General features: G+C 43.2%; 3 protein-coding genes and 2 non-coding genes across 8 annotated transcripts; 1 reads left to right on the top strand and 4 right to left on the bottom strand.

Moving 5' to 3' along the window:
• Positions 1–3,853: 3,853 nt before the first annotated feature.
• On the bottom strand, positions 3,854–5,645 carry LOC119654483 (retinol dehydrogenase 13-like). Its single transcript, XM_038059907.1, has 7 exons — positions 5,343–5,645; positions 5,119–5,284; positions 4,839–4,936; positions 4,625–4,781; positions 4,402–4,570; positions 4,227–4,317; positions 3,854–4,166 (listed from the first exon to the last, which is right to left on the bottom strand). The coding sequence occupies exons 1-7, from the start codon at positions 5,429–5,431 to the stop codon at positions 3,950–3,952; spliced, it is 987 nt and encodes a 328-aa protein (XP_037915835.1). The 5' UTR covers positions 5,432–5,645; the 3' UTR covers positions 3,854–3,949.
• An 11,129-nt stretch (positions 5,646–16,774) lies between these two features.
• LOC119647346 lies at positions 16,775–16,894 on the bottom strand. The gene has a single exon (XR_005248861.1). It is a non-coding gene; the product is annotated as a U5 spliceosomal RNA (small nuclear RNA).
• Positions 16,895–23,212: 6,318 nt separating this feature from the next.
• On the bottom strand, positions 23,213–23,332 carry LOC119647345. The gene has a single exon (XR_005248860.1). It is a non-coding gene; the product is annotated as a U5 spliceosomal RNA (small nuclear RNA).
• A 24,760-nt stretch (positions 23,333–48,092) lies between these two features.
• Positions 48,093–108,028, top strand: LOC119646681 (nose resistant to fluoxetine protein 6-like). 4 transcript variants are annotated; one of them, XM_038047234.1, is made up of 10 exons: positions 48,093–48,219; positions 48,291–48,416; positions 48,510–48,636; positions 90,473–91,023; positions 99,447–99,685; positions 99,739–100,382; positions 100,449–100,568; positions 106,630–106,875; positions 106,950–107,493; positions 107,557–108,028. In XM_038047234.1, the coding sequence occupies exons 4-10, from the start codon at positions 90,555–90,557 to the stop codon at positions 107,680–107,682; spliced, it is 2,388 nt and encodes a 795-aa protein (XP_037903162.1). In that variant the 5' UTR covers positions 48,093–48,219; positions 48,291–48,416; positions 48,510–48,636; positions 90,473–90,554; the 3' UTR covers positions 107,683–108,028. The 4 variants fall into 4 exon arrangements, with proteins under 4 accessions (XP_037903162.1, XP_037903165.1, XP_037903161.1 ...); XM_038047237.1 differs by having other exon boundaries at positions 48,098–48,416; positions 48,510–48,515; positions 48,571–48,636; XM_038047233.1 differs by having other exon boundaries at positions 48,098–48,416.
• Positions 63,830–64,705, bottom strand: LOC119646682. Its single transcript, XM_038047238.1, has 3 exons — positions 64,455–64,705; positions 64,242–64,400; positions 63,830–64,160 (listed from the first exon to the last, which is right to left on the bottom strand). Exons 1-3 carry the CDS (start codon positions 64,524–64,526, stop codon positions 63,912–63,914), a joined length of 480 nt encoding a protein of 159 aa, XP_037903166.1. The 5' UTR covers positions 64,527–64,705; the 3' UTR covers positions 63,830–63,911.
• Positions 108,029–109,197: the final 1,169 nt, after the last annotated feature.

Raw genomic sequence — 109,197 nt, 5'->3', positions numbered from 1 at the left:
TGTGGTAAATACATTGTGTGTATGGTCAAAGGGTGGTATAGGTCCAAGGGCGAAACGTGGATTGGTACCCACAATGGAGCATAAAACCTGGGAAATGCCTGGTCAACCAACACCAACAGCTCTACTACAAAAGGCGAGCCTCCCGCGCCTAAAAACGGGACAAAATATATCAATCGGTCCTCCAGGTTGGGAGTTGTATAGGGCTGATAATCCTACACGGAAAACCGATGTTACGAAGCCATGAAAGGAGCCTCGGACAGGATGGATTTTACAACGACGAACCCGGCAACGACAACGGATTAACAATTTGCGCATTTTCTCATGGAACGTGCGTTCTCTATACCGATCAAATGCTACTGAGCATCTAGCCATCCAGTAAACCATGTGCTCGGAGTAGATTTCTTAGTCAGTCAAAAAATGAAACCTGCTGTTATCGCTTTGAAAATATAAGCGAAAGGCTTTGCACTCTGCGTTTGTGAGGCAAGTTTAGAAATATAAGCCTCATAAACGTTCACGCCCCTACGGAGGAGACTGCAGAGTTGGAGGAGGATACCTTCTACGAGGCAGTTGAGCGGACCCTCGAAGCCTGTCCCAAGTATGATATCAAAATCATACTTGGAGATTTCAACAGTAAAGTAGAGACGGAGCTCGTATTCAGGCGATATGTCGGCTCCCATAGCTTACAAAGGGATACCAATGATAACGGACTGCGGTTTATTCAGTTAGCAGTATCCCACGAAATGGTTGTTGGAAGTACCTGGTTTGCGCGGAAAGCGGTTCACAAACATACGTGGGCCTCTCCAGACAGGACCACTTTCAACCAAATTGACCACGTGCTGATTGAACGCCGCCATCTTCCAGCCTTGATGAATGTCAGAACATATAGTGGGGCCAATATAGACCTGGATCACTATCTCGTTGGCATGGTGCTTCGAGCTCGAATAACAACACCACCCAGAATCCCCTCTGATAATCCGGTGAGAGTTAACACTGAAGCCATCCACAACACAACCCTCCGCAACACCTATAAGAGGGAAATGGATGCTGCAATAACCGCAGTCAACAGAGGACCTGCAGATGAAGCATCAACAAATGATCTTCACAACCACCTGAAGAACGTTATCATTGATACGGCCACAAACATACTTGGCCCTAACCGCAAAAGGAGTCGGCTGGTTTGATGATGAATGTAAGCTAGCAACGGAACGGAAGAATGCCGCATAGCGAGTAATGTTGCATTCTCAAAGAACGCGGGCACGCGCAGAGACTTATCACGAACTCCGTCGAGGGGAGAAGCGACTTCGCAGACGGAAAAAGGAAGCCCGGGAGAACCAATAAGTCTCGAAAAGTACAGTACAGGGAGCAACCGCACCAGGCGCCCAAGTTTTACCAACAAGTCAACAGGATGAAGCCTTATAAACCTCGATGTTCATCCTGCCGAGACAAAGAGGGAAATCTGATTTCCGATAAAATAGGCATATTGAAGGGATGGGTTGAGTACATTGATGAACTATTGAACAACCAGAACATCGGCGAGTTGAAGGTCCCGCCAACTAAATATGGAGGGGACCAGTTATACCAAGTGGTTCATCAACTTGTGCTCAAGGTATGGGACAGCGAATCAATGCCTGACGACTGGCAACGAGGCATTATCTGTCTCATACATAAAAAGGGAGATATCACACAGTGCAACAATTATAGAGGTATCACGTTGCTGAGTACCATCTATAAGATATCCTCCGCTATTATCCTAGGCGGAGTAGCCACATACGTCTAGAACCATTGGCCCATACCAAAGAGGCTTCACTCCAGGCAAATCAGCACCAGATCAGATTTTCTCTCTCTGGCAAGCGATGGAAAAACTGTTGGAATATGGGCATCAGTTGCACCACCTCTTCATCATCTATGATAGCATAGCCAGGGTAAAACTTTACACGGCCATAGGGGAATTCGGTATCCCGACGAAATTGATAAGACTGACTGAGCTGGCCCTGACCAATGTGCGAGGTCAGATAAAACCAGCAGAATCACTCTTAAGACCATTCGACATCAACAACGGTTTACGACAAGAGGATATCCTACCATGCGTTCTCTTTAACCTAGCCCTGGAGAAAGTGATCCGTGATGCTGAAGTAAATGCGAGGGATAAGATCCTCTTTAAGTCCACCCAACTACTGGCCTATGCTGACGATATCGACATCATGGGAAGAACGACCCGAGACGTACAAACTGCCTTCATCCAGATCGAGTAGGCGGCAATTAGCGCGAGATCTTGGGCTGCACATCAATGAAGGCAAGACAAAGTATATGGTGGCAATGTCAGCACCGAAAACCAACCAACCAACAACTTCAAATCGCAATGGTCAAATGGGAGGAATAAAGATAGAAGACTATAACTTTGAGACCGTTGATAATTTCTCCTATCTACAGTCGTAAATCACATCCGATAACAGCTACGATGATGAAATTCGCGCACGGTTGTTGTCAGCCAACAGAGCCTATTTCAGTTTACAAAGACTGTTCCGCTCGAAACGTCTCACCATAGGGTCAAAGTTCTTACCGTACAACACAATGATCTTGCCAGTCCTCATGTATTCCTCGGAGACTTGGTTTCTTAGCAAGAAAAATTGCGAACTCTTGGCCGCGTTCGAGAGAAAAATCCTCCAAAGAATTTTTGGGCCCCTAGATGAGGATGGACGATTCCGTAGCCTACATAACGACGAAATCTATGAGCGATACCACGACCGTCAGGTTGTGGATAAAATCCGGGTCAATAGGTTACGGTGGGCGGGTCACTTAATCCGTATGGATGAAGAAGAGCCTGGAAACTGCATAAGGGCAATATCTATGGTAGAAAAAGGAGGAGACAGATCCTGCCTGAGATGGAGCGATGGCGTAGGTCGGGACGCCAGACAGCTTTTAGGGATATCGAATTGGTGGACTTCGGCGCAAAACCGGGATGTCTGGAGTTCCTTATTAAGGCAGGCCTAGACCGGATACCGGTTGTTGCGCCGTTGATGATGATGATGTTGTTACCGCTGCAAAACCATCTGATCCGAATCCTGGTTTACTATTTATAGGGGCTGCTGCTGGATGATTTGTTGTTGTAGTTGCAATTATTCGATTCTTTGCTCTAGGTTTTGATGTTGCTGTGTCAAGTTCTGTTGTTGCTATTAAATGACGTTGAATATGCTCCTGCTATGGGGTCAGAGGGTTGCTGATTCGCCCGCTCTTAATTCTGCACGGCTGTCGTTACTGGTAGTTGATTCTATGTTGGCACAACTTTGGGTTTGTTGCGGACCTTTGCGTAGTTCCAGTGTGCTTCCAGGCGGATGCGTAATCAAAGACGGGTTGCGAGACGGGCACTGCACTTGTTCCATGCTCTCTGGCTGCCGACACACTTGTTAATGTTAGCGGCAGCGGCTCTGGTCTGATTTGCGGTGCGTATCAAAGTAAGCGGTGTCGCAAACACACCCCGGATTTTGTTATGTTCTCGTAAGAGCCTGAAAGGTAAACTGCACATATCCCTTTTAATGGAGTCGCAGATAATTTCACTAAAAATGTGGAGAACTCGCGGTCGCCTAGAATCAATAATGCATTCCACTCTTGTGGGGCGTCGGGGTCACTACTGAAGAAATCACAAACTTTCTTCTTCTACAATCTGTCAATTGGTGACTTACTTCTAATAAAACCAATAATTAAATTTCCTTTTTGGAAACTTTTCTTTAGTTTAAGTTTTCATGATCCTACATCTGGCCCTTGATGACTTCATCACTTCTAACTTATAAAAACTTCGGACTAAGCATGATTCAGTGGTTAAAAGTCGGCGTCATTTTTAACTTAAACAAATGGATCACATAACAAAACTATATTTTCCGTTTCGAAAATAAGTCAGCTTAACAAACTACGATAATGTACAACAATTAACCTTTTCCCTAAATAAAGTCTTCTATGTCGATGCCTTCGTCCACTTCTCGCTTACAGCCCAAAGCCACTTGGCCATGTCATCATTTTTGCCGGCATCCGCCACTTCCTTCGGCTCGCAATCGCTAAAATATTGGCCGGAAACTTTGTCCAGTTCAGGATCTAATGCTGCATAAAGTGTTGTTTGTGCCCCTGACTTGGCGTCCTTGAGGAATGGCCAAATGAGCGGCCGAACAATAATCCTAGAAGCATAAAGAATGGGATCAATCGGAGTCAAATAGATTTAGGGGAAAGTAACGAACTTTGAGAAGAAATTGTTGAATATTCCCATATGACGCATGATTTCCGTGTCGACAACGCCAGGATGAAGAGCGTTCACTGTTACTCCTGTGCCTACAAGTGGAAAAGGGGTTTTTTTACTTTCATTCAAGGCTATGGGTCACATAATTTGAATGCGAGATTCATCCGAAAATATACCTTCAAGTCTCTTGGCAAGCTCCCGAGTAAACAAAACGTTCGCCAATTTACTTTGATTATATGCCTTGCCTTCGTCGTAGGATTTTTCGCTATTTAGGTCGGTGACGTTGATTTCTCCGCGGGTATGAGCCAAACTGGACACTACCACAATTCGGCTTGGGGCGGATTTCTGAAATGAAACTCTTTTGCTTAAAATTATTCATCAATTGCCTTCCAGAATTACCTTAAGCAAATCAAGCAGTAAATTCGTCAGCAAAAAGTGTCCCATGTGATTGACGCCTAATTGCATTTCAATTCCCTCCTTAGTGACTGCTCGAGGGCACCTCATAACGCCCGCGTTGTTAATGAGGATGTCCAGCCGTTTCTCCTCTTTCTTGAACCTAACGAAATGTTTTTAGTTGCGGAAGTTGGAGAGGAACCATTTGTATTCAACTTACTCGTCAACAAATTTTCTGATCGATTCAAACGAGGATAAATCACATTCACGGCAGTAAATGTGTCCGTTCTTGGTTTCCACCACGATCTCCTCCCTTGCCTAAGTGTAAATATGGAAATGACCACATTATTTACTGTAAAGGAAGTGCTACGAATTCGAATTTTTGGGAGCAAATTAGCAACTCCGCCTTTCACTTTTTCATAATGAATTGACATTGAAAAAATCGAAACAAATTTCCCTTAAAGTCCTTAATTAAAGCGTGTATTTTCCTTAATTTTTACCTCTTCGCATTTAGACAAATTCCGGCAAGCCATATAAACGTGCGCTCCCCGCTTAGCCAATTCCCGAACCGTCTCCTTCCCAATTCCCGTATTCGAACCGGTAACTATGACAACTTTGCCATTGGCGCTGACTGCCTTGCGGAACTGGCCGCCCTGCATGTTGTCCCTGGAGAATTTGAAATCCTTTTATTACAACCGAACGATCACTCAACATGTCTACTCACTTTAAAAGTGTTCCTATGCTCAGAGCCACGCCAACTGAGCTCATAAAAATGATGGGCTTACTCTTTAGAAATGCAAATGTGCCGGACATGGTGGCAGGTTAGGACTTCGTTGACTTGTTCACTTTGAAGTTTAAGAATTATGGAAATTCCCTAATTTGGTTCGAATTCACGAGTTGAGCAAAAACTTCTTACATTACCAGAACTTGGCAATACTTTATTTCCTGACGAAATTCAGAAAATAGGCGAAAAGCTTATCAGCCACGCACGGCAATCAGCTGAAAATGACGTTCCGCACTTTGTTTTGGTATCATCTTCTTGATTTTGAACTGTTTTTAACTCTGCTGAAAATATTTCAATTAGAAAATTGTTTCCAAACACTCCCGCAAACAAAAGGGGAAATACCTAAAATCGAACTTTCACGATTTTAGGGTTCGACAAAACGACAGCATATGCGGGAGATCAAACCTACCAATGATGATTTTATCCTCACAAAATTGATTACACTTGGGTAATAGATTAATAACCTTTACTTTATTTCACACGTAGTTAGTTTAGTTTACTGGGGGGAGCCGCAGCTCCGAGCACTCAGGCCTTTGTTAGGCCCGTTGTACTATCCCCGTAAATCGCCTATTCAATGGCCTACATCGTTTGTAGGCTTTAGCGAATCTGAGAACATTCTCCAGAGGCAGAAAGTGTGCAGATTCTTCATTGAAGAAAACCTTGCCAAGGTGTCTGAGATTTGAGGATGCCGGGCAGCTGCATAAAAAGTGCAGGGCCGTCTCCTCCTCCTCCTCACATTCGCTGCACATAGTCGAAACCACTGTAGCGCGGCAGGATTCCCGGCATGACGCCACCGGCGGTTTCCACACATTTTTAGAACTCGCCACAGGAGTGGAGAGCAGGCGATGGAAGAGTGCCATGAGTTGGCGGCAGAATGACAGGTAAAAAAATAATTGCTGATCTTCTGCCTGGAGGAACCGCGAAAAGGGCGATCGGGTAGCAGGTCGTCAGGACAGCCTACGGACCGAGTATCATCGCAGATTCGGCCAGAAAGCCACTAAATGTACGATCTCGTGTAAATTCATGCCTGCCGCAAAAAACTAGGTCCGCGGGGAGTCCTGGCGACGGCCACCCAGAACGCAGCGCCACGTCGCCTAACAATTTACGACCCCCTCAGCAGGCGCAACTACCTCATGGATACTGGTGCGGAAGTTTCGGTTCTTCCCGTACCACAACCACTGAAACTGGCAGCAGCAAATTCCTCCCGTATCAACATATAGGCAAGTGGACGTGAGTCTTGGCTTGCGTAGGACATTTTTGTGGCGTTTCATCCTGGCGGATGTCAGCTTCCCCGTACTAGGCGCAGACTTTTTGTGTCACTATGGGTTGCTGGTGGACTTGCAAAACAAGTCTCTTATTCCACGATCAACCTTAGTTCGTCGGGCCAAATGGCATCTCACCCAGGCAATAATCTTTTCGTTCTTTTAGAAGACATTACCGACTCTTGTGTTCGGGCACTTCTCTAAAAGTTCAGCCAGATTACTACCGAGCGTAGCCTATCCAAACCAGTGAAGCACAATGTGCAGCACCACATTAACACTACTGGTTCCCCGATCTTCTCGCAAGTGCGTCCTCTACCACCCCAGAAACTGGTTATTGGACGGAAAGAGTTTGAACAACTTATGCAATAGGGTATCTGCAGACCTTCGAACAGCTGTTGGTCTTCCCCACTGCATATGGTCTCTAAGCCGAACGGCGAATGTCGCCCATATGGGGATTACAAAAGGCTAAATGCACAGACTGTTCCTGACCGACATCCAATTCCACTCATCCACGACATTGCGCATCACCTCGCGAATTGCCGCATCTTTTCGACCTTGGACTTAATCAAGGGTTACCATCAAATCCCTGTAGCTCCAGGAGACATACCAAAGACGGCAATATACACACCCTTTGGACTCTTCGAGTTCACCCGGATGACTTTCGGATTGTGCAATGCGGCGCAAACCTTTCAAAGGTTCATTCACTCAGTCCTGCGAAACCTCGATTTCTGTTTCGTATGCTTGGATGATGTTTTGGTCGCTTCTTCCACTGAGTCTGTGCACTTAGCCCATCTCGAGTGCATTTTTCAACGTCTCCTTGAGGCCGGGTTAGTCATAAACGTTGAGAAATGAGAGATTCCTCGGCCACTCCATTTCCCCTGAAGGAATACAACCCGACTCAGACAAGGTGCAAGTGATTACAAGTTTCCCAAGTCCGAAGACAGTAAGGGAGTTGAGGAGGTTCTTGGGCATGCTAAACTCCTATCGTCGTTTCCTGCCCAAGGCCGCCCAACACCAGTCCGTTTTGAACGCGTACTTATCTGGCCCGAAAACAAAGGACACACGAGAGATCGTGTGGTCTGAAGAGGCCGTCCGCGCGTTTGACAAATCCCGTGAACAACTGGCTGACGCTACACTATTGGCATTTCCTCTGCAAGATGCACCCCTACCCGTTGTTGTTGATGCTGCTCTTCACCAAAAGGTGAATCGGGTTTGGCAGCCGTTGAGCTTCTTCTCTAAGCAGTTGAACCCCGCTCAACGGAACTACAGTACCTACGATCGCGAACTGCTCGCGCGTACTTGAGCATCAAATACTTCCACTTCTCCCTAGAAGGCAGGCCGTTCACAGTGTTCACGGACCATAAGCCTCTCACGTATGCTTTAAAACAAAAGCCCGACAAAGTGTCCCCTCATCAGCTAAGACACCTGAGCCTTACAAGCCAGTTTACGCCAGACATTCAGCATGTGTCCAGCAAGGACAACATAGTTGCCGACGCTTTGCCTCGTGTCTCCGAGGTTAACATCCCCGCCTCACTCGACTTCTCAGCTATTGCCAAGGCGCAGGAGGATGACGCAGCACTTCAGAGCCTCAAATCCAATCCCAAATACAAATTTCGAGAGTTGCCCATCTTCGGCTCGAACCTCTCTCTCTGCTGCGAAGACTCGGAAAAGGGGCTTCGGCCATACATTCCGGCCACCTTTCTCAAGGAAGTGTTCCACGCGGTCCACGACTTAGCGCTTAGTACTTCGATAGTATTTCGATAAGTACTAAACTAAACCACCACCCCAATCTCTTCCATTTGGTAGTTTAAGGAGCAGTGTCCCGTTAGGCCCTACTAGGGTTTTCATGTCCCACTTCTTAAGGGACAACAAAAATGCCGCTCTAGTGACCCCAGGCTCGTTTACAAGGATTTTCGCCTGCCGGCAAAAGTTAAAATTTCTCCACTTGGCTGCGTGAATCCTTGCAATTTTATCTTTCAGAGTAGACTTGACAATGGATGACCGGATTCCAAAAGTTGGTTCTGGCCCCACCATTGTAGATCCAGACCCTCGGCGAGCCAGTCTGTTAGCTTCCTCATTACCAGCGATGTTAGAGTGCCCCGTTTCGTTCAGTCGGCCAAGTTTCAGCAGCACCTGAGAAGTTGTCATCAGGTGCTGCTAACTGGCTTGATTTGTCGTTGCTATTGAGTGCCGATAATGCTGCCCGACTGTCGGAACAGATTCAAATGGTGCGACCCTACATTTTTGTTGCAGATATTCTTCTGCTGCCTATGAAATGGCATATATCTCCGCCTGGAATATGGTCGTCATTTTTCCGAGGGAGTGAGCCAGTTCCATAATCGGATTCCCCGAGAACACCCCTGCGTCCGATCCGCCCTCCATGACTGACTCGCCGGTGTAGATTATTAAGTCTGTAATCTGAAAAGACTCATGGCCATTTGTCGACTGTTCCTCTCTTCCGGTGGTTACGACAGTGTATGTCTTTTCAAAGACCAATCTGGAAACCATATGGTCGGTCGGCATCAGAATTACCGGATGTTTGTCAAGGAATTTCCAGATAGACGCATGGCCGTGTGATTGGCTGCCTTTCCACGCTCTAATGGTATCGAGTCTATATGCGTCATTGCCTGCTTTCCATTTTACCTCCAAGTGAATGGGGGGTAAATTTAGGATAGCTTCAAGTGGCGCAGTCGGCGTAGTACTCATTGCTCCAGTAATACTTAGGCAACCAAGCCTCTGAATCTGCGTTAGCAGCTTCGTGCTGTTAGCAAAGTTTAGTCTCGCCACCAGACAATGCATACATACATCGAAATGGGGTTTATTATGGATGTATACATCCAGTGTATCCGTTTTGGTGAAAGTCTCCAGGACTTACCTATTGCATTTCTACAGCACCAGAGCAATCGGCAGGATTTCTGATGTTGTTCCTGGATATGGTGCTTCTACCTTAACTTGGATTCGAAATGTTCGCCTTTTCAATTTTTGCTGTTCATGGAGGGCTGTCTCCGTGGATTTGCCTTTCTGGTAGGCGTGTTGTCTATGGTGAAGTGGCCACTTATATGCAATATATGCATCCCTTATGAACCGATCTACTAGTCTTTTTAGTCCTTTTAGTAGAAAAGATGTTAGACTGATCGGTCAGAAGCTTTTTGCGTTTGTATAGGTGGATCTACCTGCTTTGAGCATAAATAACGAGGCTTTTGAATCCCCATCCAGCGTGTCAAGCCACCGTTATTTCGGCCTGCCTTCTGGTCGTTTACCATCGACCATCGACGACCGTGTTGCATGAGGGGATCATTCCATTTTTGATCAAGTTGCTCGAGATCATTTTTGCTATCAGATGCTAGGAAAACATCATCTGCATAAAGCAGTGTATAGGGTGCTGGATGTTGGATATCCCGTGTGACAGTCTCCATAACAAGAACAATTAGGAGTGGTGAGAGGGCGCTTCCTTGATGAACACCAACAGAGACACGAGGCGGTTTCGATACACCCGCCATACTTCGAACTTTACTTTTCGGATCGTGGTAGAGCAATTGAACCCATCGCACGAGTTCTTCTGGCACTAAGCGTTGTCGTAAAGCATACCAGATGAGTTCGTGTGGCACACGGTCAAACGCTTTCTCTAGATCCAGAAATGCAATGTAAAGAGGGCTGCTCACGGTATTTCTCCATGAGTAACCGCGCAGCGTGTATTATGTCAGTAGTTCCGCAGTTTTTGACAAATCCGGCTTGATTCACGGTTATTTCAACGATTTCGCGAATACAGTTGTGAAGAATGCGTTCAAAAATGTTTATGGTATGGGAAAGTAACCGGTGGTAGTATAGGTCCCGGGGCGAAACGTGGATTGGTACCCACGATGGAGCATAAAACCTGGGAAATGCCTGCTGTACCAACACCAACAGCTCTACTACCAAACCCTATCTCCACCTCCACGTGGTGACCGCTGGGAGCTCTTTCTTGACGAAAAGCTGCAGACGGAGAAGGATGAAGGCGAGTCTCCCGCGCCTAAAAACGGGACAAATTGTACCAACTGGTCCTCCAGGTTGGGGTTGGGTAGGGCTGAGAACCCTACACGGAAAACAACATGTTACGAAGCCACAACAGGAGCCTCGGATAGGACGGATTTTAAAACGACGGACCCGGCAACGACGAAGGAACAACGATTTGCGCATTTTCTCATGGAACGTGCGTTCCCTGTACAGAGATGAAGCTGATAAGCAGCTAGCCGATACCCTGTCCCAATATAGGGCTGATGTAACAGCGTTGCAAGAGATGCGATGGACAGGGACCGGTTTCCTGGAGAAGAGCCACTACACCATATATTATAGCGGTCATCCAGTAAACCATGTGCTCGGAGTAGGTTTCTTAGTCAGCCAAAAAATGAAACCTGCTGTTATCGGCTTTGAAAGCATAAGCGAACGGCTATGCACTCTGCGCTTGCGAGGCAAGTTTAGAAATGTAAGCCTCATAAACGTTCACGCCCCTACAGAGGAGACTGCAGAGTCGGAGAAGGATACCTTCTACGAGGCAGTAGAAAGAACCCTCGAAGCCTGTCCCAGATATGATATCAAAATCATACTTGGGGATTTTAACAGCCAAGTAGGGAAGGAGCCCGTATTCAGGCGATACGTTGGCTCCCATAGCTTACACGATAAAACAAATGATAACGGACTGCGGACTATTCAATTAGCAGGGTCACACGAAATGGTTGTTGGAAGTACCTAGTTTGCGTGGAAAGCGGTCCACAAACATACGTGGGCCTCTCCAGACGGGACCACTTTCAACCAAATTGACCACGTGTTGATCGAACGCCGCCACCTCTCAGCCTTGATGAATGTTAGAACATATAGGGGGGCCAATATAGACTCGGATCACTATCTCGTTGGCATGGTGCTCCGAGCTCGAATAACAATACCACCTAGAATCCCCTCTGACAATCAGGTGAGAGTGAACACTGAAGCCATCCACAACACCACCCTCCGCGACACCCATAAGAGGGAAATGGATGCCGCAATAACCGCAGTCAACAGAGGACCTGGAGATGAAGCATCAACAAATGATCTTCACAATCACCTGAAGAACGTTATCATGGATACGGCCACAAACATACTTGGCCCCAGCCGCAAAAGGAGTCGGAACGGCTGGTTTGACGATGAATGTAAGCTAGCAACGGAACGGAAGAATGCCGCATACCGAGTAATGTTGCATTCTCAAAGAACGCGGGCACGCGCAGAGACTTATCACGAACTCCGTCGAGCGGAGAAGCGACTTCACAGACGGAAAAAGGAAGCCTGGGAGAACCAACAAGTCTGTGAACTAGAAAAGTACAGGGAGCAACCGCACCAGGCGCGGAAGTTTTACCAACAAGTCAGCAGGATGAAGCCTTATACACCTCGATGCTCATCCTGCCGAGACAAAGAGGGAAATCTGATTTCCGACAGAATGGGCATATTAGAGCGATGGGTTGAGTACTTTGATGAGCTACTGAACAACCAGAACATCGGCGAGTTGGAGGTCCCGCCAACTGAAGACGACGGACAAATACTGCCACCACCAAGTTTAGGAGAAACAGTCCGTGCAATTCATCAGCTAAAAAATCATAAGTCGCCAGGAGCCGATGGAATTACAGCCGAATTGGTTAAATATGGAGGCGACCAGTTACACCAAGTGGTTCATCAACTTGTGCTCAAGGTATGGGACAGCGAATCAATGCCTGACGATTGGCAACGAGGCATAATCTGTCTCATACATAAAAAGGGAGATATCACACAGTGCAGCAATTATAGAGGTATCACGTTGCTGAGTACCATCTGTAAGATATTCTCCACTATCTTCCTAGGCCGGATAGCCCCATACGCCCCGAACATCATTGGCCCATACCAAAGAGGCTTCACTCCAGGCAAATCAGCAACAGATCAGATTTTCTCTCTGCGGCAGGCGATGGAAAAACTGTTGGAATATGGACAACAGTTGCACCACCTGTTCATCGACTTTAAAGCCGCCTATGATAGCATAACCAGGGTAAAACTGTACACGGCCATGAGAGAATTCGGTATCCCGACGAAATTAATAAGACTGACTAGGCTGACCCTGACCAATGTGCGAGGCCAGATAAAAGCAGCAGGATCACTCTCAAGACCATTCGACATCAACAACGGTCTACGACAAGGGGATGCGCTATCATGCGTCCTCTTTAACCTGGCCCTCGAGAAAGTGATCCGTGATGCTGAGGTGAATGCAAGAGGTACGATCCTCTTCAAGTCCACCCAACTACTGGCCTATGCTGACGATATCGACATCATGGGAAGAACCACCCGAGACGTACAAACTGCCTTCATCCAGATCGAGCAAGCGGCGCGAGATCTTGGGCTGCACATCAATGAAGGCAAGACAAAATATATGGTGGCAACGTCAGCACCGAAGACGAATCAACCAACAACATCAAACCGCACTGGTCAAACACAAACACGAACAAGAATAAGGATAGGAAAATACAACTTTGAGACCGTTGACAATTTCTCCTATCTAGGGTCGAGAGTCACAACCGATAACAACTACGATGATGAAATCCGCGCACGGTTGTTGTCAGCCAACAGAGCCTATTTCAGCTTACAAAGACTGTTCCGCTGCAAACGTCTCACCATAGGGTCAAAGCTCTTACTGTACAAGACTATGATCTTGCCAGTCCTCATGTATTCCTCGGAAACTTGGGTTCTTAGCAAGAAAAATTGCGAGCTCTTGGCCGCGTTCGAGAGAAGAATCCTCCAAAGAATTTTTGGCCCCCTACATGAGGATGGACGATTCCGTAGCCTACACAATGACGAAATCTATGAGCGATACCATGACCGTCCGGTTGTGGATAAAATCCGGCTCAATAGGTTACGGTGGGCGGGTCACTTAATCCGTATGGATGAAGATGATCCCACCCGGAAAGTCTATAAGGGCAATATCTATGGTAGGAAAAGAAGACGAGGCAGACCCTGCCTAAGATGGAGCGATGGCGTGGGCCAGGACGCCAGACAGCTTCTAGGGATATCGAATTGGTGGACCTCGGCGCAAAACCGGGATGTCTGGAGTTCCTTATTAATGCAGGCCTAGACCGGATACCGGTTGTTGCGCCGTTGATGATGATGATGAAAGTAACCGGATCGGATGGTAATTTGATCATTCTGCTGAACTTCCTTTCTTTTTCCATAGTGGAACAGTGGTACTTTCTTGTAAGTCAGATGGTGTTCTACCTTCCTGAATAACCCGATTAAAGAATTGACTGAGCCACAGTGTTGCGTCCCAGCTCTTCGCTTTCCAGAGCTCAGATGCGATGTCGTCATGTCCTATGGCTTTCCCCGATTTTATTCGTTTTATTGCCTCCTCGATTTCAGTTGCGCTGACAGTTACGTCACCGTGTTTTACATGGGTACCTATCTCGTGGACTTAATCCCACGGTCTTCTTAAGACACGGATTGATTTTGTGACTACAATGAGAGTCCCGCCGCAGCAAGCTATGACGGTACCAGTCATATTGGTGGATGTAAGACCTACCTAAATCTCTACCGAAGTAAGGAGTACGGTACTCGTGTTGAAACGCAATACCACGCTGAGACCCGAAGGTCTCGCTTGAACGCAACCACAACCCCCATGAAGCTCCTACTAGGGAGCCAACCGCAAACAATCTAGCTGAACGCACATACAACAGGAGTTTACCTGAAGTATGTGAATTCAGAGGCTATCCCGGTTCCCATGGTACCAGTATACCCCTGGTAAGGTTTCGTGACTATTTCCACTTCAGACGAGTCCCCTTGCAAACTCGGGTCGTTTAGAGCATTCGCCGACTGCATCACGCCCGGCAAGCCAATGCGGTACAGCGTCTTCTAGTGCCACCACTATGGAGGTTCTCCTCGGGCACTTGGTTTCGGTTCAGCCGACAGGGTTGCCGCCCCGTCTTTCACCCCGCCACCTCTGAGCATCAGTTGCGCTGACAGGTAGAACTGCTCCAAATGTCAGCAATGATTGTGGAAGTGGAGGATGAGGATAAAGTACTCTCGCTCACTCCGGCTCGATGGTAGGTAAGCAAAGTACTGTTCTTGTCAGAAGTGATTGATATCCCGTGTGCGTTCGCTGCAGCTTTTGGCAAGTCGATACAGATCTTTCTCGCCATCCCGAGTGTCCAGTTTATCGTAATGATTTTTGTAATAGTCCGCTCGGTGGACAGCGACTGCTTTCTTTGTTTCCCGGTTAGCATCCTTATAATTTTGCCAATTGGCCGGTGTTTTATCGTCGAGAAATTTGAGGTAGAGGCGTTTCTTTTCACGGGCCGTCATGTCAACATCGTCATTCCATAGCAAAGTATCCCGGTTGATGTATCGCTTACCCGGCTTGGTGACCCCGGGGGTTGCAGAGACCGCTTTGTGGATCGTGTCTTTCATTTGGTTTCACGATTCTTCCACATTCGTCATGGTTGTTAATCGCATAAATGAGATCGTTTCTTTTTGCTTCCCATCAAATCGCCACCACTTAATGCGCCGCGGGCCAGTGCGTTCCTTACACTGTTTTGTCGGTGGCTTAATTCGCAGGACGGCAATCAACGGCCGATGTTTAGGTGCGATGGTCTCATAGGGAACGGTTTTGCAATCAGTGACATTGGTAAAATGTCGTCGTCTTATGAGAATATAGTCGATTTGCGTTTTACTGTTTCAACTATAAAATGTAGGAAGATGAGACAATCGTTTGATGAACCATGTATTCATAAATACAAGATTATGGGTGTCTGCGAAATCGATTATACGCTCGCCACCCTCATTGCGCGCTCCGAACCCCTTTCCCTCATGGCACCTATTACCGTCTGCCTTTTCACCCACATGACCATTAAGGTCGCCGGCAATGATGATATAGTCGTCAGCAGGCACGTGACAAGTCTTTTCATCGAGAAGTTGCCAGAAGGCATCTTTCTCGGTGTCAGGCCGATCTGTCTGTGGTGCGTACGAAGAAGAAGTGAATAGTGCAATCAGCTGATATAATGGTGAGCTTTATCAGCCGATCATAAAATCGTTCGACTCCTTTAATGGTATCACGGAAACCCCCTGAGATGGCAGTGTCAACACCGTATTGAGTGTGTGGGCTACCAAAATAGAAAAGTTTATAGCCATTTTTACCGCGTTCGCGTTCAATGTCGCAGCTTTTGGCACTAGACCATCGGGATTCCTGCAGACCGCAGATATCAATGCGCCTTTTCCGAAGGGCTCTAGCGAGTTCCTCGGTCTTTCCAGTTAGGGTGTCAACATTTAGCATGTTTTGCTCGGACTAACTTTCTTACTTCCTGACAGGATCGGAGCCCGTCCTGCATGGGACTAGCATACAATGTTAATAGTATGGCGGAATTATATAAGTCGAGGTACACCTGCATCTAATAAGTAGTACCCACACTGATTGGGTTGGGCCTTACTGGATGTAGTGAACAAGCTTATCCGTACAGATGCTAGATGTTGAGGGCTTATGATGTATACGGATAAGCTTCCCCAATCCATTCGCATGTCCGATCCGTTGAGTGTGGGTACTGCCTATAAGATATACTGTGCTGTAGGAGGCAATGTCGTCAGCATTGCCCTCGCCCGAGATTAATACCTTGACTTGACTCAGGTACTCACCCACAGCTGAGTCAGCTGGTGTCCAAAATCCATTAGTATACACATAACAATCATAAAATACAGGCAACCGTTGCAAAACTCTTATCTTTTTCTAGTAAAGTGAAAAAGTTTTGTGTTTGTTGTCACCATGAATACAGACTAACCCTGCATTTCAGCAGAACTGCTGTTACTATGCTAGCCAATTCGGGAAGATGGTTGAGGTTTTCAGCACTTATTCTCCTTTCCCTCAATTTAATTGTTGTCTGCGATTTGCTCCTTGACAAGAGCCCACATATAAAGAAGGAGAAAAAATTGCTTAATCGAGCACGCCGAGCTAATCTACTTCCAATCCTGGATGCACTCTTGTCGCCGACGAAACGAGACGTCGTCTTAGCCCATCTACCCTGAAGTATCTCAAAACTTGCATCCTCCAGTGGATTTACATTTGTGACACCCATTTCAGGACTCAATATTTAGAATATTTATGACCCAGCTTTCGCCGGGTACAGTCAAAAATTAGTTTAGACTCATTAGAGTGCTCCTCTCCACGGAAATCTTTAGTAAAAGGCGAAAGATTTATTCGACATTGAAGAGAAGCCAGAGTGTTGTCCTTATGGCCCTCCCGACTACCTTATATGCAGCCTATAACACGCCATGACTACGAATTACAACCAAGTAAAATTTTTCGTAGGAAAATGGGTGAGTAGAGCAGGTAAAAAGGAAATTTGCGGTACATTTTTGTTAGGGAGAGACTTTGTAACATTAATAGAGTCACTCGTTTAAGGATTGTGTGCGCGCCCTTAGTGCAAATACAGAATTACGAGAATCAGGTATTTCCTTTTCCAGTGCGTCTACTTTTGAAATTCCAAATTGTCGGTATAGAAAAATGAGGAGAAATGATGTGGTGATCGACATTATGTTAAGATATTTATTGTCAAATAATAATAAAATAAAAATAATGTTTAGATAATATAGCACTGGGTTTTGCGTTATGACGGTTGCTCTAGTATTTGAATCGAAATTGCTCTCAGCATTCTCTTGGTATATGAGGTTTGATACCTGCCTTGCTTCAAAAGGTTACATCCAACACAAATAAAGTCAACTGTCTCGATAATTGCCTACTTTTGTTATGAAATGCTGCCATACTCAGGGATGATAGTATTCTCGCTGCCTAAATAATGAAGATTTGGCCGAAACATTTGGTCGAAGCGGGTTCTTCGAAATCGTCTTAGTTTCACCCGACCCCTGAGTGATTTCACTGAGTAATTTTATCCTCAGGGTCGTCTGGGACGGTAGGTCTGGAAGATAGACAGGTTTTGATGTTCATGGCAATAAAAAGGTTCCGCGAAGAGAGTAGGGGAACGCAGTGGGCACCGAATCTAAAAATAACCAAATGAACAATAGGATTTGCGACGGTCTAAAGGGATAAACCAGAACACGAGCTAAACCTGGAAAACAAAAGAAAACGGCTAATCCGCACGGGTGGAGCCGTGAGTCTCCGCATAATCGAAGGGGAAACTCTACGATGGATCACAGCCACAATCATTGTTTCCTCTACCTCAGATCTTCAATGAGGCGCGGCCCCTGACACATCCTCTGGCCGCTATTTTGGAGGATGTCCCTAGACGTTACCAGTTTGCGGGGTCAAGGAGAAGGAGAAAAGAATGAAGCCTGAAATTAATGCATGTGTTCAAGCGCCAATTAAAAAAAAAATGAATTTAAATAATAAACTTAAAAAGATGAGTTAAAAATTTAAGAATGATAACTTAAAAGGGAATAATAAATAAGAAAATTGAAAGGATAAATGAATTAAAATAAGAAAATAAAAAATGAAAATTATAGATATAAATAATAAACAACAAAATTAAAAAGAAAAACTTGTGATTCCACCCTGAGCTCTACATGTTGAAATGCATGTTTATTCATCATCATCAACGGCGCAACAACCGGTATCCGGTTAAGGTCTGCCTTAATAAGGAACTCCAGACATCCCGGTTTTGCGCCGAGGTCCACCAATTCGATATCCCTAAAAGCTGTCTGGCGTCCTGACCTACGCCATCACTCCATCTTAGGCAGGGTCTGCCTCGTCTTCTTTTTCTACCATAGATATTGCCCTTATATACTTTCCGGGTGGGATCATCCTCATCCATACGGATTAAGTGACCCGCCCACCGTAACTTATTGAGCCGGATTTTATCCACAACCGGACGGTCATGGTATCCCTCATAGATTTCGTCATTGTGTAGGCTACGGAATCGTCCATCCTCATGTAGGGGGGCCAAAAATTCTTCGGAGGATTCTTCTCTCGAACGCGGCCAAGAGTTCGCAATTTTTCTTGCTAAGAACCCAAGTTTCCGAGGAATACATGAGGACTGGCAAGATCATTGTCTTGTACAGTAAGAGCTCTGACCCTATGGTGAGACGTTTCGAGCGGAACAGTCTTTGTAAGCTGAAATAGGCTCTGTTGGTGGCCAACAATCGTGCGCGGATTTCATCGTCGTAGCTGTTATCGGTTGTGATTTTCGACCCTAGATAGGAGAAATTGTCAACGGTCTCAAAGTTGTATTCTCCTATCTTTATTCTTCTTCGTGTTTGACTAGTGCGATTTGATGTTGTTGGTTGATTCGTCTTCGGTGTTGACGTTGCCACCATATATTTTGTCTTGCCTTCATTGATGTGCAGCCCAAGATCTCGCTCCCAATCGCCGCCTGCTCGATCTGGATGAAGGCAGTTTGTACGTCTCTGGTCGTTCTTCCCATGATGTCGATATCGTCAGCATAGGCCAGTAGTTGGGTGGACTTGAAGAGGATCGTACCTTTTGCATTTATCTCAGCATCACGGATCACTTTCTCGAGGGCCAGGTTAAAGAGGACGCATGGTAGGGCATCCCCTTGTCGTAGACCGTTGTTGATGTCGAATGGTCTTGAGAGTGATCCTGCTGCTTTTATCTGGCCTCGCACATTGGTCAGGGTCAGCCTAGTCAGTCTTATTAATTTCCTCGGAATACCGAATTCTCTCATGGCCGTGTACAGTTTTACCCTGCCTATACTATCATAGGCGGCTTTAAAGTCGATGAACAGATGGTGCAACTGATGTCCATATTCCAACAGTTTTTCCATCGCTTGCCGCAGAGAGAAAATCTGGTGCCAGGGCGAAACGTGGATTGGTACCCATGATGGAGCATAAAATCTGGGAAACGCCTGCTGAACCAACACCAACAGCTCTATTACAAATCCCTATCTCCACCTCCACGTGGTGATCGCTGGGAGCTCTTTCTTTATGAAAAACTGCAGACGGAAAAGGATGAAGCGCCTAAAAACGGGACAAAATGTACCAATTGATCCTCCAGGTTGGGAGTTGGATATGACTGACAACCCTACACGGGAAACCAATGTTACGAAGCCACGAAAGGAGCCTTGGACAGGATGGATCTTACAATGACGAACCCGGCAACGACAACGGATTAACGATTTGCACATTTTCTCATGGAACGTGTGCTCCCTGTACAGACCGAATGCTGCTGAGTAGCTAGCCGATATCCTGTCCCAATATAAGGCTGATGTAACAGCGTTGTAAGAGATGCGATAGACAGGGACCGGTTTCCTCGAGAAGAGCTGCTACACCATATATTATAGCGGCCATCCAGTAAACCATGTGCTCGGAGTAGGTTTCTTAGTCAGTCAAAAAGGGAAACTTGCTCTTATCGGCTTTGAAAATATAAACGAAAGGCCATGCACTCTGCGTTTGCGAGGCAAGTTTAGAAATATAAGCCTCATAAACGTTCACGCCCCTACAGAGGAGACTGCAGAGTCGGAGGAGGATACTTTCTATGAGCCAGTTGAGCGGACCCTCGAAGCCTGTCCCAAGTATGATATCAAAATCATACTTGAAGATTTCAACGGCCAAGTAGGGACGGAGCCCGTATTCAGGCAATGATAACGGACTGCCCATTATCCAGTTAGCAGTATCGCACGAAATGGTTGTTGGAAGTACCTGGTTTGCGCGGAAAGCGGTTCACAAACATACGTGGGCCTCTCCAGACGGGACCACTTTCAACCAAATTGACCACGTGTTGATCGAACGCCGCCATCACTCAGCCTTGATGAATGTCAGACCATATAGGGGAATGGATGCTGCAATAACCGCAGTCAACAGAGATCCTAGAGATGAAGCATCAAGAAATGATCTTCACAACCATCTGAAAAACGTTATTATTGATACGGCCACAAAGATACTTGGCCCCAGCCGCAAAAAGAGTCGAAACGGCTGGTTTGATGATGAATGTAAGCTAGCTACGGAATGGAAGAATGTCGTATACCTAGTAATGTTGCATTCTCAAAGGACGCCGGTACGCGTAGAGACTTATCACGAACTCCACCGAGCGGAGAAGCGACTTCACAGACGAAAAAAGCAAGCCTGGGAGAACCAACAAGTCTGTGAATTAGATAAGTATAGGAAGCAACCGCACCAGGCGCGGAAGTTTTATCAACAAGTCAGCAGGATGAAGCCTTATACACCTCGATGCTCATTCTGCCGAGACAAAGAGGGAAATCTGATTTCCGACAGAATGGGGATATTGGAGCGATGGGTTGAGTACTTTAATGAACTACTGAACAACCAGAACATCGGCGAGTTGGAGGTCCCGCCAACTAAAGACGACGGACAAATACTGCCATCACCAAGTATAGGAGAAACGGTCCTTCCAATTCATCGGCTTATAAATCGTAAGTCGCCATGGAATTACAGTCGAATTAGTTAAATATTGAAGCGACCAGTTACACCAAGTGGTTCGTCAACTTGTGTTCAAGGTATGGGACAGCGAATCAATGTCTGACCGTTGGTAATGAGGCATTATCTGTCTCATACATAAAAAGGGAGATATCACACAGTGCAGCAATTATAGAGGTATCACGTTGCTGAGTACCATCTATAAGAAATTCTCCGCTATCTAGCTAGGCCGGATAGCCCCATACGCCCAGAAGATCATTGGTCCATACCAAAGAGGCTTCACTCCAGACAAATCAGCAACAGATCAGACTTTCTCTGCACGGCAGGCGATGGAAAAACTGTTGGAATATGGACATCAGTTGCACCATCTGTTCATCGACTTTAAAGTCGCCTATGATAGCATAGCCAGGGTAAAACTGTACACGGCCATGAGAGAATTCGGTATTCCGACGCAATTGATAAGATTGACTAGACTGGCCCTGAGTAATGTTCGAGGCCAGATAAAAGCAGCAGGATCATTCTCAAGACCATTCAACATCAACAACGAGCTACGACAAGGGGATGCCCTATCATGCGTCCTCTTTAACCTGGCCCTGAAGAAAGTGATCGGTGATGCTGAGGTGAATGTATGGGCTACGATTCTCTTTAAGCCCACCGAACTACTGGCCTATGCTGACGATATTGACATCATGGGAAGAACGACTCGAGGCGTACAAACTGCCTTCATCCAGATCAAGCAGGAGACGCGAGATCTTGGGCTACCCATCAATGAAACCAAGACGGTGGCAACGTCAGAACCGAAAATCAACCGACCAACAACATCAAACCGCACTGGTCAAACGGAAAGAATAAAGATAGGAAACTACAACTTTGAGACCGTTGATAATTTCTCCTATCTAGGGTCGAAAATCACAACCGATAACAGCTACGACGATGAAATCTGCACACGGTTGTTGGCAGCAAACAGATCCTATTTGAGCTTACAAAAATGTTCCGCTCGAAACGTCTCCGCATAGGGTCAGAGCTCTTATTGTACAAGACAAAGATCTTGTCAGTAATCATGTATTCCTCGGAGACTAAGCAAGAAGAATTGCGAACTTTCGGTGCGATGGATGATTCCGTAGCCTACATAACGACGAAATTTATAAGCGATACCATGACCGCCAGGTTGTGGATAAAATCCGGCTGCATAGGTTACGGTGGGCGGGTCAATTAATCCGTGTGGATGAGGATGATGCAGCCAGAAAGTCTATAAGGGCAACATCTATGGTAGAAGAAGAAGACGAGGCATACCCTGCCTGAGATGGAGCGATGGCGTAGGTCAGGACGCCAGACAGCTTTTAGGGAAATCGAATTGGTGACGCAAAACCGGGATGTCTGGAGTTCTTTATTAAGGCAGGCCTAGACCGGATACCGGTTGTTGCGCAGTTGATGATGATGAAGAAGGAACCAAAACTAAAATGACTATATATAAGATAGAAGAGATATAAGATAGAAGGGCATATTAGCCCCAACGTGGATCACATGCTTGTCGGAAGCCGGAACGTTGGATATTAAGGCACTGCCCTGGACTCTTACAATTGACTAAAAAGTGCGGACGGAACGCTGAAGTATATCGGCGAGCAAATGCCAGACCATTTAGAGAATTTGTTCTCAATCTCATGGAAAGTTTTTTCGAAAGAACGGAAAACCATCTAAATCCTAACATTAGAGAATGCATCAGCAGGGTAAAATAACCCCATTGGCCAGATTTCTTCGGCCCTGCCAAAATAGTGAGTTCCACCCTCAAATCCTCCTCTTTGACACTCCTTGCACAGGAAATGTATTGTTCTAATTGTAGAAAATAGTTTTCAAGTAATCATTTGGGTTAGTTAGCGTAAAAGTAAGTAGTTTTAAATCTTCTTGCGCCTTTAGTGCGGGCACAGTTTTTTCTAAGTAAATACGTTTCTTTAAAAAAATGTTAAGATCGATGTTAATAAACACAAGAAGTATAAAGTAAATTACAGAGAGGTCGGGTTGACCAAACGAATGTAATAGCCACCCATTTGGAACAAGTTAAGATAATTTCTTAGTTAATTAGAAATTTAAGATAAATTATGTCCAGATGTAAGTCACTATGAGAAAGTGAAAACCTAAAAGGATAACCCTTTAGTGAATTTCTTCGAGACTTCGAGATTCAATGTTCAGAATATTTACGACCCAGCTTTCGCCGGGTACAGTCAAAAATTGGTTTAGACTCATTAGAGTGCTCCTCTCCACGGAAATCTTTAGTAAAAGGCGAAAGATTTATTCGACACTGAAGAGAAGCCAGAGTGTTGTCCTTATGATCCTCCCTTATATCTTATATGCAGTCCATAACATGTCATGACTACGAATTACAACCAAGTAAAATTTTCCGTAGGAAATGGGTGAGTAGAGAAGGTAAAAAGGAAATTTCCCGTACATTTTTGTTAGGGAGAGACTTTGTAATGTCAATAGAGTCACTCATTTAAGGATTGTGCGTGCACCCTAAGCCAGTATTACAATAATGTAAATTACTCGAACCAGATGTTTCGTTTTTCAGTGAGTTTTTTCTGAAATGCAAGATTTCTGGTATCGGAAGATGAGGCGAAATAATGTGTTGATCGATATTATGTTAAGATAATTATTGTTAAATAATAATAAATTAAAAAGTCGGGAAATTGGACGCTTCAGGTATGAAAGGTTTTGTGAATTTCTTATATAAAAATATTTGAGTCGACATTGGTCCGATTAGAACCTAGCACGTAATATATGCATATATTATATAAGAATACTCACTTTTGCGTGATACTGACATTCAAAGTCTTGGATTTGCACAGAAGTGACAAATTTGACTTATAGCGTACATTTCTGCTGGGGATTATGGAATGAACTTAAGGGGGGTTTTGTAGCCAATTACTAAAAATAATATTATACTATTATTAACTTTATTTGAACAGGTATGAGGGGTATTTCGGAGCCTAGGCACCGTATAATGGCATCCTGATTTTTTTTCAAATTTTTTGGTTGATTGGTTTCTAAGAGTGGTGGAATGATCACTTTCGACCCGCACACTCCCCACTTTTCCAACAGATGCCAAAGCTAAGACCGGCATCGGAAAGTACTAACCAAGACTTTTCATATGATACCCCACATGACTATATTTGGTGAAAAAAAATGTACACCCCCCTTTTGCATATATGGGGACCCCTCCTTAAGTTTTACCTAGAATGATGTAATTCACTGTATGCGTGAGCGCTCACAGTTCCCACCCTTCCACCAAATTATGTGTCAATCGCTATAATCGTTTCCGAGAAAAATGCGTGTGAAGGACAGACAGATAGACAGGCAGATCTCCCATCAGGTCCCATCAGTCGACCCCAGCTGGTGGATTGGGACATATCTATTGATGTGTAAATATGTGTTCATGAACTTTTCTTTTCTGACTGTGCAACGGCTAGTGTTTGCTCATCTCTGGTGCGCGGACCAAAATGGCTATGGGAAGGATACCCAGAACATAAAACCACTATGGAAGACGTGAGAAGGAGGAAACTTACGGTGCAAGGGCTTGGAACCCCAGTACCGGCGGCTTTTGCGGGTGAGCAAGCGGGCTCCTAGTCGTCCATATCCATCGACCGCAGTGCCTCGGTGGTGGACAACTTGGCCACCGTGGCATCTAATGCTACAAGTGTTTTAGATTTGGAAAAGTTCAAACAAAGTACTACTCTATCAAGGACACCAGTAACCAAATCGAATAACGATGAATTGAAAGCAGATCACTGGACGACAAAAAAAAGCAACACCACCGACCGCACATATTCAAGAGGAGTAGCAGCAGGAGGTACTCTAGGACCAGGACTTTTCTTGCTTTCAATTTAACAGGGCCTTTGACCCATTCAGAAGAAGTTCGTCAACTTTAGGATCTTCGTCAATTCCAAACATCAAAAAAGTTAAAACAGAGGAAGGACTATTTAAAGCTAGTAATCTGGTTAGAACTCATGGAGAGCAGAGCCCTGTAGCAGAGGAATTACCCTTCACACAGTTTGATGCAAAAATAGTAGAGCTGTCTGAGTTCATTAACACAAACACAATGTGCACCAAGCCATAAAAAATATGATGAGAGCTATTAGAGGGCTCTACAACAAAGTGCAGCAGGAGGAATGAAACTCCAAGGTCAAGTCGAAATCTGTTACTCCAACGGTGTTACAGGCGACCCAAGTGACAGCTAATCGTATAGGAAACAACCTGTCACCAAACAAGAGAGTGCGGGAAAAAGATGTGAATCCTTTGGCAAATCAGCAGGCGCCTAAGAGGAAAAAGGTCATGCAAATGGTTCCGAAAAACGGAACTAAAAGCACCGAAGAGAGAAGTCCCCCAAGTACGAGCTCCGGCAATCGAATCGGTAAAATCCAAGGGGAATGAACACGGTGGATGGATCAAGGTTGTTAAAAAAAGGCGAAGAAAAAGGCAAAAGTGCGAATTTGTCCAGAAGCAATTGTGATCTTCAGCAATGGAAGTTTATCCTACGCGGAGATACTGAAAAAGGTCAAAGCTGACCCCGACCTAAAAGATCTAGGCGAAAATGTCAGCAAGATTCGAAGGACTCAGAAGGGTGACATCATGTTTGGGCTAAAAAAAACCAGCTTGGAAAAAACTGATGGCTTCCGAACTCAGGTTAAAAACTCACTTGTGAGAATGTCACAGTACTGACCTAAAAATATGAGGTCTATATACAGTGCACGGATCTCGATGAATTGACATCCAAAGGAGAAATTTGCACTGCCTTGAAGGAACAGTTTAAATTGTAGGAACTTGCCGAGGAATCCATTGTGAGTTTCCGGAAAGCCTATGCCAATAAGCAAACGCCCACATTACCAATAAACGCAGCGCAGAAGTGTTTTTGGCGGCCGGGAAGGTTCGAATCGGATGGGTTGTTTGCCGTCTGAGAGAGTAGATTTCTCTAAAGAGATGTTTCAAGTGTTTCGCGTTTGGTCATTTCGCAATACCATGCACCAGCGACATTGATCGGTCCGATCGATGCAGAAGGTGTGGGTAGAAAGGCCATGTTGCCAAAGCGTACAATAGGGACCCCAAATGCTTATTGTTCGAAGGAACTGAGGGACGGGAAGACGTAAATGCCCGGAATTTAGGAAGGCGCTGACTTCAATGAAAAGATGAGGTTTATTCAAATAAACCTCAATCATTGCAGGGTCGCTCAAGATTTACTCGAGCAGACCACCTACGAATCCGAGGTGGTAATTGCCATGATTAGCGAAGCCTATAGAAACCATCACGATGGCGTATGGGATACGAATTCGAACGGTGGAGCGGCGATATGGGCATGTGGTCGACCAGCCATACAATATACTGGGAGTCAGACATACAGCAGCTTTGTGTAGCCGAAAATAAACGGGGTATATATGTATAGCTTTTACGCTCCACCAAGTCTGACACTGTCCGAATGCGAAGAAATGCCTGACAGTCTTGTTCTCGACCAAGGGGTCGTAGTCCAAGGGTGATTGCTGGTGACTCCAACGCTTGGGCCCGTGAGTGGGTTAATAGAGAGACAAATGCAGGGGGCCGCAGTCTATTAGACGCATTTGCACAGCTAGATATCATTTTGGCCAACGAAGGTTATGTAAACACCTTTCAGAAAGGCGGTCTGCCTCAATCGTAGACCTAACTTTTTTTCAGCCCTGCACTGGGGCGTGGTATGTCCTGGTGCGTCAGCAAAGACTATACCCACAGCGATCACCCGGTAATCTTCCCTGGGCTATAGGTGGAGTCAACGGGCAGAAGAACATCATGCCCGAAACCGAGAAAGATGTCAGGCTGGTCTGCTAAAGCTCTGGATGAGCAGACCTTCATAGAGGTGTGGTTAGACCAACCTAACAAAGCAGGCGCCTCTGCAGAAAGAGCAGTCCATGTGGCCCACTGCATCGCCAAAGCGTGTGACGCGTACATGCCTAGGAGGTGCTCATTCCCCAGTAGAAGACCAAACTACTGGTGGAATAGGTTAGATATTGTCTTCTATTTGTAGTTAAGTCTAAAATTGATAGACCAGTAGCTTACTCCAAACTATAATACAATTTTATTTTATTATGTATATACACTCGCTAGAAAAAATGTGCGTACACTAAGCAGTTCCTGGTTATTCGTTAGTAAAACACACGAATAAATTAGTTTTTTAAAAACATTTTATTGTTTGCATATTGCTTGTGGTCTTGCTGCTTTGATAAGGCCACTTTTACGAAATTAGAATTCAAGGAAACTGAAATAAAAAAAGGGAAATAAGAAAAGTCACAAATGTTCAGTAGAAAAAGTCTGCGTACAGCCACATAATTAGGTGATTCCATGAAATACTATAAATCCTTGCCATTTGGAGTAAATTGATTGTGAGTTATTGGTTTATGGCTGTGTTTGAAGTGTGAAAAATAAGGACGTTTTTTCGTTATTTTGTGTGTATAATTGTTATTATGGAATTGAAGCGAAAAGAGATTTGTGTAAGTGAAAGAAAAGTTATAATTAAATTATGGGAAGAAGGAAAAAGTTTCCGCGAAATAGCCAGGATAGTAGGAAGGCGACATTCATCTGTTCAAAGGGTAGTTAACAACTTTAAATCGACGGGAATAATAACATCGAAGCCACGATCTGGTCGCCCATCGAAGTTGTCGATTAGGGAAAGGCGAAGTATTATAGGTTCGGTGAAAAAGAATCCACGAATAACTGCACCACAAATCGCGAAAGATATTGAACTTAAGTTCAACAAAAAAATTTGTGCTGATACTGTACGGAAAATACTCAAGAGAGCTGGTTACCATGGGCGAGTTGCACGTAAGAAACCATTTATTTCATTAACTAATAGGCGAAAACGAATAAAATTTGCGAATAAGTACGTAAACCAATCAAATGAATTCTGGGAAAATGTGCTTTTCTCAGATGAAAGTAAATACTGCATTTTTGGAATAAAAGGAAGAAAAATAGTATGGAGAAAAGCATGTACAGCATTGAATAAAGAAAATTTGATGCCAACGGTAAAGCATGGTGGTGGCGGAATAATGATTTGGGGGTGTATGGCAAGTGGTGGCGTAGGAAATCTGCAATTTATAGAGTCTACCATGGACAAATATGACTACCTAAATATTTTAAAACGTAATTTAAAACAAAGTGCTGAAAATTTACGCCTGGGTGACGAATTTTATTTTATGCATGACAACGACCCTAAGCATACGGCTGAGGTTAATAAGCTGTGGCTATTATATAATGTTCCCAAACAGTTACACACACCCCCACAATAGCCAGATTTAAATCCCATAGAACATCTGTGGGATTTATTAGAACGCAGAATTCGCCAATACGATATAACTTCAAAGGATATGCTGAAAAATGTATTACAAGAAGAATTGAATAAAATAAGTGTTGAAGAAACATCTAAACTTGTATCTTCTATGCCGAAAAGATTAAAAGAGGTCATAAAAAGAAAGCTACTGATTTGCTTTTCATATTTACTCAAATATAATTTTTTTTAAATATTTGTTTACTGTACGCAGACTTTTTCTACTGAATTATTGCGATTCTTTTAATTTTTGGCTTTATAACCTGGTTTTTGTAAGACTTATAACTTAGTGAATTAAATACACTAAAACTACGGAACTATTTGTAATGTTTGGATAATAAATTCGCCACAAAAATTAGCTTAATTTTTTTGTTTTGCTAAGGAAAAGTATCATACTACTGAGTGTACGCACACTTTTTCTGCCTAGTGTATATATTTCGGGAGCAATTTACTCCCTTCATCAGTGCAAAGCTACCGAAATATATATATACATAATAAAATAAAATTGTAGTTTGCAGTAAGCTACTGGTGGAATACTGAACTGGCCAGTCTTCGATCAGTCTGTCATCGAGCCGGAAGAGCGGCTCAGAGGGCGGTAGGCAAAATCGACTAAGCGCAAAAAGAGCGCGCTTATAAACAAGCCCGCAAAACCCTTAAGCTCTCCATGCAACGGAGCAACAGGGAAAGCTTTAAGGGAGCTCTGTTCGGAAGCGGACGTAAGACCGTGGGGGGGGGGGGGAGGGGGGGCTATAGAATCATGATGAGGCGATTCTAAGACCGATCATTTCTCAAACGGTCGATGTAGAACTTGGGGGGTCCCAGCTCCCAAATGTTGAAGGAAGTGGCGGCCGTAATACGCAAGCGAACGTAAGCGACCATCTATTTCTATGTCGCTCTTAGTGGCTCTCTTGTTACGTACATGCCGGAAATGACTCCTAAATCTACAGCTGATTGAAAAGCGGTCGATCTGTTTGGTCGTACGGTATCGGGTAGTTGAAGTTTTTCCCCATCACATATCCAAGTAAGGTGTTGCCAGATCTCACCTTGGCATTCAGATCACTTATTAACATCACAATGTCACCTTTAGGAAGCTCATGCTACCACTTGGGTTTCCAGAGTACAAAAGCACTTTGCCATAAGAGGGAGAGTACCCTCCAAAGTCCCACCATCTTACTTCGCTTAGGCATATAATCCCCCGCTTATATCGCTGGAATTCCCGCTCAAATTGGAGAAAGCGACCATTTGGAGAACCCAGTCATAATCCGTTTTCGATAGTCAAAGGTCTTCGGCGTAAGTTCATCCGTGGCGTTGTTGATATTTTGGTAGCAATAAAGTTTAAAAATTTGCAGGTTCCTAGCCCACAAATTTCTATTCCCTTTGGTCGCCTCTTATGACAAACAGGGAAGACTTTGAGACTATTCTTAAGCCCCAACTTATAGGGCGCTGCTATGTGGAAGTGGAACATCGAGAGTAGTCACCACTGTCACTCAAAAGCTTCAAGGCTTTATTAATTCATGTCTGCTTCATGTCAGCGGGGTATCCCGGCCTAAGACAATAACTAATGAAGAACTTGGGCATAGGGGCCAGATACCGGTGGACGTGTTGATGAGAAGGCGAAAGTGGAAAGGAAGAAGTTTTAGGATAGCTTTGTACTTGTATTTGACCACAGTGAACTTGATTGATCGTTAATAATCTATCTGCAGTTTCTGGTAATGTGTTTTAGCTCTACCCTGTAGAAGCGTACATTCTTCCTATATAGCAAATCCCAAATATTATTATTGTTTAATATTATGTTTAATATATGTTAGCTTGCAATGTTTCAATACTAAAATTATGATATTTACAAATGCGAGTTACTCGCTTAAGTCTTTCGTTTTTCCAACGCTAAATTTATCATATTGAAAGACAAAAACTAAGAATGAATTGTAAATAATTTTACAAGCATGATGCGAAAAGCAAACAAGTGGTAGTCATAAAAATATTAATAATTTAGATATAAATTTGAACCCAGAATCTTTACGCGAAAATAATTCTAGGCATCAGAAAATCTTTTCTTTATTTGTCGATTCTGTTTACTTTTTCACTCAGCACAATTTCTTGCCCTTGTTAATGTTCAACACAAAAAATTATGTGGAATTTCATGAAAACATTATTTTGCACTGGTTGGGGTATTCTGTTTGCTCTTCTGCGAATTTTGACACGAATTCTGCTAATTTTGGATTATTTTTTTTTATGGAATATCATCTCTAATCGCTCAGTAAATATCACGGGCAGAAGAAACATTAAACTGACTGATGGGCAAATTATGTTTGGTTAAAGCACTAAAATCTTGTCTTGAAGGTTTTTCTTTCATTAAATTCAGTTAAACACCAAAATTCATATTTGCCGTGTATTTGCTCAATTACTCTAACTGTTTGTAGATGTTGTTTTGAGTACGAGATGCGAATGAGTTAATTTACGAAAGTATGGTCTTAGGTATAAACGTAAATGGTTTATAAATGGAAAAGAGCTTGATTAAGAGGCTGGGAATCTTAGCACAATCTGTTTCAATTTCAGCCGCCTACAATCTAAAGGTTTTCTGTGGGATGCAGATTTTGTTGGATATGATTAAAGGTCCGCGCTATTGACAGTTTTTATTAGAGATTTAAAAGGCGATAGTTTTTGGAATTATAGTTAGCTAGATATGTTTTCATTACGTAATGAATTTTATATGGAAAAATGTTGTAATGGTGCCAATCTTTCATTATGGATTACGGCTTGATTAGCAATAATAAAATTTATAATGATCACATGATTTGAATATCACTGAAAGTTCAAGAGCAGTTGTTGACAAAACATAAATAAGAAGTAGAAATGAAAAAAAAGTACTCAAGAGTCACTTGAAAAATTAATGAAATGGTAAATATAGAAAATAAGATAAGTTAAAAATAATGAGCATGAACAGGGTTTGATGTGCCAAAAGAAAGCAGATATATAGTAGTAGTAGTAGTTGTTGAAAAGTATGTAGTTGTTGAAAAGTCCTAGTTGGCATGGCATCACCGTTTCATGCTATCTATCTCAATTGTTTCGATAACTTTCAAATAGATTTGTGCTAATATGGAACGGTTGTATAATGCCGAACCATTTGCTTGTTTCATCATTGCTCCACTATAAAGATGGGAAAAGTTACGAAGTTTTGACAAAAAATACTAGCAACCAGGTTGCTCGGTTCCAGTCTAGTCCAGTCTTTGCATGGAACTCAATACATCCTAGTTTTATATCAAAATCCATCCCGGCGTCCCGGGCTAAGTCACCGCTCCATCTGAAGCAGGGTCAGTCAGCTCATCCTTTTCTGCTATATACTTTCCGGGCCTGATCATCTTCATGCAAATGGAATTGTATTTACACGATTTCTTCCACCACATTACATGAAACTAGCCAACGGTGTATACTAATGTTAAAATATAGAATACCCTGGGCGGAAAAAAATTAAGATTTCTCCAAGAAGCTCTTCTAATATCAAAAGCACAGAAAAATTGTTCTTATCTATCGGTTCTTATCTACACAGAAAAATATTCCGTGGATCTAGGTGCTATCAGTATTTTTAACTCTCTTACATCATCAAGACCTCAACTGTGTAAAAGGATGATACTTTCTGCGTACTACAAGCTTACTTCCAACAGGTCAATAATTTGTTTTACAATTGGTGGGTCTCATCTCCTAGGCTAATAATCCTCCACATCAAAGGGAGCGTGTTCGAGAAACGCTTCAAAAATAATGTCTGAAAAACGCGTTCTTAGAAAATATTGGGACCGGACTTCTTTCGATATTCAACCAAATTCACGGTTGGGTGAGAACGACTTGATATAAAAAAAACACAAAGATTAATTTTGATTAGTTTTATTGCCCGCACAAAGCAGGATGAGAAGAAAGAAAACGAAAACGAGAAAACAGTAAACAGTGAATTGCGCATGAAAGTGATATGATAAAACGTCAAGCGGAGATGTAGAAAGAGAACCGCTGTAAATTTACACACACAGTCAGCGCTAACGCAGAGATAAGATGAGATGAGAAGCGGCAGATTTGAACAGAGCGATTGGGCTAAAAAAAGGCTAATCTCTCATGTTTAGGGTTGCAGTGTGTCGGCTTTCTCAGATGGGCTTTGCATCGCTTCTAACCGGTAATAATCCAGTTTGGATCTAGGCTTTGAACCGTGTTAGAGCACTTCATTTCAAGATCGTAACGGTATACTAGGAGGAAATATAGTCAGCATTGCGTTCATTGCGTCTTCTATCCTCTTTCCTCTGTGCTCTATGCGCTGTCCAATGTTCTCCTTTGTCCTATGTTCTATGTACCCTGTCCTCTGTTCTCTATCCTCTGTCTTCTCCCCTGTCACTTCTGGACTCTGTCCTCAGTCCGCTGTCCCATCCTTTGTCCTCTGTCTTCCGTCCCGTTTCTCTGTCTTTTGTGTTCAGTGTTCTGTGCTCCATGCTCTGTTCTCTTCTCTGTCTCCTCCGTGCTCTGATTTGTGCTTTGTCCTCTATCGTCTGTGAGCGTCCTCTGCTATCTATCCTCTGCTCTTTGCCCTCCATTCTTTACCCTCTGTTCTCTGTTCTTTGTCTTCAGCCCTCTGTCCTCTATGCTCTATACCCTGTCCTTTGTTTTTCGTTCTCTACCCTCTGTTCGCCGTCTTCCGTCATGAGTCTTCCGTGGTCTGAGCCTAGGCCTCAGTTCTCTATGCTCTGTCCTATGTTCTAGCGCCATGGATTGTTCCAAGCCCGGTACAGAGAAAGGAGGAGGAGGAAGAGTTACGACAGCCTAACTGGCCGCGTAGGCGAGGAGTAGGTGGGGTCAACCTCATCTGGACTAATTGTATTTACAATTCCGTCAAGGTAGTGATTCCATCAGGGGAGGGGAGCGTGGAACTACTAGTTGTCAATAAAGTTGGTAAAACCCAATACAGTTACAATCGCTTTCGAGATCCGGTTGTCGTTCGATAGTGGGAAAACTACTTTTGATAGTATATCTCGAATAGTTTACCGGGGAATATTAATAAGCACTGGACCTTAATCAAAAGTGCTCTTTTCTCGGATGCAAGTGAAGTCGTTGGGCACGTCCCGAAGGGTTCCCATAAGGTCTAGGTGATTGCTGGGATTTCGCGGATTGAGGAGCATAGGCTTGCGCTTCAAGGAAAGTGCAACGTAGCTCCCAGATGGCAGCGTTACCTGACATGTATGGGTGCCATGAAGTTTGGTACTTGTTTCGGAACTGTTCACTGGTGAGCACTAGATCAACTTTGATCATCGCAGTGAACTGCGGTAGCAACTCGCGAGGGGTTGCACTCCGGTGCATATTTATTTTTTAGGATGCTGATCATGTTAACCGCGTTCTAGCCCTTTCCAGTTCTGTTATGAAGATTGGACACCGCCCTGAGCCGGCAGTGTGCGCAACGTTTTCTTCTGATGTAACTCTTCTTTTATGCAGGTATTCGCTTTATGGCCAACCTGGTCACATCTGTGACATGTTGACCTCCTGTAAGGTTCCCGTGCGCCCATTATTTAAACATTTGTAATCTTTGGTTGGGGCAACCCGGACTTGTATCCTACATAATATTCAATCAATTCTGATTTTCCCACTATTAAGAAGCTTCCTCGCGTGTTTCTCGGTAACTTCCACTACAACGAGTTTTTGGTCTCGGCAGTTTGCAAAGATGATACCAATCCGGACTTAGGTTACCTCCGGACATTCGCGATTGATTGCCTCTTCTACATCGTTCTTTTCTGTGAGGCAATCAAGGTTTCGGATTTCCAGAGAGCATGTGGGTTCTAGGCTAGAAACCGAAGCTTTCCCTCCCAGCGGTGGTTGTGAAATACACCGAGGACGTGAAACTTTAACCAAGTAAAACTATTGATGCCATCAAATCATGTTTACGAATAGTTAAACTGGCCCTGGAGGACAAAAATACCGAAACGGTCCAATTATTACCAATCGCGGGATAAACAATACTGCACTGGATCGGTAATCACGAGGGTCTTTTCAAAATCGATTACTAGATATCTGGGGACAGTGGAGTTTTAAGGGCCACCAGAACTACGCACGGGTGAAGGTAGCAAAGTCTAGTCCATCTCTAGCAAGGATTACCTAATAATGGGGGTCAAACTATAAGGGCGTTTGACACCACTGTGAATTGGGAGATGGCGCTAGGAAAGAGCTGAACAGGAGATTGCAGCCACGGCGGGGAAATTCTGAAAAAGGCCGATGAACCCAGACACTGATTCCGGGATTGAGAAATGGGTCGAACGAAAGCACGATGGATTAAATTATCACCTGACACAATTTCTAACAGATAGGGTGGATAAAGCAAGTACACCTCGCTTTGGATTGGATGAGCTTCCCGACTGTCCTGAATTTGCTGCGAAGATCCGGAGCATGTTATGTTTCGGTGTCCCAGATTCGCGGATGTAAGAAGCTAACCAAGTTTACAGAGGCTGATCGACCGCCCCAGCGGGGCCCATGATCGCGAGCAGATGCTGAGGTCGGAAGAAAATTGGAGTGCAACAAACGCAAGTTTAGCTGCGATATAAAACGGCGTGTGACTTGACCGTGTCGCTGTAGATCAGATCCCTCCCTGCAGAGTAATATTTCACGGTGGTCCTGTAAGGATATCGGCAGAGAAGTGGGATGGTTTTAGTTGGGGTTAATCCCACACACTGTTGCAATCACTCTGTCGCTCGTTTTCCTAATTAAATTAGTCATCACGAAATTTGCTCTTTTTTCCCAGATCGTTCAAAGGAAAGGAGATATTGGGTGATAATGGATATATCGGATATTAAAGTTTTTAAAATATTTTTCAATTTTTCGCCAGTTTGATAACTTTTTCATCTTTATGTATTAACGCTCATTACTGGCGGGAAGGCTGCGAAGCACCTGAAGACGAAAAAGGTGTCAGATCAGGACACAATCTGTTCTACACGTGCAGTTGAGCCGCTTATTTCTTTTCCCTTTGTCTACGCTGTAGCTATCTGACCGTGTTTATATTTAGATTATGGCGCCTATCCAGATTGAGGATCTACATGCTTTAGGATTAACATTAGCAACATGAGCGGTATTTTATCTGCTTCTTTCCAAGGTCAATCTGACAAGAGAAAGCGTTCAATAATATGAAATATTCCCTTTTTTGGTTTCTTTGTCCTATCATAACACTCCTTAACTTTCCCAACTACCCCTCTTAATTTCATAATTGCCATCCAGTCCTTCATCGACATACAACAACATCATTTTCGAATAATAAATTTTACTATTTTTTTAAAAACAACCTAACAATTGGTCGCTTTCCCCTAAATTCAGGAACTCAATTACATGTGAATAATTCCAAATTTTATTTTTTGATAATGTTCAAATGGTGCAACCGAAAATTGACCGGGCTAATTGTTGACCCTCATAAACTTACCCATATTGAGTATTATCGGAAGCAGGCAAGCGATTGATCGTTGTTGGGAGAATTGGTATGCCACATAATGCAACGCTAAAGGGTTCAGTTGTTGCTGTCATTGAGCTTGCTTGGAGTTTTCAGTTTAAGGCCGTGTTCACTGGAATCAGGATGATTGGACGGACAGCTGATGGACTGGACATAAGGAGATCATTTTGGTTCTTCAAGTCGTGAAGATGTTGTTCCAGTTCTAGTTCATGAAATCATGAAGCTGGCTCTAGGCGGTGTCTAGGTTCCAAAATACACTCCATATCGATATCTGCTTAAAAATATATATATATAATTATAAAAATTTGTAGTAATATAGATTATAGTATAATACTATGATGATGCTAACAAAGTTACAGTAGCTCTAAGTTGACTTTACCGTGTAAATTTACTGTAACTCAATATCACACTAAAGTGTCTGACATGCTAAATGCTTATACATAACGGGCTACGTACAAATAGGATAGTTCTGCGCTCAAATATATACAGAGAAGAAACAAACAAAACCTTTCATACCTAAAAAAACAAGGACTAACGGTGTTGTCCAGGGCAGAGGTAACCCATCAGATGTTGTCTCACCTCTGCCCTGGGAGCAGCGTGACCGAAAGTGGCAACAGGTGAAAAACGCTCCTTTATATAATCGCAAAAACACGATAAGGGCGCGGATTATACCCTGTAAACCGCTAGATTATTGTTTGGGATATGGGGGACCAAAAACCTAGATGGAGATATGGACTTAGGATCCTCCATATTTCAAACAACGTTTCGGTTTCCCAATTTATTTATCCTTTTATTACTTGATAATTTTTTTTTGTGATTCTTCTAAAATTTTGGACTTTCTGCATGCATTTAGATAACAAAAAATATAATGAATGTTAACTAAATATTTCCGATATCAGAACTTCCTTTTCCCCTATTTCTATCTAGCCCCGTAAAACTTTCATTTCAGTAAAGGGCATCCTCCAATAGAATTGCAAAGGAACTAGAGGAGGCTGTCCTGTCCATGAAGAATAAAAAAGCATCAGGACCGAATTGGGTGTGAAGTGTTGAAACTCGTATATATATAAAAATAATGCCGAACTTGCTACTCAGCTCGTATCTAAATACAAGCCCAATTTGCTACTCAGCGCATTCAATGCATGTTTGACATGTTTTTCCCTCGCGCTGGAAGGTTGCGAGGCTTGTGCTGATAAGTAGGAGTGCCGTCAGTGTACGTCCGCTCAGTATGTTGGATACAGCGGGGAAGCTGCTTGAGAAGCTCATCAAGCCACGACTGCCTGATGCAATACGTGCTGCGAGAGACCACCACCAACACAATATTTGCTTTAGAGTCTGGGCGATCTACAATTACCGCTATTTAAGAGGTAATCCAAGTGGTAAAACTGGCTGAGGCACATGGGCGCCACCGTTGGAGCGCGTTGGAGCTCATCGCACACCAGGAATGCGGATGTAGCGAGTAAGCTGATGGATGACTGAATAGGGATTATTCCTAGCTCTGAAGAAAACCGAGGTCATTGTGCTGACCAAGAATAAGAGGGCTCCCAAAGTCCTCCCTGTTCAGGTTGGTGAAACCATGGTCTTGTCGAAGCTGGCGATGAATTACCTCGACACGAAAATCAGTTTTTTCGAGCAGATTCGTATTGCGGCTGCAATGTTTCCGATTTGCCGACTAATGTCCAATGTCGGAGAAACCTTACAGTCCATCCACCTTTACGGTTCCGAGGTACAGGTTGACTCCCTCAGTAGGGAAATATACCGCAAGCGCTTAGCGCAAGTATGAAGTTGAGAGCTTGAGGTTAACTATTATTTAACCTAGTTGGTCAGCTTACCTGCACATAATCGGGAAATCACAATTGCCCGGCTGCATTTATTGCAAGGATGTGATGAATGATGCACAGCCACAGCTTTTTCTTCTGTAGATGGTGGGAGCACCATTGCCATCTTCTTTCAAGGAATGAGTGCTTTGCGTAACTGGACACCATAATTGAGTCCATGCTGCAGAGTGATGGCACGTGGAGCCGAGTGGCATGTTACACTCAAGGCATTCTTAAGGCGAAAAAGAAGGAAATGGAGAGGAGAAATGCCAGGGTAGCTGAGGCTCTCTGCATGCACTGGGTTTTGGTCGTGTACTGAATAGGCCTGACCTGACGTAATGTGTCAAACAATTCCGGGCCAGAGTCCAAGACGCTCCAGAGGGTGTTTTAGCCGGTAGTAGTCCGATACTTTATGCGTAAATGTATTTCATCTCCCTTCCTCAAGCTGTTTTCTTCTTAAAGGGCTGACCTCTTCTTTTGAATCAAAAGCACAACCTAAACAAACGTGTTCCTTATCTCTACGTGTTAGAGCGCTGAGCTGTCGTAGTGGAAGATTGCGGTTTAAATCTCACTGGTGGCAGAGGGATTGGTCGACCCAGTTGTAAATGAGTTCCTAAGTCAAATCAGGGTAGTAATCTCGGGCAAGCGCAATGTTGACTACATTGTCTCCTACTGTAGTTTACCGTCAACGTCTTGAATGAAGTACTCTAACACATTTCAAGGCCCTGATCCAATATTGATTGTTGCGCCAACGATTATTGTTATTACTTCCACGTAAGTTCCGAATCGACAGTTGTGTCAACTAATGGGCTCCTTGGTTTACTTGGAAATATACACAGCTATAGTTATCCGTATTCTCGTGGCACTATAAAATGGCAATCACTCAATTTTCATTGCAAAGGTCAACATTTAATGTCTACAGTGCCCAAGTCTTTATTACTTAAACACATCATTGCCGCAGATGCAATGAACTGCATCAAGTTCACGTGTCTCAAAAGATGGAAAGTAAAAAGTGGTTCAATTTAAAATTGTCTTCTCCTTACGTCCAGTTTTTGGATCCCTGAACTAAAACTTTCTGTTATTCTGGAAAATTATTCAGTTTCCAAGGCTTCCTTCCAGGTAGCGTGCGTATGCATAATTTGTGCGTAAGAAGTTTCTCGATCCCCGCGTGAACTTGAAAGAAACTTGTCCAACCTACTAAGACTGGTGGGATCAGATTCATCGTGGATCCGTACTGAATCACCTTCACAGATCAAAATGCTTTCAAATGAAATGTTTACTTTCCTACTGAGAGCTTTCCTCGTTTGAGAAAGACGACTCACAGTGTCGCAGTAATTATCTAAATATAAAGTCAATTATCTAAAGTGTTTGGGTTTGCGCACTTCACAATTACAATAAACATAAACGGACATGGGTACTAATTTCATTATCTGTAATGAATTTCCACTCAGACTCCGAATCTGCGTACGTGGACCTGAATAAATGGAAGAGAATGACACTATCTGGGAACATAACTGTGTGTATGGATGTGGGTTCACTTGTGTTGTAATTAGCAAGTGTGCTGTAATAACCGCACAATGGAGACGAAAAACGTGGGCCCATTGTATGCACATCGAACGCAACTGAAAAGTGAATTTGAGAGAAGACGATCAGGTGCAGGTAGCTCCAGCATCATCAATCACTGATTGCGGCTAACAAAAAATCCTAACAAAAGTTATGTCGTTTCTTTGACAAAAGCCAACAATACCACAATAACCTCTTTGCCTAGTCATGCCACGTATATTTGGCTGTTCGGTTGACGTTTGGGACACTCTTCCTAACTAAATTTTTTTATAATCGAGTTATCGGAATTCCAACTGATGCCGGATGTTTCTTATTAGGAGCACTAAATGCTATGTAACTGGGATTGGATAATCCTACCTTCAACGCAAACGACTTTGGTGCTGCAGCCGGTGGTGGCTCAACAGGAAGCAGGACATGGGTTGATGAATGTATCTGTTGATGATTCCTTACACACTAAACCAGAGGGGAATCTATCGACTGAACATGACTCTGGGCGAACATTATTTATTGGCAGTTTAAGCTGAGGCCATCAATGCACTCAAAAGGAGTAAAGTCACTGGGTTTGACGGCCTCCCAGCAGAGTTATTCATCGCAGCATATGCAATTACTGCAAACCTTATTTGGAGAGTGGAAGAAGGGGATGATTGTTAAGATTCCAAAGAAGGGTACCCGTTTTGAATGTGACAATTGGAGAGGTAATTGCGTGCTTGCTGCCGTCGCAAAGATAATAGTTAAAATAATCCTGGAACACATCAAAACACATCTTGGAAGCTTGATTGACAGAGAACAGGCTGGTTTTCGTTCAAGCTCCTTTTGCATTGACCACATAAACACCATATGGATCATTCTGGAACAGTGCGCGGAGTTTAGATTTCCATTTTGCCTGCGTGAACAGGCAGCGTATCTGGCGTGTTCTATGTAAGAAGGGCTGTCCGAAGGAACTCATAACTACTATCAGAGTGGTATATTCTATCGGCGAGGTTCTTCATGCTGCCTAGTCCGGAGGACGTGGATGAGTTCAATGGACTATGATATCTTTCCTCAAACACTTCGATTGCGTTGATGAGATCTGTTTACACTCTCGCCGGTTCATTTTGGCCCTAGATTTGGAAAGTAGAGTTGGACCGGAGATAAACCTCAACAAAATCAAGGTTCTTAGTTTGACGGGTCTTCGCATCCTTCCTATCTATATTAATAGGCAGAGCATCGCAAGCGTTAATTAATTTATATAGATAACAAGTTTGGTATCTGTCGGCGTTGGCACTGAAATGGATGTCACCCGATGTATTAACAGCGCTAGATCCGCTTTCGCTGTCTTATATAAAATCTGAAAAGGCATCTCGACATCAAGATTGAGTTGAGACCATTTTGAACTAGTAGTCTTTTTGTGTTGCTTGTACTGAAGTAGCACATGTCAAGTAACCACGAATAACTCGATATTTGTCTGAGAGAGATGTATCATCAGAATACACTGGCCTAATAGTACCCGTACTAATGTTACTACGCTATATTAATGGAAGGTGGGAGTGACAGTGACCAGGTCACATATTAAAAAGGGGCCACAATTACATTGCTGGCTACGCCATGCAGTGGACCCCACAGTCACAGGATGACCGACGGGTGGGTGACCCCAGGAGCATTTGGCGATCAGCAGTAGAGCAGCATCACGAAAAGTGAATGATTGGGTGTAGGTGTGGTTGATGCGGGTAATTGGTTACCATATAAATATGTACAGTACCGGAATCAATCACGGAAAAATCCGCGGAAGACATGCTTTTCGCTTAAATGGCATTTTTCCATTTAGTGCCTACGACGCAACCAGTCAGAAAGGAAAGTACTGCAATTCTCACTTTTAGGGAAACTGGAAATATGACTATGGCCACCCGTTCGCGGTACTGCTGAATAAATTGATCAGTTAGCGGAAGAGGAAGGCTTGGCAGAAAGAACTTCAGCCACTAGGGAGGGGATACAGGCCTTTCCTTTCCAGGAAAAAGAAACTGGTAATAGAGGTTACATGCCTAACAGCGGTATGTCAAAATGAAGTCTTGCGGACCGGGCGCTAGAAACCTGCGAGGGCTCCCATGCGACGGCAGAGGAAGGCACTTTCAAACTCCTTGGGACTGAAGACGGGACATGGCTGCACTACCAGGTGTGGTAATATGCAGAGAAGTCGAACGGATCATCATCAACAGCGCAAAAGCAGGTGTCCGGTCTAGGCAAACTGTCTCGCGTCTTGACCTACACCATCGCTCCATCTCAGGTATGGTCTGGCTCGTCTTCTTTTTCTACCATAAATATTCCCCTTATAGACTTTCCGGGCTGGATCATCCTCATCCATACGGATTAGGTGATCCGCCCCCGTAACCTATTGAGCCGGATTTTATCCACAACCAGACGGTCGTGGTATCGCTCATAGATTTTGTCGTTATGTAGGCTACGGAATCGTCCATCCTCATATGAAGGCCAAAAATTCTCCAGAGGATTCTTCTCTCCAACGCGGCCAAGAATTCGCATTTTTTTTGCTAAGAACCCAGGTCTCCGGGGAATACATAAGGACTGACAAGATCATAGTCTTGTACAGTAAGAGTCTTGACCCTATGAGAGACGTTTCAATAATAATAATAATAACGACGTTTCAAGCGAAACAGTTTTTGTAAGCTGAAATAAGCTCCGTTGGCTGCCAACAACTGCGCGCGGATTTCATCGTCGTAGCTGTTATCGGTTGTGATTTTCGACCCTAAATAGGAGAAACTTTCAACTGTCTCAAAGTTGTAGTCTCCTATCTTTGTAGTTTACGTTTGACAAGTGTTATTCGATGTTGTTTGTTCTTTGGTTTTTGGCGCTGACGTTGCTATCATGTACTTCGTCTTGCCTTCATTAATGTGCAGCTCAAGATCAGGATGAAGATAGACTGTACATCTCGGGTTGTTGTTCCAATAATGTCAATATCGTCAGCGTAGGCCAGTAGTTTGGTGGACTTGAAGAGGATGGTGCCTCTTGCTTTCACATCTGCATCGCGAATTACTTTCTTCAGGACCAGGTTCAAGAGGATGCATGATAGGGCATCCCTTGTCGTAGACTGCTGTTGATATTCAATGGTCTCGACAGTGATCCTGCTGCTTTTATCAGGTCTCACACATTGGTCAGAGTCAGCCTAGTCAGTCTTATCAATTTTGTCAGGATATCGCATTCTTTCATGGCCGTGTACAGTTTTACCCTGGCTATGCTACCTTAGGCGACCCATCGCTTCGCGAAAATTGTAGGGAGAAAACCTGATCTGCTGCTGATTTGCCTGGAGTGAAGTCTCTTTGGTATGGGCCAATCATGTTTTAGGCGGACTAACTAACTAACTACAAAGTATTTGGAGACCATCAAGTAGCAACTGGTCTTCTTACACATCTCACTGCACATAGTCCCAAAGCCCAACGGCAAATGGAGACCATGTGGCGATTACAGACGTCTGAATGCTCAGACCATTCCAGACAACTATCGCATACCACTCATCCTCGACTTTGCGCACAACCTCGCTAACTGCCGCGTTTTCACGACCTTGGACTTAACAAAGGCGTACCATCAAATCCCTGCAGCTTCAGAGGATAAACGGCAATACGCACACCCTTCGGACTCTTCGAGTTCATACGGATGCCTTTTGGTCTGCGTAGTGCGGTGCAAACTTTTCAGAGGTTCATCCACTCTGTCCTGCGAAACCTTCACTTTTGTGTCGTGCATTTAAATGATGCGTCGATCGATTCTCTTTCAGAGTCTGAGCATTTGGAACATCTCGAATGCATTTTTCAACGTCTCCTTGGTCTTCTTAACGTTAAAAAATGCGAATTTCAACCGGATCCAGACAAGGTTCAGGCCATCATAGACTTTCCACAACCTGGAACGGTCAAGGATCTGTGAACCTTTTTGAGTATGTTAAACTTCTATCGTCATTTCTTGCCCAAAGGCGCCCAACATCAAGCGATCCTCAATGCCTACTTGTTTGGACCCAAGATCAAAGAGTCACGCGTGGATTGCACGGTTTGCAGAGGCCGTCCAGGCATTTCAGCTAGCCAAAGGACAGCTGACGGACAGTTCACTCCTGGCATTCCCTCAATCAGATGCACTCCTAGCCGTTTTCGTCGATGTCTCAGATATCGCGGTAGTTGCTGCCCATCACCAAAAGGTGAACCAAATCTGGTAAGAGATTTAATACAGCTCAACAGAACTACTGCACCTATGATCGTGAGCTATTAGCCGCATACATGGCAATAAAAAACTTTTGATACTCCCTAGAAGGCAGGCCTCTTACTTTTGATTTTAAGCATAAGCCCGACAAGCATCCCCTCGCCAACTCTGGCATCTCAACTTCATAGGCTAGTTTACTTCAGATACGTGTCCTGCAAAAATGATGTCACAAGCAAATATTTCTGGCCCTCAATGAATAAAGATGTTAACTCCTGGGCCAGACAGTGCATCGCGTGCCAGAAGTGTAAAGTCACTAAGCACGTACAGAAAGAAGTAGGCTTATTCCCTTGATCTACAAAGCGTTTTACACGATCTACGTTGACATTATTGGCCCGTTGCGGAATTCGTATGGCTTCAAGTATTACTTCACAATCATCGATGGGTTCACGCGATGACCTGAAGCAATACCTCGGATTGAAATTTTCCCACAATCGTGGCTGAGGCTCTTTGTCGGGAATGGATCCCACTCTTTTGAGTTTCAGCCGGAGTCATTACTGACCAGGGAACGCAGTTCGAGTCTACCCTGTTCTCGGAGTTAGGCCAACTCCTAGGCTCCAAAGCCTATCAGATGACTGCGTTTCACCCTCAATCCAATGGGATGCTGGAACGCTCACGTAGGACTTTGGACGCCGCTATAATGGTATACGATGAATCTTAGTGGTCGTCCTAGAACTGTCGCTTAAGCTAGAGACAGCGAGCATCATAGGGGTTCTCTATACCGTTGTTGAGGAGTGTACTGACGTTCTGAAAACCGATAGCCGAGGGTCGTAATCGGTAAGTCTGTCCTTAATCGAGGCGTGGAAAATATTTCCCAGGAAGTGGAGGTAGGCCCAGTAGCACATTGTTGATGTAATTTACAGGAGGGATTTCACAAAATTGGTGTCCACCGTACTCTAGTCAACAACTTCGCTTCGAGATCCTTACTATTATTTGACTGCTATAGCACGTATCTATGTAAATGTAAAATATTGAAAATTTTAACTTAGAAGTTTTGACCTCATTTACGACAAGCAAGTGAGTGCATTCTTAATTTTCAACCCACAGGATAGATCCTACCTCAATGAGAGATCAAATGCATTGATTTACTAGTAGGTGTCTGTGTGTGTGTTGGGGGAGAAGCTACAGCTTCTGAGCACTCAGGCCGTGTTGGCCCATTGTGCTCACCACCCCCGTCTAATGGAATATTTCAGATTCGTTAACATATCGCAGAATTTCCGTTAGTGGATGTGATGCTACGCGTTGCAATTGGAGAACATCGGCACCAAAGATCTGATGCCTGATGTGTCCATAGGCGGGGCATCCTCATAGAAAATGCTCCCTAGATTCCGCTTCCTCATTACAAGAGGGACACGTATCATCTTGAGTAATTCCTATTCTGAACATATGCCCAGCTTATGAATTATGGTCTGTTAAAATGCCCACAATACACCTGTAAGTCCTCCTGCTTTTCGACAGGATAAACTTTGCGGTACGTATGTTTGGTTCTGGCAGGAAAAGTTTGGTGTGTCGAGCAGCATTTAGGCTCTGCCACCTGTCATTGTGGGAAGCTTGTTCCCAGTTTTTGAAAACAGATTTAGTCATTGCTACTGGTACTCCAATTTCTGGTTCCGGTCCCGGGATAGGGGAGATTGACCCCTCTTTCGCTAAAACATCCGAGACTTCATTTCCCTCTCCGCCACAGTGAGCAGGTACCCAGAGTAGTTCCACCGTATTGAATCTAGAGATAGAGTTCACACGGTTTCTGTATTCCTGAACCATTTTCGAGGTGATCAAAGGACTATTCAACGCCCTCAATGCAGGTTGGCTATCACTGTAGATTGCGATGCGCCTGCCCTTCAACCGCTCGTCAATCATCTAGTTTGCCGCCCTTAGAATCACATAAACTTCGGCTTGAAAAACCGATGCATATGGTCCTAAAGGAAAAGCCCCTTTCTCATTTTTATTCGAGAGGTAGACTCCGGCTCCAGAACCTTCTTCTGTTTTTGAGCCATCGGTGTAAAAGAGTTCCATATATCCCACCACGCATTCCTTTTGGACTTCCCAGTTCTCTCTACGCTTCAGGGAACTTCATATCTTCCACCAAACAGATGTATGGGGAATCGGAGGGCATTGTAAGAACTGGATTCAGCCCTCCCCTCCCCTTCCAATGCTCTGTGCCCCCACATCCGTTGTTTCCCCATAGAACTAATCATAGTACCCCTTATCCCTCATCTCAGAGAAGCAAAATCCATCCAGTTTTCTCCTTTTTCTTTATTTATTTTTTTATTTAATTAACGGACAATAAACAGAGAAAATTCCAATTAATTATTGTCCTCAGGAGGAGGAGATAGCAAAAAACTTATCTTACGTTTAAAACTACTTAAGTTGGGAAGTTAAAAGGACCAAGTTGTTTTGCATTATAATTTCGGCAAAGCCTGGGAATCGGGGAATGAAAATAGACTTCGAGCTCTGCGAAGGGCACGTTGAAAATGTCTGCGCTACGTGTGATATAAGTCGCAGGACGGCAGGTGATCTCGTCAGCGGCGGAGCAGTCCATCAGACCCGAGGAAAGTTTAAAGAATCTATGATCAAGATCTACGCTGTTGTAGGAAGGGAAGGTTCAGAAAGCGGAGGCGGGAGGGGTAATCCACACGAGGGAAGCTTTTCTTAAAGAAGAGGGAACGGGTGAATTTACGTTGGACATTTTCAAGGGCAAGATAATCACCGTTGCGGGAGGGTGACCAGATCACGGAGTAATACCCGAGGGAATTGAAGAGAGCTAAGGAGGGTTGGATGAAGTTAAAATCAGAGGAGAAGCGAAGAATAAAGCCTGACAATTTTGCTGCTCGATTGATGACATCGAGGCAATGGGTGTCAAAGCGGAGGTTATTATCGAAAGTGACTTCGAGGTCTTGAGTGGAATTTAAGCAGGATAAGGAATGTCCGTTAAGCGAGTAGGAGAAAGAAGTGGGTGAGGATTTTAGGGAGTAGCACATAGGGTGACACTTTCTGACGTTTAGCTCTAAACCATTAGTCGAGCACCAACGAACCAGAGTGTCTAGGTTAGACTGAAGGGAAACACAGTCCCTAGGCGACGATATAGCGGAAAACAGCTTAAGGTCGTCTGCATAGAGCAAACAGGAACAAGTAAGGAGGGGAGGAAGGTCGTTAATAAAAAATAAAAATAGCAAAGAACCTAGAATAGACCCCTGTGGGACGCCAGAAGAGGGGGAGAAGGAGCGGGAAGTACAGCCGTCAAAAGAGACACGGCAAGCCATAAAACAAGTGGTATGTGACCGTTTAGGGACGAGAGTTTGGATAGAAGTATCTTGTGATTTACAGTGTCGAAGGCTTTCAGTGTAAATGGTACGCACTTCTTGCCGTGAATTTAGACATTTGGCGACAAAGTTGGTAAAGTCAAGCAGGTTGGAGGCAGTGGACCTACGTTTAACGAAGCCGTGCTGCTCTTTCACTATGTGTTGGCCAAAGTGGCGGACAACCAGTCGCTGACATATCTTTCCAGGATTTTGGAACAGGAGGGGAGAAGGGAAATGGGACGGTAATTATCGGCAAGCGTACGATCGCCACTTTTGTGTATGGGGATGATGAGAGCCTCTTTCCACAAGCCGGGAAAATGATTCTCTTCAAGAATTTTGTTGAAAATAAGAGATAGGGGAAGGGAGATGGACTTACCAGTTTTGAGCAAAAAGAGGTTTGGAAGACCATCGTAGCCAGGCCCGACGTTGGCATCAAGTTTGCCAATAAGGTACTCGACAAGGAGGGGTAGGAAGGGGAATGGTAGCCGATGCGGGGCAGGCGACACCCACTATCGGGAGGGATTCGGAGGAAGCAGGGGGAACATAGACTGACGCAAAGTAGCGGCAAAGTAAATCACAAGATAGTTGGGGGGAGCTAGCTGAGAAGCCAGAGAATTTAATGGACGGAGGGGATAACTGGGCAGGGCAGCGGGAGTTGCGAATGTGGGACCAGAAAGGTTTGAGGTTTCCGCGCTTTAGTAAGTCTTCCACGCTGGACAAATATTCGTTTCTGGACTTACGTATTAAGAATTTGACAGAGGAACGAAGGGATTTGAAAAAACTATGTCAGCAACGTTTCTAAAAGACAGGAACTTCTTTCTCGCAGTCTGTTTTTGACGTAGTTTTTTGTGAATTTCAGTGGTGAACCAGACGGGGTAAGAGCGTAAGCACTTAGGAGAGGACGGAGTGTAACAAGGAAGAAGATCAGATACTATTAAAAGTGCATGAAATCACCCCATATACTCCCTGTGGCGCCTTGTTGTTCCTCCACAGACAAACAGACCGTCTTTTACGGAGTTAATTTGTGAATATATGATACATAAATTCCGCAGAAAGTAGCTAACATCTTTTCATTATATCACGCCTGGTTAAAACTTAATTATGTAATTCCACTCAACTGAAAAATCATGTGTTCCAGAAGATCTGCAACGTGTGTTTGCCAACGAGTATCTCCGGTGGCACACTGCCCTATTGTGCTAGGAGAACTGATGCTCAGCGACATAATAAAAGTGTTTGCCTATCGCTGGCTCCATGCATGCAAACCATCATTCATAACAGAGTTAACTCTTAGTAGTAATACTCCAAAACGCCAGGTTACCCGCCAAACCTGAGGTTCATCTCAAAGATACTTCGTCGACAGAGTTTATAAAAGTTTTTAACGATCGACGGATCAAGTTCACTAGCAGATCACTCGTAGATGTGGAATCACCATCCGCGCGGACGTGTCCATTTATTTTCATTTTTCGGGAGTTACTTCTGATTGTTGTCTTTATGTAACACGAAACGTAAGTTGGAGTATCTTAAAAGTTTTCAACTTTTAGTACATGTTTCACTATCGACGTCGGTGATCTTCCAGTGGAAAGTGTGCAAGTGACCCTTACTCGTAGGTTACCGTGCTAGAATCTAATCGGAGGTGTGAAAATTAGCGTGATTTAAGTCGCATCTGTTAGTTCTAATTATTTACCGCCAACGGTTTCGCATTGTAAGTGCAATTCGTCTCTAAGTTAATCAAATGTATCTTGAAAACTAGAAATTGATTCGTTCAATAATTTTGGCTCTTTGGCTCGATAACCAGATACAAGTGAGTTACTGGATTATGCAATTTTAAACTTTACAAGAAGAAAGATCGACCGCAGGCAAAAACCGATCGTACCACTTCAGCAACAACAAGCGCGCCTCAAGTGATTAAAGAGTTTTCGGAGGTGAGTATGTAATTTGAATTTTTTGACTATGTGGTTAAGTAATTTGGCCATTTCGTATCTTTTTCCTGCATACGCAGCCAAGAAGAAAAACTAAGTCCCAAGTGAAGAAAAAGAAAAATGTTGTCTTTCGAAAGTGTCTTATGCAGCGAATATCTCAAATTTGGTGGATTTAATTGACTTTCCGATTGTTTTTATGGCGGTCAGATTGTCGAACTCAGCGGTTAATGCACTGAATTTATATAAATTGTGATATAAAACAATTTGTTAGTGGTATTTTGGTTTGTGCCCAATTTCCCAAAACACGTTTTTCCTGTGGATCGTATGATGGATGGTCATATAACCGACGAATCATTTAAAATTCAAATGATTGCTTACACGTCTGGAGCTTCTTTCGATATGGTAAATGCACTTTCTTCTGGTTCTTGATGTCTCACTAACTTAACAGTAACAGTGAAAAATTCAGTCAATTCGGTTGCTTCCAGCGGAATGCACGTTTAAGACCTACAAATCCATAAATTCCAGCCGATTGCATCCGTCCCGCAAAGTTAAAATAATTCATTGATGGCTGCGATTGTGTTCGGTGAAAGTGATGCTGCAGCGGCTTTGAAAACGAAATTGTGTACATTGAAAGATAGAAAGACCAACGAGACGACGAAACCCAAGCAAAGTGCAAATATCTTGAAGAAACCTTTGATTGACTTATTAGTGCGGGGTAGGCGGGAGGTATGGGCACATTCGGAAAATTGCAAATAATTGCACAACATTTCAATTAATTTTTCGGCGCCTTCGCGAACAAATGGCTCGTGTTCATGCTCATAAGTACGGACCCATATTACGATAATATTGCACATTGGGCTCCTTACAAGATTACATCATCTGCAGGTTTTTTGTTAATTACGCAAAATGATTTTTTTTTTGATTGCATATTTCTTTAAACACGATAAATATTGGCAATAGATGATTTGAAATTTAAATTTTGGGCTACATTTATACATTTTTTTTGAGTAGTTGCAGCGCAGGTCATTCCACTTTTTGATTTTGAACTTAGGTTGAAGGCGATGGATTAACTCTTAGATTTCGAAAATACCTGGATTTTTTTCGAAATTTATTTGAAGAATTCTTACAATTATAATATTTCAGTTGTGGGAATTTTGTTGCATATTTAGGGTTTAAAAAAAAATTAAAAAACCAAAAGTGATATCAACATGTTTGCTGGGAAAATCGTGTATAATACCGTAAAAGATTTTGAGTGATTGTCTGCAATAGCAGTGAAAGATGCTGAGATCCATTAAAAACATTGAAGAACGAACGAAGATCAATTTGCCTTTATATAGTTAGGAACCATGCAAACCCCTTGCCGAAAAGGACATTTTCGCGATATATTTATGCTAAGTTTGAGAAAGCCATATTGGCACATGCTTTTTTAGCTCGCTTAGGATCTTGTGTTTAATTTTGTTGATCTTGTCCAATGTAAATCAGTACATCAGCATCATAAACGGTGCAACAATCGGTATCCGTTCTACGTCTGCCTTAATAAGGAACTCCAGACATCCCGGTTTTGCGCCGAGGTCCACCAATTCGATATCCCTAAAAGCTGTATGGCGTCCTAACCTACGCCATGGCTCCATCTCAGGCAGGGTCTGCCTCGTCTTCTTTTTCTATCATAGATATTGCCCTTATAAACTGGATTATCCTCATCTATACGGATTAAGTGACCTGCCCACCGCAACCTATTGCCCCGGATTTTATTCACAACCTGACGGTCGTGGTATCGTTCATCGACGACGAACGTCGTTATGTAGGCTACGGAATCGTCCATCCTCATGTAGGGGACCAAAAATTCTTCGAAAGGTTCTTATCTTGAACGCAACCAAGAGTTCGTAATTTGTCTAGCTATGAACCCAAGTATTCGAGGAATACATGAGGACTGGCAAGAGCATTGTCTTGTACAGTAAGAGCTTTGACCCTATGGTGAGACGTTTCGAGCGGAACAGTTTTTGTAAGCTGAAATAGCCTCTGTTGGCTGCTAACAACCGTGCGCGGATTTCATCATCGTAGCTGTTATCGGTTGTGATTTTCGACCCTAGATAGGAGAAATTGTCAACGGTTTCAAACTTATAGGCTGCTATCTTTATTCTTCCCGTTTAACCAGTGCGGTTTGATGTTGTTGGTTGGTTGGTTTTTGGTGCTGACGTTACCACCATATACTTTGTCTTGTCTCCATTGATGTGCAGCCCAAGATCTCGCGCCAATCGCCGCCTACTTGATCTGGATGAAGGCAGTTTGTACGTCTCGGGTCGTTCTTCCCACGATGTCCATATCGTCAGCATAGGTCCGTAGTTAGGTGGACTTAAAGAGGATCGTACATTTTGCATTTACCTCAGCATCACAGATCACTTTCTCGAGGGCCAGGTTAAAGAGGACGCATGATAGGGAATTCGCTTTTTGTAGACCGTTGTTGATGTCGAATGGTCATGAGGGTGATCCTGCTGCTTTTATCTGGCCTCGCACATTGGTCAAGGATTGCCTAGTCAGTCTTATCAATTTCGTCGGGATACCGAATTCTCTCATGGCCGTGTACAGTTTTACCCTGGCTATGCTATCATAGGCGGCTTTAAAGTTTTTTAATAGTTTTTCCATCGCTTGCCGCACAGAGAAAATCTGATCTGTTGCTGATTTGTATAGAGTGAAGCTTCTTTGGTATGAGCCAATGATGTTCTGGGCGTATGGGGCTATCCGGCCTAGCAAGATAGCGGAGAATATCTTAAAGATGGTACTCAGCAACATGATACCTCTATAATTGCTGCACTGTGTGATATCTCCTTTTTTATGTATGAGACGTTGCCAATCGTCAGGCATTGATTCGCTGCCCCATACCTTGAGCACAAGTTGATGAACCACTTGTTGTAACCGGTCGCCTCCATATTTAACCAATTCGGTTGTAATTCCATCGGCTCCTGGCGACTTATGATTTTTTAGCCGATGAATTGCACGGACTGTTTCTCCTAAACTTGGTGGTGGCAGTATTTGTCCGTCGTCTTCAGTTAGCGGGACCTCCAACTCGCCGATGTTCTGGTTGTTAAGTAGCTCATCAAAGTAGAGATTTCCATCTTTGTCTCGGCAGGATGAGCATCGTGGTGTATAAGGCTTCATTCTGCTGACTTGTTGGTTAAACTTCCGCGCCTGGTGCGGTTTCTCCCTGTACTTTTCGAGTTCGCAGACTTGTTGGTTCTCCCAGGCTTCCTTTTTCCATCTGTGAAGTCGCTTCTCCGCTCGACGGAGTTCGTGATAAGTCTCCGCGCGTGCCCGCGTCCTTTAAGAATGCAATATTGCTCGGTATGCAGCATTCTTTCGTTCCGTACCTAGCTTACATTCATCGTCAAACCAACCGATCCGACTCTTTTTGCGGCTGGGGCCAAGTATGTTTGTGCCCGTATTTATGATAACGTTCTTCAGGTGATTGTGAAGATCATTTGTTGATGCTTCATCTCCAGGATCTCCGTTGACTGCAGTTATTGCGCAGAGTGCACAGTCGTTCGCTGTATTCAAAGCCGATAACAGCAGGTTTCATTTTTTGGCTGACTAAGAAACCTACTCCGAGGACGTGGTTTACTGGATAGCCGCTACAATATATGGTGTAGCGACTCTTCTCCAGGAAACCAGTCTCTGTCTAACGCATCTCCTGTAACGCTGTTACATCAGCCCTATAACACAACAGGATATCGGCTAGCTGCTTTGTAGCTTCATCTGTGTACAGGAAGCGCACGTTCCATGAGAAAATGTGCAGCCGTACTCAACCCCCAACCTGGAGGACCAGTTGGTATGATTTGTCCCGTTTTTAGGCGTCGGAGACTCGCCTTCATCCTTCTCTGTCTGCAGTTTTTCGTTAAGAAAGAGCTCTCAGTGGTCACCACGTGGAGGTGGAGATAGGGTTTAGTAGTAGAGCTGTTAGTGTTGGTTCAGCAGCCATTTCTCAGCTTTTATGCTCCATTGTTGGTACCAATCCACGTTTCGCCCTGGGACCTATACTACCCTTTAACTACCATTAATGCACTCAAATGGAGCAAAACCGCTTGCCATCGCGGCCTGTTTGAGGAACTGTCCTTTATTGCTACTGCATTGTTTGCAAAGTGCAAATAATCCACTTAATTGTAAATACTGGGACATCGTTTTTAGTGAGATGAAGAAGGGGGTGGTCGACTGAATTTCTTTAACATGGACGTGTTGCATGCTTTCGTAGTGCGTTGTGTTACATAGAGTGCTCTCGCTATATAGGTGCTTGCCTTATTAGCCTAGTGTATCCATATTCCCAGGAATATTTGCCACTTTGATTTTGAACACGAATTTCAAGGCTCGTGCACTATTAAGTCTATTTTTAGTACAAAATGTAATAAAAACTCGTTGTTGGAAATTAATTTCCCCAATTCCATTTGGAAATTGACAACACTGACCCAGGTAGACTTCACTTTCAAAATTATTGAATTATGCCTTTTCCAATATTTAGTCAATTTTTTAAATTTATACACTGCTTTGCGAAAAGTCTAAGAACCCGGCTCCGAGATGAGGTTTCTAGGCTTTTTTTCAGTTTAACTTTTCTACCTTTGTTTCTTTGTAATATCCGTTTCGTTTCGCGTTTTTTCTGCAACAGACGAGAAGATCCATTTGTTGCATGCAGCATTTTTCCTTCCCTCTATCTAGCATCGTTTAGCACTTTATCCTTATCTTATATTTTTAAATCTCATTAAATCACACATACTTTAATCTTAATTTATAAATGATCATATTAATACCCTCTTGAAATTTTAATCACAAAACCTGCTCAACTTTAAACGAAATTACCTAACTTATTTAAACATTATTCAAATTAAATATTATACGTAAATTCGTAAATATCAAAAATGATCACCAACTCTTCTTGTTGTTGTTCCCGCTATAAATTCCCTGGCCCGGTCATATGCATGCCCATTCTATGTGCCAGCAAATGCATTTTGTATAGACGTACGTCTCGGGAATGCGAAACAATTGCTGTGAAGCAGTTGATCAGATATTAGATTAAGGCGATTAAGGCGATGCCCTAGTGGTCGTTTCCCGTATTCCCTTCATATCTTCTATTCTATTTAGTTATACTTGGCGACGTTATAAAGTTGGAGCCTTGGTAGAAATTACACTAAGGAAAATATAAAGAATTTTCGGTGTCTTGAAATGTTCGCCAGCAGAATTCATGACATCATTTAAACCTCTGGGGAAAGGATGGTTGGACTATTGAAGTAATTGAACTTCCTTATTATATTTTATCGGTTTGATTCTTATTTTATTATTACTATCTTTAATCATTTAATTTCAATTTGCTTTGTCTTTTAAAGATTTCTCTCTCCTTTTTTTGCTTCCTAACTACCGTAGAATTCAAAATCAAAGAGCGTCGACAAATTTAATGGCCTGAGGATGCCCAGGATGCGGGGGACCTCAAATGCTGCGCGCCCTAGACATCTGAGGCAGGAAACACATCTATTGTTTTTTACACCTTGTATATTGTAGGAATGGAAAATCACACTAGATTCAAGCAGATTGGCCAGCAAAAAAAATCCAGTGAGAAAAATGTCGTTCCGGAGCCTCTTGTGGGTCCAAAAGGTTTTCTTCTTCTTGAAAGTCTATTTTCTTTACTACCATATCAATTTTTCTCACGCCTACATAGTTGTGGAGCTATCAGTATTGAACACGAAGAAAAGTTCCATATTTCGACGTTCGCTGGAATGAAGAATACTCACGAATTACTGTTGGCTTGTTTGTAGGGGTACTCCAGAAGTCACCTATAAGAGAAAAGCCAAACCACAGCTACTTAATGAAGCCAACAATTGATTCTCTGTAGATTCCTAACAGCAAATAAGATGAATGGTACCTAAGCAATGGTTAACAACGAGTTAATTTATTAATGCATTCAAAGAAGTGACAGTGACCAAAAAATTCCTGACTTTGGGGTTATTTCGATGATATATTTTAACATCTTTGCTATTTCGATCGGCATTTTACGTTATTTGAGTGATTTATTCGGCATAGAAAACTTACTTTGTTCCGATATGTCTATGAATGGAGTACAATATTTTCTTATTTTCAAAGTTCTGAACTCTAAGATTTAGATGTGTATGTTCTCGTTATTTTTAGGTTTGCTACCCTTCCGCGGTTTTTCCTTCAAGATATTTAGTTGTTAATGAAAAGTGAATAAATAGATCATTAACGCCTCTATGAACCAAAACCCCCTGCATGGTCATAAGATAATATTGTTGATTGCCTAACAGTGAGGCACTGTTAAGGATGTTGAATTTACAAATTCACATCTATGCATCTTTGTATGACCAACAATTTTGCACTTGCCTCACTATCCCATAATACTTGATGAGCAATGAGGTGAAGTACACAAAGGCAGATTACGTGAATTCCAAATTTCTTCGTAAGGTTTCTCGCTTCAATACTAACGTTGTCTTTTTTGCTTTGTTAGCCACAAATTCAATAGGAACTATAGATAAAATGTCAATAAATAACAATTCGTCTGGAGTATACCCAGATTAGGTGGTTCCGAATGCAACACCTGGGTGCAAATTAAAATTGGCTCCATTGTCAAAGTAAAAAAAAATTGAGAGAAATAACAAAAAATTTGGTGAGTCAGTTTTCAACTGAAGTCTCAGCACCATACAATATTTGTGTACATTTTTATGGTTATTTACTTTTTTGTCAATAAATAGAAAAAAATGCACTTCTTGGAAAAGTTGAAAAGAAAGTTCGAGTGAACGCAGATTGATATACATAAGTGTTCTTGGTAACAACGATGAAAACTTGTGCTGGTTTGCATTCCTTGATAATGTTTGGCATCTAAAAAAGTGTGATTTTCTGATATTATCATGGGAAAGTGTTAATTGTTAACGCTATTCCAGGCGAACGCAAGGGTTGAAAAACTTTCCAGCTTCACACCCAGAGGCGTCTCCATGTACCTAAGGTGGGTGGTTAGACCCAAGTCCGCAATGGGACTCATCTGAAGTGGTCCTGCCACAAAGCCTCATCGGAGATTGTCTGGTACCATGGGAATATTAATGTTCTCTCGACCAGGTTATTTGCAGTTGGCCCCGTGCGGGTGTTCACGGTGCTTGTGGTTAAGTCCATATGGCGGCCAGAGCTCCTTGTGAGCCCAAACGGCAGAAATGTTAGATAGGCCTCGCAATCACTGGTATGAATGCTGAGCCTGCACTGAATATAAACCATAATGATATTAATTTCTCTCTGCGGCAAGCGATGGGAAAACTGTTGGAATATGGACAACAGTTGCACCATCTGTTCATCGACTTTAAAGCCGCCTATGATAGCATAACCAGGGTAAAACTGTACACGGCCATGAGAGAATTCGGTATCCCGGCGAAATTAATAAGACTGACTAGGCTTACCCTGACCAATGTGCGAGGCCAGATAAAAGCAGCAGGATCACTCTCAAGACCATTCGCCATCAACAACGGTCTACGACAAGGGGATACCCTATCATGCGTCCTCTTTAACCTGGCCCTCGAGCAAGTGATCCGTGATGCTGAGGTAAACGCAAGAGGTACGATCCTCTTCAAGTCCACCCAATTACTGGCCTATGCTGATGATATCGACATCATGGGAAGAACCACCCGAGACGTACAAACTGCCTTCATCCAGATCGAGGAGGCGGCAATTGGTGCGAGATCTTGGGCTGCACATCAATGAAGGCAAGACAAAATATATGGTGGCAACGTCAGCACCGAAGACGAATCAACCAACAATATGAAACCGTACTGGTCAAACACGAAGAAGAATAAGGATAGGAGAATACAACTTTGAGACCGTTGACAATTTCTCCTATCTAGGGTCGAAAACCACAACCGATAACAACTACGATGATGAAATCCGCGCAAGGTTGTTGTCAGGCGACAGAGCCTATTTCAGCTTACAAAGACTGTTCCGCTCGAAACGTCTCACCATAGGGTCAAACTTCTTACTGTACAAGACTATGATCTTGCCAGTCCTCATGTATTCCTCGGAAACTTGGGTTCTTAGCAAGAAAAATTGCGAACTCTTGTCCGCGTTCGAGAGAAGAATCCTCCGAAGAATTTTTGGCCCCCTACATGGGGATGGACGATTCCGTAGCCTACACAATGACGAAATCTATAAGCGATACCATAGGTTACGGTGGGCGGGTCATTTAATCCGTATGGACGAGGATGATCTCACCCGGAAAATCTATAAGGGCAATATCTATTCAATTCAAGCACTGCAGGTTGATTTGTATTATCCTCAGCATTATTTATCTACGTAGTCGCGGTCATCTCCGTTCAACTCTTTCAACATCTCGCTGTTGGTGTCAACTGGGTCGTCCTCAGATTCAATACAAAATGGCGCCACTTTTCACCAGATTTCGTGACAATTGGTTCAGCTGTTTCCGAGGAAATTAGGTGTAGTAGACACACACACACACGGACAGACCTTTGAGGAGTTGCTAGATCTTCCATCAGGTGCGACCCCGGTTGGCGGATTGGAGCATAGCTATTGATGTGTAAATATGTGTTCATGTACTTTTCTTTTCTGACTGTGCATGACCATCTTTGGTACATGGGCCAAAATGGCTATGGGAAGGATACCTAGAAAATAAAGCCAACATGGGAGAAGAGGGAATGAGGCAACTTACGGCGCAGGAGTTCGGAAACCCAGTACGGCGGCTTTTGGGGTGAGCAACTGAGCTCCCGGTCGTCGGTATCTCTCGGCTGCAGTGCCTTGGTGGTGGACAACTTGGCCACCGTGGCATCTAAGCCTATTAGTGATTTCGAGATGAAGAAAGGGGTGTTCAAGCGAAGCAAGACCTTGCCAAGGACACCAATGACGAAGGTAAAAAATTATTGGTTGAAAGGAAATCGCTACGCGACTATAGGGGTCTCGATGACCACCGCATTTGTCTAAGAGCGAACCACAGGAGGTACTCCTAGACCAAAAAATTGACCCATTCAGCAGAAGCTCCTCAATTCTTCGATCTCCACCAATGCTAAAGTGGATAATCCGGCCAAGACTCATACAGAACAGAGTTCTGACTCCGAGTAGCTTGGAGCAAAAATAATTGAGCTGTCCGAGGTCATCAAGGACAAATGCACAGTGCACCAAGCTATTAAAAATATGGCGAAATCCATTAGGGTCTTCTATAGTAGGTCGCAGGAGGAGGAAAGTGGTCCCAAGGAAAAGCCGAAACCCACCCACAAGCGATCCAAGTGACACTAAACTGTAGTGTTATCGACCTGCCAGCAAAGAAAAGAGTCGAGGAAAACGACGGTGACCTTTTAGGGAATTAGCAGGCGCCTAAAAGGAAAAAAGTGCACAAGCAGTTCCGAAGAACGGAACACAGAAAGTGAAAAATCTGTGCCCCAAGTACGAACGCCTGCAATCGAAGGGAAGCCTAAGGGCATCGAAAATGGTGGTTGGACTAAAGTCGCTAACAAAAAGACGAAGAAGAAAGCAAAAGGGCGAATTCGCTCAGAGGCAATTGTTATCTCTAGTAAGGGCGTCTTATGCGGAGATTCTAAAAAAGGTAAAATCTGATCCCTACCTAAAAAATCTGGTGTCAGCAAAATCCGAAGGATCCAGAAAGGCGATCTCATGTTTGAGCTGAAATAATCCAGCTTGGGCAAAATCGAAGACTTTCGCACCCAAGTAAAGAACTCGCAGAAATTATTGTCGGCCGGAAAGGTTCAAATTGGATGGGTTGTTTGCCGGCGAGAGGTTTCATTAAAGAGATGCTTTAAGTACCTCATGTTTGGACACTTCGTGAAGACATGCACCAGCATGGATCCGGTCGATGCAGAAGGTGTGGGGGAAAAGGACACATTGCCAAGAAGTGTAATAGGGACCGCGAATGCCTATTGTGCGAAGGAAAGGAAGGAAGGGATAACCGGCATATTGCCGCAAGTGGCAAATACCCGGAATTCAGAAAGGCGATAACTACAATGAAAAAAATGAGGTTTTTTCAAATAAACCTTAATCATTGCAGGGTCGCTCAGGACTTGCTTGAGCAGAACACTTAAGAATCTCTGATGGAAATTGCCATCATAAGTGAGAACCCTACAGAAGCCGTGGCGGTACTGTATTTGTCACAGACTCACCTGCTGGAGCAACGTGCGATCGCTGAGCTATACAATGCTCCATGAGTCAGTCGATCAGTGCTTTTATGGGGGTGAAAATAAGCGGTATGAACTACACCAACACCGGTCACCAGGCAATCATCTTTGATTGGGACAAAAGGGTATATATGCTCCGGGAAAACCTTTAGCTTGTTATTCAGTGGAGCAGGAGGGAATGCTTTAAAGAGCTTTGCTCGGAAGCGGAGGTAAGGGCGAGCTATTGGAAATCTGCAGCGGAATAGGTGAAACAAAGCATCGGGCCTGGATAGCAGCGAATAGAACCCTTAAACTCGCTCTAAAATCCAGACCGGACATATTCGCAGAATTGTTCTAAGCGTGCATGTCCGAGGGGATAAGGCTGATAAAGCCCCAGTGAACTACCCTCACATATATCCATATGGCTTCGAGATACTATGGGGAAAATGTTGGAGCGGGTAATTTACAACATATTACTCGTGATGGTCGAGAGCTAAATAGGCCTTTCAGATGGGCAGTGTGGGTTTTGTAAAGCAAGACCAATCATTAACGCAATCAAAATGGTTATTGGCTTGGTTGAGAATGCAATTCGCGGAAGGGGCTGTACTAGCAAATGTTGTGTGGTGGTGACCCTTGACGTGAAGAATGCATTTGATTCGGCGAATTGGAACCTTATACGAAAGTGCCTGTCCACGATTGGTGTTCCTACCTGCGAGAACGGTCGCTTTGGTATGATATCGATGATGGAGCGAAAGAGTACGTTGTCTCAGCGGATGCCCTACAAGGGTCCATACTTGGCTCACTGCTGTGGAACAATATGTACAATGATATACTTAACTTTTGGGGTCCGGAGGAGTCCCCGGTGGTGGGTTCTACCGATGATATAGCATTAGTTGTATTCGCAAAGCATCGAAAGGGCGCTGAGTTATACTCTTGTGAAGCAATCAGTGATATTAAGGCTTGGTGGAACTGTGGAACTTGGGGAAAAAAAAGGAATCGGTTCTCATTACAAAGAGCCGGAAGCGAAATTACGTCTGAATTAGAATCGGCAATCACATCACCACTTCCAAGCCGACCGTCAAATACTAGGGAGTGATGATAGATACGGAGTTACGGTTTAAACAACACGCGCAATATGCTTGTGACTAGAGATCCACGGCGGGTATGGCCCTGGCAAGAATAATGCCATGAATTATAATGAAGACAAAATCGCCTTGTAGATGAACTACTTCTGTTATTTGGCCTTTTTCGGTCTTCTTTCAATGGAATATTTCGAATTTCGGAAATTTTTCAAGGTTTTGTTGAAAACGAAATCCTATTAAAATCGGTTCCATCTTCTGTTTTGTTTTTCCAGGGACATGTTCCAACGTGGGGGATTTTTAGCTCCTAAAACCACCCCATAACTTCTGTCCACTCTTCCGCGGAACTATGGCAAAGTACTACTTCGCGGGATGAACACGGCTTTATCCTCTCCCTTCGCTCATTAATTATATTCGCAAATGCCTCTTTCTCATCTCCTCTGCCTCTCTCAACCTGCACTGAGTCCGCCCCACCATGTGGTTAACATCATTCCACTTTTCCTGGCACGCAATTGTTTTTTCAATTAAGATGACCTGCTCCATCGTCTCAGCTGGAACAGTTAGATGAGCTTGTCCCGTGAGAAACTGCATCAGTTCGTAGTTTATCTTACTATGGGTTCTCTGTGCCCACACCTTGATTCTGGGAATCAATCTGTGAGTTCATCGACCCTTTTCTGTCTGTTCCCAATGATGTTGCCACCTGTTTAACGATTTCTCCTTTGTGGCGTCTTTCATGTGCCGATCAGAGGAATAGGCCTGACGAGAGGGGGGGGGGGGCGGGGGTGGAAAAGAGGAGGTTCCCCCGGGCCCGGAATAGAAATTTCAATAAAAAAGGGATAATGGGCGGACCCGCATAATTCTTCCTTCCAGATTTTCATAATTTTCAATCTCGCGCTCTATTTTCCGCACAATTTTCACCCTTATTATTTTGGATCGCGGACCCTCAATATTCGGCATTATCTTTGCCAGGGCCATGAAAACATTGGACGCCTTAGTGCAAATATGTTGTAAATTGAAATTCAAACTCGCATTGCCGATTTTAAAGTGGTGATATGCTGTATCGCATTTTCAGCTTAACCAGTGACCAGTTTGATCGCATCGATGGTATATCTGGTCATACGGAACCCGAATTATCGGTGTGATAAGCCTTCCAGACCCTCTACAGCAGGAAGCAGTCGGTTATAGATTATTTGCTTCAGCATTTTCCCCGTAGTTCCAGTAGTCTAATAGATAATTCACCAGGAAGCTTAGCAGGTTTAGATAACAACACTAGCTTTTGTGGTTTCCATGTTGCAGGACAGATCCCATTCACCAAGCATGTTTCAAACAACTCTAAAAATATGTCTGGTCTGGACAAAACAGCCAACTTAAGAACTTTGTTTGTTATACCTTCGAGGTTCGCTGTTTTGCTGTCTCCTGCAAATCTTCAGTATTTTTTCGTCGTTACTGATGGTATTACAGCCACATCTAAAGGTATCTGGAGACTGCAACCGCTCGTGCTCTCTTGAGGAAACAAACCCCATTGAATTTGCAGTAGGAGATTGGGACATGTAACTTGTGGATCTGCCTGATCTTTGAATCTCCCCATTGCAACCCTGTAGGCGCTGCTGCCCATGGGTACATATCCATCTCTTCGCAGAGTTTTTTGAAAAACCCTCTGTTGCTCCGCTGTATAGCTAGCTTGAGATTTCTTCGAGCGCCTTGTTAACACTCTGCTTCACCTCCTGGTTAATTCTTCCGTGGATCCAAGCCGATCGAAGATCAGACAGATCACTATTTAACCAGCAGTTAATATGAAAGGCTCTCTACGATGGTATGCCCGGGATGATGTCCAGTGGCCCATGTATTGAAGTCATCGACAATGACTTTTAGTCTCTGTTCTTTTACCTCCAGGACCAATCTGTCCAAGATATCCTCGAATTCAGGTAACGCCAGGCTTGGAGAAGCATAAGAACGATAGACGTATATGCGTTTGAATGCGTTGATGGTCGAGTTCATTTCACATCTGCTTCAAGCGGCAGTCCATAACCGTATGTTGCGGGGACAATGGTGGATGATGATTTGAAAGCATGGCGACTCCGGGCTAAATGACGAAATCCATCAAGACAAGCCGACCCTGCTTCTGAATGGGACAAAAACTGAAGAAGAAGAGTGCCACAACACATGTCCAGAATGAGGTTTGCTTCGATTGAAAGTTCCAAATACTGCGTTCTGGCCCTAATGTCGTCTATGTACTTCGTTATTCCCAGCAATTTCTCCATCCTGGCGTTGGCCATGGTTCCACCGAAGAAAAAAACATACTCGTCTCTTCCCACAATTATAACCTTACAATCCTTTTCACTGTCTGATTTACTCATGACTGAAAGGTCACAATATTATTCGATATTCATGTTGCTTCTCTCATGAGGATTAGCAAGGTGCATTGCCACCTTATTACGAGGGAAAGCTTCTTGTACGGTATATTCGTTCCTGAGACTCATCACAATAGGCTAACAACTGGGTGTACTTAATGAGGATAGTTTCACCTATGCTGACTCCTGAGTCTCGTATTACTTTTCCGATTGCTAACTAAAAACCTTAACCGAGCTTGTGGCGTTTTGGATGGCAATCTAGGTAGGTTCTTTACAGTGTACTCAATTAAATTATTTTTTAGTTATTTAATCAGACTGGGTTTTACAAATAGAGCTGATGACCACAAATCAACCATACTCTTGGTTTTGACCACACCAAACACTAGCTTTCGGCCTTCCAACTAAGCTGTCTGCCTGTATTGTTCAAGTGCCATGACGAGGAAGTGTTGAGCCACTATTTCAAGTTAATCTGAGGAGAAGGAGGAGTCGGCCTTGTTCCTCCAATCTAGCTGTCTCGCTTCTTTAGACTTAAGATGGAGATGCCCCAGAAGAGTGCATATTCTTCTGAGAAAAACTGCTCTCTCCTACCCTACCATTCCTCCCTATCAGAAATGTTCCTTTTTCCTGGGCGCTTCTTGGATCGTGGACCACGTCCCGAAGGGGCGTCATAACATCTTGCTTATTGCGGAATTGTCGAAGCGGATTGATGAATGGAGCGGGTTGAAGGCTCTATTGACCGTTTCAAGTAGTGGCGGACGTAACTTGTTCGAACTCCGATACCGAGCGAAATCCCGAGAAGTTCATCGTAGTTTCACCGTGGCTAGCGGGAATTTGCAATTGCGATGGTCGGACAAACGGAAGATGCTCAAGATCGTACTGATTTCACAAGTGTATACTACATCACGAAAAAGGTTGTATGTGGTTGCAAATCTTTCAATGGTCCTGTAAAGGATGCTAATGATGGAGCTGTCATCAACCATGACGAGCAACTGAAGAAGTGAAAATAACACTTAACCATGGTTCTTAATCGTTTTACATCCGGTGAAGTTCTTTTTCTTGTGGATGTGACCGTGTCACCGTTACATGCGGATATGGACGATTGCTCCTAGCAGAAGAGAAATTATTCCGGCCATCAATGCACTAAAACGCAGTACCTGCACTTGAATTTACTGTAGATATGCTACTTCCACTCGTAGGAAATCTTGAGAATCCAAGACTTTTCCCAAAGAGTGGAAGAATCAGATGATTTTTAAGATTTGAACGACGGTGGGGTATTTGCGTACTACCTGCCTTCACAAAGATAATAAAATAACCTTGAAACATATGAAAGAATATCTCGAAAGCTTGATGACAATTGCATTGCTGACTACACCATTCCCCCCAGATGGGCGACGCGTTTGGTCCCCCAAAGATCGCTTAGCGCAGAGCAGTAGAGAAGGAGTGCAGGCATTTCGTGAAATTCCCGGGGATGTTGAAGCGCATGTCGGGTAACTGCGTGTCATTGTCAAGCTACTAAGAAAGGGTCACTGCTATGCACATGTTATTATCTGAAAAACTGTAAGATCGACTAGTGAGATTTTATTTTAATCACTTTTCTTCAGAATAAATAGCACTTTCAACATAATTTTGGAAACATTTAATTCACTTTATGTTATTAATGCAACTACTTGGAAACATTTATTTTTAATAACTTTTGGAGCACGTTATCCGTTCGATTGTAAGACCTCGGTCAAAGTACTATAGGCAAATTGGTGCAATTGTAAATAGTAGCAATGAATAACATCACAATTGAGCAAATAAAAGCAAGCAGCTAAGATGATGGCCACGAGATATTGGGTACCTATTTGCTGCCAAATTTCCTGGATATAAACAACTAGCACACATGCTAGTAGAGCAAAGACCCAGGAAATGATACACAAAATCAACCAAACTCGAACGTATTGATGGGATTTCTGGAAACAGTAAAAAAATTAAATTATTTTAATTACATCCGCAAATGGGATATGAAAATGTATAATAAGATATTTATTCACCTTAACACATCCAACAATCAAAAATATATTAGCAAAGATCTGAAGAAAAGATGAAACTGTCATGAACATGCAATGAAGATTGAAAACGTCCTTGTTTTTGGAGACATTTGTAAAGTTTGAAGCAATTAAATATAACATGAACACCATCAACGAAAATATCTGCGATTCGAATTATATCTTATTTATTTCATTTTGAAACCATAAAAGATTTACCAAAGAGACAATTCCTGCGGCAAAGGAGCAGTTCCTCAAACATTTTAAACTGGAGGATTTGAAAACTGCCATCTTGTTACGGAACACACGTCACTAAGGGTCTGCAAATGCAACTGAAAGTTGGACTTAAACTATTTCGTACTTGGGCTATCTTCACATTCGCTGGATAATCTTAATCTGGACCAGCATTGGGAATAATCGGAGTCGAATTTGTTGTCACATATCAGATACAGTGGTGGCCAGATAAATGTCATAGTGGAGCCTTGTAGCAAACTATAATAGATTAGAAATTTTTTTAAGCTTGTTGTGTTTAGAAGTCTGGTTGAACAAAACTTGAAAGAAAATGCGCGTGAAGTATTTTTTAGCAGTGACTAAAGTGTTAAATAGTGAAAAAACGGAGGTTTGGTTAGATTAGTTTAGTATTCTTTAGCGAATATGAGAACATTTTCCAGAGGCAGAGAATGTGTAGATTCTTCATTAAAGAAAACCTTACCAAGGTCACCTTGAAGAGATCTGAGAAGGCCGGGCAGCTCCATGTGAAGTGTAAGGCTTTCTTTTCCTCCTCCTCAGATTGGTTTCAAATAGCCGAAATCACCACCCAATCTTTCCCATATGGTAGATTAAGGAGCAGTGTCCCGTTAAAAGCCCTACTAGGGTTTTCCTGGCCCACTTCTTGAGGGACAACAAAAATGCCCCTCTAGGTTCTTTCACAAGTATTTCGCCGCAATTTCACCCTTCAGAATAGACTCGACAATGGATAGCCGGATGCCGAAAATTGGTCCCACCATTATGGATACGGACCCTTGGCGGGCCAGTCTGTCAGCCTCTTCATTACCAGCGATGTTTGAGTGCCCTAGCACCCACACCGGAATGTTTCGTTCAGTCGGCCAAGTTTCAGCAGCACCTGATGACGACTCCACACGATATGTCGTTGCTGCTTAGTGCTGATAATGCTACCCGACTGTCGGAGCAGATCCGAATGGTGCGACCCCTCCATTTTGTCGCTGACATCCTTCTGCTGCCAATGTAATGGCATGCATCTTCTCCTGGAATATAATCGTCATTTTTCGAGGGGTCGGAGCAGTTCCATAATTGGATTACCCAAAAACACTTACTTAACAGCTTATAGCTACCCCACTCAACGTTCCTAGTGTACAGAACTAATCCTGTCTTCCTGGCGTTCACCGTGAGTCCATTGTAGAGGCATCAACTGCGGATTTCATGCAAAGTTGCATTCAAGCGGGCAAATAGTGTGTCCCTGAAAATTTGCCGGTAATTATTACGGCTTGATTGTCCGCAAATGGTTGTGCGAAGACTTTTTCGTCCTCTAGAAGCCATAATAGTGGAGAGGGTACCCTTCCTTGTGGGTAGTCACAAGGACATCCTTCCTCAATAGACTACTGGCCGACAAATATATGGATTTTTCTCCACTCTAGCATGAGAAGGATCCAACTGATTAACAGCGGATCGATTCTATCCTGTCTTGCCGCATCACAAATTGCCGCGAATGAGGCATAATTGAAGGCACTTTCGATGTCCATGAACGCGCTTAAGGCGTATTCTTTTTCGGACATCGCCTTTTCAATATTTGCCGTGAGGTCATGGAGTGCTGTCTCCGTGGATTTGCCCTTCGGATAGGCTTGTTGCCTATGGTGAAGTGGTCATTTAGGAAGGTATGTATCCATTATGAACCGATCTACTAGTCTTTCTAGTCCTTTTAGCAGAAAGGAAGAAGATTGATCGGTTGGAAACCTTTTGCGTATATGTAGGTAGGTTTCTCTGTTTTGGGAGTAAATATCCAGTTAATTGGAATATAAGCGTATGCTTAGCGAGTACGGTGTATATCACGAATAGATAGACCCAGGGGACCCAGACTAGCACAGGAATGATGCTATCCGGTCTTGCAGACTTGCATCTTTGGAACTAGTTAAACACTCATTTTACTCGCTTCAATGATACTACTTTACATGCCACATTCCAGTCTCTCGGTTGAGGGCCCTATACACTTATCAGCCCCGAGATAAGATTTTGGATGCAGCCTGGGAAGAGTACTTCAAGCAAATGGTTTTCCGTTTCTTCATCACTTTCTGCGTACCTCCCGCTCAGTAAACGTAAATAATCCTGCTTCTGGCTACGTTCATTGACAAGGATCCGCTTCAGCTTTGAGATTGCCTCAAGAGAGTTAGTCACTTCGCAAAAGCGTCTCCATGATGATAGTTTAGCCTTATGCTTTTTCTCTGCCTCTTCATTCCGATTTCAGCCAGTTGCTGAATCAGACTTCGCAGCATGATTGTGGAACAAATCCAAACCATAGTTCCGCCATGGGGTTTTACCCTTCTTTGGCGTCCTTAATGGACAACTTTCTTCGAAAGATCATGCTAGTTGTGATCATATGAGCTGTCTTCTCAATTCCAGCAATGGATGTGTCTCCCAGGGATCGTAATTTGGGCATTTAGTTTTATTTTGTACGTCACCCAATCTGCCTTCCGGGGATTCTGAAACGGAGTGGCTGCAGGTGGGTCCATTACGAAATCAATGCACCTGTTGTCAGGGAATAACATGGGATGTCGACATCCTCTCGCCTGACCACGCTGAAGAAAGTGGGTTCATTACCCAATTTCAGGATTTGCAGATCGGTTCCTACTAGATACTCTAATAGTGTCAATCCCATATGTGGTAGCATTTGTGGTGCCTTGACATCACATCCTGCTATTACACCCAAGCCTTTATTTTGCCATATTGGATAGCTCTGATGAATGTTTCAGTGAAAATATGCGGAGCACCATAGAATCTCTTTATCTCCCTGTTGACCTTCCATGGTTAGTTTGACTGTTTTTATGTTGCCTCACATAATTATTAGGCTGGAAGACTTCTGAGACCACCATGCAGGAGCGGAGTCGATCATTTCCATTGACATACAACAGGTCAGCATGCTGGAAATTGAGGCAGAGGAAGCACTCAGAGACCCTTTTGAGGGTAAGTCACGCAACTTTCCACACATCGTTCAGAGCATTCCTGCCTGTGCCACTCCTTCGTGTTTTCGTCGGCAAAGTTTAGATGTAACATTTTACGGTATAATGCCTTGTGAGGATGCAGTCACTACAGCTAGGGGGAGTTTCCTCTTAAGCTTTTCGCACTGCTGCTCAGTATCGTAACCGGATGGATTAGTGTTGTCATACAAGACCCTAGCTTTGGCCGCGAATTTAGGATTAGCCTTTGTCAGCCAAGCTTTCTTTGTTGCCTTTTGTGCCGAAGAGTTGGCATCGTTCGAGGACCGCTTTGATTTTGCCTTCATTCGGGTTTTGGTAAGGAGAATCACCTTCCGTCCCTCCCAAACTCTTCTCGGTCCACCGGACGCCCGATAGAAAATCCGGTATCCATATGATCATCTGTGTCCTTCGCAGCACCATACGAAACGGCTTATTATCGAAACCTCGCGTCCATCTGGCAATGCGTTTCACCATCTCCAATCCTGACTGCCTCGATTTTCTCAGGAAATCCCGGGAATTTCTTTAGATGTTTAGGGCAATGGTCAACATCTTGACATCCAGTAATTAACGCTAGAATTATCCTCCCAGTTTGCAGACCAGAATTTGAGTTATTCCTGGGCGAACTTAAACCCAATATAATTCTCCTTTTTCTCCCCCAAACTTCGGTGGCATGGCTAGGAAATTCCTGCCCTCATAACCCCCACTTCCTGACACTTTCTTTCCTATTCTAACGAAATCATCCTCAAATCACCCTTTTCAAACCCCGTGTTCCACGATGTAGCATTCGTACTGCCCTCATCAGTCCCCAACAGCGACCTGTAAAAAATTCAAACCTTCTGTGCGTCCCAACCCTGCATACTCAGCAAGCTAACACGCCTTCACTGATTCGTTTCCAGATCATACCCCCGACATTAACCTGTCCCGCTTCAGCTTAGCCCTTCTTAACTTCAACAAACGGGTTGCCTACTTCTACCTTGACAATTTTCTAATCAGCATTAATATTACTGCAATCCCGAACCTCAACAATTTTTCTTTCCTTGAAACCGGTTCAGGCATCACTGACCATGCTGCCAGAATCCTAGGCATCCAACTCCCCAACAGATTCGGATAATTTCAGCCTTTAAATCCAAATTTAAACCTCTCTTTTCACCTTCCAACATCGAAGTCGGACGATACTATTGGCCTGGCAGTGCGTCAATACACTGAATCAATTCAACAGGTATCAGACGAAATGATTCGGATCGGTTTTCTAAAGTCGTGACAGATAATTAATCCTTGCAAGGTTCTTTTTGTAAAAGAGGGTCCGGGTGAATTTGCGTTGTACAACTTCAAGAGCGCGACAGTCCCGAATACGGAAGGGGTACCAGACTACACAGCAATATTCAAGGATGTTTCTGACAAGGGAATAGAAGAGTGTTAAGGAGGGCTGGATTGAGGTAAAGTCGGAGGAGGAACGTAGGATAAAACTAGACATTTTAGAAGCTCTATTGATGATGTCAACGAAGTGGGAATTGAAATAAAGTTTGTCGTCGAACATTACACCCAGGTCTTTGAAGGAGGTCAACAGTGAAAGGGGTTGTCCACTGAGAGAATAGGAAAAGGATGTTGGGGAGGGTTTAAGCGAATAGCAAATCCAGTGGCATTTGTTGACTTTCAGTGTCAGCTTGTTGACCGAACACTAACGGACTAAATGATCAAGGTAGGACTGTAAGAGAGCACAGTCCAGCTCTTCCAGGAGGAAGCGATTAGGAAGCGCATCGAGTTCAGGTCCGACATTGGGGTCAAGATTACCAATGAGGAACTCAACCAAGGAAGGCGTAAGGAGAGGAATGGTCAGAGATTCGGAGCAGTCTGCAGTTATGAGAGGTGTAAAGGGTGGAGGGCTCGAGGGAGGAAACACTGAAGAGAAGTAGTTGCAGAGTAGGTCGCATGATTGTTGTGGGGAGTTGGCAGTGGAGTAAGCAAAACTGATACAAGAAGGGAGAGATTGAGTGGGATTACGAGAATTGCGAGCGTGAGACCAAAAGGGTTTTAGGTTACCGCAGACAAGGGCGGCTTTGATACTCAATAAGTACCTTTTACGCGCTTTTCTGGCCATTGACTTCACAGTAGAGCGTATAGTCTTAAAGTGAGCAAGGTCGGCTTCATTATTACAAGCCCAAAACTTCTTCCGCAGTGTATGTTTCAAGCGAATGTTAATAAGAATTTGCGTTGTGAACCAAGTTGGGTACGAACGTAGGCAGGGAGGGGAAGAGAGAGAGAGGAGATCGGGCAGGATATTGTAAAAGGTGTCTAGACTTTGATCACATAATGAGTTGCTTAATATATGTACCCAGTTGAAAGACGCTAAAGCTGAGTTCAGACCGTCAAAATTGACTTTGCGGAAATTAAACTTAGTGGATTGACGCTTGGTTTTGGGTTTTGAACGAGGGAGCTCCGCTTCAAATTCAAGCGCGGGGTGGTAAACGTCAGTTTTGACATACGGGGATATGCAAGGAAATAAAGAGAGGTGGCGCTCGGGGAGGTTGGAAAGGAATAGATCGAAAGTGCGGCCCAAGGAGTTTTTGGTGGTATTGAAATTCAGGGCAGAGTAAGTGTTTATAAAGGAAGAAAGTGGAAGGGAAGAATGGGAGAGGTTGTTGGAAGGAATTGGAAGGCTAGAATGATTAGGCCAGTGGAGCATGGGTAGGGTAAAATCTCCGCAAAGGAAGAAAGGGAGGGAAGGGAATCTGACAGTAAGGAGTTCAGACAAACTATCAAATAATTCTTCATACAGATGAGAAGGGCAAGCACAGAGGCTATATACACAAGATACAATGACCGGGAGGAAGTTGGGCGGGGAGACACAAAGAGCGACACAATCAAAAGGATTGGATCCCCAAGGATATCATATATACGGGGTCCCTTCAGTAAAGGTTATTTCGAAGCAGATATTCTTTGAAATCCTCCCTTCGCCTAGAATGAAATCCGGTCCGTAAACAGGTCAATCCGCGCGAGGACTCTAGCCCGAAAGGCGAACACTCTAGCAAACTAGGATACGATGGTCGGTGGAAATATATCTCTAACCAGATCCAGTACCACTCCTGTCAAATTCCCCGTATAGACGTCGTCCAAGCTCGTCTTGCCCTCAACTTCCTCACAAGGTCCAATGACATCCCAACCCACTCATTACCAAATGTTTGGAAAAAAATATAACGCTGGTAGAAATGGCAGATCATTCCGCCCATAAGAATCAATAGAATTCACTAATTTCAGAAATTCAAGAAATTCCGAGTCTTCTGAAAGTGGTTGCCCATGATATTCTCAGATATATAATCCGGAAGGTTGCTTCGAGATCTACTTGATTTCCCGGGATTTCCGCACAATTTTTCTTTACAAAATGTTGACGTGACAGAACGATATTTCGAAACATTAGACGCGGTCACTAAGTAGAAAACCACTGTGTTTTAAGAGAGCCTGAAGCCACTTGAAAATTATATTCGAAATCTATGTCATCTTATGTACAACAATGTTGCATATCTTAAATATGCACCGATAAATATTTGTAAACTTCGTAGCTGAATTATGCTGAGTGTTCTGGATACACAAGAAATAATTCTGAGTACGCTATTATTCTGTAAACAATCAACTATGTTGTTTCTGATGAATGAATGAGATAATAGTGGATGTGGTAAGTTGGCATAGATGAATAAATTTAGATATTTGGAACTGAACACCACAAGAAGTAACATGCAGTTGACAAACTAGCTAAAAACCGAACTATTGGGGCTCATATTTCTTTTTAAAACTACTGATTGCCATGATTCCATGATTTCCATTTTATTCTGCGAGTATCCATCAACTAAAAGGAGTTCGATTAACATAATGAGTATCTGTATCTTCACTTTGAGTGATTTCCCTATCAAACATTTTCGCGACAGCGAAAGTAAGAACTCATTTATATGTTCACATCTTGGTTGAGGTAACGGCTGTGCCCATATATATCTGCAGGAACTATTTAAAGCCAATGAATCTCAGCAGTTGTTTTATCTGAATATTGTACATCTGAAAGATAATGAAAGATAATAGAATGTAGATATAGAGAAAACTAGGAGTTTCTGTACGTTATTAGTGTATAGGAAAGAATTTTTCTGAAAACTTTATCCAATGGCGAAAAAGAAAAACTAAAGAAAGAGGTAACCTCTTGCGAAGTTTGGTAAAACTCCGCTAGATAGACAATAAGCTTCAGATACCAACCAAAACTCACACTTATTCACTACAATCGACGGAACTTCGGTTCTGCCGAGAAATGTGTGTTCATATGGGGAGTACTTTCTGGATGCATACCGGAAATAAACTGGATAGTGTAAATGCTTTTGGTGTCTACTGTGAAATACAGAGTTGTGCATTATTTATAACAAAAAACAAACAAAAGCAAAAGCTTTTCGGGCTAAATCATCCGCATCCATACGGACTAAGTGATCCACCCACCGTAACCTATTGAGCCGGCTTTTATCCACAATTAGACGGTCATGGTATCGCTCATAGATTTCGTCATTATGTAGGCTACGGAAGATGATTGATGGTCAATCTTTAAGTGGATAAAAAATGCTCTTGCTCATGCTCCAGGAACAGCACGAAAGAGTTATACCGTGTCTTGTACAGATTTTCGGAGCGGTATTCCGTGCTAATATGGAAGGCGGCCAGGCGCAGCCATAAGTCTGCAAAGTACTTTCGGCCGCACAATTTTGCCTCTTTTATTCAACACGAAGGGAACGTAGAGAGGTCGTTCCCTCTCTGAATTTTAGCGCGCGTGCAAAAAGCAAATTAAGAGAGACTACACTTCACGAGGTAATCAGCACGATTGCTACAATGCGAGCAATACACCTGACTGTCACAATATACCCTAGCTGCCTAGTGAAGAAGCATTCAATAATGTAAGTACCAAAAAGGTTCCAACCAGAATATGTTTGGAGGGGTGCATGCTAAGAACCAGATAATCAAATCTGATTTGGAATGTAGTCGCTTGATCAGAGTTATCATTAGAAGGATAGCCCAGTATGCCGTCATTTCTCCGATGCTCAAGTGGACAGTGATACATTAAATTCTATGAATACTGGGCAGAAGCAGGAGAGTTTTAATCGGTTATAAGTGACATTATAGAGCGCAACTTGGAAAGGTATGCTTGTGGGTGGGATTCGGAATCGCATAAATCTAGCCAAACCGGAGTTGACACTGTTTACCACCAAGACAAGGAGACCCGAATTCCACAGACCCGACCACCGACTCAATGGCTTAGATTGACACTTGCCAGTAAAGTACCTATATGTCAACCCAAATCCTAAGTTAAATTGCAGACTAAGCATAGAACTTGCGTTTCAGAAGGCCTGTATTGTTTTCTATGCGTGCAATAAGACATTGAAAAAAGGCTATTCCGGCCGGGAGTGGTTCTTTAAATGAACAGGGACAATGTTTATCCCAACCTAACGTACGGTTCTATTATATGGTAGCTAATGCTAAGCAAGAAATATAATAGGACCAAACCTAATAGGATCTGAAGAACCGCATGTGTTGGTACTACCGGAGGTGTGACCAGTATGGTTTTACTCCCTTGTTATTTCCATAGCTGCCGCGGTCTTTGTAATGTGGCATTAAAACGGGCCATAGCTGCGTTATTTGGGTTCCTTGTAGCGGCCACTCATTACTGCCTAACTACCTCTTTTTTTCTGATCAGGGGCATTTACACTGTGGTTTTTTCATGGTTTGAAAGTTTAAAGCCAAGTGAGATTCTTACTGATTTAAACCACCTCCTTCTCCTCCCATTCTCCCCATGGAACTATATAAAGTATTGCGTCGCGGGGCTGGACGTCGCCGTTACATTCTCGGCCGAGTTACCACATCTTGGACAACATGATGACTTGTCGTGACCAAATCAATGTAGGTAAACAAGATTACCTCCATGTCCACTTAAAAACTGTGTTAACTCGTAGTTTAATTCCTTGTGCCTTAGTTCAATATATTTTCGAATGTGCAGAATGATGCGGTATTTCCAACGACTAGTTTGTAACTCATCCCATTCCTTTTGCCCTTGAAATAAGAACTTTATCTTGGTCTAGCAATATTCGGTAGTATTCTGGAGATTGTTACAGCGATAGAAGACGCTTTAGTTGCAGAACACTCAATATGTTTTTTTGAAGTCAAGCCTGAAATGTGGGCGTTGTCGCTATTTTTCGCGTCCACACAGAACACGTATTTGGGCTTTCCGTTGGAGTGCTTTACAACTTTGGCTCCACGGATTGGGTCTGTCTTGCGAGCTAATGCAAGCTTTCGCTATGTGGCAAAATGACCATCACCTAAAGCATTTATGCCCTGAACTCAGTTCACGTATCGGGCAGACCATCTATCCAATACGTATTTTGGTTGATGCGACAGCCTTTTTGCTTGCTTCCATATGGCGCCCTGTCGATACTATCTGTCTGCTATGGTACGTCTTCTTAAGTCGCAACGCATTAGCCTTACTCCCTGCTTGTAGCCTTAATTGAGGGTGGAAGGTTTCACAGATCCCGGACTCTGTGTCTGACTTCATCCAAGCTTTGCAGTCGCTTTCCACCGAATCCAAACTCATTACGCCGCAGCGTAACCTAGGGCCACTTCGATTTTCTTCAGTAGGTCTTTACTTTCATCTTCACCCGCTTTAAGCGCTAATAATAGACCGCTGGGATCTTGGGTAAACCATAATTATTCACTGAAAAGCGGATGTGACTATCCACAATTTAGGCTCAATGAAGAAGCGATTTCGTCAATGGGGTCCGATGGTCCTTCAGAAGCTCACTAACTGGAATAAGGTTTGTGCTGGGGTGAAATTTGGAGAACTAATTTTGTACCATATACTATTCTTCAGACAGACTTTCGTGCTAATCCTGCAGATGGTTTAAGGAGTAAGATTCATGCCTGAATTAGCCACCTAGCGGGGTTCAATTCTCTGGTAGTCTTATTCCTTCATTCGTCAAAAACGTTACAATGAACCACTGCACAACAGAACTAGCTGAGGATAAAGTTGGCAGGGGAGCATGGTAGTACACTAAGGAGACCTAAATAAACTTCGATGAGCGGCAGAGCCCTTGGATCCGGAAGTCGAAAAAATATAATTAATTTTAATTATTAATTTTTCACAATATCTGTAGTAACTGGGGAAGAACTTCTGCAGGAGAACTAAAAATAAAAAGTTCCGGTTTTAATTCTCACCTATAAGGCTCTTAACCCCACTATTAAGGCCAACCCAGAATAGTTGATTAACTTTTTGAAGTGTGCATTTTGGATGATGTGATAAAGAGATGTCTGTGGAAGCGATACTTTGGATTTCGTCAAGTTCATTATACAGTTGATGCCAATAAGCAGATAATAATTTTAGCATGAAAGTCGATGACCTCCAACAAATATTGTTCCGTGATGATGTCGAATAGTATTCAATACGGTCAACTGTGAGTAGATTAACACCGATAGAGATTGGTTTGCCTGACAATGAGTGTTTTGCTAAGTTAACGGAGAGTTACCTCTTAAAAAGGACATAGTCGTATGATACGGATACGGGATCTACATAAACAGGGCACCATTGTAGTAGGAGTATCACAAAACTTGGTAAAAGGTCCTCTCCACCAAAACGCAATTTTCACGGCCTCGTGCAACAAGCCATGGTGGTTTTCAACTCTTAGATCATTATGCCCAAATACGGTACCCCAATCGATCTTTCGGGTAGCTTTATCGAGACATTGAGATATATGTCATTAAGACGCAATTGATTGACGCTCTGACCCACTTTTTATCTAATATAAAATAATCTGGCTAAACCATATTTTTAATAGAGGACAGAATGTGAACCCCCAGCACCCCACATAGGACCGAACAGTGAGCGAAAACGACGTGTGTATACCAGAAACCTAATTCCATCAACCCAGCAACTTTCACTATCTTTTGTGTTTTCGTCCGGCACAACTAGCCCCTCAGTCAACACTCGTACATAATAACCATGTGCAAGCCGGTCAGATTATAAAAGCGTTACGAGTTTGGTTACCCATTCATTATGGATAAATGTCTGATCGGCGGTTACTCGGACTTGGTTAATCCAACCAAACACCGTAAAAAGTCACACTTATCTGGGCAAATATGCTGTACAACGTAATCGAAGCACATATGTCCATTTGTATGTAAACATGAGGATGGGTCCGGTTACTGTATCAAATATATTATAAAAGTGGGAATTCCTGGACTCAACAGTAACGCTCCGCAGATATAGACATGCTTATCGTGCAGACGCAGACGCCTTGAAACTGATCTTGCGAGTTGATAGCCTTGCGAGGTCGCCGTCTCTTCGGACCATGGTGCAGCATGGGTGGCAAGAAATTATGTAAGGTTACTATGGACAATGTGTAGATAGTGGAAGTTTGGTTGCAAAGAACAGGTTATCGTAGGTAAGGTACGATTAATCTATGAAGTGCTGCAGTAAAGTTTCAAGTTTGAAATGCAGAATGGCGCTAACATTCCGGAGCTATCCATCAGGTATGCTTTTTACATTCAATGGCAGCCTACGGAGATTATTACTAAGAAAGAGAGAAGAAATTTAGGTTAAAAGGGAAATTTGTTTGGCTGCTATTTATAACTGATATTGCTAACAAACGTATGTCTATATTTTTAAAATACTAATGTACTCTTTTTCCTGAAACCGGTGGAACCCTAATAAAAAGGGATTCTATGTATAATTCATATGATCACAACAATGTTACGTCTCTGGAATTTTCATATTCTACTCGTATTGTATAGTATAAGTGCTACAAAATAAGGTCAGGAAAACATTCGAGGCTATAAGCAAAATAAAATTAGGCCAACCTTAAGTTTGCCAGGAACACAAAACCCTTCAAAATTAAGCCCATCGATCGGGCCTTATTACACTAAAAACATCTATCACTGCTCATTCACTTTTTCAATTTAGGGGCTGCTGAAACTGGTGGAAGTTCAATTCTTCTACTATTCCGCACTGGTTTGCAGGACAGAGTTCAGACCTGCTTAAAAAACATCCTCCCTCTGCTTTGTATTAGCTCAACTCGTTGTAATTATAGCAATATAGTTTCAACAAAACCTATGAATATAACGCGTTAATGAAAGCTATCTGCAACATTGGTGATCCCCCCGTAAATCCTTTACCTCTGCCCGTAGCTTGGAGAAAGGATGTGAGCATTTATGGGCCTTTTTATAGTACTGGGACCTCACATTTTCGACATGAAAAAGGCGATCACAAAATCCACCTGCGAAACTCAACCGAAACAACCGCAAACAACCGAGCTGTTCACCCGAAGTATGAGAGTCCAGGGGCTATCCCGGTTCCGATGGTACCAGTATACCCCTGGTAAGGTCTCGTGACCAAATTGCCACTTCAGATGAGTCCCCGTGCAGACTCGGGTCTGATCGCCCTGATTAGGCTTTTGGAGCATTCGCCTACTGCATCACGGCCGGCAAGCCAAAGTGAGTACAGCGTCTCTCGGTGGTACCACTATGGAGGTTCTCCTCGGCCACTTGGTTTTGGTTCAGCTGACAGGGTTGCCGCCCCGTCTTCCTCACCGCCACTTCTGAGCACCGCATTTCGGATGTGATCAAAACATGTCACACCACTAGTCCAATGCAGACACCATTCATTGTCTTTTATAGTCGGCCAACACTCAGAACAAAGAACACCAGTTGTGGAATGCCACTTCATCCTGGCTGCGTTAATCTGTGAAGCAATTTCATTACACAGATCTCCATTGGCTGAAAGCATTGACCCGGGATATGTCAATCGCTCAATTCTGGGCAGGTTACTGTCATTGACAGAACTGAGCTATTTAAATACCTCGAGTTAATGCTATGAGCCAATGGCGAACTGCGTTATGCTCCTCACATAGAAAAACACAAAAGGTATAAAAGATACCTGAAGCGTCAAACTTCCGGTTTCTCGACTTGTTTTCTTCTATATTCGGCATTCGTAAACGCGTTTTCCTAGCCTCCTCGACTGTACAAAGTTTACACTGGATGGATCATGGAGTTGATCACATCCCAACCTTTTTGTGATACCAGCATTCTCTCTACCACATTTTCCGGTATCAACTCTTCACCTAGAGTTTCCTCTAGATTTAATTGCTCTTTAATGAATTTCGGACAATGGAAAAAATACGTGTTCTGGATCCTCTGGGACTCCGTTACAGTTTAGTCAATCGACAGAATTTTCCAATTTAAACGTATAGAGGTTTAGTATTGGTGATATCCTCCAAGATCCGGGATAAACTGAGATTATAATTAACTTCTCCATGGTGTCCCTCCAACCACTCCTTGATACTAACTTATATATCTACCGTAATCACGGGGCAAGCGCATCGATTACTCTGACCGTTTCGCTGAAAGAAGTGCTTTAATACACCTCAAGATCCAGATGCAGTTGAATTTTCGCGTCAACTATAAATATATACTTATATAGCACGTTAATTCCAAGCCCAGAAAAGGAGGGCGGTTTGAGGTAACATAGTTTATACCATCCTCAGTAAAATAAAAATAAAGTGCTGAGTTCAGGGAGAAAGATAAATAAATAAAGTTTCTTGGAGTTACTCCATTATGCTAAATCTTACTTGATCTCTTTTGGTGACAGGTCCCGCGACAGGCCGATCAAGAAAAAGCATTTAATGTCGTTAAAAAAATTATCCTGTTGAGATATCCTAAGAAAAAGCATTTAATGTCGTTAAAAAAATTATCCTGTTGAGATATCCAAAGTATCAGGAAAAATGTTAGGGTGTTCACGTCAGTCGACGCGGCGGGACGGGCCGGGCTTCGGACTTGTCAAGAAATGGGCAAGGGTCCTTCACGCATGGACGGCGTTAAGGCAGAAGTAATTTAGATGGCGCAAGACAAATACATGTCTGCATCATATGCATGTCTGCATCTTGCGAATCAAGACACCCATAAAACATCGTGAGGAACGCACTGGCCCGCCGCACATTAGATGGTGGCATTTTCATGAGAAAGAAATGACTGCCAACCATTACGAATGCCAATGAATCGTGATCATAAGCAAGTTAAATACACGATCTACAAATAGGCCTATGCAACCATCGAGGTCATCAAGCCAGATAAGCGGTTTATCAACCGAAATACTTGGGATGGCGAAGGAGATCTGGATCGTAAAAAGCCAACCAACGTACACAGAATATCGAATGCTTCTGTTGTGTTATTTAAAAGAGCAGTATTTCACCGCGATGAATAGATGGCGAGAATGTTTCGAGCAGATTTCAACTGAATAATTTACTCATCTGTTGCTTCCACAAGCATTGTCGACATTTGGAGCAACTCCACCTATCAGCACCACCGAAGTCGAGGAAGAAATAAAAGGAATGAAATCAGGGAAAGTAACAGGACCTGACGACATCACATCTCAGCTCTGGAAAGCGAAAACCTGGGAAACAACAATATGTTCTTCAATCGGGTTATTCAGGATGATAGAATACCATTTAATTGGCAGAAAGTACCACCAATATGAAAAAAGAAAGGTAGCCCAGCAAAATGTTCAAGCTACCGTCCCACACCATGATGATTTTTAAACGTATTCCTGACAATTGTTTTCGTGATATCTTCCAAATAACTGTGGAATTACTGACGCAATACACGCTGCGCGGTTACACAGAGCAACACCGCATCTGGATCCTCTAGATCAGATAGCATTTAATTCTATGGCACACGAACTCATCTGGTACGCTCTACGGCAACACCTAGTGCCAGAAGAACTCGTGGGCTGGGTTGAATTGCTCTACAACGGTGCGAAAAGTAAAGTTCGAAGTGGAATGAGTATATCAAAACAGTTTCTCACCACTCTTCTTTGTTCTTGCACTTTAGGCAGACGATGATGCAAGTGCATTAATAATTAGCACAAGTGACATTAATAATTAGCACTTGCAGCGCAAACAGTGCCTTCCACAGTTCTCAAAACGAATTCAATGAAATTAATTATATCCAAAAGTAGCAGCCGAAAACGAAAAGCGTCCCCATATTGCAAATGACGCAACAAATTTATCTGTCACGCATCGCAAAAGTTCAATTTTCCGTACTTTTTTGCGTGCCGCATAGCGCATCGGACTTGTTGAAAATGCCTCATACAAGTCCGTGTAAAGAACTTCATTTGACAGCTCTATCACTCCGCACGCACGCAGTTACTCCGCCTTTGTGTTTGAGTCTCAACTTATCTAGATGAAGTGGCGTTTCATAACTGAGGTTCTTGGTTATTAAAGCGTCAACGAAAGTCTTAAATCTCGTGTTTGATGGATTGCGCAAATTTTTGACGAATTTCAAACATGTTCGAAACCTTTTGCGCAGCGGAAATGTTTGCGCAACACATTGTTTTGTATATGGAAGTTTTACGCAATATTTTTCAGCTGATGGCTGAATATAATATAATTTTGGTGAAGGTTGAATTTTCAACCCTACCCCCAGGAGTGGTGGAAAATTTTTGAAAGGGGAAATAGCCCCATCGCCCCCCTTCAAAAACAATCAACACTTGTGGAGCTCACCACCTCAAAAAATGGCCAAGTTTGAATTTCAAAACCTTTCCCGAGTGGGAAACACGATGGAAAGGATATGTAGAAGAAAGAGAAAGGCACCCGTTAAAGGATTGCGGCGGTTGCTACCCCTTTAAATCCTATGGCTTCTCAAATTAGCACTCAATTCATGTCAAAACGTACCAGCGGCAAAGGAGGGGATGAAGGAAGATGCGAGGCGGGAGTTCATCTCTTTCAAACCCCATTGATAAATCGGGACGTCAATCCCTTCCTTAAAAAGTGATGGCGGCTCAAATGAGGGGAGAGTGTATTTAGGGGGACTACTCGTTACAAAGTTACGGCACCCCGAAATTTTCGTATCATAAATAAGCTTGTTGGTAGATTGAAGTAATAAAAACTTTTTGTTTCTTTTTCGTTGGTGTGGGTATTTATTCTTGCAAATACCGATATTTCGGGAACCACTTGTTCCCTTCATCAGTTCTAACAAGTTGGTGTGGGTATTTATTCTTGCAAATACCGATATTTCGGGAACCACTTGTTCCCTTCATCAGTGCTAACAAGTTGATAGCACTGATGAAGGGAACAAGTGGTTCCCGAAATATCGGTATTTGCAAGAATAAATACCCACACCAACGAAAAAGAAACAAAAAGTTTTTATTACTTCAATCTACCAACACGCTTATTTATGATACGAAAATTTCGGGGTGCCGTAACTTTGTAATGAGTAGTCCCCCTAAATACACTCTCCCCTCATTTGGGCCCTGCTAACAAGTTGTTAGCACTGATGAAGGGAACAAGTGGTTCCCGAAATATCGGTTTTTGCAAGAATAAATACCCACACCAACGAAAAAGAAACAACAAGTTTTTATTACTTCAATTAATTAATCGTTGGAAACACCGCATAATTTCACTCTGATTGTTGGTAGAGTTATCATCGTCACGATGTGCAAAGGGGCTACAGAGAGAGGCACCCCTCGCCGCTCCGCCCCGTCCACATTTTTTTTAACTAGACTGGAGAAAAGTCTCATGAGATAGCAATAGATAAAATAGCGTTTGATAACATATTACCCGTATAACTTCCAACTTGTAACCAATGTTAGAGCGAAATTTTAAGTTTATAGGAAAAGCAATTGCACAACGTACCGTTGCATATCGTGTCTTTGACCTATTTGTTGCTAGTGCATGGGGCCTACAACATTTATTGTATTGCCGTTCGCCGTTCTGGATGTTGGCCGGCTATAAAAGACAATGAATGGCGCCTCGAGGTCATGGAGACGAAAATGTTGTGTTAAACCAGTGGCGTAGCATGCCATGGTGAAATCAGAATATCTTCCATCAATATAGGACTGCACTGATCCTGGAAAAATTGCGAGAAGGACGTTTTGGACGGCACCAACAAGTAATTCGCACTAAGGAGAACTCACTTGCAAGATTGGACTGAACAACGGAATCGATGGGATATGACCAAAAGATCGGGTTAAACAATGATGACTCTTTACGCTGAATGGTGATTTGAGATCCTCGCGACTCTATCCAGATCAGGTCTTTGACCGAGCAAAGTGGCGCAACCAAGCAAGACGAACCGACCAAGCTTCTGAACGGGAAAAGCGCTGAAGAAGAGGGAGAGGTGGTATAGGTTACAATGTCTGCCAGTTGCGTTGCTGTTGCTCCTGGTTCTTATATTGTTAATGAGCCTATCCTTGTAAACATAGCTAACGCAAAGTTTAACAAAATATGGTATTTACAAGGAGTTTATGTTTACAAGGTTAGATAGTGTGGCATTAGAGCGCTAAATTTGATAACAGGGCAAACCGGTGCAACGTTAGCGTTTTCTGTTAGGTGTCATTGTAATTTCTACTTGATCATTATCAAAATGTGTGCTTTGTATTTATATCATGAACTTATATGTGTACAGCAACGATGAAAGGGTCCTCGTATTGTAATTTTTTCCAGGAGAACACAAGGACCCTGAATTCCTATTACGTCTGTTTTTATCGAGTAGTCTTATGATATGTTTGGTGTTGTGCAGACACATAATATGTACAATTTAAGCTTTTGATATTTTCCTGGTCAACATTTCAACCTCTCTTACCAAAACGCTTAAGCGGGTCATCCCGTGTGAAGGCCGTTTTTTTGCCTTTTTTTAGATTTTTTTTGTGAAGAGCTGGATAAAGATACATATACGAATTTTTCACCATAGATTTATTAATATCTTGAGCGTTCATAGTAATTTCTCCAGCCCAATCGCATAGTTCGTTATTGAAATACAGAGCAATTTATACACCCATCTCCAAAAAGGTGTTTTTCTGCTGCCACGCTAGAGGGCGCTGCGTTCATCTTAAAGAAAAAAGTAGTGGTTTTGTTTCACAGCTTCTACAATGATTAAAAAAAAACTACTGAAAGAATCGCAATCATTCTAGTTTGCAGACCGTAGAAATATTTTCTAAATAAATCTTGAAAATTTCAAAGAATTTCGTTGGATAGATTTTGGGCTATGGACGCAGCCGATTTTCAACAGGCAGTTTCGAGAAAAATGCATTTAAAAAGGAGAATGCGATTTTCAACCAGAAAATCTTAACCGACCGTTAATCTGCTATACCTAGTCCATAAATCTTAGGTTTCTTCAAGAAACACATCTACATCCTTGGCTTTATTCGGACCGATAAAAATGCGCTTTATTACGGCGATCGACATAAATCTGGCATGTGATTTATCACGTTTTTAACACTATAAAGTTCGAACGACCCCGAATATCAAAAAATCACTTTGCCCATATATTCTACACTATATCTAGATATAATTGATGTCAAAAAAAATTCGAATCCGCACATCCGACACACGGGATGACCCCCTTAATATTTACAACATTCACAAGTTAAAACGCTTCATACATTTCTTCAACTTCATGCAGATATTGCATCAGATTATTATTATAATCACAAAAAACTATTTATTTTCCACTAGGCTGATGTCTTCATATGCATAAGTACACAAATGTATACTAATATGATGTATCTCAGCTAAAATCGGCCTGAATTTATTAGATGCCATCATCACCATCAAAATTTCGTAACTGGTTTCGGTTCAAAGTGCAAAAATTATAAATAAATTAAAATACTTTCAATAGAGATAAATTTGGAAAGTTGACTTTCGATTACAATTGCAGATCCAGTTTTTCAATCATTCAGAAAAAGATCGCGATCTTGTTGAGGAATATTTGAAAATTGCAATAGTGACTTATTGCGGGGGTTCCCCGAATGAGTGGCTTAAATATTGCTGTCTAATTATCATTATTAATGGCTCTACTAGGGCTTTGTCGTAAGCGCAAATTAAAGGTAAGATTGCCCAAATTTAGCTATGCATTTCTATTATACATATTATATCTAAAAAATGTCAAAGATACTTTCGAACTTCATTTCGAAACTTGTTACTCCGATAACCTGCAATATTAAATCTGATCAAAAATTTCACTTTCAGATTTCCAAAACTTCCATTGTATGCAAATAATGTAAAAACTATTATAATTGACCTATTTTCCGAAATAAAATGAAAGAAAAATGCAAGAAATTTTGCAATAACTTAGATACAAGATATGTTTGTATCTTAAATGAAATTTGAAGATCGTGATGGTAGGGCAGCGTACAATGGACCACTAAAGTCAACGTACTATACCCGGCGTATCAAGGTCGCATGACTTACTATCATTTAAATTTCTTTTATGGTAAAATTATGGTTAGAGGAATATTGTAACATTTATGCATTTTATCGTGTTGCAGTGGAGTTTTTTGCTCGAAGTGGTCGTAAAAAATGTTACGAAATTAAAAGTGTTATTTATGCGTGTGCATTTACATGCAAGATTTTTTACCTTTTTTTAATTTTACCTTCTAGAAATGATTGTGCTTGTTATGTTTGTTTATGTGAATTACAGAAACGACGTTTCTACCATGAGATGTATTCAATTACTTTTTTATTCTTACACAATTTCGCATATAAAGGGGTTTACTTTACAACTTTATGTAGTGCAATGAAAACCTACGTATATGCTCACTATTCAGAAACATGTCTTTACAAACCTTTATGTATGTCTCAGTAGTAGGCAAACCAGATTGCGCACTAGATTGCTCTGTTGCTATTATATTAAGATGATGTTTTTGTAAGCCAGGTAGACCAATTAACTGAGCCAGACTCAAAGTTTAGACCTATGAGCCTGTTTATGAGGTTGAATTTAACAAATGTGTTGTGTGAGAAACTTTCCCGGGTATGGAAGCTCCGTAGGTTGTCGTTATCAGGTTCGCAACTGAATTTACGAGAGTGTGAGCTGCACCTCTCTCTACCCAAATCTTCACAAGTCTCACAACCTTTCATGTGCGGGGACAGCGTTGCGCCGGTTTACGACAAGAGGAAATGTCGACCACTTCAAACCCAATGTATTAATAGTCGCTTGCCGAAAAGTCTTCCTGAATTCATCAACCTAGGGTACCAGTGATTCCTAAGTTTGGGTTTCAGATTGTTGGCAGAGATCCGGTATTTAAAAGAACAAACTTCGTCCTCGTCATGATCTCCAGGATCCATTTCCCTCTGGAGTTTGGATGAGGCATGCACTATTCAACTGTCGCGGCATTTAGGTCTTCTCCAGTCAGGTTTTGCCTCTTCGGGTACAAGACAGCGTCGTCCAGAACATGTAATGACAAAAATGGGATTGCGTTGGTCAAAAGACCATCCTTAGTGGGCAAAGACAGCCAAGAGGGGAGAACTATCCCAAAAATCGAATATCAAATATTGCTTGCACACCTTTGTTCTCACCAGGCTCGGGAATATGGGGAGGCCCTTTGAACACTTTGATCCCACACTTGTCATTTCACAAAAATTCGCGTGTCCTTTCCGATGCGTGGGTCGGCACCGGATCCTGAAAAATAAAAAAAAACTGATTTGCGCGAGCTTACCGACATAACAGCTAAAATGGAAACATGAAAGTAAAAAAAATAACGGCTCGACTCAGTATCCGAGTGCCACGATCGAAAGAGAAGATCCACGACGTATCGCATCCTCAATCCACGAATTCCCTACCTCTGATGTATCGTGAGACGCATCCTCAGGGCATTCTGTTGAAGGATGCTCCTTTATAAAAACAGTTCTGCGGAGCTAGAGAGGAGTAGACGGAAAAGCGGTCCTCAAATAAAAAAAATTAATTGAAATTTATGTTTCTCTATTCAGTCAACAAAATTCTTCTGTTGACCCGACTCAGCAGCCCTTCTGCTCCTCGGACGGAATGTTGTTGGTCTCGAGGTGCGCATTGGCTCTTCCACTAATAATGGACATTATGAATTTGTAGGCAGTTGGTAAGCAAGTAATCGGTCTTGTGTCTGCAGGGCCCCTAACCGTGTCCTTAGCGATAAGCTAGGTAATCCCCGCAGTGGGGAAGGGTGGAAATTCCTCCGACCGACTAATGATCTGGTTTATGCTATATGCTAACCGATTGTGTACGCTGGTATATTTCTTATACCAGAAATTCTACACCCGATCTAGACCTGGGCCCTTCCAGTTCATCGAGCTGTTTATGGTTCGTCAAACTTCCTCTTCGGTAACATCCGCATATTTCATGCCAGGCGTAGTGGCCTTCGGCGGTGATTCACTCAGAATGCTCAGTATGCTGGGTAGGTAAACCCCAAAGCCCCCGCCCCCAATATTTTTTCGCTTCCCTCACCGGAAACTATACTGTCTATAGTTCGGTGGTTCCTCGCATAAGTTGCGTTCTGGACACGTCTGGAGTGACTTTCGCCATACCGTCGTAATCGACTGCATACGACAGAAAGTTTCTCTTTTAATGTGTCCAGAATTTTAATTGCTGGTGCTTCACTGGGGATGGTATAGTTACTGTAAACCCTCTCCATTTTATTTCTCACAGGTCTTCTTGCATTGCCGTGCTGATTTGAATCAGTCTAGCAATGTCCTGCCTTAGAGAGTCCCGCCGACGTTCCAGACATGGTGGATTTCTTCGATCACTCAAACCACGCAACCAATAACGCGAAAGCGAATCTTCTAAATGTGCAATCTGACAGCCGTAACTGTACCACGATACACAAGTTGTTGTAGTTGCATCAATGACATAGCAACACAGAGCCGAGATGCAATCTTATCATTGATTTGAGATAGAATTCTCGGAGTTGCTGGCGGTGCATAGGGCTTGGGAATACCTGGTCTCTGCAAAGGTTCCATTTCCGAGAATTCTATAGTTGGCCCTTGGAGTTCCTCTCGAACTTCAGCGGGAACTTCAGCTGGACGGTGGAGAAGAGTGCTTTGGCGTCTACTGAAACTGTTGTCTGCAGTGCGACGTGGTGTTGTTGATAACGCCGCCTCTGCTCCCATCGATTCTCGATCAACAGTTTCCGGCATGACCTCAAGTTAAAAACGCTCCCTGATGATGGCCCGAATTGTGTCGCTGCGAGTAGAAAAGCGGTACTAGTCTGCGACTCGTTGCACAGCCACGGGCGCGTATTGCGAGAAACGCTCAGAGTGTTTCTGCACTGCTCTACCAGTCTGGAGGATACGGCCACTGAGTGCAAAGTGTTAATGGTTACTTGGCTATCGGCCAAATGGCTATGTTACGCTTGAGGCTCGGATCATGCCCCAACCATCGACAGGCTTCCATTATCGCCAGTACTTCCGCTTTGAATACACTGGCAAATTCTGGGAGACCGTACCACACAGTTCTAATGGAAAACCGAGACTGTTCTCGTTCCCCATTTGGCCGGGTATTGCTATAAGTTATGTAGTTATGTGGAACTGCACGTAAATGAACTCCCATGTTGGTTTTCCTAGCGATTCAACTAACTAAGTGTACCACACGCGGTAGGCGCGGGTTTAGGGAACATTATCCAAGTCAGCTCGGGGGGATCTTCTCGCAAAATTTAAAGGCTCTGCATTCTTGGGGCAGATGCCGAACTGCAAACAACTTTCAAACGATTCTCCCCGGATCTAAAGAAACGGTTACGTATCCGCTTTCAGTACACCGTGTTCGGTCCTGAAATTGATATTTAGGTATCTAATACTCACCCACGGATAGATGATGCTCCCAACACCAATACATGTCAGTTCCATAAAAATTTGGCTTTGCATAATAGCTACGGCTTTGCCGATGCTGAAATGACTCTCGTTCCATCTTTGATCGATTTTAGCTCTCCTTTTCCTCCATTTGAACAAAGAACTTATTGGATCTTTGAGCAAAAAAGGGAAGGAACCTATATTGAAAAAATACTTTGATGCCCATAGACTACAAGAGATTACTAATGAAAACGGATTACGAACTATCCAATGGACGTTGGACGTATCTGGTTTACACAGAAGAATATCCGCAAGATTATCTGGATATCTCCAGGCACATGCTAATCGAACGTCCTATTTCCTGGACAGTAGAACGTTCGGAAGAAGGCCGTACGTACGGGAGAGAGGCTAATATTAATTCGTCATTTTTTTTGCATGAGATTTCGAGAGAGAGAGAGAGGTTAGTTAGTTAAGTATAATCTGTGCGCTATCCTACTTAAAGGGATAACTCCATGCAAGCGGAATATGAGCGGTCTATATCAACGAGGCCCGATAAGCCGGATAAATTAGCTTCATATTCGCTCTGTGAGGGAAATATTTTCCGTGTACGACTAGAAATTGTACTATTTTTTCATCAAGTTTATGGCTGCCTTTGATAGCATAACCGGGGTAATACTTTAGACGGTCAGTGTATAATTCAGTATCCCACGGAAATTGATTAGAATTATTATTCTGTCCATAATCAGTGTACGTGGTCACATAAAAGTGGCCGGATCACTGCCTTCAGCATACAGCATTTCCCATAACTGGTGACAGGGAAACGCTTTATCGCTTGACTTTTTTAACCGATCCCAGATTCAGCAGTGAGGATGGATGAAACCATCTTTATCAAGTCCTCCCCATAGCTTATGCTGATGGTATTAATATCATGTGTAGGAATGAACATACTTTAAAAACAGCTTTCATTAAGAATGGCGTTGCACCGTTAGGACTGCCCATCATCGAAGGTTGGGAGCCGATTCATCACAAGGAGGCGCACTCGAAACATCGCTGGACCACAGTCACCCCTAATGATTCAGAGATATATGATGACATACAACGAGGAATTTCTATAACACATTAGATCAGATTAAAAGAGCTTTTGATGTAGCTTCGAGAGTTAGAGTTTAGGCTGACGTCAAGGCTGAGGAACACTCTAAACTCCTGCTTCGCTGGCGTCGCCTTTGCCTCCCCTGAGACTACCAAACACTTCGTCGGTGCGTTCTCGAGGCATGCCTCCTGATAAAATCACGCATATTTTACACTCATGGACCTAGTCCAACGGATCACAGAGTTCGTTGCTCATTGAAAAGTTCCTGTGCATAGTGGAAACGCTGCCTCACTCGGCTCTGCAAGGGAGCTTCTATGTTTTTTTTTGTAGCATACTCTTTACAAAGGAGGCGGCGGGGAGATATTGGGAGTTTCGGCAATCAGACCCGGGAGGTCGGTGGCGAGCCAGCTGCTTGATATTGGTCTCTGGGAGCGCATCCAAAGAGAGTAGGAATCCTTCGCGAACTTCTATAGAGATGTACAACGTCTTGAATCGAGGCTCCAGCAATCGCCTCAGGAAGCTGAATTAGTAGAGACATTGCGAAAATGTGTGGGCAATCCACTTCATCCATATTTCTACAGTCCGAGAGTTACGTGGATGCGTACATAAATTTAAAAACAAACAAAGGCGCTTGGTTGCTCCTAGCTTCGCAGGGACGCAAGGTCCGACCGTCATCTTTCGGAAGTTGGTGCCCCGAAGGTGTTATGCGAAAGAAATTTGTAATGGCTTAAGGGGTTATGGTAGTGTTAAACCCGGAAAACGGTATCATTTTAAAACTGTTACATCAACGAAACTATAAAAGCAATCGACTTGAAATACTGGTTCTTTATTGAGTCTTTCAAATTAAAACCGTATGATCACGAAAAGTAGAAAGACCGAATGGCAGCCGCAGTGTCCAGATGTTGTGAGGTTAGAACGCAAAGAATGCGAGTTTTTCACAATCTTCGGCTGGATAGGCTCTGAGAACGGGACTTGTTTCACTATTCCGAGGCACAGATTTTGGGTCCTCACTCTTTTGCGTTTCACGCTCTATCAAGAATAAAATTAGTTTCAAAAAGTACTAATTGAGCCCTTTCATTTGAAACCCCACATCACCATCTTCTGTAAAAAAATGTACACCCCTCTTTCGCACGTATGAGGCGACTAGCTACCTCCCCACTCCTTAAACCCAGCGGATAATGATACCAGCCGTTGAATGTAAAGGGACACACAGTTCGCATGTTCTCACCAAATTTCGTGACAATAGCTCCAGCCGTTTCCGAGTAGATCGTGTCTGATACAAAGGCAGGCATTGATCCCATTCTAAGGTTTTGATTCACACAAAACCTTAAAAATAATAGTAAAACTCTGGACTATAGTGCCGCGATCGAGAGGGAGGATCCACGACAGATCGCATCCTCAATTAATGTTTCTCCTGCCTTAGATGTCCAAGAGGCATGGCCTTTGCGGTTGTCACCTCGACAAGGGACATCCTCTAATTTTATGGCCTGAGGATTCTAAGGCCGAGAGATCCGTCATGGATCTTACCTTTCAATCGCGGTACTTGGGTCCGATTTCACCAAATTTGTAGATGTTTGAGATAGATTTCCCCTCTTGGACGACCTTTTCAACTAAATGTTGGACCACAGGAAATCCAAAACCTTGAAACCTTACTTGCTGTGTTGTTAGTTATTCCTTGGTTGAATTGTCCGACTGTCTTTTGTATTTTTTGTAACAGGATCTTGCTGAGGCCTTGAACTACATATGTAGTACCTACCTTCTTCCTTTGACATAAAGTTCATAAATGAACATGTTTCTACAATTTTATAGGAGTACATAGAGCTGATTCGTCTGGTAGGTTCTGAAGCTATGGTCTTAGAACCTTGTGGGCAGGTGAAAGTCTAATAAACCTTCTGAAACGGTTACTTGGTTAGGGCCAATAAGATAAGTTGAATCGATCGTTAACTTTTCTTTCCAACTACTTTAGTAGACCTGAAGCTTCCAGAATGGCTGTGTACATCTTTATAACCAATAAACCTTGCGCAAGTTCACCTTTTACATAATCATCAGAGAACCTTAAACTTGTTTTTATTGACATTCCTATCCTCAACTATTTACATAATAAAAACTGCACACTGCAAACCTTCAAAGCGAGTTTTGCTTCTCCAAATGTTTATGTAAATTCAAAAGTCCGAAAGGAGGCATGACGCTAATTGAAAAGTACACAAATTCCTGCAAATATCTATTGCTACGAGGTAGTGAAATCATTCATCTGAATTTTGCAAAAACTGAGTTGTAAACCAGATTGTCAGTACCGTGAATGCTATTCAATCTACCAGAAAAGGCTAATGAGTATTTTTTCCTTCGTTTCAGATCATTTGAAAACGGGTCTTCAACGAGCGAACCCGGCATCACTCAATCAGAACGCCACGGAAGAATATTGACACTCTAGACGATGATGTTTACTTATCGTCTACTCATCCCCATAATAGCATTTAATTGTTGTTTATTTAATATCAATAATGCACTAATCAATCCACCATTGGCTTCATCAAGCGCACAAAACCCCGATTCGCTGAACAAGAACCTCACATGTGAAGAGTTTTGCGCAATATCCAAGGCGTCGAGTGGTACTTTTCGGCGTCAGCCTGGATACTATCATCAACACAATAATGACGAGGAACTACCACAACAACTTGTCATCAAAGAACAAATATTTAGAGGAACTCGCCAACCACTTAACGAATGGCTTCATCAAAGCAGTCGCCATAGAACTCTGGCGAATGAAGATTATTTGCGACAATCTTCAATTATATTTGGTTTAACGCAAATAGCAAACGAAGATTATTTGAGTCCAGCATGTTTTCGAAACTTGAAGGAGTTGGGAAAGGCTGTACTGCGGAAAGATGTTTGGGCTATGAAAGGTAGGTATGAGGTGACAAGTGTTTGATTTCGAATATTTTTTCTACGTGCGCGTCTGATGAGAATGCGGATGGTATCGGGTTTTTCCAGAGCGGGTAATAGTTGAGGTTGTTGACAACTGTAGCTATTCCAGTTGTTTGTTTTGTCTAATGAGGTGACTTGCTTTTACGAAGTTGATACCATCAGAGCTAGTGTTGACCTTTCTTCTTAGGTGGATCCCGAAAATTTCTTGAGGTGACTTTTTCAATTAGCATATTTGAGTTCAAGTTCCTTTTGTGCCCTTCATGCCATGCGCTATTATTTGAACACTGTCACTCTTTTAATAGGTTCAGTATAGTATATGGTATGCCTTGAAAATACCTGTCTTTGGCATATCGTGCCAACTGGCTCAATTCTATTGGGTTTGCTTTTGGTTTCTCGGAGTTTCCAAACAGTTTATGCTCGTGTAGCTTTATATAATTTTACAAACCTTGCTGAAGGTTCGGTTGTTTGTTTAGTTCTTCTCCCCAAAACTGGATCCCGGAAAATACCGCTGTCTTTCGCGGCTTACTTGGAGGGTTGAAACATCCCTCGCGGTCAAGGTATCTTAGTACTCAACAATTTTCGCATCATAGACTTGATAGTTCCGAACCTTCATATAGAAAGACCTTGAGATACCAAATTTAGTCTTAATTTCACCACCCGGCGACTTTTTGAGGCTCCTAGACTACTGTGACAACTCATCCAACCGTTAAAAGAAAGAAAAATCCAACCCAGAGAATTCAATCAACATCTTTTATTCACTTCCCTCCTAGCACAACTGTTTCTTGCGCCTCTTTCAGTTATTGCAGAGTTAACAGTTCCGCTTATAGGGAAACCTTGGGAATCTGAAGAATCTTGGGCATCCCGAGGAGCTGAAGCAAGGATGCTCATTAGAATCCCAAAAAGACACCTTTGTTGAGAGTCATAAATGAAAAGGTATTTACATGCTCTTTAGCGTCGAAGAGATAACAAATAAATATGGTTGATGTGAACCCTTACGTCGGGAAAAGTGCCACTGTTGTCAGTTTCTGGCAATGTGCTTCAACTCACCTTACGATTTTACAAGAAGCTTACATTCCCTCTTCAATGTTCTGTGCCACGTAGTTCTAGGGCAATCCATTCGTCGGCCATCTTTTGATAGTATGATCCACCATATTTTCATAATCTGTTATGGAGTTTCCTTCCGTTTTCAATATGTGACTATTCCACTGCCACTTCTGCCTTCTCAGCAACACGTCTACGGGTCTGATCGGTATTGAGATAGTTGCATTTCCAGATTTGAGACAAGGCAGCAAAAGGCGCCATAGACATCAAGTTTAGTGTCACCATCGGCGGCTTTGTAGATATACCAATTGATCAACGCCTTCGATATTATGCCTATGAATTCAAATAGGAGGGTGTGATGACCCATGGCATGAAAATCTTGATTCTTTGTTGGAATTTATCTGTCCGATATGCGTCCTTCCTTCTTCAAATCCAAGGTTTATGATTCCGTGAAAGAGCAAACAGATGTCATCAGCATGGCCGAGGTGTTTGAAGAAAGATTTCAAGCTTCTCCCTTCAAGGCAGAAAGGAGAGCTTCACCGGTAACAAAAGGAAATAATATCGGCGACAAGATGGAACTCTGGCGGACTCCACCTCGGATTCCGGATTCAACAGAAATATTACCTTAGTACAGCACAGTACAGACCTTTACTACACATACAAATGATGTGAAGAGAGATAATGGGGTCAGTGCAGGCGGATCCAGAGCGAAAATTTGGTTGCTCTCTGTAGATTCAGCTTTTGAGTTATCTTTCGATGCATTTCAGGATAGTTTTAGTCATTATCTTCTCGACGGCAGTGAATAGAAAAATGCACCTCCAGCTGTTGTGTTGCTCCTTTTCGGAATTTTGATAATCATCTTCTTTTTCTACTCACTGGGAAAGACGTCTGGCTTCCAGTATTTACCAATAAATAGAAGAAGTAGCTCTACCGGCGCTACAAGGGTACAGTTCCACGGGGAGATGGTCACGCCGGGGCAAGGCCCGGTTGAAGTGCATTGACGGTCAAATTATTTTTCTTTGATTTTCAGGACCAGTCCATAACTGGAGTTAGCTATTTTATCCACAAGAGGTGGACCAAGTCTCCCCATTACATATCGGAGCAAGATGCCAGCCTTAAGAAACCTCAACTGAATAACGTGTATTTGCTTGTGGAAAGCATCCATTTTCTCATATCTCTTCTGCCTTACGCTGGACAATTGTGTTGGTCCATAACCTGGCCCGGAATTTCAACATCCTGTCAAAAACCGCCTTTCAGGTGGGGTTCTACATTTGATTCATGTCTAGGTTCTCTAGACTTTGGAAGCACAGTGCCGCAAGGAGGAGGGGAATATCCTTCAGAGTCCGATTTTACTTCGCTCAGGCCCAGAATGACCAGCTTATATCGACGGAATTCTCACTCAAGCGAACATTTGAGCGATCGCACTTCTCTGAAACCAATTATAAACCGTTTTCTATAGGTAAAGGTCATCCTAATGAGGTTACTGTTTATTCAAGGGGTTGTTGAGGTTTCAGTATCAATTGAATTTCGAAATTTTTTGGGGGTTGCTAGCCCGTTTTAGTCACCTTTTATCAGGAAATACTTTGGATGTTTTCACAAACCTCACGGCGTTTTTGGAAATCGAAACCACCGAATCATAGCCAGTAAATTTAATGCATTTAACGCGGACTGGCCTAGGAACGGGGGGAGCGGGGCGGTAGTTGCATTATACACATTAGAGGGAATGATCTGTTCGATGCTTTCCCTGGTGCTTGGAAACACGGGAAATGCACTACAGTTGTCTTGCATACGTGGGTGCCACGTTAGGGAGAAAGAAAATCTGATGGGTAAGTGAGCTCTCTACTCATAGTGACCACTAGATCAAAAATGACCTATGCGTTAGAGGATGTTTCGTGGAGGCAGTTGATGGAATTTCAGATTGGATCGTGAATGCAATATATGCGGCTGCCATTTACTCAATGGTGCGCTATTGTACTTCAACGAAACCAACGCGCCATCAATCACGGTTACGTGAAATATGCTTCGCTCTCGACTCACCGAGACGTCCACACTCCTCCTCTACTGTTCTGCACCAAGTGCTCTTGGGGCGGCCCACTCGTCAGCCATCATCGGAGAGTTGATTGCACAGTATGACGTAGCCCGCTATGCAATTGTCACCCCTCCTTGATCTGGGACCTATCCATTGCCATTTCCGCCTTCCGATTATATCGCGTACGGGTGACAGACCTGTGCGCCAACCAAATTCTTCCTTTGAACAGTATCAGGCCAGCGTACTCTGATACGTCGCAGAGAGGTGCTGACGAAGGCTTGAAGCTTTCAATTGATAGTGTCACCAATGAGTGGTGGTTACTTTCCAAGTGCTATTCCATATAGCAACACAGAAAGAACAATAGCACAGAAAAGTCTCAACTTGATCTTGATGTTTCCAATTTGCAGATTTTGAATAAGGCAGCGAACGTGCGTCGAGCGCTGTTAATGCATCGGGTAACATCTAGTTTGGTGTCACCGTCGCCAGAAACCACGCTTCCTAGATATATAAATTGTCCATTAATGCAGACAGGGAGAGTGTCAGACTGAGAACCTTGGCTTTGTTGGTATTTATCTTCTGTCCATATCTAACTGCTTCTCTTTGCAAGTCCAGAGCCATTTGGCCAATGTTCATGACCCGGTGAGAAAGTAAATAGATGCCATCAGCGTCGTTAAGGTATTTAGAGATAGATGTCATAGTCCATTGAACTGCTGCATGTCCTCTGGGCGAGGCAGTATGAAGAACATCACCGACAACAAGAAGAAATAAAATGACAAGACACAACTCCGGCGACTCCGTTTTGGAGTTTAAAATTCTCCGAGGTTTTATCTCGGTGCAACACCTAACATTTTGCGCCATCATATGTCGCCTTGATAATAGCGATAAGTTTTCCGGAATGCCCCTCCTGTGTGGAGCACGCGAGATATACTCCCTGTTCACGGTATCGAAGGCTTTCTCGAAATCGATTCCGAGCTGGCGAAGCGAAGATGTGAACTTGCGCCTTTAGAAAATTCCAAAATGATACGTAGGGAGTTGATGTGGTGAATGCAGGAAGATCCAGAGGGGAAAGCAGCCTGCTTTCTATCGATCGAGCTTTTGAGATGTTCTCTGATGCGTTCCATGATCATTTTAGCTATTATCTTTACGACGACACACTTAAAACTGGTGTCCTTTTTTGGAATCTTAACTATCATTCCCTTCTTCCGCTCTTTGGGAAATGTCTCGGACTCCCAAGATTTTCGTACGAGTGGAAGTAGTTGATCTGCAGCAACTTCGGCTCTACTCCGTTTGAGTGGATTGATCCCGAAATAATTTCTCTTCTGCTTGTAAGGGCAGTCCGTATTCGCATGTTACGGTGAGTCACCATTTCATTCACAAGAGGCTGAACTTCAACGGATGTGATACGGCTAAGAACCGTGGTGAAGTGTTTTTTCCACTTCTTCAGCTGATCGTCATCATAGATAAAGAATCGACCGTTAACGTCCTTCACGGAAGCATCGAAAGATTTGTGACCATATGTAAGTTCTTTTATAATGCGGTATACACTTCTGAAATTATTGCGTTCTGCGATATCTTCCGCTTCTCTAACCAGCGCAATAGCAGTACGGTGAACTTCTCGGTATCGGAGATCGAGCGGGTCCTACCCGCCATCACTCGCAGTGGTCAAAGATCCTTAAAACCCTCCCATGCATTGATCCACTGCCATGATTCCGCAGTCAGGATATGGCCGACGGCCTGCTTAACACCTGAGAAAAGAGCATTTTTGGTGGTGGCTCAATGCTTATCGATATTCGCAGGTGGGTTACTCTGTGTATCTATTATCCAATCAGCAAAATAGCTCTTAGCACTATTGACCAACCGCAGGATGTTACAAGAGGTCGATATCGAGCTTGGGGCTCACAGTTTTCGAACCCTTCAAGTGACCATCAGATTCGGTGTCAACACATCTCCTGTTACGCACATCCAGGAGACAGCTCCTAAATCTACTGCTAATTGCAAAGTAGCCAATCTGACTGCTCATACGATGTTGGTCAATTGAAATCTGACTTTATGGCAAGCTTTGTGCTCGAACAATGTGCCACCAATGACGAGGCGATGCAAGGTGCAGAAATCCGCAAACCTCTCACCATTATCTTTACGGTCGCCAAGGCTCACCGACTTACTAATAGGCGATCAAACTCTTGGTGGAACGATCAGATCACAGAGTTGCAGACTGCACACTTTGACGCGAGGAGGGGATGCTGGACTTTGATGAAGCATACATAAATCTTCGAAGTAGAATAAGGCGACACGTGTGCACCAACACCAATGTTTGAAAGAACTTCAAACAAAAGCAGATTATAATTCTTTTGATGCTGCGTACAGAGTTATTTTAAGAGGTTGAAAGGACGGACACCATATCTGTCCGCATCTTCATGTCTCTAGTAAATTAGAATAAGCTTTTGGGAATTTGTAGGAGAATTGGGACTCCCAACTAGTACTTGGATTGATGGGAGGGACATCTCGATTATGTCTGCATGAAAGCAATTACTAGCGTATCACCAGCGTGCGTGGTATCGTTGAGAATCTTCGGATGCTGGCGACCATTTGCTCTCCATTCACTACTCGTTTTTCCTTTTCAACCTGTTAGGGACCTCATTAAGTGTGTTTGATATTGAGATGTTTTTAATAAGCGTGAGTTACTCACAGTTATTTTCTGGATGTGCTCGATGCTTCACTTATGAAATAGAAGAATAACTCCTCCATCTTGTAAAGACTAATTGTGTATTGGGTGATGATCACAAGATCATCCAAGTTGGCCAGAGTCCACCTAGATGGGAGAGCTATCCAAAAAACTTAAAAAGTTGGTAAAATTGAAGCTCCACAAGTGTTCCGTCGATGCGCGCATACCTCTGTGATAACTACTTCGGGAATATGGTGGGAGGAGGTCTTTGTGAACACTTTGGTCCCTCAGGCGTCATCATACTAAACTTCATGTGTCCTTAACCGGGCCTACACTGGTACTTGAAAAACAAAACCAACAAGGGAGGATTGCAAGAACCCAGCGGAGGGAACACGTCATTCGAATGGACTCGTAGAGCCACTCAATCCGATAAATGAGTGTCATGATCGAGAGACAAGATTCACGATGGATCAAATCCTCAATCAAAGCCTCTCCTGCCAAAAATATTCATGAGGCATGGCTTTTAGGGTTCTCTCTCCGCCTTGTAATCTTCAAACTGGCCGTTTTTGAGTTTGACTTTGAAACTTAGTGTCTTTTAGGTGACTGCCTTCCAGAAGTCTTCGGATCTACGGGTCTTTGCGGCTATTTGTTGAACGGTATTGCCGTCGGAGCTTCTGAGAACTCCCTTTCCCTACCTTTGTGTGAATCGTTTCGTTCAGTTAATTGAAAAATTTGATATTCTTTCTTCTTCGTTGGAGTGTAGTAAGGGAGGCATTATCTGTCTCATCAAACGGGAGATATCACACAATGCAGTAATTATAGAACATCATTGGCCCATACCAAAGAGGCTTTACTCCAGGCAAATCAGCAACAGATCAGATTTTCTCTCTGCGGCAAACAATGGAAAACTGTTGGAATATGGACAACAGTTGTACCATCTTTTCATCGACTTCAAGGCTGCTTGTGATAGCATAGCCTGGGTAAAACTGTAAACGGCCACGAGAGAATTTGGTATCTCAACAAAATTGAAAAGATTGACTAGGTTGACTCTGATCAATGAGCGAGATCAGATAAAAGCAGCAGGATCACTCTCAAGACCATTCAACATCAATAACGTTCTCTTTAACCTGGCCTTGAAAAAAGTAATCCGTGATGCTGAGGTAAATGCGAGAGGCACAATCCTTTTTAAGTCAAACCAACTACTGGCCTATACTGACGATATCGACATCGGAACATCTGCCTTCATCCAGATCGAGCAGGCGGCGATTGGCGCGAGATCTTGGGCTGCACGTCAATAAAGGCAAGACAAAGTATAGGGTGGCAACGTCAGCACCAAAAACCAATCAACCAACAACATCAAACCGCACTGCTCAAACGGGGAGAATCAAGATAGGAGACTACAACTTTAAGACCGTTGATAATTTCTCCTATCTAGGGTCGAAAATCCCAGCCGATAACAGCTATGACGATGAAATCTTCGTACGGTTGTTGGCTGCCAACAGAGCCTATCATAGGGTTAAAGCTCTTACTGTACAAGACAATGATCTTGCCAGTCCTCATGTATTTCTCGTAGGCTTAGGTTCTTGGCAAGAAAAATTGCGAACTCTTGGCCGCGTTCGGGAGAAGAATTCTCCGGAGAATTGTTGGCCCCCTACATGAGGATGGAAGATTTCGTAGTCTACATAACGACGAAATCTATGAGCGATCCGGCTCTATAGGTTACGGTGGGTGGGTGACTTAATCCGTATGGATGAGGATGATCCAGCCCGGAAAGTATATAATTGCAATATCTATGGTAGAAAAAGAAGACGAGGCAGACCCTGCCTGAGATGCGTCGATGGCGTAGCTCAGGACGCCAGACACCTTTTGGGGATATCGAATTGGTGGACCTCGGCGCAAAACCGGGGTGTCTGGAGTTCCTTATTAAGGCAGGCCTAGACTGGATACCGGTTGTTGCGCCGTTGATGAAACACGATATGAGTGCGAACTATATCGAAGTGAAATCCATCATATGTTCAATTAAATGGAGCGATTACCACCTGCCGCCACTTTCGGTCACGCTGCTCCTAGGGCCGAGGTGAGGGAGCGTCAGATGAACTCCCTCTGCCCTAGATGAAACCGTCCGCCAGCCAACTTTTTCGAAAACTTGGGTATTTAGCTCAAAAAGAAGAGTATGTGAACGACAAGAGAGGAAGTAAATTGTTCCCCAAGCCGTCCAGTCCATGATCAATTGAATGCGGACTCAGGACTCCCAGCATCCTGAAGCAACAAAAATCACTTCGGCCTAGTTTAGGATGGATGGATTTCACTTCAATATAATTCGCATTCATGTCGAATGTTGTAACCCGTGAATCTTCGATAAAGAACATCTCTGAATTCTTGTAATCTTTTCTAATTATAATCGGAGCCAGAAATCGTAACCATTACAGTGTCTATGTAGACGTAACATCCAATTCGAGATTGATACCAATTCATGTTCATATTCAGGTGTCAGCCGAACTAGGATATTTAACTTTTTGCGTAAATTCGAGTCAGCAACTGTAAAAGTTATTAATCAAGGACAACTTCGAACTCAAATTCCCCATAATCTACGAAATCGACAATTCTTCATTCCAGACATTTCAAAGCTCATTGTTTAATGGTTTTTGCTTTTTCCTTTCGACGCATAGTTCTTGATTCATCGGGAAGTAAAAACGCTGGCTTCCTATGGGGTCAAAATTACTGGCTTGGAAGCCAAGATGGTTGCGAAGCTGTTCAAGAGCCTGTCTACATCACCCTCTCCGACCAGTACGAACGAGCAATGAAAAAGGGACTGATCAACGATTTAGCTCCATACGAAATGGACTACCGGGTCGTTTACATCCGGCATGACTCTCCATGGCAAGTGGAAATCAAGTTCATGACAGAGGTAAGTCCACCCCATTCCGATATTATGATCCAAAATCTACATAATCCTTGCAGAGAATTATCCATGTAGGATTGTGCCTGCCGAAATCGTGCAGCAACGCAGAAGTCTACAACTTGACCCAAAGTTACATGGATTGGGGATACTTCGAGGAGGCAAATGTTTATGACATCAATCCCGAGGTGATCCATATCAAGGACTTGAGACTCAGGGATGATTTTTTCGATAAAATCAGTTTCAAGATTGTCACAGTTGCAGTGATTTTGACTGCAGTACTGATGTTCTTGGCATTGTGGCAGAATTCAGTCTGCGATGAGAAGAAATCGAATGTTGAGAGGACCCTGATCACAACAAGTGGGACTGAACCGCGGGATGATACCAAGAAATCTAAGGACAATGAAGAAACAAGCAAAAAGGAGAAAAACGGACGAGAACTATCTATTTCTAATTTTATCAGATGTTTTGATTTGATAAATAATGGACGATCGTTATTTACTTTTGAGCAGGCATCTCCTAGTTCAATTCCAGTTATAAACGGGCTGAGATCAGTTTCTTGCCTTTGGATTATGCTGTTTCACGTGATTTGGTACATGTACTTCACTGTCGATAATAAAACTTTCCTGATTTCGCTGGGAGAAAGAGCTTTCTTTCAATATGTCAGTACGGCGCCTCTTTTGGTTGATGTCTTTTTCACGATAAGGTTTGTTAATGGTTTTTGTAATGGAGTGTTAACCAGTTAAGCCTAAATTAACCTACTTTATTTCAGCGGCTTCCTATCTGTTTATAATTTCATTCGGAATGAAAAAAATCTACAAAGAATAGCAAACAGTAGTTTCGTGGATAATTGTAAGGCATTCGGGAGGATGGTTCTCCATCGATATCTCAGGTAAGTTCGAAAACATTACCCCGCTATAATCAAAATTTGACTTATCTATCATACTTGATTGCTGCCCTTAGATTTTGAGTGAATTTCCTTATCTAAATCTTATAAATTAATCTAAACAAGGAAATCTTTATGGTAGACTATAGTTTAAAAATTTTACGGGGGCTGAACCCATAAATAGCGGCAAAGTTTTTAGACAGGCCGTATATCTATCGGTATGAATGTTGAGCTATTGATGTTCGCATGACAGACTCCCACGATAAACCCTGCTCCATTTACTGCAACTATTCTTTTAAGATTTCGCCGATCCTCTTTTAAAAGACGACTAAAAGGGATAGAAATTTGTGTGTGTGTTGTTGAAACTAACTTACTGTCGAAAAGCAGACCTCTTGGGAAGAGGTAAAGTCCTCGCTGCTTCGGCTTAACTCGATGGTCTTTTTCGGACATGGATTGATTTGGATATCACAATAACAATTTTTGATTGGCACAGCGGGACCGGTTTATAGTGAGTGCAGACTCAGGTGGATGCGAGTCCTACTTACAGCCTCTTCCGCTTGAACCCACAAGGAGCTCTGGTAGCGATATGGCACGACCATAGCTACCTTGAAACTCCGACAAGGGACCAACCGCAAATAACCGGGTTAAGAGCACCACCTGAAACATATGAACTCGGAGGGCTATCCTAGTTATGGTACCAGATAATCTTTGGTAAGGCTTCATGACCGGAGCCACTCCAGATACGTTCCGTACAGGCTTGGGTTCGATCGCCCTAACTAGGGCTTGGAGCATTCGCTAAATGCAAGTACTGCGCTTCCCGGTGCTACCATTTGGAGGTTCTCCTTGACCACATAGTGTTAACAGGGCTCTCATCCTCGCTAGCTCAGAGCACCGGCGAGAGGGGGGTGGAAAGGGGGGGGGATTCCTTCTGGGAATAGAAACTTGTGTGTATAATAATAAAGAAGGCTGCATCATTTTCACATCCGACATGTATAATTGTCTTCCTGGCTACCTTTTTCCGCATGAATTTCACCCCGGGCTAGAACTTTCTCTCGAAGGCCATGCTAAAAAGCTAGCTGCTCTTCGGGTAGGTACTGACTTAGCGAGTACAATCTTTGGCTACCAAAAATTGTTTGTGGAATGTATGCTTCTCGATAAAACGGCATCGAGAGCCCCAGAATATTAACTTTCTTTAATTTAAGCGAGAATTCCGACACTATCGAGTAGACATTGTGGGCCTAAGCACACTGCAAAGGGAACCCCCGCCCCTCTTGCAGCATTGTAATTTTACATTCTGAAAAATTAGTGGCAGTAGACACGGACCGGTTGTTGATTGGACCGATGCTCACAGCTACGGCAAGTGCTCTCTTCCGACCGAGAGCCAGTTTTAAGGAGAGTGCGAAGTTAAGAAGTTTCAGTATTAGACATTAGTCAGTTATTGACGAATACTGAGCCACCATCAAAAGTGTCTTTATATCCGACGCGGGTCAGGTTGGCCGCCATGTCTCAAAAATTGTTTTGTCCAAAAGCAAGAAATGTGGATACTTCAACATGAGCATCAAGTTGAGGTTGTGCTGCTTCGGTGACGTCTCTTTGTGCTGCTACATGGGAACTCCAAGCCAAAAACTATGTTGGCGCATGAAGCAAATGCTCATGAAAGTGCTGATGGGAAGGCGGGGTGGCAGTAAATTGGTCACACCTTAAAAGAGAGCAACAATTCCGTTCCTGGTTATGCTATATAATAAAACCCACCAAGCCAAGATGACGGTAAGTGGGTGGCCCTCAAACTACATGGTACAGAATAGCTTAAGAAGAGTATAAGCCTCTTCGAAAGTTGTGGATGCAGCCATGTACCTAGGCCTGTCAAGAGCAGAATGAAAAGGTGGTGACTTACCCAGAGCTTTTTCATGGGGTAGACCATAGAGTTTTTAATAAAGTTCATTGTGCAATTTTGAAGGGGCAGCGTAATTTTCATCCCGGGTTTTATCCTTACAACCCTGCATGTATCCTATATATAATAGTATGATTTAATGGTTAAACCTTCCTAGTGGTAGAAGAATTTATATCGTAGAGTGTATGTAGAATATTCGCCGCAGCTATGAATAAGTACCTGAGTGAGATTAGGATAATTATTCCGGACGAATGGAGTGCTGACCGCATAGGCTCCTAGTCTACCATCTAAAAATGAAGTTCTTTAACACACTTCAAGGGTAGACTCCAAATTGGACTCTTGTGCAGAAGTCATCTTACAAGCAGACATTTGGCTGAAGATAAAGCGAATTTAACATCTGGGTCATCCTGTAGAGGTGTGATAGGTTTCGACTTAAGGCAGGCCTCGATGCATTGTCGTCTCGTCGATGAGGGTACTTCACTCAGATCAATTTCAAAGACACCCACATTCTGCTGAAAAATCCTGTTTGCGTCGTCAAGGGTCGTATAATTGTCACTATACAGAAAAAGAAATGTAAAGGCGTTAAGAAATGCTTATGAGCTGAGGTCGTCAACTACCTTAATCTGCTTGGTATATGTAACCACACATATGAGGATCGCTGGATACACATTCTGGATAGTGCGAGTAAGCTCTGTCAATGCAAAGAGTAAACGAGCCACAATAAACAACCCCCTAAGCTAAGAAATACCTTGTGAGTTACGGCTTAAGAATACACCTAACGTCTTCCTGCCTATCGTAAAAGAGAGCTAACCTGAACTTTACTGCTACTGATACGTTAACAATACCTCGCGGCAAAGCGCTTTTGTATGTTGAAAAGCCAAGTATTAGTAGATGTAGGCTCGGATTATTACTGTCGGCTGTTGCAAGAGGAGTTCTCTTGACCTGGGATTTCCCAGGATGATAGTAATGGGCGAGCTGAATTCCAAGGCGGGCTCTGACAACACTTTGCTCAGATATGTGATGGGGAAGCACGGTCTTGGTAACCGTAATAATAATGGTGGTAGGTTTGTGCATCTCGCAAGTTTCGAACGCCTCGTTATTGGTGGTACATTGTTCGAGCACAGAGCCTGCCATGAGGTCATTGGATTTCAGCATACCGTTGCTTCTGTGCTGCAGTTGCAATTCTAGTAGGGTTGGAGAGCTGCGATCTCCCAAGTTCAACATCTACTTCTTTTATGATCTGACTGTCGTTCGACAGTGGTAGAACTATCTTGCCGATCGGACCCCGAGTAGCCCGCCTGAGAGTATCGATGAGCATTAGGCCGCTATAAAAAATGCTCTTTTCTTGGGTGCTGCGTCCCGAAGGCCCTTTCCAGAGAGTGGTGGAAGGGCATGATCACTAAAATTCCAAAGAAGAGCATCCGTCTTGAGGGCAACAATTGAAGGGCTGTTTGCGTGTTCCTTGCCGTTACAAAAATAATAGTTAAACTAATCCTGGAACGCAGCAAAGAACATCTCGGAAACTTAATTGACAGCAGGCACTCTCCATCCTTCTGCATTGAACACATAAGCCGTTGGACAATTTGGGGTTTGGAGAAGTTCAATGGACCATGACATCGTTTCTCAAACAACGCTTATGACATCTATTTGCTCTATTACCGGGTCATGGACCTTGGCCAAATGGCACTGGATGCCATCCGAGATGCAGGTAGAGTTGGACTGAACATAAACATCAACAAAGCAAAATTTGCTATGCTATTGTTTTTTTGAGTTACTATATGCAAGCTAGATCCCCACCGTTACTCAAAAGCCCCAAATCTTCATTAACACTTATCTGTCACGTAACATCGGAGTACGCTTGCTTGATACTATTCCAAACAAAGAACTGGGTCGACGCATAGGCCAGTTAGCCGTGGGCGAAAATAGCAATGGATTGGCCACTCATTAATATATATTATATGTATACGATGGCATGTAAGTGTGGTTGACGCGCTATGCCCGCCAGGGGGAATGGGAACCATATATAAGCCAAGAAAGGGAAGCTACCAGTAGGGCGTGAGATGCGTCTGAATGATGGGAAGCTGAACTAAAGCGCACACCTTTGTTAAGCTGATTGGAAAGAGCTGGTCGTAAGACAGCTTAGAACTTTGGATTCGTTCTCCTAACCGAAGCAATCTTTTATTGTCCAGATATCAAGTTAGAGGGAGGAGAATACTGAAATTCGTCAACAGAGTGTTGTTACGGAGTGCTTGAAGCTCTGCTATGAAAGTCGTTCCTTACTTGATGCGATGTGCAAGGGTTAGCGATTGTTTTGATTGTAGAGCGCTAATTGAAGAAATGCCAAAGAGATATCTGCGAGAAGAGGTCCAACGGCAAACACGAGTCATGCTTGCCATCAAGTGCCGAAGTTAAACCTATGTTAAGTTCATGGATTTTCCTCACATCTTTTCCTAACTTTAGATCCGTTGACTGCTTCGAGGCAAAACACAACTTGAGGGTCTATTGACTATGTGCACGGGACATCTGTTAAATTCAGGACAGAAGGCACATGCTCACCATTGGAGAAGAAGCGATGCGGTGAGCTCGAACCTGAGAATGCCCCATTGCAGTCCTGGATACGTTGGTGAACGACTGCAGCGTAAGCCTTTACGCTCGTGTCCAAAAAATCAAACCAATCACGGAATATGTAGTTGATTGAAGTCGCCCAATTCATGGCGGAAAAGGAGTCATGTTCGCGGGTGAATAATGAATTTATCCTGAACGATTGTGGGCATCACAAGGCCAACAGGATCAAAGATATTGTCCTTAATGTTTTCAAAAGTGCACTGTAGTAATCAGCGGACCGGTAGTAGTATAAATTTGAAGCAATTCCATAGACAACGGTTGCCGGTAATATCTAAGAGGTTTGTCTGGATGCTCTCGCTCGAGAATTTTCGCGATGTCTGCGGATGATGTTACTGGGAATCATCTTAATTGTAAAAGGATGTGGAGCGGAGGAGGCTGGAAATGGGTCTGGTTGATCGAACGTAATTCAAAGAATTGTCTTTGCACCTCGGTTCCGAGGCAATACGGAGAACTAGCAACTTTTATTGCAGAGCACGGTGCAGGATGCAATAACCTGGGACTTGCTCTGGGCAAGGTTCTAACGTTGTCGATGCCAGGAGTGGCCCAACTCTGGAATCTTCGCATAGCTCCCTGTAATCAAAGTGTGTAGTAAGGGACTGTATCTCTGCCTGCGGGGGTAGCAGAACTTGGCCCAAATATAATATAATTATACCGAGTTATCAGGGCGCAGAGGTCGTCCGGTTGCCTACTGCGAAGTTTCGAGCTCCTCAATGGGGGAAAGGACGTCAAAACCCGCTGATGGTCCGAGTGTTGGGTCCGCTAATTGCAGGCCTCGAAAATGCTGCTATACCGCTTGGTCGATTTACACTGTCAGAAATTCCAGAGTAATTCTAATTAAGACCACCTGCACGTACACTCAACTTCAAGTAAAAGGAATGGAGAGAGATTTATGTTATTCCGAATTTGAGAACGGAATGTCGCTCCAATGTCTACCACATCCACATCGGTATAACCTCTCTGTAATTGGAATCGTTCTGCCAAATTCATTGTAAGAAAACTCGCCTTTAATCCAGGATCGCAAAGTGCTCGGGCTAAATGTCAAAGCCGAACTGGCCAGCAAGGTAGGCTTTTACGATCCCTAAAAGGACTATTACCTAGTCCCTTGGCAGAGAGGAAGCCGAAAATTGTTTTCAGAGTAGTGGAGTCCCAGATCGGAGAGTGCTCGTTGAATAGTTTTGCTGCTGCCAGGAAGAAGAATGTTTCTGCACAGAAGTCGACCATTGCACGGAGGGAAGGTGCAGCAGAACATCGTATGATGTTGGTTTTCGCACTGTCGGTAATTACTTAACGAAGATTTCGTAGACTGATAGCTTGGCGGTGGAAGCAGAGGTTCGACCCTGATAGGGCCGCATTTTTTCCATTATTTAGAGGATGGTCTGTTTGTTTGTGATTGATAGAGTCTGGGGTTAGGTTTCTTGAAGTTTCGTTGAAAGCTGCATCCAGTTTATGATAATGGAAAACTGGAAGGAACAGGACTGGACTGGACAAAACGAGACACTTGAGTTTCTAAGCTTGCATTTTCCAATAATAAATTTCATATCTACTTCACAGATTGGCTCCATTATATTTAATATTAACAGCAATTGTCGAGATTTTCACGGCATACACCGAGGATGTTTCTCTATTCCACATTCATGAACGCTACGACCAAACGTGCCCGAAGTTTTGGTGGCGCAACGTTCTGCTCATTCAAAATCTATTCTCACACGAACATTTGTGCCTAAATTGGACATGGTCCTTGGCATGCGAAATGCAATTCTACATTATTGGAATAGGAGCACTCTTCACATATGTTAAGTAAGTATTAATTTTAGCGATTTATTTATTGACTGTCATGAAATCGGATGTAAACCGCATCTCTCTTTTCTTAGGTACCCAAAAACAATAAAAGGACTTGCCGTACTTGGCTTACTTAGTTCAGTCCTATGGACTGCATTCGTTGGCTTCGAAATAAACTACAGGCTATCGTTCGACGTAATGTACCATACCGGAACCCAGATGTACATAAACCCCTTCATCCGCATATCACCATACATAGTTGGAAGCATCGCAGGATGGTTTTTGGCAACAACTAAGGGACAGTTCTCTGTCAACACCGTGTTCGAAAAATGCGCCTGGAACTTAGCGATCCTCATATTTTTCTCATGCATATACTCAACGGTAAAGCGGGATATGTCTGAATTGTACACGGTGGGTCTTTATGTTTTCGGAAGGCTATTTTTCTCCTGCGCAATCGCCTGGGTGATCCTCGGGAGTGCAACAGGTAGGGGAGTTTGGTGGTCAAGGTTTTTGGAGCTGACACCCTTCCAGCACCTCAATAAGCTTTCCTACGGCATTTACTTGTTGAATCCGTTCGTTGTTTCGTTTGTCTTCAGTTTGTCGAGTACCAGCACACATGCAGATCCAATCATGCTGGTGAGTAATCCGCCTTAAAACTTAAAATAGCAAAAGGACTTTAACAAATCTTTCCATTTTCAGTGTGTTCAAACCAGTGGCTTCATAGTCATAGTATACATCTGCTCTATCATCTTCTCATTGTCCTTTGAGATGCCGTACTGCAACATATCCAGCCTGCTGCTACGAAGGAAGGTCAAAACAGCGTAGGCAGGAGACCACTTTTAAGTTAACTAGCCCTTAAGGATTGGCTAAGCACTTAGGGATAATTTTTTTACTTGCACATTGTGATTGTTAGTATTTCTGTTGATTGTTAAGTTTGAAAATTGAGTGGAGTAGCATGTAACGAAAGTGAGGCTAGAAAGGCGTTTTCTAGTGGGTATGCATAGGCTGTGCCATCAGGGTTGAATGTCAAGAAATTTGATGTGCTTACAAGTCAGGTTCAATGATTGGCAGTAAGAAGAACGAATAAGTTATGTTACGGTATCGATAGAGGAGTTTGCATGTGAAGAATGATTGTTTCCAATAAAATGAGTTGGAGAATTTTTTTTATAAAAATGCATTTTCTTTCCAATAAAATATTATGGTTCCCCGTAAATGTGCTTCAACTCTCTCCAGGTCTTCCCAAGAATTCTGCACTTCTCCTCTACTGCTCTACGCGTATTTTTTGGTGGCCACTGTGGGGTAGTAGCTCCCATTGGAAGGCATAACGAGTAATATAGTTGGTCGCTCTTTCTATATCCACTACCACTTCGAGATTGTGTCAGGCGACAGTACACTGATGACATGACGGCAAAAGAAGGGTTAGAGTCTTTGAGTAAAAAAGACGGCTATTTTCCTTATGCAATGAGGAGAAAAACTTCAACTTAATATTGGTAGTTTGAGAGCTGCCGTTTTGCACAGCAGGAAACTTCTTCCACTGATGGACGTCAAAAATATTTCAATGAATCAGGACGTCTACTCTGTGGAAATGGTTTTGAATTTGGAGAAGGACACAAAGTTGGACATAAACTAAATATCAGGAAAACCAGAATTCTTGGTTTAATTGATCGGACGAATCTGGCGGGATGGTCTTCTATAGGGTCGAGTCCCGTTATCGGCGGAATGCCGAATGTCACCGACGCCAAGAGCAAACCTCAGCCTAGCCCGTTCGCCGGTCCATACATTCCTCTCCAGGTTCCTATGATCGGGAACCCAGAGGAGGATGAATTTTCATATAACCGTTGAGAACGACGCCTTAATGGCGGCATTCTTATTTGACATAATGACTATGTTAGCTTTGGTGCTATGGTCATGCCCTGGTCATCGACAGGCTTCCTGTATCGCCAACACCTCCCTTGGAATGGATTGGCGAATTCTGGAAGACCGTACGTCTCCGCTACACTGTGTATATTCGGAAAAATTCCTGGCATCAATTCAGGCATCATTGAGAAAGGGCGAAAACTCCGTTGTGCGGTGTACTATACTGTGAAATCAGCTACTCTAGGAACGTAGGTCCAAGAGTACAAGCTTCTTGGATAGTTGCGGGGATAGAGGAAGTATTTGGCCTGACTTTGAACTGACAGCGGGCGCAGGTTTGATTGATGCGTTATGTTCCGCATATGGGTTTCTAGCAATTGGCTCGTCGTGATCGGTTGCACTATTTTGTTTTATCAAAGACCTGATCTGCGAATACCTCGGGTCAACGCTATCAGCCAATGGAGAGCTGTGTTATGAAATTGCTTC

The sequence above is a fragment of the Hermetia illucens genome, chromosome 1 (assembly GCF_905115235.1).
Source record: "Hermetia illucens chromosome 1, iHerIll2.2.curated.20191125, whole genome shotgun sequence".
Lineage (NCBI taxonomy): Eukaryota > Metazoa > Arthropoda > Insecta > Diptera > Stratiomyidae > Hermetia > Hermetia illucens.
The sequence above is the reverse complement of the archived record's forward strand: the minus strand, read 5'-3'. Positions and strand labels throughout refer to the sequence as shown.

What these genes read in the sequence shown, in the direction of transcription:
- LOC119654483 (XM_038059907.1), bottom strand. Translation starts at nt 5,431, where the DNA reads ATGTCCGGCACATTTGCATTTCTAAAGAGTAAGCCCATCATTTTTATG. An exon ending in ATCAGAAAATTTGTTGACGA is followed by an intron (nt 4,782 to 4,838) that starts GTAAGTTGAATA and finishes ACATTTCGTTAG; the next exon opens with GTTCAAGAAAGAGGAGAAAC. An exon ending in TACTGCTTGATTTGCTTAAG is followed by an intron (nt 4,571 to 4,624) that starts GTAATTCTGGAA and finishes GTTTCATTTCAG; the next exon opens with AAATCCGCCCCAAGCCGAAT.
- LOC119646682 (XM_038047238.1), bottom strand. Translation starts at nt 64,526, where the DNA reads ATGGCAGTTTTCAAATCCTCCAGTTTAAAATGTTTGAGGAACTGCTCC. An exon ending in CCGCAGGAATTGTCTCTTTG is followed by an intron (nt 64,401 to 64,454) that starts GTAAATCTTTTA and finishes TTCGAATCGCAG; the next exon opens with ATATTTTCGTTGATGGTGTT. An exon ending in TGATTGTTGGATGTGTTAAG is followed by an intron (nt 64,161 to 64,241) that starts GTGAATAAATAT and finishes TACTGTTTCCAG; the next exon opens with AAATCCCATCAATACGTTCG.
- LOC119646681 (XM_038047234.1), top strand. Translation starts at nt 90,555, where the DNA reads ATGATGTTTACTTATCGTCTACTCATCCCCATAATAGCATTTAATTGT. An exon ending in AGATGTTTGGGCTATGAAAG is followed by an intron (nt 91,024 to 99,446) that starts GTAGGTATGAGG and finishes TTCGACGCATAG; the next exon opens with TTCTTGATTCATCGGGAAGT. An exon ending in AAATCAAGTTCATGACAGAG is followed by an intron (nt 99,686 to 99,738) that starts GTAAGTCCACCC and finishes TAATCCTTGCAG; the next exon opens with AGAATTATCCATGTAGGATT.